Source organism: Nuphar pumila, chromosome 12 (genome assembly GCF_984573655.1).
Source record: "Nuphar pumila chromosome 12, dmNupPumi1.hap1.1, whole genome shotgun sequence".
NCBI lineage: Eukaryota > Viridiplantae > Streptophyta > Magnoliopsida > Nymphaeales > Nymphaeaceae > Nuphar > Nuphar pumila.
This window is the reverse complement of record NC_143260.1, coordinates 20,880,845-21,025,023: the sequence shown is the minus strand read 5'-3', so window position 1 is coordinate 21,025,023 and position 144,179 is coordinate 20,880,845. Positions and strand designations below refer to the sequence as shown.

At 37.2% G+C, this 144,179-nt stretch overlaps 4 protein-coding genes and 1 non-coding gene across 8 annotated transcripts; 3 read left to right on the top strand and 2 right to left on the bottom strand.

The window, feature by feature from the left end:
• Positions 1-27,311: 27,311 nt before the first annotated feature.
• Positions 27,312-35,028, top strand: LOC149820249 (protein NDL1-like). Of its 2 annotated transcripts, none has more exons than XM_089983544.1 (11): positions 27,312-27,429; positions 28,786-28,885; positions 29,284-29,381; positions 29,512-29,600; positions 29,739-29,799; positions 29,906-29,992; positions 30,676-30,753; positions 30,833-30,889; positions 30,977-31,032; positions 33,639-33,774; positions 34,470-35,028. In XM_089983544.1, the coding sequence occupies exons 1-11, from the start codon at positions 27,370-27,372 to the stop codon at positions 34,686-34,688; spliced, it is 1,041 nt and encodes a 346-aa protein (XP_089839670.1). In that variant the 5' UTR covers positions 27,312-27,369; the 3' UTR covers positions 34,689-35,028. The 2 variants fall into 2 exon arrangements, with proteins under 2 accessions (XP_089839670.1, XP_089839671.1); XM_089983545.1 differs by lacking the exon at positions 27,312-27,429 and adding an exon at positions 28,619-28,637.
• Positions 35,029-48,535: 13,507 nt separating this feature from the next.
• On the top strand, positions 48,536-51,488 carry LOC149820248 (Pyridoxal phosphate phosphatase-related protein). The gene is made up of 4 exons (XM_089983059.1): positions 48,536-48,791; positions 50,132-50,253; positions 50,507-50,708; positions 50,920-51,488. The coding sequence occupies exons 1-4, from the start codon at positions 48,654-48,656 to the stop codon at positions 51,271-51,273; spliced, it is 816 nt and encodes a 271-aa protein (XP_089839185.1). The 5' UTR covers positions 48,536-48,653; the 3' UTR covers positions 51,274-51,488.
• Positions 51,489-74,142: 22,654 nt separating this feature from the next.
• On the top strand, positions 74,143-93,134 carry LOC149820247 (mitochondrial carrier protein CoAc2-like). 2 transcript variants are annotated; one of them, XM_089983542.1, is made up of 7 exons: positions 74,143-74,414; positions 76,993-77,078; positions 77,278-77,485; positions 78,091-78,220; positions 80,308-80,492; positions 80,579-80,707; positions 80,789-81,088. In XM_089983542.1, the coding sequence occupies exons 1-7, from the start codon at positions 74,259-74,261 to the stop codon at positions 80,879-80,881; spliced, it is 987 nt and encodes a 328-aa protein (XP_089839668.1). In that variant the 5' UTR covers positions 74,143-74,258; the 3' UTR covers positions 80,882-81,088. The 2 variants fall into 2 exon arrangements, with proteins under 2 accessions (XP_089839668.1, XP_089839669.1); XM_089983543.1 differs by lacking the exons at positions 80,308-80,492; positions 80,579-80,707; positions 80,789-81,088 and adding an exon at positions 92,529-93,134.
• A 15,293-nt stretch (positions 93,135-108,427) lies between these two features.
• LOC149820246 (RGG repeats nuclear RNA binding protein A-like) lies at positions 108,428-126,943 on the bottom strand. Of its 2 annotated transcripts, XR_016426742.1 has the most exons (7): positions 126,579-126,943; positions 124,833-125,220; positions 124,532-124,667; positions 122,163-122,321; positions 121,971-122,033; positions 121,251-121,530; positions 108,428-108,607 (listed from the first exon to the last, which is right to left on the bottom strand). XR_016426742.1 is itself a non-coding variant. In XM_089983541.1 (6 exons), the coding sequence occupies exons 1-6, from the start codon at positions 126,751-126,753 to the stop codon at positions 121,339-121,341; spliced, it is 1,113 nt and encodes a 370-aa protein (XP_089839667.1). In that variant the 5' UTR covers positions 126,754-126,943; the 3' UTR covers positions 121,194-121,338. The 2 variants fall into 2 exon arrangements, 1 of the variants encoding a protein (XP_089839667.1); XM_089983541.1 differs by lacking the exon at positions 108,428-108,607 and having other exon boundaries at positions 121,194-121,530.
• Positions 126,944-141,913: 14,970 nt separating this feature from the next.
• Positions 141,914-142,036, bottom strand: LOC149820245 (U6atac minor spliceosomal RNA). Its single transcript, XR_016426902.1, has one exon. It is a non-coding gene; the product is annotated as a U6atac minor spliceosomal RNA (small nuclear RNA).
• Positions 142,037-144,179: the final 2,143 nt, after the last annotated feature.

The window sequence follows — 144,179 nt, the reverse complement described above, 5'->3', positions numbered from 1 at the left end:
TTGAGTGAAAGGCGTGTAGCCTGAACCTGCAACATCCCAACACAAGGTGACGAGCACTAGCTGCTCCTACCAGACAAGCGGAGCCCCATTTGGTATTTAGTAGATTATATTTAGTTCATAGAAACCAACAAGGCAGATGCAGGTTATCTATGGTTTTGATACTATGGGATATGGCTGATCTCAGTGGTTTCCTGCTACTGCTTGGCCGGAAAACCAAGCATATGAGTGAACCTATATATATATATATATATATATATATATATATATATATATATATATATATACTCGGGTGGGCATGATGAGCGCTTCCAAAATCATGCATTTAACCAACCATGATGATTTTGAGTTAGCATATAACAGAAAATAGAAAATTTCTGGTATATATGCTTCTGTATTTATCATGCATGATAAGATCTTTTATGTATATAATAAAACTCACAAATAATACCGAACATGTTACAATTATGTTGAAAAATACGATATCTTCAAAATAGGTGCTTTTGAAAATTATTGTTTTTTCTGCCTAATATTGGTCAATGAAAAATATCACATGAAAATCACGATATTTTAAAAATGTTGAAGGTATCAGTTACTATGGCTGATAGAATGGTAAGATTTCTTCAGGGTAAATATTTGGTACTAGTGAAGGTACATAATTATTGAGCTAAAAATTGACCACATAGATGTGTTGAACTAGTTTATTTGGTATGGGTCAGTCCTTGGATAACGTTTTTCTGACATTCATAAAATGTGAAACTGATAAATATTCTTAGCTAACAAATGCTAAGTTTTTTAATTTTTCTGCAATCATAGTAGTTTAGTACGAAGCATAGTAATTCTTTGGCCAATAATTTCAGATATAAATTTACAATTATTTTAGCATAACGAATTGAGTTGTACTTGGGTCATGATTTGCATGATCCTAACATAAACTTGGAGCTAAGGAGGTGCTTTACTTTCACCTACTCATCCCAATAAACGGGATAGTTGGGGACGCTGCAGATCTAGTGTGAATTTATGAGGAGAAATAGGTGAAAGCAAACACCACACTAAGCTTGAACATCATAAGCAAGGTCCCTTGCTTGGTGCAACTAGCACCGATAACCAGCCAAACAAACCGAGCTTTAAAGTATTCATGCTCTGCTTGTACTTGCGGCCACTATTGAAATCCAGATCCAGATCCAGATCCATAATACTGGCAGCATTGGTCCAGATAAGATCAACATGCCATCAAGGATGTAGTGCAATCCTGAAATCAGGTTGGCTAAGGATGAAGATCATGCAGAATCCGGGTACGTACTGTAGCTAAGGTAAAATCTGAATCCCCTACATTTATGAGAAGAATGGTTGACTTACCTAATACAGCTAGCGTAGTTAGGTGTAGGGGTGTCAATGGGTCGGGTTTGACACAGACTCGACCCTTACCAAACCCTATAGGGTCAGGGATAAATAAGAATTCTGATTACAATCCTGGTTTCCAACTACGATCCATAATTTTTCAATGTAAAAAAGATAAAAAAATATTATTTTACTTGGTTATGGTCCAGGTCTGGTTCATGTAATCCTTATAAAATTTGGGTATGGTTTGTCTTATGGTCAGTCTGATTGGACTCATCTGGACCCAGTACCAGTATCTCAAATCAGGTTTGAGTGTGGTTCTACCTGGATCCGAACCAAACCCAACCCATTGACGCCCCTAGTTAGGTGGGCCACACAAAACACAAAAAATCGCTTCCCGATGCAGGGATTTCTGTGTTTTGTATGCCCAGGTATTTGGTAAAGTACTCAGGCCCAATCAATGGATCTGCTCCATAATATGAGGGTCCCACGGTTGAAGGCTTACCTAATGCAGATAAGTATAAGGACCTTACCGCTAAGAAAGAAGATCTTGCTGATCCTAATGAACCTAAAATCAAGGAGATCACTAGCCAAGAATCGAGGAGATGAGCGATGATTCCAATTTTGAATTGGTTGTTGGTGAATTGATGAATAACAAAAGTGTCACACACTCCCTTGGGGTAAGGGGTAAGCACGCAGACGCCGTGAAGTCCATGATCATAAGTATGGCAGGCAGAGTAAGCGTGTTGAAAGAAAGCAATAAAAAGATAACAAATGAGATTTACGTGGTTCGGCTATAAGCCTACATCCATAAGAGAACCAGTACAAAGCTGTATATTATCATTCATCACAGGCAGCTTATAAAAAGCCAACGGTTAACATAAAACATAACTACTTGCTATCAAGAGTGGATCTTTACCCAGATTTAAGGGATATGAAGGAACCGAAAAAGGTAAGTTTGGGAGGTTGGAAGAGTAACCAAAAGATACGGGTGCAGATATCATTATCTCAACACTCCCTCTCAAGTGGGGTGTGGATATTGAAGCAACCCCACTTGTTGAGTGTATTTTGCAATTGTGACCGACTCATCCCTTTGGTGAGAGCATCAGCCAGCTGATCGACACTTCTTGTATAACGCAAAATAATATCCCCCTTTTGAACTTTTTCTCTGATATAATGATAGTCGATTTCTATATGTTTAGTCCTCTCATGAAAAACAGAATTTGAGGCTATATGAATGGCTGATTTGTTGTCATGGTTCATTTTCAAAGGATTGTTCACAACTATTCCTATCTCATTAAGAATAGACTTCGTCCAGATCATTTCGCAAGCCATGGCAACTATGGTTCTGTACTCTGCTTCAGCACTAGACCTTGAAACTGTGTTTTGCTTCTTGCTTTTTTATGAGACTAAATTACCTCCGACAAATATACAAAAGCCTGTAGTTGATTTTTTGTCTTCACTTCCAGCCCAATCTGCATATGAATATCCTTCAACCATATTGTGCTCATTTCTTGCATATACCAATCCTTGTCTTAGACTTTTCTTTATATACCTCAAGATGCGTTCAACAGCTTTTACATGGCATGGTCTTGGAGAGTGCATGTATTGACTTATAAAACTGACTGCATAAGAGATGTCTGGTCTAGTAACTGTGAGATATATGAGACAACCAACTAATCTTTGATATTATTCAATATCCTTTTGCGTAATAACCTCTTCATTAAGATCGAATTTGGTATAGGCTTCTATGGGAGTGTCAACAGGTTTGACCCCAAGTTTGCTTGAATTCTTAAGGAGGTCAAGGGCATATTTTCTTTGGCTTAGGAAAACTCCCTTCTTAGAATGTGCTACTTCTATTCCCAAGAAGTATCAAAGTTGGCCAAGATCTTTGATATCAAATCTTTTACGTAGATGAGTTTTGACCTTCCATATTTCAAAAGTATCATCCCCTGTGATAATTATGTCATCTACATAAATTAACATGATGATAGTTTTGCTATAAGAATATAAGACAAACAACGAATTATCAACAATGCATCTTTGAAAACCTCTTTCTTCTAGCACTTGACTTAGTTTCAAGTACCATGCTTTGGGTGATTGTTTTAAACCATAGAGAGATTTTCTGAGTCTGCAAACCAAGTTAGGGTTACCTTCTTGGGGGTGGCCAGGAGTGCATGTAGACTTCTTCTTCAAGATCTCCTTAGAGAAACACATTTTTTTATATCTAGTTGGAATAACTCCCAATTAAAATTGCTGGCCAGGGAGAGAAGAATTCTCACAGTGTTCATTTTGGCGACAGACGCAGAGGTCTCTTCATAATCTACACTACAAGAAAAATGCATATTAGCGACAGACGCTATCCGTCGCTAAACCATCACTAAATACGCTAGCAACGGATTAGCGATGGATAGCGTTCGTCGCATAATCCTAGTCGCTAAACTGTGACAAAATTTATCTATCGCTAATTAGTGGCTAAGTAGCGACAGATCATGTTCATCGCTAATTAGAGACTAATTTGGTTATGCGACGAAATTTAATCCATCGTTAATTCGTCACTACTATTTAACGAGGGATATATATCCATCGCTAATGTCCATCGCCAATTTGGCAACGTCCATTAGCGACATCTTAAATTCCATCGCAAATCGACAACTGCTTCAAATTGGCGACAGATATTATCCGTCGCTAATTTTTAATAAAAAAATAAATTTTTTGTTTTAAATATTTTGAAACTCGAGAAAAATTTCTCGTTATACAATTCATATAACCTGCTTATAAAAAAAAGTACACATAAAAAATACATATATAGGTGAAACAAATTTAACACAAGTTCTAAGTTAATCAAACTTTAACAACCAAATACAGTCTTTGCCAAGTTATAATTAGTTACAAGTACGTCAAACAAATTAAACAAACGAATCTAATACTCGCCAAGATTTTGGGGATCATCCTCTTCATTTTCTCGTTCTACCCCTCCCTCCATGCCTCCATCAGCTCCTCTACGCTGATCATCTCCAGCATCCTACAAGAGAACCAAAATGTTAGTATTTATAAACAAAATATAATGAAATAAATTATATGCAATGCACCTAATCTAATGCAACAAAGTAAATGACCGAATGACACATATACTAGCAATAAACTGAAAGACATTAACAAAATTTAAATATGTGTTCGAAGACTGAATTTTTTTTATAGTGATTCAATCATGCAGATATGTGTTCTAAGGTTGTCAAAGAATGTCACAATGATTCACGCATGCATATATGGTTTATAAGGCTGTCAAATAAATGTGTTATGTATCACAATCACGCATATATGTGTTACAAGACAGTAAAAAAACTTTCATAGTGATGAAATCATGCTTATATGTGTTCTAATGTTGTAAAAAAACTTTCATAGTGATTCAATCATGCTCATATGTGTTCTAAAGAAGTAAAAAAACTTGCATATTGATTCAATCATTGATAAATGTGTTCTAAATTTTTTTTTATAGTAATTCAATCATGCATATGTGTGTTGTAAGGTAGTAAAACAATTTTATAGTGATGAAAGCATGCTTGTATGTATTCTAAGGTTGTCAAATAATTTTCATAGTGATTCAATCATGCATATATGTGTTCTAAGGTTGTCAAAAAACTTGCATATTGATTCAATCATGCATATGTGTTCTAAGGTTGTCAAACAACTTTCATATTGATTCAATCATGCATATATGTGTTATAAGGTAGTAAAAAAACTTTCATAGTGTTTCAATCATGCTCATATGTGTTCTAAGGCAGTCAAAAAACTTTATGTGATTCAATTATGTGTATCATGTTCTAAAGAATTCAATTTTTTTTATAGTGATTCAATCATGCTCATATATGTTCTAAGGCAGTCAAAAAACTTTATATGTGATTCAATCATGCGTATCATTTTCTAAACTTTATAGTGATTCAATCATGCATATATGTGTTATAAAGCATTAAAAAACTTTCATATATGCTAATATCAGGCTCATATGTGTTCTAAGGTTGTCATAGTGATGAAAGCATGCTTGTATGTGTTCTAAGGTTGTCAAAAAACTTTTTTTAGTGATTAAATCATGCATATATGTGTTGTAAGGTTGTAAAAGAACTTTCATAGTGATTTAATCATGCGTATATGTGTTAAGGGTGTCATAAAAATTGTATGGTGAATCAATCATGCATATATGTGTTATAAGGTGTTAAAAAAATTCATAGTGAGGCAGTCATGCATATATGTATTCAATCATGCATATACTAGCTTGAAATCTAACGACATGAAACAAATGATATGAATCTTTATACCTGATGGGCACCAGAGCTCATGTTGAATGCAGATAAAGTTCTCTTGTCCGGGAAAAAGTTGCACAACTCATTACAGACAATGTTGAGAATGACTTCATTTAAAAAGTACTGCATTTTGTCCTCAAGATGTTGACATACACTATCCCAAGACATAGCAGGGTCAATCGGATATTGGGAGTTGATGCTGGCGAGAGAACTCTAAGAGCCATGGCTGCAGAAGGCAATGATTGCTGTGGTGTTTATGTTACTCTTAAACCCGAACACACGACTCTTTTTAGGTTCACCGGTTGCAGTCACCCATGCTGCAGGATCAAAAGGCGGATACTCAGTGGAATCATCGCCATATTGTTGTACCATTTGCAGCTCATATGACTCCTATAAAGTAATAATTAAAATATGAATTAATAATTAAGAATTACAATATTTATGATAATATAATTTATAGTAACTTGTATATTATAATGTTTATTAATACAATAAATACATACCGATGTCGCTCTCGCCTTCTCTGATACAAAATCTTCTGTGCTCTTACGTTTATGTGTTTCAACAAACACATCCTTGTAAGGTACAATGTCTCCTTTTTCTGCTTCCTGTAATGTTAAATGATAAAAAAATTGATTAATAAGTATGCAAAAATACTTACAAATTTGACAATATATATGTAAAGTGATGGGAAGCCTACAAATACTTTCAGAAAGTTAGCACACATAAATATGAAACACATTAGTTATGATAAACGATTATATACCATGAATGAGGACATTAATCTGTCCAACACCTCCGTCAGGTACTTTTTCCATTGTGCTACTAGTCTTGGAAGATAATGCAGTAGTGACTTCCTAATTTTTTGTATTGCTTCTTGCTGCTCAAACCTCGTACTGCACATGAATTGATACACATTAACAATCGACTGTCGATATACACTATTTATAAGATAAGTATTGGATAAGTGACAATGAAATACTTACGGTCGACTATCGATATACACTATTTGAATTACTCATTGTGTGTCACACTGAGAAGACCCTGCATCCGGCGTTGTCTCGTGATGTGTATGAGTAACTGGTATAGGTGGGTCATGTGTAGGCGAAACATCACCTACAGAACAATAAGTTAGAAATTCACACAATGCATATTTAAACTAATCAAGTATATAATTATTTAAATGATATACCTATCGAAGCAGCCCGTGAAGATGAAGGCTCAGACTGGCTACCACTGGGTGCTCGACGACTGTGACCTCCATGAACCATATTCTAACAAATAAAAAATGTCATGCAATATATTCACACATTGCAATACCTTCAAATCATTCAAATCATTATAATACATTTTAATACATTTAAATCATTCACATCAAATATTGTAATACATTAAAACATAAGATATGACATCATTTGCTAATAATGGATAACTTATCATTAACTTGCAATACAATTGAATCAGTTACACAACTCTATATCTTCATGGATATATAATCAAATTAAAAAATACTTCATGCAAGACATTTAAATATTGGAATACATTCAAATAATTCAAACACGTTACAATACATTCAAATCATAATTCTATATCTATCGAAGATACATAATCAAATCGAAAATAACTTCATGCTATACATTCAAACATTGCAATACCTTCAAATCATTCAAATTATTTCAATACATTTCAATACATTCAAATCATTCACATCAAATAACAGTATGTATTACAAGATGTATTTCACTAGCTCGAGAATGCTTCCTCATCACTTGTTTGACTTTCATATTCTTCTTCCTCCTCCTCCTCTTCGTTATCTTCTTCATTGAGCCTGCAACCACTTGGTATATCATTTGGATCATATTCTTCCATGTATATGCCATCGGTTAATGAAGATATGACATGCATACCATGTGCGACATCGTGACCATAAAAGAAGTCATACATATCATCTGATTGATAGTAATCAGCCTCTTCAGCAATCTTGTCTTCCTGTAACTCATCATACTCGCGGTATAGTTTAGACTTCACCTTACAAACTGCCCACCATTCATTTCTATTTGACTTCCTTGTACTCGGATATGAAGTATAATAAACTTGTTGAGTTTGCGAGGCTAATATGAATGATTCATATATTCCAAACCTTGATTTACGATTCACCTACACAATGCTTGAGGCTTTGTCGACTCTTGTTGCTGTGGGATCAAACCAATGACACTTGAATAAAGTTACACTATTACTTGTGCCTAAGTAAGTCAACTCTATTATTTCTTCTATAACACTGTAGTAGTTATGTTCATTTTCACCGTAGCTGCTACCCTTGATGCATATGCCACTATTCATCATTGACTTAATGATACCATAGTCTTTTGTATGAAATCGATAACCATTTACGATGTACCCATTGTAACATTGCACAACTTTGGTCGGACCATTTTGTAAATCACATATTCCTTGATCTTTAACATCACCATGGCAGACCTACAAGCATAAACATTGACTGTGATCACGACCAATTAAGTATCTTATTGTTGTTTACACAGAAAGAATGTATACCATCATCCTTACCAACTCTTTCAACCATGCCACAAACTTATTTTCACGTTCTTTTTGTACTTCTAATCAGTGAAATGTGAAAGTTTTCTTCGCAACTCCAGATCAAATCATCTACACTTAACAAATACTTATATTATCGAACCATGTACGCACATATAGAACTTAGTGTTACATATTAAGTATACTTACTCGATGTATGGGTCGATTGCTGAGCAATTAAAAAGGATGTAGATTTATGGTGCATCTTGCTCTTAATCTTCCAAGAGACTTGACCGACAACTGCCAAATACATGCCCAAGTGGTTGAAATATCGACAATTTGTCAGTTACAGTAAATTGTTCTTCATCATCATTACGAGGTGGACATGTGTAACGTGTTGGAATGTGAGGTTCAAAGTACATAGATGAGAAATTTGAAATTTCTTCTAAAGTGTACGCCTCACAAATATAGCCCTCTACTCTTGATTTATTCCGAACCTTTTTTTTTAGGTTAAACATGCATCTATCAACAATATACATCTCAAAGTTCTGATGAGTACGATCAAAGTGTCTTCATCATGTCGAACTTTATTTGTATACCATATCATTTGTTTACCTGTCCTCAAAGACATATACAGTTGTTGCAATCTAGGGGTGAGAGGGAAGTAGCAGAGTGACTTATATGACACTTCTTTTGACCTTGTGCTACCATTTCCCCTTGTCTTTGGCTTGAACCAATGATGTCCACATGATGGACATGAGTTACTATTTTCTTGATCTTTGAAATACAACATGCAGTGATTTGGTTAAGCATCTATCTTTTGATACCCTATACCTAGAGCATTGACCATAACCTTCGCACGGTAGAGATTTTGTGGCAATTTCTCATCTTTGGGCAACATACTCTTCACAATAGAGCACAAACAGTCAAAACATGATTGACTCAAATTATACTTTAACTTTAAATTCAGTAGTTGAAGAATTGCAGACAAGATAGTGTGACTCTCGCAACCATTCCACAATAGCTCATCAACATCTCTAAGTAAGTCATAAAATCTACTAGCTGCATCGTTTGTTGCTTCTTCCTCTATCCCAGTTGGTGCATCACTATGTCTCATAGCAGAACTCATTTATGCTCCTGCGACATCAAATATCAAATCCATATATGGATTATCGTGCACCACATCTACCCGTGCATCAAAATTATTCCAAAATTCTTCACCATGAAGCATCCAATTCTGATAATCACTAACAAAACCCTTCCTGTATAGGTGATGTCTAACGCCATGAGATTTTACAAATCGATTATTCTTACACATCATGCAGGGGCATCTGATCCGACCGGTGGGATCCTCTGTACTGACACTTGCTGTTGCGAATTCAATAAAACTGTCAACACCATCCATATATTCATGCAATACCTCATTATCAACTATCCTACAATACATCTATTCACGGTTTGCAGTCATTTTGTCTTATAATGTTACAAATATTATCATCACCAGTTAAAAAAGAATCTTAACAATGATATGATAAAAAAAAGATCTAATTTATCTATTAATTCTTATTTAGTGATTATTTGTGAGCAATTTTTTATTTCAATTAATGCATAAATTTTTGTGTGTAACACCATCACATCATATTTATACACATCACGATGATATTTAAAAATATGAAATCATATTCCATAAAATGATACATTCATTTGAAACATGTTTTCATGATACAATTTCACATGGAAGGCATAATCAAATGGAAAATAACTTCATGCAAGCATGAATACAGACACATAAAACATTGCAATACATTTAAATCATTCATATCAAAACAATGTCAAACATGTACTTGCAACAAATACACTCCAATATCCCACTAACTACTATCATGCCTAGCATGAAATCCGTACTCAAAAAATAAGAACACTTATATTCTCATACATTAAAATCTTGCTCAGCATGATCTCCAAACTCCATCAAAGCAGTCCTAGATATCCACAACTAAGTGAGTGTGTGAACAAAAAAGTGTTGCATCCAATAAATTAAATAACATGTAATGCGCTTGCATCATTTACTCACCACGAGTATTTATCCGATTTGAATTGCTTTTGCCTTTGCATTTTTTTCTTATTTCTTTTTGCATTGCATTTTTAACTACATGCGATGCTTAACACTAAGCATCGTACAATTAGCTCAACAACGTATCTGCGAAGCACAAATATACAAAACAATACAGGGAGGAGGCTCGACCCTTACCTGACGAAAAAAAAACAGGGAGGGGTCGAAGTCTCTCCCTTACATCCCGTAAGATAGTGAGGGGGCTCAGCCCCTCCCTGACGAAAAAAAAATAGGGAGAGGGCTCTGCCCCTCCCTGGTAGAGAAAAAAGGGGAGGGGGTCGAGCCCCTCGTAGACATCCCGTAAGACAGTTTGGGGGCTCGACCCCTCCCTGGCAAAAAAAAAAGAAAAAGAAAGGGGAGGAGGCCGAGCCCCTCCTGGGCATCCCGTAAGATAGGGAGGGGGCTTGGCCCCTCCCTAGCGAAAAAATAGGGAGGGGGCTCAGCCCCTCCTTGGCAAAAAAAAAAGAGGAGGGGGCCGAGCCCCTCCCGCACATCACGTAAGACAGGGAGGGGGATCGGCCCCTCCCTGGCAAAAAAGGAAATGGCCGACGAAAAAAGGAAAGAGACAGGGGAGTCGAGGGGTTACCTGAGTCGAAGGGGAGGTCAGCAGGCGTTGGGCGACAGGCATCATGCGACGGGCCAGGGGGGGGGGGGGATGGGCGACGGGCAGGGGGGCGACGAGCGGTGGAGACAAAACGCGACGGGCGACGGGCGGTGGAGACGAAACAGAAAAGAGAAAGAAAGAGGTTCAAATTAGGGATTTATAAGGAAATTAGCGACAGATGAATTTCGTCACTAGGTCATCACTACTTGGCGACGACGTAGCAATGGAAAAGTTCTGTCGTTGATCCATCGCTAAGTTGCGATGAAATAAATTCCATTGCTAATTAGCGATGTATTACCAAAAAAATGTTTTCCATCATGAATTTCGTAAATAAGCAAAATTTTAGCGACGAATATCTTTCTCTCGTTAATCCGTCACAAATTTGCGATAATTTTTTTTCGTCGCAAATTTTTGTCACTAATTAGCAATTTTCTTGTAGTGCTATTCCATAGGTTTGAGTAAATCCTTTAGCTACAAGGCAAGCTTTAAAATGTTCAATAGTCCCATCACTTTTGTATTTTATTTTGTAGATCAAACGACATTCCACAGTCTTTTTCCTTTGGGAAGTTGGCAAATTTTCCAAGTTTTATTTTTGTGTAAGGCATCAAGTTCTTCACCCATGGCTTGAACCCAAGTAGCCTGATCCTTGGCCTCGTGATAAGTTATAGGTTCTCTGTGTTTGTCAATGGCATTAAGGCATGCCAGAAATCCTTTGGATAGATGATCATATCCAATGTGCTTTTCTATGGGATGATTAGTAGAACTGTACGTAACAAAGTCCTTGAGATGGCTAAGAGGTCTAGTCACTCTTTCAGAGCGTCTTACTAAAATGGCATCATGGTGGGGTGAAATTTTATCCTCTTCATTTTGATGTGAAGAATCTTCAACAATGCTATCCGCATTATGATTTAGATGCTACTCAGATAGAACCAAGTCTTTTTTCTAGTCTATGTTGGGAAGGACAATTTGATTCTCTCTCTGAAAGTCATCGTTAAGCATCTCAATAGTATTAGAAAAATAGGGAACATTCTCATTAAACATAATATCACGAGAGATATAAAAGGCTTTTATTTTGAACATCATAGCACTTGTATCCTTTCTTTGAACTGGAATAGCCAAGAAATAAACATTTAATGGCATGTGGACTGAGCTTATCACTCTTAGTAGAAATAAACATGGTGCACACAAACGTCCACAAGTGTGACAACTCAATTTTACGTTCTTTTAAAATTTCCAAAGGGGATTTATTTTCTAGGCCCTTGCTAGGAAGTCTATTTATAAGATAACATGCGGTGAGAACTGCATCACTCCAAAATTTCTTGTGCATGTTCATTTAAAACAAAAGAGGTCTGGTCATCTTCAAAAGATGTCTGTTTTTTCGTTCGGCCACTCCATTTTGTTGAGGTGTGCCGACACAAGTGAATTGATGATCTAGACCAATTCTTTTTTCAAAATCTTAAAAAATTTTATTTTTGAATTCTGAACCATTGTTGGTTCTAATAGCCTTTTATTTTTGAATCATATTGAGTTTCTATGAACACATAAAATTCTGTAAAGACTTTAGGAGATATAACCAACAATATTTTGAGTAATCATCAATAAAGGAAACATAATATCTATACTCCGAATATGCATCCACAGGGGCAGGTCCCCACACATAAGAATGAATTAATTCAAACATCTAGTTGACACACTCTCAGTTTGAGAAAAAGGACAATGAGCTAATTTAGCAAATCTGCAAGTATCACAACTATTACAATCAAATTGAGTATCTGGAAATAAAGTTCTAAGAGCATAGTTTGAGGGATGCCCTAATTTGCAGTGCCACGATTTACTAAGATCCTTTTTTTCTGCCATTGACGTATAACTGCTAAGGTTTATTTTGTAGAGTCCTCCTGACTTTTGTCCTTCATTGATCATCTTTTCCGTCTTTCGGTCCTGAAAAATGACATTAGTTGAGGAAAAAATAACATTGCAGTCAATGCTTTCTGTGATTTGTCCCACAGATAAAAGATTAGAGGGAAGGTCTGGAATATATAAAGCCTTTGAGATATGTTGCTTAAAAAAAAATCACCAATACCATGAACATGAATTAGATTCCCATCGGCAATAGTAACTCGTCATTTGTTATGAACTTGACTCAGATTATTTAATAAGTCACAGGACTGCGTCATGTGATTTGAAGCCCCACTGACGACTATCTAAATGAGATCAGATGAAGGAATATAATTACCTGAATCGGTAGAATTGGACACTGTGCAAGCGCTAGGGACAAGAGCAATTTCAGCCTTGCTATAAGAGTTGAAGAGTTCAGTCAGCTTTTCTATAGTGATCGGAGTGCCGGTAGATCCATGTTGATCATGCTGGTGGACAACATTGGCTGAGTCACTGGCTGCATTGACCGAATCCTTGTTCTTGAGTTTTTCTGCCTTATTCATATTCAACTTCCCATGGAGAATCCAACATCTATCCCAAATGTGCCCTTCTTTTCGGCAATAGGTGCAATAACGCCTCTTTCCTTTTGATCTTCCAACGAAAAAATCAACATCATCTCCTTTAGAGCTAATTTGAAGAGCCACACGATCTGGATTTTTGGTGATGGGTGTGATAGAGTCTGTCGGGTTCATCACTTTTCTCCTGGCCTCCTCTCTCAGTATTGTAGAACAGACAACATTGAGAGAGGGAAGATCTTGAGTCATTAAAATTTGGCTTCGAAGATTTTCAAAATCAGCTCCTAGGCCTGCAAGAAATTGAAAAATCTTTTCCTGTTCTCAAAGTTTTTGTAGAGTGACAGGGTCAACAACAATAGGCTTGTATGAATCAAGTTCATCCCACATTCCTCGAATTTTACCAAGATATTCACTCACGGATTGATTCTGTTTTTTGAGATTGCCGATATCTTGAGACAATTGGTGCATGTGAGCAATATTGTACGGTTGTCTGTAGAGTTCTTTAGTTCTTCAAATTTCTTCAGCAGTATTTAGAAACAGAAAACATTCGACAATTTTTTTGTTCCATGGAAGTTAAAAGTCAGGACATAACAAGATCGTTTTCAGACTGCCATTCATCAAACTTGGCGTTTGAACAGTCAGGACGAGGCAACTTGCCGGTAATGAATCCAATTTTGCCTTTGCCACTTAGAAATAAGTTTGACCATGACAAGTAGTTCTGACCATTTAAAAGAATTGAAGTAAATTTTTGGTTTGGACTTGCCGGCTCATGGATGAGAATGCACTGTTGATCACTGTTGCAGGGCTGTGAGGATGTGTCACCATTGGTGGAGTTGTTGTTCGTCATGGAGAAGAAGATAACACAAACAACACCAATTGAGAAGGTGCAGAAGAGCTTAAAGCTCTGATACCATGTTAAAAGAAAGCAATAAAAAGATAATAAATGAGATTTACGTGGTTCGGCTATAAGCCTACATCCACGAGAGAACCAACACAAAGTTGTATATTATCATTCATCACAGTCAACTTATAAAAAGTCAACAGTTAACATAAAACAAGGCTGATAACCACTTGCTATCAACAATGGATCTTTATCCAGATTTAAGGGATATGAAGGAACCGAAAAAGGTAAGTTTGGGAGGCTGGAAGAGTAACCAACAGATACAGGTGCAATATCATTATCTCAACAGTGGTTAGGTCTCTGATCTTGGGGGAGGTTTCTCCATGTAAATATCAAAAAAATAAATTGATGAATAACAAGAGAGTGCCGGTGGACGTAGGTTCCATACTGGAACCGAACCATGCATGTATATTTGTCTTTCTGTGATTTTGCCGTGCTCTTTTCGCTTTAGTGACCAGAGCTAAATTTGAGTTCATGACAAAGCCGAGCTAATTGATTTAAGCTCTATATCTTTTGAGCAAAGTTCAAGCTTTCGAGTTTATAAAAGATAATATATACAAAAGATAATATATTCTGTCGCTTATTCTTTGCAAGCCAAACATTTCAATCATTTATATTACACTTACCTTAGCAGGCAATAAACATAAAATTATGCTTATCACAAAATTTGCCTTCACTCGATTGCTCGTACAGGATTAGAACCTTTTTGTAAGTTAATTACTCTTATTAACAAGTACATTTATTACTTAAATATTGAAAGTGGTAACTTAAAATCAACTGAAAGAGACTTGACCATAGAAAATGAAATATTTTTGGAGTATATTAGTTTCTTTGTTTATGCGAAAAATCAAAATACAATATTAACTAGGGGTGGCAATTTCTGACCCGACCCGCCAACCCGCCTCTTAGGCGGGTTCGGGTTGGGCTTAAGCCAACCCGTTTAATAAACGGGTCGACCCACGCAACCCGTTTATTAAACAGGTCGGGTTCGGGTTGGGGGTATGCCAACCCGCCAACCCAGCTGACCCGTTTAATAAACGGGTTAGGCGGGTGGGTCAACCCACCAACCCGCCCCGTCAACCCGCCAACCCGTCTGCCCGACCCGCCAACCCGACCTGCCAACCCGTCAACCCGACCCGTCAATCTGACTACCTGCCAACCCGATCCGTCAACCCGCCAACCTGAAAACCCGTTTACCCGACCCAACCCATTTATTAAATGGGTTGGCGGGTTGTGTCGGGTTACCCGTTTATTAAATGGGTCGGGTTCGTGTTTGCCACAGCCGACCCGTTTAATAAACGGGTCGGGTTCGGGTTGAGGTATGCTGACACGCCAACCCGCCAACCCGACCCGATTGCCACCCCTAATATTAACCCTGCTACAAACTGAAATGCCTTTTTTTTCTCTTCTTTTAGGCACGTGGTATATTTCGGGTGGTGCCAAGTTAGGCTGAAGAAAGCTGGGCCCACAAGTTAGACATGATATTAAGATCCAATAAAGATGACTGGACCTTGTTTAATATGGTGGTCCTTAATTTTCTCCAATTTGGCCAGGTAGTCATGATTCAACCAGAACCCATTTTCTCATGATGTAGAATGGAAATAAGAAATGATTGAAGGGTAGGTGAGATTTCAGTTAGACTTATTGGATCTGAATATGATCCACATTGATTTCATATAATGAAGTGCTCAGGATGTCAGCATAGAGAAGCGAGTTCAAGTCCTGAGAGGGGCCACTTCATGCAAAAGACATATGTTTAACTTTAGGCGCACCTCCAGTCTGCCTAGGGGTGTCAACGGTTCGGATGTAACCCGATATCTGATCCGAATTTGAATCTCATTAGACGAATTCAGCAGTAAAATTCGGATCTGATTAAAAATTGGATTCAGGTTTTGATATTGTGTTTTGTATTCAAACCCAAGTCCAAATCTGACTAAGCGGAAATATCAGGTTTTAAGCAAGTCAAAACCGGGTTCGGGTTTATCTGATTTTGTCCTACTCTGAATCCGATTAGGTCAGACTCGGTCATGCATATGATCTGGACTCAGATCTCCCTCAGTCATGTATAATTTTTATATTGGTTAAGAGGGATCAATCTCATATTTAGTCCAAATGACACATAATACTGGTGTTCTTACATGGACCCATCATCCACACCTTCATATTGGATACGTACATATCACTTTGGCTGAAACCAAATACGATGGATCCATACCCGGTTAACAAGCGTGTAATTTGGATCCACCATTTGCCCCTTTCTTTTTTAGGGAACTGTGTGATTTGGCATCCTCACCGTCGACAATGTACACATGGACCATGAGATGAGGTCCTTGTGGGATGAAGCAATGGACGGTTAAGATATCAAAGTAATTTAACAGATCACGTGATCCGCTCTCGCTAACTACCACATCCTTGCACTTATGCTCTCCACTGCTTCAGTCATAGAGGAGGATAGAAGGCATTTTCGTCATAAAAAAGTCAAATACTATTTCCGTCCATGACCAAAGTTTCAGTTTCGTTTCCTTTTCTTCCCGAGAACTTGGGTCCCACAAGGACGCGCACGTATTCAGCATGGGAGATACTCTTGTGGGACCCATAGGTAGTAGTCAAATAAAAAAAATAGTATCGACGGGGCTGATTGGCCAACGTGTCATCTAGAGGCTGCCTGGGGACGCAGGACGATGGGTCCCACTTCTCTACCACGTGGCAAGATAAGACAAAAGAGTATCGTTGTCGGAGTTGCCACTTGTGCAGAGCTCCCCTCCACCTGTTTGCACACGTGTAGCAGCCACCGACGCCCTAACTCCTCCGATCTAACTCGGGTTAAGTTAGATTGACGTTAGGGTGACGTATCATATTAAATGACGAAAATAGCCCTTATTTTTCCAATGACTAAATTATCCTTGCTTGATAGTTTCGCTTCACTTTGCATGCTGATTAAATTGAAGTACGATCATCATAATCTGACGTCTGATAACGTATGGTCTGACGTTACACCGTTCGCTATAGATATATATGGTAAACATTGGCTATAATGAAGGTAAGAAACTAATGAGTCACGTTTTTCTTCAAACATTTCTTATTTTTTTAATCAAATGTTACAACTTGCACCTATGATTTCTAACTCATTATTTCTTTACTTTAATTATTATTAATATATATATATATATAATCCAGTGAGGATGAATCCAATATACTATTTTTCTATATGCCAAACCTTCGACATTTTAGTCACTGTTAAAAGTCTGGAAAACTTGCAGCAGCAACTGAAAGTCGCCACGCCGCTAAAGGTGTTTTTGCAAAGACGCATGCATGCCATTAGTCACGCGCACGTGTTAAGGTCTGACGTTACATCTCTCTCTCTCTCTCTCTCTCTATATATATATATATATATAAAAGTTTGGTGTGACCTGATTACTAGCAGGCATAGACTGTTCACCCTGAAACCGTTACATCCATAGTAATGTGATACTGACATCTATTCCCAAAAACCCTACAAAAATATCAATCAAAAGGCCCAAGTCTAGCCAAGTCAAGCTCTCTCAAATATATGTAGACCCAACCACCAAACGTTAGATAAAGGAATATATTTAGCACTTTTTATTTACCAAGTTTATTTATCATCAATATAGCATAATGAAGACAAAGGCTCACAATTTCTAAAGAATGACCCAAATTTAGACTAAAACATCACGTTGAAATCAATTTTAGCACACGAAAATTGCGTGTATGTGTGTGTGTGTGAGAGAGAGAGAGAGAGATGAAACAAGCCACTCATGAATCAGCTCATAAATAGCTCGATCAAACTTGTAAAATAGATCCGACGTGCTAAACAAGGAGAACATGTGTCCCATTTGGATCGGCTTATATCTGTTTTGCTAGATAATACTAAATATATTTTGCATTATACAGTGTAGCATAGAACAAATGGTTCAAGTATTTGGCTACCAAGCATCGGGTTTGTGGGTTGCTTCTAGCTTTCAAATAATGCAACTTTCTCTTAAATGACCAATAGCAGGTAGGGCTCACTAGATTTGGATTCGAATCCTATTACTTCCATCTTTTATATGATGTATCTTTCTGTAAATGAGCTTAGCTCGAGCTCCAATAATTTTGGTCAGGTTGGTACTGGTCTCGATCGAGCTCGATTTGGTTTGGCGTGAGAACACCTCAGGTTCAATTTGTTTGGCTCGTTTAGGTATACGAGGCATATTGCATGAGACATGACCACCGAGGTGGTATCCTAAGTGGTAAGCGGGGTCCTGTGTGCCAAGTCGAACATGCACTATAGCTATGGGTCTAGACTGAGCATCGCGTGACCCACAATTGGGTGTACGAATGCACCGTATGTCACCGTACATCCCATAAACAGGTGTGCGGTGTGTTTCGTACGCCCAACTGAGCGTCACACAACGCTCAATCAGGACCCAAAACACCCACTGTAGCTACAATGCTTGTTCCGAGGAGAACACGCAATACCCTCTCTCCACATGGGGATTAAGAGATATATGGTAGGGGTCTGCCTAACCCCAACTTGCCTTTAAAAAAAAAAAGATTGCATGAGACATGATGTTTTACGTGGTCCATCATAATGGCAGTAGGTCTGCACTAGTGTTACGAGTCCGTAATTATTTTTATAAAATAGAACACGAGGGTACAGATTTCTTTAACTTTTAATCAATAAAAACGATTTTTTATATTTTAATATACAAATACATTTTTTTATTAATATCTATATCTATCTAGGTCGTGTCAGTGTATCATGGTGTGTCCCATAATCCCATTCCTACTACCAACCCTTCATTTTGGTTTCCAAAAGCTAGTTATAACTAAAAAATAGTAAGGCCATTTAAACAAAAAAGATTAAAAAAAGTTTGCTGAGCCTTTTGTCAAACGATTATAGTAAACTTTAGAGAGAGCACTTTAGGCAAAAACTGTAAGCAACCAATGGTTGTAAAATCCTATGAACAAAAAGGGGCCCACCATGAGATCTAATTTCACGCCGGCTAATGAATTGGGCCAACCGGGCCATTGACCGGGCGATCACGCCTGGCCATCAATAGGGGCATCAACAAGTCGGGTTTGGTTCGGATTTCCAAACCTAGACCTGATTTGATATGATGGTATCGGGTTCAGACCAGGTCTATTCAGACTCACTATAAGAGAAACCATACTCAGATCCTACAAGGATTCTATGAATCAGACCATACCAGCTAAAACAATAATTTTTTTATCTTTTTTACATTGAAAAATTGTGGATCTTAGTCAGAACTTGGGTTGGGCCTGGGTCTGGTATAAAATTTCACAAACCATACCCAGCTCCATATATTAATCGGATCCTTTGGGTCTGACCTAAATTCTAATCACACCTTGTTTATCACCAAACCCTTATCCTATAAGGTATGTTACAGGTCGAGTTCTGGTCAAACCCGACCCATTGACACCCTTACCCATCAATTGATGGGCTGGGCCCTGAATATATATAAATATGTATTACACATAAGGATAACATTTGCTGCCCTCGTGAGTAAGAAACCCTTAGTTGGAACTCACAGGAGAAGGTTGTTTTGCAGAGGTCAAAATAGTAAGAATCGACCCTTGGATCAAAGTTTTTTTATGTAGTTTTTTTTTTATGTAAAAATATGTTTTCTTATGCTAAAAATTTAGTACATTGTAAGCATGACCATTGATTTTTCAACCCTAAAAAAAATCTAACATATACTTCAGAACAGCATACTCCAAAAAGGTCAGTTTCTACTAAACTTGATATGTAGATCACAATTGGATAGTTAGATGTGGAAAGAAAAAATATTATACTTTTTTAGTAGAGGGTTCCTTATCCACTATGAGAGAGAGAAAGAAAGAGAGAGAAAGAGAGAGAGACGCACACATTTGGGCTTGGCCAGTCGGCCCATTCCTAGGGCGGGTCGAGATTAGGTCCCAAAAGAAGGCCCAGGCCCGGCTCAAGGCAAGCTGGTCAGGGGCCCACAGGCCCTATGTGCTGCTGCCCTACACTACATTAATTGTGTCACACATCTTGGGGCCCACCATCCGTACTTTGCTAAGTACTCAACCTTGAATATTGGATCTACTTCTCGGACCCACTAATGCCAAAACCTCAAATGTGCTGTTGATCAGGAGCATTACAAAGCAATAACCAAAACAAGAGGGTGAGGATCCAAACGGCTTGGATCTGGAACAGCTAAATACATGGAGATTCGGAACAGCCAAAATTTGCAAAACCTCGGTCCTCAGTCCTACTCATTTGCATCACTAGGTGAGGCTTACTGCTAGGGGTATAAATGGGTCAGGTGGAGTTGGATCTCCAATCTGATTTAGATGATATTTGGGTCGTATTCAATTTTAATGATCAGTTATTTTCCACGTTCAAATCAATTTTCTATATCAGATTTATGTTTGACCAGATTTTGTTTCAGCTGATTTGTTTGCACCCCCGGGAAAAGGCACACGAGATAACAAACAAGTGTTTTCTAAGATTTTGAACAGCTGAGTTAGATTTAGATTTGATCCTCCCTACCGATAATGGGATGTTCAAATCAAAGCTTTGCACAAGCTGAAGCATGGCGTTTCCTTGGGTACAAGGGGTAAGACCATGGAGTTTTACGCTGCCAGGACAGCGATAGTAAGTACGGCAGACAGAACTGGCAAGGTCTCTGATCCTTGGGGCAGTTTCTCTGTGTAAATATCAAAACAAAAAATTGTGAATCTGGTTAACCTTTTCAAGGAGTGTTTGTATTCACCTCAATTGTCAAGAAACGTTACCATTGACACCACATGATGGACAATTAATCAGTTTTACAGAAACAGGTTGAAGTTTAGGTGTAAGAGTTGGAGTTTAATGCAAAATTGCATATTTTCAACGTGTTCCATACTTTGTTATGACATGAACCGTACGTCCTGGCCACAATTGGACGAGGAATTAAACTCCCACTATTTGATCTTAAGCACATTTAAATCAATTGTTAACATAAAACTAAGTGTTTCCAGCTTAGCATTAAATGTGAGTTTTATCTAAAACTAATATTTAAATAGGTTCAATTGGCTAATCAGGTTGATTGGATCCACAAGATCCAAATAGCACATAAACTCATGTTTGGTACACAAATTTTCAAAAGAGACCCACGACCGATGAAGATTATGATTAAGATCAGCCAATATTTTTCAATGCAAAAAGTGTGCCTGTATTAACACCCCCGGATATGGTTCTTCCTCGGAGCACATCCAGTGATCGGGCGGCTTGGCCCATTTACTAGTCGCACAGTCTTAAAGGGCCTAACCGGAACCACCTAGGCCTCAGCTTGATGAGATCTAGACCCATCCCGAATCCGACAAATGTCGTGTCAGGGTTTTACAGGCCTAGGTCTGGGTCGGACTGTGGGGCCCTAACAGGCCTCAGGTTGGGCTCTGCAAAAATGCATGGTCCTGGTGGTGAGACGTTGCAGGTTCAAACCCCAGTGGTACGTTGAATAAAAACTGGTGGGGGTCGGCCTAACCCAATGTTGCCATTCAAAACAAAAAAAGACATGCCCTTAGTAAACATCAAGAGAATCAAAGGGAGATCGTTTGGCATTTGCTCTCCAATGTGAGCATCATACCATTTGCTTGCTTTTTTAGGTTTTAGATAATCTAAAACTTATCATGGAAACATCAACTCACCTTGTAAAGGTGACAACCATTCTTTTAACTAATGTTAACATTTATAAAAGTAGTACTCCCTCAGACTAATTTAGAGGAAGGTCACCAATTACCTACCATTTGGATTTCTTTCTTCACATGTGATATGCCATGGCATTTTCTATGTTAAACAAATTAATAGTGAAAAAATAGAAGGGCTATTCTTATTGAATATGATATTGCATCTAAATTCTTATATAAAATGATCTTTCTATAACCATTAGGTAAGTTGTTATTTTCCGAGAACTGGATCCTTTAGGGAACGTTTGGAAGAGAGAAAAACTTTTATAGGAAAAAAAAGTTTTGCGAGTTTTTGATATGAGAAGTTCTCCAAAAGAAAGTTTTTCACTTCTTTGTGTAGCATGAGAAAAGCATAGTGGAAAAATGTGAAAAAATGAGAAAGAAGAGAAAAAGGGTGGTGGTGGTGAGATGGGTGGTGGGGAGTGTAAAAATAAATTTTCTCTTGGCAGGAAACATTTCTCCATCGCCCCTCATGGAAGAATGTTTACAGTTTGTTAGAAAAACTCTCTAAGCAAAAAAAGTCTCTCGTTTGAAAGGGTTAGGATTTTTTTATTTTGCATCACCTTTCCTATATCTTTCTCTCTTTCAAACGTGCCCTTATAGTAAAAAGTACAAAAATGTAGTTGTGCCTATCCGCTCCCTGTTCCACTCTCAATGCATGAATGAAATTTCTTGTTCATTAAAACTTGCAGCATCTTAGTTGAAGTGTCTCAGGTTCCAATCCCACTAGCGGCTAAGGGGTTCATGGATGTATGTGTTTATTTGGCTTTATTTAGAAAAAGAAGGATAAATCTATACAATTAGCTCATGGCCACGGGGAAGCATAGTGACAATTATCTCAAGATTTATGAAAATCTCGCAAAGATATTGCGAGAAATTACCTAAAAGTTAAAATGGTAATTTCACGGGTTATTTTCAAAATTTTATGAGTTTTTCATCAAAAAACATGAATATTGCATTTTAAACATAATATTTATGTTTTTTTATCGGCTACTTATCATGAAAAAACCATGTAATTTTTATTTTTAAATATTTTTTATTTATATTTCCTTGTAAAAAATTATTATTTTTATTTTTTATTGCCAAGAATTTACCAAAAATGCAATATTTAAAAAAATCAATTTCTTGCGAGTTTTTGGTTGCTGATATTTTGCCGTTTTAAACTTTTGTCCCTGTCCAGGGAAGTAGGTGAACCTGCCAACTTCAAGGGACTCAATCTAAACACTTTCAACTGGAAACATGACACTAATTTACCCAAGTTGAATGGCTCTTGCTTCAAAATTACTCCAAAGTAAAAAAAAAAAAACTCTCTTCTTGATTCTTTTTCTCAACTTGTGATATAACAGGAGCCAATTTCAATATTTTTTTTTTTGCATATAAAATAAGACAATGACAACCTTTCACTAGGTTGATATTTAATTAATTATTATTGGTGAGAGTAAGTATTCTAGAAACCATAGCCTCTCATTGAACGTTACTTCTTACTTGCTCCTCCTACCTGGTGAAGTTGGTGAAAGATGCGCACGTACTAGAATGAGGTCTTCTTAGTAACCTTAGGCTAAGTGTCGTTTTTTAACAAGCTTTGGTAATTAGGTTTGGTTGTGTTTTTCAAAAGCGAAAATAAATCACATGAGATTCAAAATCATGTGATTCTGAATCTTACGCGATTCAAAATCATGTCATGTGATTCCAATTCTCATGTTTGTTTAACGTGAGTAATGGAATCTAAAAAGAGAGAGAGAGAGACGTTGGGGTTACGGTCACATTTTTTGTGATGGTGTGATAAATGTGTGATTTCAAATCTCACAGTTGGAGAGAAATCCAATAAAAGTTTATCACACCAACCACCTTTTTTTTGTTTGGTTGAGCATGAAATTTGGGGTCATTTGAGAATCACCCTCTCGTTCAAACGAAGTATCATGAACACGTTTCATATAAAATGTATCCATAGTGTTAAATATTCAGAAATTTTTTTAATCCACGATAAATATCTCTAACTCTTTTAATTTTCTATTTAGTTTTATTTTCTTGTCCATCTTTTGCTGGTAAAAAAATATGAGAAAAAAATACAATTTATTACAAGGAAAAGGTTGGCTTTATTTTCTTGTTTTAAACTTTTGATTGAATTAGCGCATGCCAAGTATACGAAGAACCATAATCCTGAATCAAGTCACCTTCAGAATCGGTCGATTTCGGCCTGATTCATCGGAACCACACCCCTCTCTCTCTCTCTCTATATATATATATATTCAAACATGGCTGTTGTAATGAATATTGATGGAGGATTAGGTGCAATGTGATTGTACACTTTTACTGTGCCACTGCGGTGCACTTGATCACCTTTCATCTCGAAAATAGGGTTGTGGGGGCCAAGAAAAGATGGTGAGAGCAGTGTTTTAAAACTCGCCGAGTCAACTCGTTGACTCGGCTCGGCTCGCCCCTCAAGCGAGTCAACCCGGGAAGGCAAACTCGGTTTGCCAAAACTCGGGCTTGACTCAGCCTGACTCGGGCGAGTTTTGGGATGTTTGAAATTTGTTTTTTGAGTTTCAAATTACAGTTTCAAAATATATAAGTACATATATTTTAACAAGGGTTACCCCAAATTTTGTATAAAAAAGAAAATAAAAATCATTTAAAGATAAAAAAGCATTTAAATCCATAGAATAAAATTGCCATGTTGTTCGAACTACTGTTCACCCTGTGTTATCAACTTATTCTAGCAAAATATTTTAAAGAAATGATTCTCACTATATATTGCGGGTCAACTGTGCCTATGGGAAGTCACATTTAGGTTTCATCATCCATTTGTTATGTGAACAAGCATTGTACATATTCAAATATTAGAAGTCTTTTTATAGTTGTGACATTAATATATTTCCTGCATAGTTTTATACATGAGAGAAAATTGCTTATTTATGTTGATATTGGGCATTCTGTAAACTTTCAATATGCACATATATCCCTGTTTTACATTTATGGATTTGTTAGAGAGGAAATTAAAACTTTTAAAACAAGCTAGCACATATGATTGGCCATTTTAGGAACCTTAGGTAGTAGCAGACTGAACTCATGGTGACCAAATCCTCTAATTCAAGTCATGAATTAGTCAAAGTGCTTGTATAGATATCAAATTCAATTATTCAAGCAAACCTCTATAGCTCTTTGCAGCTGTTTTTATATTCTTACAGACATTTGGAGACTATGTTTACTCAAAAACATAGTTTCAGACAAATTATATATTATTTTTCTTTTAAAATTAAAAGTTAACAAAACCCGGTCCGTGTCACCGAGTTGACCCACCGAGTCACGAGTCAATAAAGAACGAGTCGAGTTCTGAGTCACGGGTTTTAAAACCTTGGGTGAGAGATCAAGTGCAACAGGCACATTAAAGTGAGCAATCACATTGCACCTAATCTTTTTTGGTGATTGTTGGAGTTAGGGTTTGCAAACAAATTGGATATAGTTGGATATCTGATCTGAATTTGTGTTATTATTTCTAGATTTGATTCTTAAAGTAAGATTTGAATATGCATTTAAATCAAATTCAAGTTTTAAATCAAAGTATTTTTGGGGTCAGATTGGACATGAGTCAATGTTTCAGGCTGGATCTAATTCAGATCTAGATCAAAATCCCGTCTGATTGCACTTTTTACACGCAAAAAAACTTTCTTTTACTAGTTTTTAATGCGCTCCAACATTACCACAAATATTTTAGATCTAGATTCGGCACTACTTTATCAGATCCTAATCTTGAACTTGGATTTGGATCTATTGTTTGCATTTTGAATCCTAATTTGGATTATCTGACATGTTCTTATCCATATCCAATCTAATTGCACCTCTAGTGCTTGCAGCTTACCAAGCCAAGCTAGTGATCCTGTCCAGTCAAACATAAAGGTCCACATTCTCGAGTACCAACCTGCAAATCATGGACCTATAATTCATCAAGTGCATCACTCAATTATGACCATTTAGGCAAAAGAAGTCTGTTTGGATCACACCAAGATCTTAAGGCTTGTTTGGATATTTGGAAATTATGATTTTTAATATGTTTGAATGTATGCCACAAGGACACTGTCCCTGTGATAAGTGACACGTCACATCAATGGATGATACGCCCCGTGACACGCTTATGAAACATGCAAATAATGTTCAATTATTTTTTAAAACTATTAAACATTATTACTTTTAATATTAAATTATTTTGGCTATTCCAAAGAAAACTCCCTCGAGAAAATATAAAAATTATTTGTTAAGCAGGGCTCTCCTCGTCTGGTAGGAGCAGCTAGTACACGTCACCTTGTGTTGGAACGTTGAAGGTTCAAAACCCAAAGCTATAATTGTATAACCGGTAGGCTCTGCCTAACCCCCAGCTTGCCTTTAAAAGAAAACCTCTTGGAGAAAATATAAAAATTATTTGTTAAGCAGAGTTTCGCTTATCTGGTAGGAGCAGCCAGTACACGTCACCTTGTGTTGGGACCAGTCATAAGAAATAGGTCACCCGATCCATTTACACTCCACCCATCATGCTGTACTCTTGTAGGACAAAAGTCCAGCACGATCCGGTCGACCGCCAGATTCAACCCCACCCCAATTCCACTTATCTCTTACACAATCTGGATCGGTTCCAACTGCCCCGATCTGCCATGGGTGCTAAGTAGGCTTATGAATGGGCCGGACTCGGATCCAACATGTTTGGATCTAAGATAATTGGTTTCGGATTCAGATTCAGATAGAGAGAAGCCATACCCAATCCGAGTCTCACTAATCGGATATATAGTTACACGTAAATAGTTTCGACTTCCGATTCTCTCAGACTTTGAGTCAGACCCAAATTCAAGTTCGGGTTTGGATGAGAAAATACTAAACCCGAATCCGAACTCTTTACACCCCAGAAAGCAAATATTTGTGACTATGATCAAAACAAATTGTAACACATTTTTTGTATTTTTGTTTTATTTAAATTGTACACACATTTTAATATTTTTTATTTGTGGCGATACTTTTCCGCGATTTCTCCGAGAAAAACGGAATTTATTTAAATTTCTCGAAATTTTCCATTTTTTCGTGAACGAGAGATAACGATGATTTTTATTAATACTAATCCTTACGGCGTTAATAGCTAAGGGCAATAATGGCATTATGGAAAATGGTTAGGATATAAAACGTCAACTGAAAGATAAACACGGAGGCTTTAATTCCGGGAGCGGATCGCGGTTAACTGGTTACCGCAGGTTACGCTTCGTACGGCCCCAGCGGCAGCCGGTCACGTAACGTCGGTGGGTTAACCATGGTCAGACGAGGGTTAAGTCTCAGCGAAATCGTCGGGTATATAAAGGCTGAGAGTCTTGAAGTTTCTGGCGAAAGCGAAAAAAAAAGAAAAAAAAAATTAAAAAAAATCGAAGGCCGTGGCCATGGGAGATTCCAGCGGCTCGGTTTCGATTGATATGGAGACGATCCCTTTGGGAGGACAGGTTCGTTATTTCCTTAATCTTTCCTTCTTCGCTAGTTTCCTGGGTTTTTCGGGATTTATGTGGGTTTTCGGGGATTTTTCCGGTTTTGATCGCCCGAAAACGGTGATTTGCTCGGTTTTTCGGAGGCGAATCGGTGAAGAATGAGTCTTTGTTTCTTTTGAGTTATTGTTTTCTGTATTTTCTGTGGTTTTTCTGAAGAGGAGAGTTTTTGTTAAGCTTTCTCATGTGTGTTTTAGGGTTTGATGGATGAAAACTTTCTTTTTTGGGAGTTTTGGCGTCTGCATTTGTTGTTTTGCGTGGAAATTGAAGATTTTTGTGCTCTATTTTATCAAATCATGAGTTTTCTTTGTTTTGTTTGGTTGAATTTTGGGCACGAGATATAGATTGTTTGCGTTTTTTGTCAATCGCAATAGCGAACTATTGGGATCTTACGGCAACACTCTGTGTAGCTTTTAGGGAAATTATTTCTCTTATTTCTAAATGGATTTTGTTTTAGTGGGCCTTTTGGTTGTTGATATCATTTTTCCTGTTTTTTAGGCTAATTATTCTGCAGTGTGAGCTAAGGGATTACTTGTTTCGCGCTAGTTTATGCCTTCTTTTTGCAATGGGATATTGGTGTAATTTTTTAATGACATATTGGTTTTCCAAGCCCGACTTTAACAGATTGATCTTTCAAATGCATAGTTTATACTAGGGACCACTGTGTTCTTAAGTTTGTTTGAAGTTCGAATGGTGAACTTTAGGATTTTATTGATTTTCCTTGGATCGATTTTAGAACGAGGCTTTCTATGTTGTACTTTGCGAGCTTATGCGTAGCCTTCTTTTTTTATCTCATAAATTCTGAACCGTGATCTACCATAGTAGGTGCGAGAGAAGGCCAAGCCTTCTCTAACTCTGTTGATGGTTTTCCGAAACCGTGGTTTCCTAGACCTCTATTCTTGACCTTGTCCTCTGAGTTAGATGGGTTTCCTAAGTGTTTATGTCGATTAATCGTGATTCTGCACTTTATCAATGGAAAAAATTGTTCCATAGAAGGAAGCGTTATGATTCTTATCTCTATTTGGAAGAAACTTGGGATTCTTTTATAAACTGCTTTCCTTTTTGCAGATTTTACTGACATTGGAATTTTTTGTATCAATTTTGTTTTTGCTTCTTTTGAGCTGGAATCTCTTGTTTGTCACGTCTTCTGAGAAGAATGGGATTATAAGGTGTCGACTGCTTTAACTGTAACTTTCATTTTCGTTTCTTGGATTTCAAACTGTTTGGACCATTATTCTTTTTGGGCATCGTGGGGTTAGAGTATCGCACCTTTTCGTTCCGTGGCATTTCTAAGCGGTTTGATATTTTTTTTTGCAGGAGCATATCTTACATACTAGCCTCGGCCCTGTTTCTGTAACTGTATTTGGAGATATTGACAAGCCACCACTTGTCACATATCCTGATGTTGCTTTGAATCGTAAGTGATTAATTCTCTACTAATCTTTTATATGATAATGCACTACTTCTGATGCTTCTTTTCTTTATGAAGATATGGTCGTTTGCCTCTCTCACTGCTGGTTTCTTGGGATTTAGATTGCATTTCTTTTGTCTGCAATTTGATAATTTTTTAAAGTAACATTTTGCTGATTACTGGTCATGTTTTGGGATGTTTATGTGCTTCATTTCTGCTTAATTACAAATGTTTTACATACCTGCATGGTCCCCTTGCATGACAAGATGCATTTAAACACTTTAGGAATGTTCTTCGATCAGTTATACGGGTAACACTTCACCACCAGGGCTTCCTTTTATCTGCTGCGAGTGGTTTCACATTTTGTGATAATGAAAGTTTCTGTTTCATTGTTTGTTGAACAGATATGTCATGCTTCCAAGGATTATTCTTTTGCCCTGAAGCTGCTTCGTTGCTGCTTCACAACTTTTGCATCTACCATATTGATCCTCCTGGACATGAGGTTCGTCATTTGGTTTTGATTATTTTAAGCTATCTCTTTATCATTTCTTCTCAATCATGGTGAGAGTCAGTTTCATGAACTGTTATACTCATGTTGCAAAGTCTACCTCTTCCCTTAAGAGTTCCTGCAGTTGGGTGCGGCTGCCATTTCTTCCGATGTCACTGTTCCTTCTGTTGACGACTTAGCAGATCAGGTTGCTGAAGTTCTGGACTTCTTCGGGTACATATAGAAAATACTTAGTCTATGTTAAATTTATATAAAAAAGATTAAATTTCTTCTTACTGTTTCCAAGATTTTATCATTTTTTTCATCTATTAAATGTTGATATTTTGCTTATAACTTGCTTTCCTCTGATAGGCTCAGCACAGTTATATGCATGGGGGTCACAGCGGGTGCCTACATCCTTACCCTTTTTGCAGTATGTATTACCTCTTAGTTCAAGCTGGTTGAAAGCTTTATGATTCATACTAAATTGTGTGTTGCTCTTTATTTATTTATTTATATTTTTTTCAACGCTCTTGCAGATGAGGCATCGGGAACGTGTTCTTGGTCTAATACTTATTTCCCCTCTGTGCAAAGCACCCTCTTGGACAGAGTGGTTATATAGCAAGGTTTGTTTCTCTGACGCTCTTCTCTTTCTCTTTTGTTTCTTATTTTGCTGATTGTAGCAATAGTTTTTTGGTAGATGTAAGACCAGGTGACTCGCTTTACCTTGAGTGAGGAGCTGCCTTGACTTAGGGCACCTGTGAACTGGGTTACAGTTTGGCTAATTTTGGAAAATTTGTCATGTCTCTGCAAAACGGGTCGTGTAGGCTCTATTTGTGGCTTAAGTAGTAGTGTGACTTAGTATGGAGTAGGTACTGGCATTGTTTATCTGACTTAATAGATACCTAACTCAACTAACTTGTAATGTTTCACGGTTTCTTATTAAATCCATAATCAGTAATAAAGCTATTGTGGTTTTTGCAAATGAATGCTTGATGGGGTATAAATGCTCAAATATTGGGTGGGTACTTGGCTCATAGCCAATCTCCAGGAAATTGATTTATTTAAAAGGACTTGGAGTCAGTTTGGTTCTTGTGCGAGCCATTGGTGCTAATTGATACTAGTTTGTTTTTTTTTGTTTTTTGTTTTTGGTTTTTTCTATTTTTCTAGTTATTATTTGTTTTTCGAAATAGAATTTGACGCACCTTGAAATGTATCAGCAGCGACCTTCATTTTCGGGTTGCTCTGTCATTTCAGTTAAGACAAGCTCTCTTACTGAGAAATTTGATTGGAATTGTTGCTTTTGCAGGTTATGTCTAATTTCCTTTACTTTTATGGGATGTGTGGTGTCGTCAAGGAGTTTCTGCTTCAGAGATACTTCAGCAAGGTAATCTTAACTAAAACTTATCTGATCTGTATTTCTGATTGCATTATGGTTAATTCTGAACTTCCTGTTGCCAATGCAGGAGGTTCGTGGTGGGGCAAATGTTACTGAGTCGGACATTGTTCTGGCATGCAGAAGGGTAATTGACATTTTTTTGGCCTTTCTAAGGCATGATAAGACAAAAACTTAGTAGGAATTCCTGCTGATTGCTGTGGTTTGTTTGCAGTTGCTGGATGAGAGGCAGAGTGTGAATGTTACACGATTTCTTGAAGCAATTAGCCGGTAGGTTTCAGTTGTCTTCATATTTGGTCGCTGATAGCAATTTCTCTTTCTCTCTCTCTCTCTATATATATATATATATACACACATATATATATAGAAAGTCATTATTGTATATATTTATCTTGATATACTATTGAAATATGAGTAAAAACAAAAGTATTGCAGTATTCTCAAAATAGCATCAATTTTAAAACATTGCAATTATTGCTATATTTTCATTTAAGGTTTAGTTTCCTTGGTTTTGTTTTTTCTTTAAGTATGATTGCTATTGATATGTATTCTTTTATTTCTTAAAATTCATGTTTTCTTTTTTAGGCAAACTAAACCTATTTTTTCTGATTGTTTGTTGTTTTTTGTGTGTCTGTTGTTAGTTTTCCTTCCATAATACTTGGACTTTGATGATTCAGAACTTTATTTTTTGCTTGGTTCGAATGAGATGGCTGGATTGTGTTGGATCACACTATCATAATTCATAAACATGGGGTCTTGGGTTCGAATCCCACGGGGCTATATTCAAGAGGGAACACAAAGCCAATACTTCAGTGACATTAACCAATTTAGTTGATCAACTTGGCTGAGTTTATACTAATTCAGCCTGACTTGTAGTTGTTAAAATATTTTAAAGCAATAATACAACCATCAACCTGTTAAATGATCTTTGAAGATGAAATATAAAAATCACAAGGCCCGGTTGTCATGTTTTTATTTGCTAGGCAGAGTTGTGTTGGGGGGAAGGTGAACGGTCTTTTCCCTCTGCGGGTGCTTTGTTTTAGGAGTAACTGGAAATCCACGGTTGCCAAATCAGCCTACGGTCCACTATTTTCTAGTTTGTAAGACCATTATACAACTAATTATGATGATTCCTCCGTCAGAATTGCTGAAGTCCTGAATTGCCATTTGTAAGTTATTGGTTTGTCACGGTACCTGCTAATTTCAACGCATGTTAATATTTCCATATCTGTGGCTTCAGCTGCTTGATTGTGAAGGAAAGTCTTGTTTGTTTGTAATTTGGCATATCATGGTCATGTTTATGAACCTTGGTTTTTAAAAAATTATTTCTGTTTTTGGCCTATCATTGGCTATTTTGGTTGTACAAAAGCTTTGTTTGGTGCATATTTGCTGTGCTTATCTTCAAATTAATGCTTTTACTGCTGGTCAATATTTTGAAGGAATGATTCTTAATTGTTTATGTTAAACGTATCGTACATATGCTCCTTATTAATTCTTTTCCTTTTACTTGGCGATAAATATTCTTACATATCGATGCTGTTGTTTTATATGACCGATTGTGGTTCTCTTTTAAAATTATTAGAGGTCCTTTTTAATGCTTAGTTAGAGTAATTGGGAAAAGACGCTTAGGATTGAGGAGAAACGTCTATAGAGAGACAGTGTGGTGCTGAATTGTGCTGTAAAAGTGTGAACAGTTTGGCCTGGCTGACAAGCTGTGGTGGACACGTTGATATTTTCACTGTCAAACTGATCTGTGAAACTCGGGTAGACAGGGATTCTTTGTGGTCCACATGGAAATTTTATGTGGTGCAATTGAGACAAAAACGAGCTTGAGACAATTGAGCGCGTGTGGGGATATGAAAATTAGCCGTTATGATCTGTTCACATGCACTGTCCAACCTCCCGTCTCTTTTCTTTACCCTTTTTTAATGGGAGGTCAATATAGCACGTCTCTACAACTCTTACCATCACATTTGACAACTTGCATGTGGCGACGTCCTTTAAAATTGTCCTCTTTTGCGTTGGGCCTGAGTTAGAGTTTGGACCTGGTTCAGATCCATGTTTGCTAGGTTAACGCTTCTGAACCTAACGAATAATGTTTTGGTGTTTAGATGACACTCTGACAGGACTGTCGGCATACATGGATAATGGGGCTTGAGCTGGTCTGGCTTGGAAATCTGGATCTTGCTTTCAAGACAGCTATTCTACTCTTTGTCTCTGGTTTGGGATTGATTGCATGAAACCCATGTGACCTGCGCTTGCTTATGCTACTCCGGTCGGTTGTTAACTTGTGCTTTAAAGATCAAGCTGGGTTTGGTGGGCTGAAAACATGGGCTACCCCTATTTGTGTTATATCAAGACTAGCCTACGTCTATATGTTTTTGGCTCTACTGGTGGGCGGACTTAGGCCTTATCCACTTTCAGCACTGTAAATTAGTTTGCTTTTACTAGCCCCTAGCTGGTGTCTTATTCTTGTAGGTACTAGGTACTCCCGACAGGTCAACTAGGTCTCAAACTTGACTCGATCTCTATTTGCTGATTATTATTTGTTAGTTAACTATATCTTTTACATGTTTTAGTCTTTTAGTTTGTACATTGTACTTTACGTTTATACTGTTTTCGTGTTTTCATACACATTCACACCCACGGACCCATCTTTTAAGATTTTTTTTATTTCATTTTTCACATCTTGTATATATATATATATATATATATATATATATATATATATATATATATATATATATATATATATATATATATATATATATATAGAGAGAGAGAGAGAGAGAGAGAGAGAGAGAGAGAGAGAGAGAGAGAGAGAGAGAGAGATTTGGTTTTTAGTCTATTTTGTCTTTACTCATTTATTCATGCAGGAGGCAAGACATAGCTGAAGGTTTGAAGAAACTTAAATGTCGGACGCTGATATTTGTGGGCGAGAATTCTCCCTTTCACTTTGAGGCCCTCTACATGACCTCTAAGATGGACAGGAAATACACGGCACTGGTTGAGGTATGGGTTCCCTACCCTTGGCTACGCCTTCGTTTGCATGCGGGGGGACAAAAGAAAAAGGGGAAAACAAGAAAGCGTGTGGGTCAGCCCCTGTACTTCGAGTGACCTATGTTGGTTTTGGGATATTTTCTCCCACCTCTTTTGGTCGTCACTCCCATGTGAATTGTCAGTAAACCCTTTTGCCTTAATGTGGGGAATTATATTTTAAGGTCATTAGATAAGATCTTCAGTTAAAGTTAAGCCAAGTGTTGACCTGTGAATGCAAGGGGCCGCGTTGGTCTTACTCCACTAAGGAGGGATGACTTTGGACTTTGCGTTTTGTCAGCGACTGATTTGAATTGTGGGTGAATTCCGTGTCAAGACATGGTGGTGTTATTTTGCTGAAACCCCGTTTTCACAGTGTAAAACCATGCATAATGAAAGTGTGCTCACATGGTGACCCTTGTTTATCTCCTTTTATTTTGGGGTTGCCCATTATTTTGGGGATTAGGCCTGCTAAGCAAAAGCATTTCTGTAATTAGATTAGCATGGACTTGATTCCTTTTTTTCTTTTTCCCCAACATCGAATATTGTCTTTTTCTTTTTGGGGGGGGGCATCCTGTGAGCTTAGGTATATGATAATATCTCTGTATACCTAAACGAGAACTTACTATGGGCAAGGGGATTAACATTAAATGATGTTTGGTGGGGAGTAGGTGCAAGCCTGTGGGTCGATGGTGACAGAGGAGCAACCACATGCGATGCTGATCCCCTTGGAGTACTTTCTAATGGGCTATGGTGTGTACCGGCAATGTCAGTTGTCGAGCAGTCCGACTAGCCCATTAAGTCCGTCATGCATCTCGCCTGAATTGCTGTCTCCAGAGAGCATGGGGCTGAAGCTGAAGCCCATAAAGACTCGTGTCTCCTCAGGCTGAGAAAGCTGCAGAAGGCTTGTGTACATTGGTGGTATACACGGCAGAGAGATTCTTGGGTGTAGATAAGGAGAGAAGTCAAGTTTATACTCCAATTCATTTGTAGTCATAAGCCGAGCTGTCTGTAACATTATCTCCATTATTTATGACTTTGTGATTATAATAAGTGAAAGAAAGGAGTGTTTTTGGGAGATGGTCTGAATTCCTTGTTAGCCAGGGACACCATGTTTATGGCGGGCCGGGCAAGCCACATTCAGGTTCAGTTGTCTCATAATCTCTCTGAGTTAGGCGAACATGGTCCTATTTTTTCATAATAAAAGCTCCAAGTGAATATATTTCTGTACTGCTTTGGCTTATCTTGTGGGGATCCCACTTTAGCCTTAGGAAAGTAGCGAATTATTTGTTCCGACAGCCAACGGAATGGGCTTTCCGTCTTTTTGTCTATGGCCAGGCTGTTTCTTCTAATGAGGCTTTTTTCTAATCAATCTTTATGGATTGGTAAAATATCATAAAAGTTTCTTGTAAGAAATGGTGCAGTTTTCCTTTTTAGGGGAGAGTGCCCTTAACAGCTCACGTCCTTTCATCATTGGGGGCATGGTAACCCTTTTTTGTGGGGCCATGTTGGTGGGTATTACCTAACGGAAGATGCTATTCTTGAGCTGCCCATGGATTAATATCCGACGTCTCTACCAACGGGGGGCTCCGCTTGTCTGGTAGGATCTGCTACTAGTGTACGTCACCTTGTACTGTGTTGGGACGTTTCCAGTTCAAACCCCAATGGTACCGTTGTATAACTGGTAGGGGGTCTGCCTAACCCCAGCTTGCCTTTAAAAAAAAAAAAAGAATTCCGACGTCTCTCATTTTTTGGAACTTCAATGTAAGTTGCGCATTGCTAAATTATGTGATGAGCTTTGGGACGGTTCCTTTACCCCGGGGATCGTTACATATGATAATAACGAGTATGGTATCGAAAAGAGAAAGCAAAATTTTGAGGTCAAATCTTGTTTAAGTTATTTTGATAGGCAAAATCTTGTTAAAAGTTGTTGTGGGATAACGCTCTCGATGTTGATCACGTGTAGGGGTGGTGGTGGCAATTTATGGTGTTAAACGCAAGCACTATAATTCTAAGGAGTTGCTCACATGGTGATGGGCTCCCAAATAAGGAGGTTTGCCCCTTATCCTGAATCCGGGGGGCTACCTCAAAGAGATTCGGGATGGTTTCTGGGAGTTGAGGAAGGCGCTCACGGAGTTTTATGTTGTCAGGACTGAGAGTCAAGTATGGTAGGCTATAGACTAAAACCAGTGCCGTCAGGCAAGCTTGGGTTAGTCTGCCCCCCTACCAGTTATACAACCATACTATTGGAATTTGAACTTGCAACGTCCTGGCATAAGGTGACATGCACTCCCTGTTCCTACCAGACAACCGGAGCCCCCCCCCCCCCGTTGGTGCCATCTCAGTATATTGTCAGCATATCTTTTAGAGAGCTTGTGCTACATATGAGTCAAGATGGGTCAAAATAGGACACATCTGAATCTGGTAAAGTCGCAGATTGAAATCTGACCGGTGGCTGCTGAAAAGGGAGGGAGGAACTAGGAAGTCTAAAGTCAATTCCCTACGTAAGTTGCCTTTAAATAAGACAGTCGGTCGGAGATTCAAACCCGACCGGCGGGTCTGTTCTTAGGTTGGCTATTGAAAAAGGGGGAGGAAGGATGCCTTTCACATTAGAAGCAAATTGATTCTTTTAACAAAAGGCAAATCATTTTTCTAAATCTCCTAACCTAGACAACTTCAAATCTTAAAACAATTAAAAATTATTTCGTGTCAATCAGAACATGACACTTGTTTATTTTTAAGCATTTTTTACATTTATTCAATAATAGCCGATTCAGGATAGTATTGTATCGATTTTCTGCCTATACGATAAGAATCGGCCGATTCGCACCAATACTGACAACATTGTGCATGCCTACCTTTTTTTTCTTTTTTTGTTGATATTCGGAGAAACAACCTCATTTGCTGGCGAGCTCATTGGTGTAAAGACAATGAGTCCCCTTTGCCCACCAAGGAGTGCACCCAACTTTAATTTCATGGCAAGGGATGTGCTTCCATGGGTTTCGAACAAGTGATGTCCCTTCGATTTGGTGACTTTTGCGAGTGGCCGCTGCCAGATAAGGGGGAGCCTTGGGTGGCAGATGAGAATAACGTCAGTGATTTAGCTGCCATTGAGGAATGGAATTTTGCAAGGAAAATCACAAGCGAAACTCGTGATTTATCTTCAAAAAGTGGATTACGTGTTGGGCAGTTAATACAAAACTCTACAATTAAAGAATACTAATCCCTGATGGAAATCTTATTAAGCCATTTTTTTATGACGAGGAACCCTCGTCCAAGCAAGGAAAACCCCGGGTGCGGGCCCCATGACCACCCTGCCTTACGTGGTCTACCTCTAAAAGCTATGGATACAACTCGTGCTCAAGCAGGGTTTGATCTGGTGCCTTCATCTCAGCACCCTCATAACCACCCTTCTGAAGGCCACACGGGGGATTATTATTAAGGAAGGCATTATGAAGTGTGACCTTACTCAGATCACATAAGCTACTAGTTTATATAAGATACATAAAAAACAAAGGGGGGGCAAATTATAAAAGAGAACTGAACATGTTAGGCTCAATTTTCGGTTCTCCCCCAATAGGTTTTAAGTGTTTTATGATAGATCTGAACTGTTAGATGTGTTTAACATGCTCGATTTAGTGAGAATCGGATCTTGGATCATGTTTTTTCGATGAAAAAACATGTTTTTGTGAGCCAGGAAAAACTGGTACCTTCATAGCCATTGATTTTGGATCACCGAAAAAACCTATAGATTACATCTAGTGAGAAAAAATACTTAAAACCTTCAATTTTTGAAGGAGTTAACCAGACCTAACGAAAAGGGGGACCTAAGGAACGCAAGCTGCCCTTTGTTTTTTTTTTAACCTGCTATTCTTAAAGCATTTCAATTACCTTTTATCTCATTTTATGTTATTTTGTTATTAAATTAAAATATCCATGACGTTTTGGCCAGGGGTATCAACGGGTCCGAGTATGGTGATAAATAAGAAGCTAATTAAGACCTGGGTCCAGACCCAAACGCCCGATTAATACATGGAGCCGGGTATAGTTTGTGAAATTTTATACCAGACCCAGGCCCGGCCCGAGTTCCCATTAAGACCCATATTTTTTCAATGTAAAAATGATAAAAAAATATTATTTTATCAGGTCCAGGTCTGTTTCCACCTGAATCTGAACCGAACCTAACCCGTTGGCACCCCTAATTTTGGCTGTTTCATTTGACTAAACCATGATCATTATCGTCTATTAACCACGAGGGCTCCCTTCATCTGTTAGGGGGTGACTCATGAACGTCACTATGTTAGCTAAGTCTACTCCTTGGTGGGCAAAGAAGACTTGGAGTTTTACACTAATGAACTCTGTGAGCGAGGGGAATTTTTCCTAGTTATCAAAAAAGAACAAAAAAAAAATGGATCTTTTTTCCAGGATCATGAATGTGATTTGTAACAAAAAGATGGAAAACTTGAGCTGTTAAATGAAACAAAACACTAGTTTGGCAAATATTTTCTAATCAAAATGGTAGATTGGGTGGTTTGTTATAATTTTCCACAAGAAAAAAAGGTGGGTTGGGGTTGATTTGACTTCCATGCTATGCTAGAGATAGGACTGAGTCCAGGTCATCAGAGAAATGGAGTCCACAGGGAATGTGAAATTAGGCCTTCATTTTTGTCTGCACCTACCTATATTGAATCTGAATTTTGGTATAATCTAGAAGTCATAGATGGGCCAATTGGAAACAAGTTGAAAGGTCCAAGAGGACAATGGTTTGGAGTGGTAGTTCGGCTTTTCCCTAAAATAGGATCAGAGAAAACAATAAGAAAAGAATAAAACAAAAAGCTTATCGCCAAAGTTTGGTTCCATGGTTAGGTTTGTTTCTGGTCATGAAAGTTAGTTGCCAAACTCATTTAGTTAGAGTCGGCGACTCCCTCGGGAGAAGTGGTAAGCCCACAGAGTTTTATGCTGTCAGGATAGTGATCGAATGACAGACAAAGCCAGCGCGACTAGGTCTCTGGTTTTGAGGGCGGGTTCTCGGAGTAACTATAAAAAAAAACTTGGCTAGTTGGAGTTGACTAGAGTATCCTAGAGAGTTGCATGCTTTTGTAGGACTCTTAGCATAAAATAATTGTTTTTTTTTGCATGAATTAGTATAAAAATAAAAAGCTGCACAGTGAAATGTGGCATTTAAATAAGGTTGGCAAATAGATGAGATAACACTCTTATTACATATTGAATCATTATCCATATCCAATGCTGTCGAAGGCTGCAACCCTGTAACAAGTTGGTTATGGATGATGTTAATAAGTTTTTTGTTCTCTATAGAAACTATACAATGGATGGAACTGATTCTCATTGGCCCCCACAATACTTGTCAGGTCGGATCCATCATATATGGGATAAGATCCAGATTCATACATCAATAATTGTATCTGGTTGAACGTTCAGTGTGACTGGATACGGATCTGTGAATCAACAAATATCCAAACAGATATTGACGGCCTATCTTTTGGAGGCCACTTTGAAGGTTTAAGGAATAGGTGCCCTAAAAAGATGCATATTCTTTGTATGATGATGACTAGTATTTCTGGATTCTTCATATTAAAAAAAAAGTTATTGTTTTGATTGGTGGTAGTGTTAGTGGCCATTTGGATTGGATTCTTGTGCTTACTGACGGTGGATTCTTAGAGAAGTCTTTGTCAGATTTTGGTCTGTGGTGTGCCCTGTAAAGGTGAGCTCGAGGTAATAGAGGAGAAGAAAATTAGGTTGTGATTAATGACCTGCTTCATGAGAGGATTTTTATGATGCAATTATCGAGCTCACTATCTACAGAAGCAGGTAGGGGCTGAGTTACTTATCCTCTCTTAGGTAGCTGTTACCTAGCCATAATCGTCCCATTGGATTTCCAAGCATGTTGAGAATCCAATATGATGTGGAGCCCACCATTATCTCAGTGGTTCTAACTCAATGACCCACTACATAAATGAATTATTGAATTCCTGGTCCTCTACTCCGAATCATTAGATCTAATACTTAGATCCATATTTCAGATCCACTACTCGAATCTAACTTTGGATTCAATATTTGGGTTTCATGTGTGAGACCCAATGGTCACACTAGATCCGTACGAGGATCCAACATTTTCCACTTAGTCATAGGGATGGCAATGAACCGGAGCGGGGGCAAGGGACAAGGTCTCCACCCCCACCCTGTCTCAAAATCCGAACCTCCATCCCCGCACGGGGATGGATTTTAACCTCCACCCTCGCCTCCATCCCCGTTTTATGTCCTCCATCCCCGCTCCAAACGGGGGCGAGGGAGGCGGGCGGATCCCCATTTCCCCTTGGTCTAGTGTCATCCCTTAGAAGGTTTGGGGATGGGTGGGGTGGGGCAGGGATCGAGACGGGGATGGGGCAAGGCGAGGTGGGGTAAAGGATAAGTCCATCCCCACCTTCATCTTCGTACGAGGATGAATTTTAACCTTCATCCCCACCTCCATCCCTGGTCCAAATGGGACTTTGCTTTCCCTTGGTCAACTGCCATATGGGACAAACACCCATATTATATCATAACCAATGCATCATGTACCACATACAACACTTCATGATAAAACATGCACTAAATAACCATGCACGATTCATTGTGTTATATCAAACATGTTTTTCTCACATGTTATGGATTATTTTTCACATAATCATGTGGATTTTCTTCATTATTATCTAGTATGAGGTTTTTTACAAATGCTTTGGGTTATTTTCACATAGTCATATAGATCTTTCTTCATTTTCAATATGATATTTTTGCATATATGCTATGAGTTATTTCTCACAGTCATGTGGTTTTTCATCATTATATGAACTATGATACTTTTCCACATATGGTATAGGTTTAGCTATGACATCATAAGATTTTACATACACTAGTTGGATTTCTTCTTCGTGATATATCCCTATCATGGGGCTATGCATAACCTAGGTTTTTTTTTTCATCATGATCCATTCATGCACTCATTTTACATAACCATATAGGTTTTTTATCATATCATAATTTCATCATAACCCTTAATACCCTTAATGTGCAATAATTTATTTTCAATATTCATCATTCATTGCATAATTATGCAGTCCATTATTCTAAAGCAAAGTAAATACATCATAATGTGGGTCTTACATAAGTCATAGGGTTCTTATTGCTCTTCCATGACCATATGGTAGGACATAATCATGTCCATATGCACACTAGTGTGTTATGAATTTTCATCAATTCATAGATCCATGATAAAACAAATATTTTCACTTTTCAAAAAATTCACCATGATCTATACTCCTACTATCCATGTACATTATCATATGCAGCATGCTTAAATTCACATCAGGGCATATATCAACTGATCATCTTGGATCAGTATATACAGATCCAAATAATCATAAATGTGATTGACTAACATCATATTATATTTTATGCATAAACTTATAAAACATGAAAAATATCCGTTCATGCATTCACAAATCATATTAGAGCATGACTTATGATGATTATTTATCATTAAATAAATATATTCACATAAATATGTAAAATTATAATGCAACTCCTACTTTTTTAATGCATTTCATTTAAGCAATATGCACATTAAGCCAATACATCATGAGATTTTACATACACTAACTGAACTTTTCCTTCATGATATATCATCATTATGAAGATATTCACAAACTAACTTAATTTTCTATCATGAAGTAAAGCATAAATCTTCATATCTAAATCTAATTTAGATATGCACTAGATCCATATCCAATGAGAGCTATCACATTATTACTTGGATATGACAAACATGATAAGCTCATTCCAAGGCCTTTATCATACGATAAAGACAATTAAACAATAAATAAGCATGCATATAAGTTTAGATCTACTATTAGATTCACTAAAAATATATATATTCAAATTCATTGGATTTGTATAAGTTCATATCCAAATCTGACTTGAGATGTCATCCATCAAGTTGAACATAATTCATATTAAAATTCAAATAGATCTATACCACACATCCAACATTATACTTATCTGGATCTATCTGGATCAAACCAAGACCCATATAGAATATATTATTAGGTTCAAATATCTAGCTTGATACTATCCAGATCTATCATAAAACCTAAATCAAATCTAGATCTATATCTCATATTCGGGCATTATACTTTTTTGGATCTATCATTAGATCCATTCAACAAATCAGGTGCCATGACAAAGGGCAAAACTATAAAGAGAAAAAGTAAAGTAGTCATGTTTGTGATATTTTGTAGGTAAATTGTTCATGTTTGTTATATTTTCTAGTTTGTTGTCATATAGGGTATTGTGCCAAAAATTAGTGACAGCTCGTTAAAAATATTAAAATGAGAAATGTATCTTCAAAACACTTATTTAGTTGTCAAATAAAATGTATGAATACTTGTGAAAAGCCATAACTTTTTTAAAAGGCATAGTTTCGTGCCCATGACTAGGGGTGTCAACAGGTAGGGTTTACCCAGACCTGTACCAAACCCTATAGGGTCCGGGTATGGTGATAAATAAGAAGACCCAGTTAAGACCCAGTTCTGACCCGTTTTGATTAAGACCCATAAATTTTTAATATAAAAATGATATAAAATATTATTTTACTAGGTATGGCCCATGCTTATCGGGTATGGTTTATCTTATGGTGGGTCCACTTCGGACCCAATACCAAACCCAATCGGGCCAGGTCTGGTTCCACCTGGGTCCGAACCAAACCCGACCTGTTGACCTTTTAGAGAAGGTTATGACTCAACAAAAAGGTGAAGGACATAACTGTTTAAATAAAACTGCCATTTTGTTTACATCAATTTGAAGTAACAACCGTTACATTATCTTCAAAATTTATACAACACCAAGGTCATCTTAATGGTAATTAGCTCATGGTGACAAATCTCGCCAGAAATTTCCCAAAAGTTAAAATTGGTAATTTCTCGTGGTATTTTCAATGTCTTGCGAGTTTTTTGTCAAAAACATAAATATTTTATTTTAAGTGTGTAATTTATGTTTTTATCAGCTATTTAACATGAAAAAAACATGCAGATTTTATTTTCAAATATTTTTATTTATATTTCCTTATATACAGTGTTTTTTATTTTTAATTTATATTTTATTGCCAAGATTTTGCAGAAATTGCAATAATTTCAAATTCTCGCAAGTTTTTGGCTGCCATTTTTAACTTTTGACACTATGGATTAGTTAACATGGCAGGTTTGGAGCATCTTGATTATCGAAAAGATAAGCCTCCTAAAAGATCGGCCATCGGGTTTTAAGTGTGGCCTGGCCCGGAGATGGCCCATCCCATTTATTAATAGGCTGGGTTTGACGTGGTTCTTAACAGGCTCGGGTTTGAATAGCAGCCCATGACCAGGTTCAATATTGGTCCAATGTTCAGCGATCCAAACCCATTTGTACGAATGAAGTTCATAAATTAATTTCTATGATACCAAAAACAATGAATTAAATGAAAGATCAATGTACTCCTCTAATTATCTTTCTATTTTTCATATAATCAATTAAGTAAATTACCAAGTTACTATGCAACCAGCTACTAAAAAATTAATTAGGTAGCTCATGCTCATTGGGTCAATCGGGTAGCCCGTGAGTCGACTCGTGCCTGACCCATGTATATAACAATCAGGTTTTTGGTTTGGTAGCTAATTAACGGGTTAGAGACTAAAACCTTGACCTAAACCCGGCCCATGGGTCGGCTTGGACTATGGGGATGCCCGGCCCATTACCCACCCTACTAGGGATGGCAGTGGACTGGGGCGGGGGCGGGGGCGGGGGACAAGGTCTCCACCCCCGCCCTGTCTCAAAAAGTTAACCTTCATCCCCGTGGTGGGAGGGACTTTGGACCTCTACCCTGCCCCGTCTCAAACTAATTATCCTCATCCCCGCCTCGGTGCTGCCCAGTGATTTCAAGAATGATATCAGTCCTACTGTTATTATTTTCAACTAACAGAAACACAAACGCTGAAAAAAAAAATGGTCGTAAAGAAGGGTAGGAACGAGTTGCATTTATAAAGGGTAATAGGAAAGGACAATACATGGACGAAAGAAGGGCAGTGTATGTGCATAGAAAGAGTGACAGTAATGAAAAAATGAAGACTGATCGATGGTACGAAGAAAAATACTTTGATAGAAGGAAAGACAAATTTAAAAAAGGAGGACACAGGATAAAAAAAACAAAGAGAAAGGTTTTTACCAAATGTGATTATGCAGTCAGACCTTTGTAACCTTTACTCCCACTCTAATGTCATTAGAAGGTGATGGCGCCGATGGTGGACGAGTGCGAGGGAGGTGAGGTCCCGCTCTATTCTCTGAGACGAGTGCGATGGAAGTGTTTGACACTGATAGTGGACGGAGAGAGGGCCGGCGATGATGGTCACCAACGGTGATGGAGAACCATCATCGTCGTTGGTCGATGAATCTAGCATCGACGATGATGGTTGCCGATGGTGGACAGAGAGAGGGCCGAGGGTTGACGAATGTAGTGCTGCATGCACGATTTAGGGTTAGTAAGTAGTATATATTATTGTGGTATTTTTATAATTTTAGTAGTTAGGTTTAGGCATTTTAGTAATATTATTGATGGGGATGGGACAGGGCGGGGGAAAGTGTAAGTCTATCCCTGCCTCTATCCCGGCACGGGGATGAATTTTGACCTTCATCCCTGCCTCCATCCCCGGTCCATACGGGGTGAGGCGGGGCCCCGTTTTTTCCCCGGTCCACTGCCATCCCTACACCCTACCTATGATATGGCAGGCAGTTGGGTTCAGGCTATGTCAAGCGGTGTAACTGGGTTGGGTATACCTGAACCAACCCAATGTCTAATTATACCCAACCCGAACCGATATCGGTGGGTCGGATCCAAAATATAAACCTGTATTGAAAACGGGTCGGGTCTTGAGTATTGTAAATGATTTTCTTTTTTGGTTCATATCGCCGACCCCAATTGTTTTGGGATGAAGGCCTAGTTGTTGTTGTTGTACTCGGACCCAAATGGACCTGACAAGATTATGTACCCAAATAGTTATTAGGCTTCTATTTGGTTATCCCCAAAGAGGCTTGACATAGTGGGATGGGACCTAGGCCGCTAGGCAGGTGATCTAGGTTCAAATTACATTGACGTCACCCCTTGTGCAAGCCAAAGTGTGGTAACTCAGGGGGCAAAGGATAAGCCCATGGAGTTTTATGCTACCAGGACAACCAGCAGTAAGTATGGCAGGCAAAGCCAGCACGGCCAGGACAACCAGGAGGTGCTTTCTCCGTGTAGATATAAAAAAAAAAATTTGTTAGTTGATTCAATTAATTTACATCTTTTTTATTGGCATGTAATTGGGTCTAGAATACCAAACATATCAAGACCCAAGCTAAAATCCGAACCCATTATGACTTGAACCATTAATGCCTAAACCGGTTAACCTATATGGGTCTACTTATTTCAGCCATACTCAGACCCAAACCGAGCTGAATCAAAACGGGTCTAGTAAAGACCCGATCCGATGTATACCCGAACTTGTTAATCAATATGGGTTCACATTTTCTAGCTGTATCCGAACCCAAATTAGATTTGGGTCGGGTTAGGGTCTTACCTTTAGATCTGATTCAGAATCGGGTCTGATAAGGCCCGACACGGACACACCCCTAGATATGTCGATGGGATCAAGAAAACGAGCCCAAACATAACCCATATAAACAGTCCGAATAATATGCAATTTTGAAAAAAAAAAACACTTAGATAGTGTCTATTAGGGTTGGATGTCTGACAAAAAAATCCTAGGAAAACCGGTTCAGGTCAGAATATTCAGACCCGGCCCAATTGACAGTCCTGAAGAGTGAAGACCCACTGATTGATCACATTCGCTAAGCCATTCTAGATCCAATTACCAAAATAGTTGGACACTGGGTTTTCACGAGTCCGAACAGTCCGTATATCCGACCGGCCAATTTAAACCCATCTACATGTAAACCTGCACTTGATAAGGGCAAGTAACTGATCAGATCTGGGTTTGGCAAATGTTTTTCCTACCCATATCCGAAGTCCCATTGCCAAGTATAAAATTCCAGTCTGAACACAATCATGCTAGACTTTACTACATTCGGCCCATGCCACAACTCAGCCCTAGTCAGCCAAGTCTTATCAAACTCTATAGATAGCCTGGTTGAGCCATCTCATAGGGCCCTGCTCTTAATGGTCCCAGCCCATTATGGGTGTCAATGGATCGGGTATGACCCGATCCTGGCCTATACTAGATCCCATAAGGTCAGGGTTTGGTTACAAAAAAAGGAGTCTGATTAACTATCTGGGTCGGACCTATGAGGTTGGATTATTAAATGGGTCATGTATGGATTATGAAGTTTTATACCAAAGCTGAGTCCAACCCAAGTTCCTATTAGCATCCACAAATTTTCAATGTAAAATACTTAAAATTTATTATTTTATCGGGTATGGATTGGGTCTTTTATGTAATTTTTATCGGATCTGGGTATGGTTTTTTTTATGAAAAATCCAGTCAGACATAATCTGGAACCATTACCCACATTACATAGTTAGATCCAGGTTTGGACTGACCCATTTTATCGGGGTCCAACATGTTGACACCTACAGCCCATGGATGTAGGATCTAAATGGATCGTGTTTGGAGGTAAGAATCCAAATGGATTGAGTTTGGTTGAACCTCCAACCTGAATCCAACAGTCCTTTTTTTCACTTATGGATCATAAAATAGGATCTGAATGTGCATCTGGATCAGGTTCAGACTTATTTGAATAGACTTCCTTTCTTTTGGATCCAAACTTGAATACGGATTAATTAGCTTTTGTCAGATCTATGCTTAAGATATGAATTAAATTTGCTCCACCAAGTTGAGAATTACAATATATGGTTTAGATTTGGATTCAAATCCGCTGCAGCTAATCTAGTCTGGATTCATATCCAAAATTGACATTTAATTTAAATCGTAGTCCCAAATATCAATGATATTTTTTGATAAAATGGTGAAGCTAAAGACAAACATGACATTTCAAAATATCTCATGATTTTATCGTGATGTGATACCATTTAAATTCTTGTGTCACATAAATTAATGCCAATTGTTGTGAGAAATAAAAGTTTTCAAATTTTGTTCATTTTTGTATGCAAAATATTGGCAAAATAAATTATTTGAAAAATTAAAAGATGTTAAAAAAAAGGAAGAGAAAATAAAAGTATGTAAAACATATAGCTGTCATTTAAAAATGCAAATGACATGTTAAAATCACAAAATTCAAAGCGGCCTTATGATATTTTGAATATATCGCGATGATCTGGCCCTTTAAAATAGCCAGCAAACTATCATGATATTTTAAAGTAGTCTCAAAATTGTCATCGAAGTTCTGGCCATATTGAGCGTTAGGACTGCAATTTGGTCACAACACCTTGCAACAAGACACACCTGACCGGTTGACCGCACCCTACTTGCATCTAGATCCCCCAAACGGTCGGCGGGGCCCACCGCGCATCATCGGAGTAAATACAAATTGGTTTCACTCATCCCCTATGTCATCCCTATCTTCATACCCCTCCTCTCTCATTGATGCAAGTTGTTTTGATCAAATCTGACTCCATAGATGATGAACTGCGTTTAGTGAAGATCAATATTTAAATTGCCGAAAATCTGACAGGATTTTTTGGTGATTAAGAGATCAACGGTTGACACAAAACACAATTTATGACTTAAAAAATCATATTTTCTCTTAAAAAAAATACAATCCAAAGGTCGTTACTGATTAAATCGATCATGTTAAATCCATCTATGAGATCAGATTTGCTAAAAACAACTTGTATTCTAAGATTTTAAGAGGGGTATGAAGATGGGGGATGACATAACTGATGAGTGAAACCCAACTATTTATTGTAAATAACCACACTATAGGTCTTAATAGGTATGACAGGCTGAGCCAGCCCAATCAAGTTTTCAATACTAGAGATGGTTTTTTTGACTAATAAATAAAAAAGGGCCTTCTCTCCCGGCCCCTCATTCACAAACTAGGGGTGCCAACGGGTCGGGTTTGTTTCGAACCTAGGTAGAACCAGATTTGGATGAGATTTTTGGGTATGGTATCGAGTATTGATTCGGGTCTAATCGGGTCTACTATAATAAAAAACATACCTAAACCCGGTAAAAAACTACATGAACTAGAACCCGACTATACATGGTAAAATAATAATTTTTATATTGAAAATTTGCAGGTCTTAATAGGAACTTGGGTCGGGCCCAAGTTTGGTATAAAATTTCACAAACTATACCCGGGTCTGTGAATTCATCGGACTTTTGGATTTGGACCCGAGTCTTGTTATTTGTCACCATATCCGGATCCTATAGGGTTTGGTCCTGATCCGAGTAAACCCTACAGGTTGCCAGCCCTACCACAAACGGTTTCCTCCACTAGCGACTCGTGGGAGAAAGTGAGGATCTCTGAGACGAATATTCCCGTATGTGGCCCAAGAAAGCTAAGTGGATCCTTGTGGGGAAACCATTAAGAGGTAATATCCAATAGCATCATGCATGTTGCCCACCAGTAATATTCCCTCCGATAGAAACAGAAAGTCCAAATCCCCCCACGCTTTGGGGTCACTGAGGACTCATTGGTACCCTATAAATACCGGCCGCATAGGACCCGTAGTCATACTCACTTCTTACTAGGGAGGGCTATTTTTCTCTCATTGTGTTTGTGTACTACTTTGGTCCCATTCCTTTGGCCGGAAAACCACTTTTGGTCGCCGGAAAATCGCTCTAGATCTAGTTGGTGGTGTTTTTTTTTCGATGGCCGGAGTAGTGGTCGTGTTTGACTTCGACAAGACGATCATCGACGTCGACAGCGACAACTGGGTCGTGGATGGCATGGGCCACACTGAGCGGTTCAATGAGCTGCTCCATACCATGCCTTGGAATTCTTTGATGGTTAGTTTAATTTTCTTGGGTGAATTTTTAGATGGTACCTTTCTTATATTTTCTTTTATTTGATGGTTATTTTTTTTTTGGTGTTTGGTGTTTAGAGATTTATAGTGTGTTTTCTTCATTTTGGTCTAGCAATGGTGACATTGTGCTTTTGGTGATTCATGGTAGGTTTTATGATCATTAATGAGTTGCTTCATGCCATAAGATGGATTTATTTGATCGTTTTATTGGGTTTTTGTGAGATTTTAAGTTTTCTCTCTTGTTCTAGCTATGATGGATTAATTTTATTTGGTTTTTGGAAATGGTACATTTGGATTGTTTTTTTGAGATATTTTGTTGTTTTGGATATGGTGGTTCAGTTTTATATGTGCCTAATTTCTGGAAATAGTGTATTCCTTATACTTGGTTCACTTGCACTATGTTGTTTCATCAATGGTGTTGTATTATTTTTTATGGTCCATTGAGAGATTCAGTGAATTTCTTCATATCATACAGTGTTTTTTTTTTTTACAGTCCATACCATGGTTTTTTTCAGTTAGCTCTTTTTTATTCTAATGAGATGGTACGCTTCTCTCTCTCTCTCTCTTGTTTTCTCCAACAGTGGTATTGTATTTTTTGGTGGTTTTTGTATTTGTTTCAAATTGTTTATGTCTTACTCATGATGTTCTCTTCGGGGTAAAATCATGGCCAAAATCAATGTTGTCAAAATCAAATCTAATTCGCCTGAATCGGCTAATTTGATTCGAATCCGCCCTTGACTGATCTTCTTGGGAATCACCTGAATTGGTTTCCTTTTTCTTTTTAGTTCTTATGATAATTATGATATTTATTGGCTATTGTATTGTTTAGGCATTAAATGCAAGACACATTTTCCTGAATTTTTTGATTTCTTTGTTTTATGAATTTCTAAAAATAAATCTTTAAACAGTCCAATTCAAAATGATTCGATTCAGGCTGATTCTCTGAATCGTTTCGAAAAAACAATTTGGTTCACGAACCAATTCTGACATCACCGGTTAAAACCTATCTCTTCTAGCTTAAATTGTTTTCTTTGAGACATCTTCTCTTGATAGACGTGTCTATGTGATTGTGTCTAGCTTAAATGAATAATATATTTTTGCTGTATTGGCCCTCTGATAGGTTTATGGGGCTTACTCAATATGAGGTTACTTCAGCAACAATTCACTCCTAATTTCCTATAAAAAAAAACTCTGCAAAGAACATGGCCGCTTACTTTATTGTATATCTTGTCTTCTGCATAATAAAATAGTTGTTTTTCCTTCACTACCAAACTATATTTTGTTTACTAATAATTATGTGTACTTTTCTTTCTAAATCTCCAGGACAAATTAATGGGGGAGATTCACCAACAGGGGAAGACAATTGAAGACATTGCTGCTTGCTTAAAAAGCGTTCCATTGCATTCCCATATCATATCTGCCATAAAATCAGCCTACTCTTTAGGGTATCTTACCTTATTTTATCTCAGCTTCAACCAGTCTGAAATCTATGGTCAAGATTAAACTGAAAAAGAAAAGGACTAATGTAGGTTAAGTATAATTTCCTTCATGGTAAGGCCCACATCATGGTTCAATCTATGCCATTGGTCTCTCCCATGTAACATGAAGTTTAGTGCAGTTTCTGTCTGCAATAAGTCTTTTACTATATTTGTTTGAAATACTAACTTGTCTTTGGTTTGTTTTTTCGTGAAAATTTAGGTGTGATTTGCGAGTGGTTAGTGATGCGAATATGTTCTTCATTGAAACAATCCTTAAGCATCATGGACTGTTCGATTACTTCTCAGAGATTAACACTAATCCAGGTTATGTCGACGACAATGGACTGCTTAGGATCCTTCCTTATCATGATATCCACACTTCTGCTCATGGGTGTCCTCTCTGCCCTCCTAATATGTGCAAGGTACAAGATTAATACATATGCATAGGGCTTCTGATTTACTAAATTTGATCAGTTTGAATTAAATTTCAAATCCATTTCAGGCAAGAGTTTATGTTATGTATACTGCTTTGCTTCTCACTTGTTTTAGCCTTGGACTATGTTGATAACTTGCTTACTGAATTGAGTCACAGTGGCCTGTCTCTGGTTCTGAACTTTGATAACTGTGAACCAGGGCCTGATTATCGATAGAATCCGAGCCTCTGTCACGAAAGACTCGGGAGCAGCAAAAAGATTCATTTATCTTGGTGATGGTAGAGGCGACTACTGTCCAAGCCTTAAGCTTAGCGATGGTGATAAGGTGATGCCAAGGAAGGACTACCCTCTGTGGAACCTCATTCAGAACAATCCCCTGCTTATCAGAGCAGAGATTCATGCATGGTGCAACGCTGCTGAGCTTGAGGAAACACTAATCCAACTCATTAAGACTAACCCATCTCATTTTATCGTTGCAGACTACAAATCTCAGTCTGCTCATCCCCCTCACCATGAAACTCTTGTTCTTCATGCTGTCTCTGTACCACAGTGAGAGCTCCCCTGCCTTGCTCTGTCGTGAACTACTTTTTTTTTTACTCTCCAACCATCAAAAGCCAATGGATGGCATTTAAAAGCTTGAATTTGGAACGTATAAATATGTCTACTCTTTAACATTAGCCATGGAATCCACCAAAAATTGGTGTTTGCACGTAATATTGATTATCATAGTATGAAATTAAATTTCAGGAGAGCAGTGTAATCGAAAAAGTAGATTTCCTTTTGTTGGTTGATGAATGAGGTGGCCTTGCTTGCATGGGAAGGTGGGTCCTACCTGCATTGCTAAGTTCCTGCACAAATAGGTTTCTGAATCTCATGGATGGTGGGCGCCACTTGGATTGGAACCAGTTAGGCTGTTCCCGAATTGATGATTTAGCTCAGTCTCTGTTTTGGCTCTGTTTGGGAACTGGCAGTCAGGCTCAACTTGCCACAAAAATGAGAGCCAGCCTTGAACTCAAGCTTAGCTTGTTTACCAGCACTTGTGTTTTTTTGGATAATTCAAGGGAAACACCCCCTCCCCAATAGCACATTGGCTGGCCTCCGGTTGGTGGTAAAACCTTTGATGTCTTCCCTGGCCGCTAAGAAGTACACTCAGCTTCGACCTTGTGGTAAGGGACGTCGCTTGTGACATCCTGTCAGCTTGGTGACATTCACAAGTTGCCCCTACCAGATGAGAGAGGGTTAAACAAGCCTAGTTTGAACTGGCTCATTTATACATATATGTATATATGTTGGTTCAATGCGGGTAGTAGTAAGATTTGAACTCTAGACCTATCGAGTGCAGCAGACCAATCCCTTCGATTACTTGTTTAGTTTGTTTAGGGGCTTGTAAAGAGCTCGATCAAACTCATGAAATAGGCTCAGGAGACAAACATGAACAGCAGGTGTTGGGCTCAGCCGATGATGACATAAAGGGTGCAAAAATAAATGGGACTACGCCGGAGAGGTACCTATTCGTTGCGTCACAGTGGAGGCCACACCTGCCAAGGATTGTTTCCGTTGAGTATGTAAGACAATAATTGCTTAAACGCAATAAAACTAACGTGTAGCCAAGTTTGTTTTGCCCGAACTTGTAATTTTTCTACTTGTTTTTTGTTGTTTCTTATGTCACAAAAGAAACTGACACTGCTTTATAATTAAAATCACAAACACCAATTATTTACTTTATAATTAAAATCATTAGCAAGTGTCAATGTTCTTGAAAAAAGAAAATGACAGTCTACCTCTAAGAATAACGATATTTCAGTGTGTAAAAAATATTGCAATATTTCTCACATACCCACACACTTATTTTTTACTGAATTTTTTGGTCATTTCTAATAATTTTACCCTTTCACTAAAATGTACAAGCAACTTTCATTTAGACTGTTCTAGTGAAAACCCAATCACAATAAAATAGCAAAACTTAGTTGCAATAGAATAGCGAAACTCGGTTTTGATAGAATACTAAAACTAGCAAATCTCAATTGCAATAAAACTGGCAAAACGCAGTTGCAAAACATAGTTACTATTAAGACTACCCAAACACAATTGTGATAAAACTGACAAAACACAGTTGTGATGGAATAACGAAACTCAGTTGTGAAACCAAGTTGTCATAAAACTAACAAATCTTAGTTATGATAGGACTGACAAAACTCAGTTGTGATAAAATAGCAGAACTCAGTTGCCAAACCTAATTGTCATAATCTCAATTGTGATAGAACTGGCAAAACACAGTAAACACTCAAAAGCAAATTTGGCATCAGCAGAATATTTTCTTACCAAGAAAAAGATATTACAAAACACAATTTGGCCATATATTATTATGTTGGCCTCAAACTTGAGGTCAACTCTTATTTTTTTGAAAAAAGATACGACTCATAGATGAAAAGATAACCGTGATAAACTTATCATCATGTTTGTTGAGCATATAACTAGATATATGCATGTGATGGTGTTTACTGAAAGAAGGCTGCATGAGAATGAAACGAGACATTGTTACAGCAAGTGTGTCAAATGATCATATATTTTTCTAGAAACTGCAATAACAACTGAGTTTCACCATTCTATCACAACTAAGATCCGTTAGTACTATGACAACTAGGTTTTGCTATTGACTATTCTATCGCAACTGTATTTTGTGACTGAGTTTTACTGTTCTATCGCAACTGAAATTCACTAGTCCTATGATAACTAAGTTTCACAACTGGCGTTTGCTATTCTATCTCAATTGTGTTTCATCACTTTTATTGCAACTGAGATTCGCTAGCTTTGTGGCAACTAGCTTTCATAACTGAGTTTCGCAATTAGATCATAAATGAGTTCCGCTGAATCAGTGACAGCAAAAGCCATTTGTGTGTTTTAGTGAAAGGGTAAAATAAAAACGATCACAAATCAGTGAACAATGAGTAAATGTGAATGCGAAGAATATTGTGATATTTTGTGAACACGCTGTGAAATACCATTATTTTTAGGGCTAGTACGATTATTTTCTCAGAAAAAACAATTGACAAAAGAAAATCAAACTTCATTATAAAGAACTCTTTGGGCATGTTTTCTCAAGATCACAAATCTGGAACTCTTGGATTTTCTCAAGATCATTTGATTGTCAATCACAATCACAACACTTTCTCAAATGGCTTTTGATTTTGGGATCAAAATCCGACAGCAGTGGAGCCTCGGCCCCTTGAATTGACCAGTTCGGTTCCAGCACTTCCAGCCCAAAATGGACCCAAACCTGAAGAATTCGAAAGATGAATCAGATTTGGATCAGCGGATAGGCCCTACATTGGACTCATTTTTTATTAGAGAAAACTGTCTGAAAGCGTATGCAAATGGGCCAACTTTATTTTCAGGTTCGTGTCCAGACCCAAATGATCAGGGTCCACCAACTCCCGATTCCTGTACTTTATACCTGGGATTGTGGACTAGTTTCCCAAATGAGTTAACAAATTTTTTATTGGCCCGATTAGAAAATGGATCAAGATTAGGCTTGGCAGTTGCAATCCGATATAGACCCAGATCAAAATTGCCTTCATGGGCTTGGATCCAACTCATTTTCCATTAGTTGAAAACTGCACAAAAGTGGGATAACATATCCAACCCATATTTTGGAGGTTGGTTTCATGCTTTCAGGTCCTAAACCAGACTCAAATCCAAAACATATGCAGGATCCAATCAACACTTAGTTTGGATATGGTTGAGACACCAAATAAGTAGGAATGGATCCATCAGACCAATCTTAAACCGATCAGTTCAGTAAAGTCGTGTTCTTCAAAATTACTTCCCAGACACCTTGTAATATCCAAGATTATTTGTGAATATTTTAATATATTATAGAGGGAAGTAAAGTTCGAAAACAGTGTACACTGGTGAATCAGCAGTTTATTGTTTATTTAAATATTAAATTAGGAATTTTCAAGATTTTGAATAAAGTATTTGGATCTGGACCTCAAGAAAGGTCCAAAATTGATCAATCCATGAGATTAGGATTGGATCCTATTGGTGGACCCAATCCGAGGTTGAACAATGAGTTTTGACCTGAGAGGAGGTCTGAACTCAAATGAACCCATATTGGGTTATGAGCCTTCGATCCATACTATTTGAATCTCTGAATAAGTCTAGTTGACCCAATTGGATTTGGGTAAGGTTTAGACCACTACAAGAAAAACTCTAATTAGAGACGGAAATTTGTGACGGATTTTTTTTCCGTACAAATTCACGATGGATTAGCTAGAGAAAACTATCTGTCGCTAACATTCAAATTATTTGCGAAATCAACGACGAAAAAAATTACGTCGCAAATCTATCACAAATTAGTGACGGATTCATGACAAAACAATTTTGTCTCAAACTCCATTGCAACTTCGCGACGGCTCAGTAGCAGAAATTTTTGGTCGCTACTCTGTCGCACATTTGCAACAAAATTTTGCTGTCGTGAATCCGTCGCTAAATTTCTCGTAAATCCCTAATGGAATCCCTTTTTCCCTTTTTGTTTCATCGATCACCCGCCCGTCGACCTCCCGTCTCCCGCTCATCGCTCGACGACCTCCCGTCGCTCGCCCAACCAGTGCTCATCGACCTCCCATCGCCCGTCGACCTCCCAACGACCTCCTCTCTCTTTCCCCTCCCGATCTCTCTCTCGTTTCTCCCCCTTTGTGTTTTTCGGCAAGCCCCATCTGGCGACCTCCTCTTTTGTTCCTCTCTTATTCTCTCTCATATTCTCTCTCTCGTTGCTCCCCCTCTGATTGCCAGAAGGCCGACGACCCCAGCCCGCCCGCAGGTAACTCTCCCCCTTTCCCTTATGTTGGAGCCTCCCCCTTCTCCCTATGGTTGCCGGAGGGCCAGCAGGGGCCCGACAACCTCTGACGGGCCCTCCCCACCCCTCTGTAGTCGACAGAGGCTGACAGAGGCTCCGATCACCTCTATCAGGCCCTCCCCTTGCCCCAATCTCTGGCAGGACAGGGGGCTTTACCTCTGTTCTTTCGAATGCCGACAGGGCCCTTCCTGTCCTCTTGACTTCTCCTGCAGTGGGGCTCTGCCCCACTGCTGGAGAATGATCAACAGGGGGAGAAGCTCCCTGCCCTTTTGTTTTCCTTGGTAGAGGGTGGCTTTGCCCCCCCTGTCCTCGATAATTTTGACAGAGGGCGAAGCCCCCATGCCCCTTGTTTGTTTTCCCGGCACGGGGTGGATCCCCCTGCCAAAAAATTTTGCCTCAGCAGGGGGCGAGACCCCACTGCCTCATGATTGATTCTCGGCAAGGGGCTCAGTCCTTGCCTCTCGATGCTTCCCTTCGGGGGGTCCCACCCCTGCCTTCTGTGAATATTCCGGCAGAGAGTTTCGCTCCCTGACTTGACCTTACTGCTGGCAGGGGCAGCGCCCCTGCCTGTCTCACTTTCAGCAGAGGGTTGCGTCTTCCTGTCCTGACTCATTTCCGACAGGGGGCGTTACCCTCCTTGTCAACGGGTAATAAACTTTATTTTGACACAGTGTCTTCTGCATATTTCGCAACGGATCTCGCTTGTGCCCTGCGACCCGTGGTAAGTAAGTGACAAAAGCAATGCAAATCGGGTAAATACCCGTGGTGAGTAAGTGATGCATGTGCATCATAGGTTATTTAATTTCTTGAATGCAACACTTTTATGTTCACATACTCACTTAGATGTAGATATCTAAGACTACTTTGATGGAGTTCAGAGATCATGTTGAGCATGATTTTAATGTATAAAAATAGAAGTGTTCTTATTTTTGGAGTTCGGATTTCATGCTAGTCATGATAGTAGTTAGCAGGATATTAGAGTGTGTTTGCTGTAGGTACATGTTTGACATTGTTTGATATGAATGATTTGAATGTATTGCAATGTTTGATGTGATTGTATCCATGCTTGCATGAAGTTACTTTCAATTTGATTATGACTTCCATGTGAAATTGTATCATGAAAATATGCTTCAAATAAATATATCGTGTTATGAATGAATTTGCACATGAAAATGAATGATAAGTTATCAATGCTTCAAACATGCTTCAAATGAATGATTTCGCACATGAAAATATTAAGTTATTAATGCATGCATCATAGTTCGTGTGATTGAATGACATTATATATATATATATATATATATATATATATATATATATATATATATATATATATATATATATATATATATATGTGTGTGTGTGTGTGTGTGTGTGTGTGATATATATCAAATCATTACATCTACCACGAATGCATGATAAATTTGATATTTTCTTTATCATAGCATTCTGATGATTCTCTTTTAACTGGTTAGGATAATATCTATAACATCATAGGACAAAATGGTTGCAAACCGTGAATGGATGTACCGTAATATAGTTGACAATGAGGTATCGCTTAAATATATGAATGGTGTTGACAATTTTATTGAATTTACAACGGCAAGTGTCAATACAATGGATCCCACAGGTCAGATTAGGTGCCCCTGCATGATGTGTAAGAACAATCAATTTGTAGAACCTCATGGCGTTAGACATCACCTATACAAGAAGGGTTTTGTGAGTGATTATCAGAATTGGACGTTTCATGGTGAAGAATTTAAGAACAATTTTGATGCACGGGTGGATATGGTGCACGATAATCCATATCTGGATTTGATATTTGATGCCGCATGATCAGAACTGGATTCTACTATAGGTCCTAGTGATATACCAACTTGAGTAGAGAAAAAAACAGCAAACGATGCAGCTAGTAGATTTTATGATTTACTTAAAGATGTTAATGAGCCACTTTAGAATGGTTGTGAGAGTCACACTATCTTATCTACAGTTCTTCAACTACTGAATCTGAAGTCTGAGTTTAATTTGAGTCAATCATGTTTTGATCGTTTGTGCTCTATTGTGAAGAGTATGTTGCCCAAAGATGAGAAATTGCCATACAATTTCTATCGTGCGAAGGTTATGGTCAACACTCTAGGTATGGGGTATCAAAAGATAGATGCTTGTCCAAATTACTGCATGTTGTATTTTAAATATCAAGAAAATAGCAGATCATGCCCGTCATGTGGGCATCCTTGGCTCAAGCCAAAGACAAGAGGCAATGGTAGTACGAGGTCAAAAGAAGTGTCATACAAGTCACTCCGCTACTTTCCTCTTACCCCTAGATTGCAACGATTGTATGTCTTTGAGGACAACTAAACACATGAGATGGCATGCAAATAAAGTTTCACATGATGAAGACAAGATCGCGCATCATGTTGATGCGGAAGCTTGAAAGCACTTTGATCGTACTCATCAGACCTTCGCAATGAAAGTGAGAAATGTTAGGCTCAGTTTATGTACAGATGAATTTAATCCATTTGGGGGTAGATCAACTCCATAATCGTGTTGGCCAGTATTTGTCACCCCATACAACCTTCCTCCAAGCTTGTGTATGAAGTGTCAAAATTTTTTCTTGTCTCTATTGATCCCTAGTCCGACCTCTCCGGGCCAAAATCTTGATGTATATTTAAGGACATTGATTGATGAACTGAAAATACTATGGGATGACAGTGTTCTCACATACGATGCCCATAAAAAATAAAACTTCAATATGAAAGTTGTTGTTCTATGAACAATCAATGACTTTCCTGCATATGGTATGTTATCTGGTTGGAGCACACATGGGAGGTTGGCACGTTCATACTGCATGGAGGATACAAAATCTTTTAGATTAAAGCATGGAAGGAAGTCGTGTTGGTTTGATTGTCATTGTCGATTTCTACCCAGCAACTATCTGTTTCGACGATAAAGGAATGTGTTTCGAGTAGGCACAACTGAAATAGAAGGTTCACCTACAAGGTTGTCTGGCATAGAGATTTTAAGAAGATTGCGATACTTTATATATGGACTGACAGATGCCCGTAGCCCGATGCCCTTCATTGGATTTGGGAAGGATCACAATTGGACAAAAAAATCTATATTTTTAGAACTATTATATTGGCCGACTTTATTGATACGACATAATTTTGATGTGATGCATATGGAGAAAAATATGTTTGATAATGTGTTCAATATGGTAATGAATGTAAAAAAAAAATGAAGGATAATTCGAAGGCCCATATGGATTTGAAAGTAATATGTAAATGACCAGAATTGGAACTCAAAAAGTACAATGGCAAAGTACTGAAACCAAAGGCAAGGTACGTGCTTGGATCAGATCAAATAAAGCAGGTATGTCAATGGTTGAAACAATTGAGATTTCCAGATAGATACGTCTCTAACACTGCTCGGGTTGTGAAGATAGACAAGGGACAATTATATGGGTTGAAGAGCCATGATTGTCATGTCATTATGCAATGGTTGATACCCCTAGCATTCCATGATATGTTAGACAAACCTATATGGAGAGTATTATCCGAGTTGAGTAAAATTTTTAGAACATTGTGCGCATCGGAAGTCGTAGTATCTGAGGTAAAGAATATCGATGATTCTATCGTCACTACTATTTGTCAGATAGAGAAGATATTTTCGCCAACATTTGTTAAGTATAGACGATTTGATATGGAGTTTCGAAGAGAACTTCCACATCTCACTGATGCAGAAGTACAGAAAAAACATGAAAATAAGTTTATGGCATGTTTGAAGGAGTTGGTAAGGATGATGACATACATTCTTTCTATATAAACAATAATAAGTTACTTAATTGGTCGTGATCACAATCATTGTTTATGCTTGTAGGTCCGACATGGTGATGTTAAAGATCAAGAAATATGTGATTTACAAAATGGTCCGACCAAAGTTGTGCAATGTTATAATGGGTACATCATAAATGGTTATCGATTCCATACAAAAGATTATGGTGTAAACAAGTCAATGATGAATAGTGGCGTGTGTGTCAAGGGTAGCAGCTATGGCGAAAACGAACATGACTACTACGATGTTGTAGAAGAAATAATAGAGTTGACTTATTTAGGCATAACCAACAGGGTAACTTTATTCAAGTGTCATTGGTTTGATCTCACAACAACAAGAGTCGACAAAGCCTTAGGCATTGTGGAGGTGAATCATAAATCAAGGTTTGAAACATATGAACCATTCATATTAACCTCGCAAGCTCAACAAGTTTACTATACTTTATATCTGAGTACAAGGAAGTCAGATAGAAATGAATAGTGGGCAGTTTGCAAGGTGAAGTCTAAACTATACCCCGCGTATGATCAATTACAAGAAGACAAGTTAACTGAAGAGAGTGATTACTATCAATCAGATGATATGTATGACTTCTCTTATGATCACGATGTCGCATATGGTATGCATGTCATATCTCCATTGTCTAATGGCACGTGCATGGAAGAATGTGATCCAAATGATATACCAAGTGGATGGGCGGCCAATGAAGAAGAAGAAGAAGATGACGAAGAGGAGGAGGAAGAAGAAAAAGAATATGAAAGTCAAACATGTGATAAGGAAGCATTCTCGAGCTAGTGAAATACATCTTGTAATACATACCTCTATTTGATGTGAATGATTTGAATGTATTGAATGTGCTGTAATGTTTGAATGTATTGCATGAAGTTATTTTCGATTTGATTATGTATCTTCGATACATATAGAGTTATGATTTGAATATATTGTAATGTGTTTGAATGATTTGAATGTATTACAATATTTGAATGTCTTACATGAAGTTATTTTCGATTTGATTATGCATCCATGAAGATATAGAGTTGTGTAACTGATCCAATTGTATTGCAAGTTAAGGATAAGTTATCCATGATTAGCAAGTGATGTCATATATTATGTTTTAATGCATTGCAATATTTGATGTGAATGATTTGAATTATTTGAATGTATTGAAATGTATTGCAATGATTTGAAGGTATTGCAATGTTTGAATGTATTGCATGGCATTTTTTATTCTTTGATTATGTATCTTTGATACGTATAGAGTTATGATTTGAATGTATTGTAATGTGTTTGAATGATTTGAATGTATTGCATAAAGTTATTTTCGATTTGATTATGTATCCATGAAGATATAGAGTTGTATAACCAATCCAATTATATTGCAAGTTAAGGATAAGTTATCCATGATTAACAAGTGATGTCATATCTTATGTTTTAATGTATTACAATATTTGATGTGAATGATTTGAATTATTTGAATGTATTGCAATGATTTGAATTATTTGAAGGTATTGCAATGTTTGAATGTATTGCATGACATTTTTTATTTGTTAGAATATGGTTTGTGGAGGTTACAGTGGTCGAACACCCAATGGTAGTCAGTCGCAACCTTCATCTTCACGGGCTACTTCGATAGGTATATCATTTAACTAATTGTATACTTCATTAGTTTAAATACGCATTGCATGAATTTCTAACTCATTTTTCTATAGATGATGGTTCGCCTGCACATGACCCACCTACACCAGTTGTTCATACAAGTCACGAGACAACGCTGGATGCAGGGTCTTCTTAGTCTGACACACGATGACTCATTCAAATAGTGTATATCGATAATCGACCATAAGTATTTCGTTTTCACTTATCCTATACTTATCTTATAAATATTATATATTGATAGTTAATGTGTACCAATTCATGTGTAATGCGATGTTCGAGGTACGAGAAGTAATACAAGAGATTAGGCATTCACTAGTTCAACATCTACCAGGACCGATCGCTTAATGGAAAGAGTACTCGAAGGAGGTGTTAGACAGATTATGGTCCTCATTCATGGTATACAATCGTTTCTCATAGTTAATGTGTTTCATATTTAATTTTTTGTTATAGTCATGTCTACTAACTTTCTGAAATTATTTGTAGGCTTCGAATCGCTTCGCGACTACGATGGAGGAGCATGACGCGAGGAAGGTGTGGCATAAGGTAGCTGTCAATCGATTTGCAGACATGTTGCACAATATGAAGACTGCAGCAAGAAAAGCATCTAGCGGGATAGATGATTCACTGCAGTGAAAAGGCCATGACCCTCCTACTATCAGGTCAGATGTTTGGGATGTAATGTGCGATAAGTGGGCGAGACATGAATTTCAAAACTGCTCAGCAAAGGCTGCATAAAACTAAGCAAAGATGCCTAATGCCTATCTATACATAGGTGGATCTAGGACTTTTGGGAGTCACCTGAAGAAAATGGTAACTAATTAATATATATTGTCAAATTTATAAGTATTGTTACATACCTGTTAAATAATTTTTTTATCATTTAACTTCGCAGGAAGCAGAAAAAGGAGGCATTGTGCCATACAAGGATGTGTTTATTGAAACACATAAACGTAAGACCACGAAAGAGTTCGTATCAGAGAAGGCAAGAACGACAACGGTATGTATTTATTATATTAATAAACATTATAATATATAAGTTATCATAAATATTTTAATTATTAATTATTAATCTATATTATAATCATTACTTTGTAGGAGTCATACGAGTAACAGATGGTAGAGCGATATGGCGATGACTCCACTCAGCATCCTTTTTTTGATCCTGCAGCATGGGTGACTGCAATAGGTGAACCCAAAAAGGGTCGTGTGTTCAGGTTTGAGAGTAATATGAACACCTCACCAGTTGTTGCCTCCTCCAATCACGGCTCTCAGAGTTCTCCTGATAGCATCAGCTCCAAGGATCCGACTGACACGCCTAATTCTTGGGATGGTGTCCGCCAACTTGTTAAGGATACAATGCGTGACTATTTACATGAAGCAATTTTCGACGTTGTCCATAATGAGTTGTGCAACTTTTTTCGGGATAGAAAAACTTTGTTTGCAGGTGTCTGTCAGGTATGAAAGTTTCATGTCGTTAGATTTCAAGCTAGTATATGCATGATTTCATCACATATGAGCATGATTTCATCACTATGAAAGTTTTTGACTGCCTTATAACACATATATGCATGATTTCATCACTATTAAAGTTTTTTTACTACATTAGAACACATATAAGCATGATTCGATCACTATGAAAGTTTTTTCACTACCTTAGAACACATATATGCATGATTGAATCACTATGAGAGTTTTTTTATAACCTTAGAACACATATTTGCATGATTGAATCATTATGAATTTTGTTCTGTCAGCCTTAGAACACATCCGAATTCTGTTAATATCCTTCACTTTATTGCTAGCTAGACTATGTGTAATTCACTCATGTTACTTTGATTGCCTTAGCTTAGGTGTATTGCATATAATTTATTTTATTATATTTTGTTTATCAATACTAACCTTTCTTTTTTCTTGTAGGATGCTGAAGATAATCAGCGTAGAGGAGCTGAAGGAGCAGATCGAGACAATGAAGAAGATGACGTACAGAATCTTGACGATGATTAGATTCATGTGTTAAATTTGTTGTACCTTCTTGTTGTTTCAAAAGAAACTCTTTATAAATGTTCACTTGTAAATAATTAGAACTTGGCGATGATTATAGTGGATCGATAAATTGTTTGTAGTTGCTTTGTATATGTATTTTTTATGTGTACTTTGTTTTTTATTCACAAGATATATAAATTGTATCACGAGAATTTTTTCTTGATATTTATATTTTAAACAATTTTTTTAAATTTTTTTAATTTTTTGTGACAGATTGGCGACGGATTTTATTCGTCGCTAATTAGTATCGGCCTTTAATTTAGCGATGGATCAAAGACGGATATTTAACTGTCACAAAACTAAATCGACTGATGTTGTGCGATGAATTTTAATCCGTCGCAATTCCGTCGCTACAATAGAGACAGAATTAGCGACGAATTCATATATGTTGCAAAGCCAAATCTCTGCATATTAACGATGGCCTTGCAATGAATCATAGCATTCGCTAATTCATCACAATTTAGTGATGGAAGTAGCGATAGATATGTTTTGTCGCTAATTAGCGACTAAAAATTTATGATGAAAGTTAGTTGTCGCTAAACTCTACAACGAGAGATTGGCAACAGACTAGCGACGAAATGCGGCCATCGCTAATCTACAGATTTCTTTTAGTGGACCCATATCAGGGTTTAAACCAGACTTAGGAGAGATTTAGAGCCATTTACAAGACTCAAATGGATCCCACTAAAAAAAGGATATTTTGGATCCATTTAAAAACCCAAATGAATCTCACTAATTAAAAAGCATTTTGGATACATTTGAAAACCCAAATGGATCCCATTAAATAAAAAGCATTTTGGATCCATTTGAAAACACAAATGGATCCCACTAAGAAAATATAATATTGATTCACTTGGAGACCCAATTGGATCTTGGTAAATGAATAAAGTTTTTTTATTCATTTGGAACCCAAATGGATCCAATTATAGTAAAACAGTTGTTAGGATTCACCTAAATTTCAAATAATTTTCTCTTTAAAGAAAAAGTATTTTGGATCTATTTGGCGACCCAAATGGATCCCACTAAGCAAAATAAGATTTTGATCCAATTGGGTGCCGTTGATGTTGCCACCCTGCCTGAGCAGCGGCACCACTCGGGTGCCGCTGTAACACTCCAAAATCGTAACCCAAAAATTTAGGAAAAATTAATTATTTTTTCTTTTAAACTTTAAACTATAGAAAATAATATTTTCATGCAAGGGTCAAGAGACTCTAGAGTGGGTTACACATATGAATCAACAACATAAACTTAAAGAACTATTCACGAAAATAAAAACCAAAATGATCTATATTTCTAAAGGTATTCATTCACAAAATGCAGTAGATTGATAAAACTGTCAGAGTAGCAATTATACAAGTATTTATGATCAAAATGAAATAATATCCTAAGTTTAGCCGTGGATCCTCAGAAGTTCTAGTTCTTGATGTCGTTCTTGCATCTCACCATCCACTCTGCAATGCGTCAATCACCTGAAATTCCTTTAAAGGGCCAGACTCATAAAATCTTGATAGGTATATGTCAATCTCAGGTAATTACATAATATTAAAATATTCATTTCTATACAAGATGCCATTGTTTATCAAGGCATGATTCAATTCTAAGATAGTTTGTTAGACATGTAATACTAATTGACATGAAATAATATGTAAAATCAATAACTACGTATGCATATTTTCAATAAAAAACTATATGAGTAAGAATCTTTGTTTTTCTTGATTATAGTCCCTTCAAGTATGAGAGGAAAATAATCACCTAAAATAGTCATGACATTTCTAGGATATATTATTCATGAATTGTGCTTTTACCCAGGTGTCGAACTGAGCAGTTCCCAAAGTAGGTGGTTTGTCACTAGGAGAAAACTTGCTATAGCGTATACCCGATATATGATGCATTTTGGACTAGCTGCAGAAGTTAAGAATCAGTCACCTAAGATATGTTGATAGCTTCGGTCTCCTAACCTCTGAGTGACTGGAGATCTTTGGGATGCCTCGCTCCCATAAAACAATATCATCACTCAAGGCTTGTACCTCCTACCTCTCATGGTAAACCATAAGCATGAATGAGTTATAGGGTTTTTATCAAGGGGTCCGATTATTTTATTTGCTTCATATCATTGGGCAATTCAGGGTTTAGTAACTCAAACATCGCTTGGGCGCTTTTAGCCCATATGAGCGCTTCGCTTGTGAAGGTGATCTCAACATTATATGTATATGTGTATTCATGTATCCCTCATGGTATGATTCCCCTTTTCGTATCAACCAAAGCTCATGTAGAGCCAATATAAGTACGTGTATGCCCATATTATATCACATGTCATATACACTACATGCTCAATGGCACTGTACTAGTTCTTTGAACCCCCGACTCCAATATGAGCCACATACATACAAATAGAGCATCATTTCATGTGTCAAAAAGAGAGGACATAAAATCATGCTTCATGTACTGTCGGGTTCCATAAACCTTGAATTCTATCAGAAGTCATGCATACATTATGTACTACAATCATTTTAATAACTTCACATGTGAATATAGGGTTCACAAATTCTGTCGAAGCTCATACACATGCAAAAACTCATAATTATGTCAGAGCTCGTAAATACTTCAAAGGTTCATAAAAGCTTGTGAATATTTTAAAAACTCGTAAATATTTCTAAAGCACATAAATATTTCAAAATCTTGTAAATATTAATAAAGCTCATAAACATTTCAAAAGCTTGTAAATATTTTGAAAGTTCTTAAATATTTCTAAAGCTCATAAATATTTCAAAAAACTCATAAATATTTCAAAAAGCTCATAATTTTTTCTAAAACTCGTAAATATTTCAAAGCACACAAATATTTTAAAAGCTCGTAAATATTTCAAAAGCTCGTAAATATTTTAAAAGTTTATAAATATTTCAAAAAGCTCATAAATATTTTAAAAGTTTATAACTACTTCCAAAAGCTTGTAAACATCTAAAAATGTTCATAAATGTTTCAGAATCTTGTAAAAACTCATAATTTATTCGAAGAGCTCGTAATTGATACTTCTTGCAATATCCATATATATATATATATATATATATATATATATATATATATATATATATATATATATATATATATATAAGTATATGTATTTATATGTATATAAAAATGAGCATAATTATATATATTATATAATTATCCAAAAATAATGGTGTAAGGACTCTACCTCGGGTTTTTTATGAGACTTCGGTGAGTGGAAAAAGGTCACGACAAAGGCGACGGTGGTGGAGGCTTAATTCCTAGTGATGCGGCAGTGGCGATGGTTTGCGACCACCTACCCCCATTTTTTTCTTTTTCTTTTCTTTTTATTTGTTTTTTCTTTTTCCTTCTTTCTTTTTTTCTTTGAACAAAAGGGGGGTGGGGCGGCACCAGAGTGGTGTCGCTGCCCATCAGAGAGAGAGAGAGAGATGAGTCTCGAGGGAGACTCAAGTGAGAGAGAAGAGAGAGAGTTGAGAGAGGGGAGGGCCCCCTCTCTTGCTAGAGAATGTAACCATACTCATGAAGAGCACAAGTTAACGTGGTTCGGCTGTCCAGCCTACATCCCTGGGAAAAATAGTCACTCTTTCTCATATTTTATTTACCCACAGCTGGTTACATGATATATAGAAAACTAGCAACAACAATAATAGCAATTGCTCAAGATAGACAATATCTCCATCTAGAGAAAACAAGAAACAACCCATGACACAATAATCTTGCATGATGCAGTTGCCTATGTTGGCTCCATATTTTTTGGAAATTGAATCCTTACCATAACAATATTTGATGACAGACACCTCAAAATCGCGTAGTGATTTGCTAAAGGACACCACAAATTGCGTAGCGATTTGCTGAAAGCAACAATCTCTTCCTCAAGTTGGTGCACAGATATCCATCAAGCCCAACTTGGAACTTAGTTTGAGATGATTTTCATGGCTTAGGGATTTAGTAAAAATGTCTGCTAACTTCTCTTTACTGATGACATATGACGTGAATACTTCTTTAGCTTGAATCTTCTCTAACAAAATGACAATCAACTTCTATATGTTTGGTTCTCTCATGGAAAACTGAATTTGCTCCAATATTTATTGCAGCCATGTTGTCACACTTGAGTTTCATCGGTTGAGGGTTTTTGATACCCATATCAAGGATGAGAGCTTTGATCCAAATGAGCTCACATGTATATGTTGCCATGGCTCGATACTCAGCCTCAACACTGGATCTCACAACAACAGACTATTTTTTGCTCCTCCAGGTGACCAGATTTTCACCAACAAAAGAACAAAAGCTTGTTGTTGATCTTCTATCATTTGAGTCTCCTGCCCAATCTGCATCAGTAAAACCAATTATATCAAAAAATATTATTTCTCTTCATAAGAACTCCTTTGCCAGGCGTCCCTTTAAGATAACAAAGATTTTTGTGGGCAGCTTCAACATGACTGGAAGGAGGTTGATGCATAAACTGACTGAATACACTCACATCATATGTAATTAAAGATATGTATGAATGAGTAGTAACCAATGTCCGCACTTGTGGAGGGGTGACAACCAATTTTCCTATAACGGTTGGGTTACATCAAGGATCTGCATTAAGCCCTTTCCTATTTGATATAGTGATGGATGAGCTTACGGGATCAATTCAAGAAAATGTGTCATGGTGTATGTTGTTTGCTGATGATATTGTTTTGATTGATGAATCTAGAGCTAGGGTTAATGCTAAGTTAGAATTATGGAGACAAACATTGGAAGCAAGAGGTTTTAAGTTGAGTAAGAGTAAGACAAAATATATGGAATGTCGGTTTAGTAAGCAACAAAGTTACTTAGTTCGACACCTAGGTAAAGTACAACTCATAAATCATATACTTCTAGAATGTTGTAATTGTTTAAGGTAATCATTCCTCTACGTACTCGAGGTGACTGTAATAAAGAGAAACAAAGACCTTTTTTTCAATAGAGAAAGCTGGGGTTATGCAGACCCCTACCAATTATACAATCATACTATTTGGAGTTCAAACTTGCAACGTCTCAACACAAGGTGATGTGCACTAACTGCTCTTGCCAGACAACCGAAGCCCCATTTGTGAAACAAAGACCTTATTCACATAATTTTAAAATGAAAATATGCTATGATGATTCACAATTATATTCTGAATAAAGTTGCATGTTTTCTCATAGTTATTAACTCTAAAACATGTCGTATTGTTTTCTATTCTATGCTTTGATAAACCATATTAGAATTGTATCATACCTTGATCAATTGTAACATCTTATATTAAAATATATTTTTTAATATTATGTAATTACTTGAAATTGATGTATAGCTATCATGCTTTCACGAGTCTGACCCTTTAAAGAGATTTCATGTGATTAATATGTTGAAAAATGGATGACGAAATGCAATGGTGATGTCGAGAACCAGGACCTCTGAGGATCCATGGCTAGACATAGAATTTTGTTTCATTTTAATCCTAAGTGTTTGTATCATCGTAACTCTATCATTTTTATCCATCCTACTGCATTTTGTGCATTTTGTGAATGACCACTTTTAAAAATGCAAATCATTTTGGTTTCATAAATGATTCATGAATGGTTTTTTTATTTTACTCTGTTGATTTGTACATGTAACCCGGTCTACAGTCTTTCAACTCTCGCATGAAAAATATCATTTTTTGTTGTTTAAAAAAACTTATAAAGTTTTTCTAAAATCTTGGGTTAAGATTTTGGAGGGTTACACACCTACTTTCTAACTTTTTCATGGAGCAGAACTCTGCTACTGTTTGACAGGTAACGTTGGATCATAGATCTAAATCCAATACATTATTTTTGGCACGTGGTCTGAAAAACCGAACCAAATGAATATTTGATTGGACTAGCTTGATTGGATCAACCATTTCTGACAGATCTAAATTCAGATCGGGATTACCCTTTGTGATATTCATATGCAAACCCACATGTATTTAACCCTATTTGGATGCAGTATTAGCAACAATTTGTACCTGGATTCAACTTTAATTCACTGATCCTATTGGGATCCATATCCAGATTCAGGTTTGGCGCTTACAATTTGGATTCAAATTTGGACTATCCATGATCCAGCTGAATAAGCCCCTATTTCCAGCATTTACCTTTGTGGCTTTTTTGCAGAAGTAAAAATAGCAGATCATGTTATAAGACGAATATAGTGGATCTTTATCAGGATCTAGATGTGAGATAGATTGGGAGAACTTGATTCGGGTCGGGATTCAACATTTTTTTGTGGTAATACTGGATAAATGCAAGGTATTTGGACATGAGAAATAGAAAATGGTTATGATCTAAACAAAACATTATTCTGGATGTGATCCAAGTTCAAGAAGATCTAACTGGACAAGTCAAAACCTGATCCAAATGATAAAAAAGGTCATTTAAGATACAAAAAATAATTTGAACCCTATGTAGTGCTGTCAACAGGTCAGGTATTCAACCCATCAAGGTGAACCCAAACCCGCCCAAATAACTAGTTGTCAGATTCAGGTTTTGTCGGTCCAAAAAAACAAAATCTCTTCACTCCATATACATATAAAATACTCGGGTTAAACCGGCAGGGTTGGATATCCGACAAAAACCATAACTCAAACCCAACTTGCATATTACTCGAGTCAATTCGGGTTGACCAAAATATTATTTGGGATCAGCATTTTCTATGCCCATATCTATATAATGTAAGAAGTTTATTTTCACTATAAATACTATAAAATACTCGGGTCGAACCGGTCAGGTTGGATACCTGACAAAAATTATAAGACTCGCATCTTACTCGTCGAACCGAATAATATTTTGGGATCAGCGTCTTTGATACCCATACCCAGGTATTAGGTATTAGGGTTGTCAACGGGTCTGGTTTACCCTGACCAAACCCTATAGGATTTGGGTACGGTGAGAAATAAGAAAACCTGATTAAGACCTGAGTCCAGACCTGAAGGTCCGATTAATACATGAACCCAGGTATAGTTTGTGAAAATTTATACCAGACCCAGACCCGACCTGAGTTTTGATTAAGACACAAATTTTCAATGTAAAAATGATAAAAATATTATTTTGTCGGGTAAATACTATAAAATACTCGGGTCTGATTCATGTAGTTTTTATCGAATCTGGGGTATAGTTTCTCTTATAGTAGACCCGATTGAACTCGAGTCCAAAGTCAATACCATACCCAAAAATCTGATCCAAGTCAGGTTCCACCTGGGTCTGAACCAAAACCGACCCGTTAGTATTAACATGGACCCTATGATTCCCGGCTAAAACCTTCTGGTCCTTTTCCGGCTCGCCCAGTAACTTTAAGCGTGCGCAATATTTTGACCACATCCGCACGTGTGAGAGGACGTCGGCGCACTCGTCATCGCTCAGCAGCCACATTTGAAAGCTTCGCGTGTTCGGCGTTGCGGGAAGCTGCCTATTCAAATTACCCACGATTCCCCAATCAATTACAAAAATACCATAACGCGGATCCGACTACAGGTAATGGGCTAGAGGAATTAATATAAACTAGATCCGATCCACACCCGGTAAAATTAATATTTCTTTTAAGTTTTGTACATTGACAAATTACGGATCTTAACTGAAGTTCAGGCCGTACCTAGGTCCAGTATGAAATTTCATAACCATACATGACCCTGTATACCAATCGGGATTCACTGGTATTCAACCAGGATAGTAGTTGGATCCTTTACTTTGTTGCCAAACCATGATCCTATCGGATCCAGTGAGTGTCAAAATTGGGTCATACACAATTCGTTGACACCTCTATTCTCAACTAGACGACATGGGAATCCACCCGATACGATCCAGTGACAAGCATATGACCGGGACTTTGGTAGGGCCTAAGTATTAAGTTGGGCTCCCTATTAGGCTTCCAATCGGGCCAGGTTGGTTTTGGTGTCCAACGTCGCTCCCATATCTGATACAAAATTGAAACCATAGTAAAAGTATTAAACTTACTTTTGAAATAATTTCTTGAAAAGATAAGCATTTATCATATACACATTTGTCAGATTCAGGTTTGTTTTATTCTTTACATGAGAACGAGTATAGATTTTTTTAGGGCAGGTTTTTTCTAAAGGCAAGCTGGGGTTAGTCAGACACCTACCAGATATCTCTTGTGGCAAAGGGATTCGAACATGAGCCTTCAGCTTGACATAGGACCCTCCTTACCACATGAGATAGATAACACCTCCGTGGTGATTTTTTTGAGAGCACGTTTGAAGGTGAGAAAAATGATACAAGGTGGGACAATCTTACCGTTTTTTTTACTCTTCTAGACAAGTAAAACTTTTTTTTGGCATGGTTTTATATAAAAATTACACTTTTTTATAAGAAATATTCCCCGAAAAGGGTGAAGAAATGTTTTCTACTAAGAAAAAAATGTGATTTACACTTTTTATCACCTATCTCACCATCACCACCATTCATCTCACCACAACCACCACTGGTAAAAAGTAAATCCACAATCCACCCAAACACAAAAGACACCAAATTTTAACACTTTGTGGTGTTTACCTCTGCAAAGTAATCTCTCTCTCAACACATATTCAGAGAGAGATTCCATTTATGTAGAATGATTGCACAATTTTCTCAAAAGGGTTTCTCCTTTCTAAATTATTGAAAGTACAAAACCCATCATCATCATCCATCTCATCACAACTACTACTACTACCACCCACCTCTCAAAAAATCAGGTGGAGAAGCTCTACCACCACCCCTCCTCCTCTCTCTTATTTTTTAAGATTTTATATTTTATTTTTCTCATGCTACTCAACAACAACAACAACTACACCTTCATCCCAAAACAATTGGGGTCGGCGATATGAACCAACAAAGAAAATCATTATGGGTCTTCCACATGAATCCTTTTCCTCCATTCATTTCTATCCAATGTCATGTCCTCGGTGAGGTTCAAAGCCTTCATATCCTTTCTTATCACCTCCATCCATTGTCTTCCTAGGCCTACCCCGACCTCTTTTAACTAATATATTTTCCCATTTCTCCATCCTTCTAACTGGAGCATCATTAGGTCCCATTTCTCATGCTACTCAAACAAATAAAATTTTTGTCACTGACAGTCAAGGTCACTAAAATTTTTCTCATGCTACTCAAACAATCCGGCCCCCAGTGAAAGGCAGTCGCACACTCGGTGAAAGTCAAAACTGATATGAAGGTCGGCACCTTCTCCTCAAACCGGCCCCTACCACTAGTACCATACGTCCGGTGTCAATGATTAAAACCATAGTAACAAATATTGGCCACAAATTGGATGAGCCACTTGCATCAATACTATTCCAAGCCAAACACCCCACCTGATGGAGACACCAAAAACCATAAGGCATGTGAGTTTGGGAGCCGGATTCGATTCGAAGGGGACACAGCGAAACCAGGGCTGGCTGGCCTCTTTGATATTTGAGGCCACCCCCTACAGCCTCAAATGAAAAAAATAAAAATAAAACACTTATATTTCACATGCTTAGGGCCTCCAATGAAACATGTCCCATGCATGTGCCTCATGCCGAGTGCCTCCAATGAAAAAAAATATAGAGAGAAATATGAGCCTCCAATGAAATATGCCTAGGGCCTCGAAAGTGAATCCCCTTGCCCCCCTGCTGTTTGGGAGCCTGGATTTGAGAGATTAGAGTGAAGAAGGCCTCTCATATCTTCTATTTCAATTCATCTTTCACAAGGATGTAATTTGACAATTCTAAGGGCATCACCTTTTTTCCTTTTGGCCAGGTCAGAATTTTTTACTGGAAGCATGCCTTCTAATGTATAGCAAAAAAGAAAAGGAACTGAAATCCAAGAGTTGATGAGAGCAAAGAATAGGACTATTATTGTTTTAGTTTTAGAAACATGGTTTGATGTTCTCTAAGAGAGAAATTCAAAACAATTGGTTAACCGGTGGTAAACATGAAAATGATAGGATTTTTTTTTTAAAACTTGAGAAACAAATATTTTTTGGCAAGTAAAAGTTAAAACTTTTTATTTCCTAACACTAAAGAGGTAGAAGATGGTTAAGTCACACTAGCATAATCAAAGGGTTCTCGGATTCACATGGTGCTGGTTTCAACCTTGTGTATCAGACGCAAACCATGATGGATTTGGGCATTAGTGATACCATACCCGAACCCACATACCTACACCAATATGTATTTTTTTTAATACAAAAAACATATTATATTAATCTCTCTCTCTCTCGTGTGCAAGTGAAAGCACATGAATGTCAACAAATTCAGAAAATTTTCAGTTAAGGGAAAATCTTGTGGTAAACAATATTGTCTTTGAAGAAGTTTAAGGAAAATACGTACAAGCATAAGAAAAATAGAAAGCAAAAAAAGTTAATATCATGATCAATGTTGTCAGTATCGTATCAGCCCGGAATCGTTTCGCCAAGTGATTCGGCCGATATCAATAGGCTAAAAAATAAAAAATAAAACATTTTATGTCAATCAAAATGTGCCACATGTTAAATCCATTAAAATAATATAAAAAAATAATTTTAAGCATCTTTTACATTTATTAAAAAATAGCCAATTCAGGGCAGTATCGGATTGATTTTCTTGCTATACGATACCAATACTGACAACAATGATCATGATACTTAAAATGCATGATATTTTTAAAAAACAAGTAATTTTAAAATGTTATTAGTTTAATATATAAAATTAAAAATCATGGCATTTTTCAAAATATCAGCAATAATCCTAATTTCAAAATATACCCGTGTCCATGTCCAAGCCCGGATGGGGTACAGACCTTATGAACCATGTGAAGTATAGATATTCTATATGAATCGAATCGGGTCTAACCCTAGAAACCGGATCCACTATACATGGACCTCGTGGTATCGCTCCAATCTGCGCTTATGGTGTTGGACTGATGATTCGTCAGTCGAGCAGAGTGGCATATTCGTAATTTTCGCCGGAGAATCGGACTCATTTAGAGGACGAGAAACCCCATACAACTCTCTCTCTCTCTCTCTCTGTCTCGATTGTCGGGAAAGGAACGAGGGGGAGAAGAGAACTCGCTCGCACGTGTGATCCTGGTTCTTGCACGTGCCGGGTACCTCCTTCCATGAGACGTCCCGCACGGCGACGATCTCCTGCCGTCCGTTGATGGCCGATCAGAGGGCGGATGAGGGCGGAGGGCTCACGGACGGGCCCCTGGAGAGGGTTCCGGTGTTCGCGAAGGAGCTCGTGGCCGGAGGAGTCGCCGGAGGGATCGCCAAGACGGCCGTCGCCCCGCTCGAACGCGTCAAGATCCTCTTCCAGGTTAGCCGGAGTAACGCCGGATTTTCTATTCCTTTGGCTTTTTTTTCTTCCTCTTTCCCTTCCCCTTTTCCGCGTCCCGGGATTTGAGAAATTATCGTTCTCTTTTTCTCTTTGGATTGAATTCTCCTCCCCGATTCTTTCCTTTTTTGAAATAACGGAAATATTTAAGTAATTAGGACCAAAAGAAGAAACGAAATTTTGGCAATGAGATCTATAGAAATTGACGAAAACGCCCCTGGAGGCTTCGTTGCGCCTCAGATTCTCTTTCGTCCTAACGCCCTTGAAAATGACCATAATGTTTATTTAATTTGATTTTTATTTCTTTTCTTTATTGTATTCTCTTGGACGATAAAATATGCGATATATTTTTCGTTTACTTTGTAGAAGACATGAAAAACTATTAAAATATAACTTCAATTTTGCCATTTTAGTGAATAACATTAGAAATTAGGAAGATTTTGTCGTAGGCGTTGTCGACTACAGCAGAAGAAAATTAGGAATTTCAGAATGACGAAATTGCCCTTCGGGCGGGCGGCAGGCTGCAGTCGGTATTACTTACGGTTTCGCTTTGCCATTCGGAATTATGAAGGAACTGCCGAACTGGGAAGAGCTGCTAGACTGAAAACGGGTTGGACTTGATCCAAATGATTATTGGTTAGGAGTTTTGATCCAAATCAACGTCCATGTAAGATGGGACGGTTATAGATTCTAGTTGAAGATGAATATGTTCGGTCAAATCCTTGTCCAAGTGCCGATTCAGATTCGATTCGATTCGCTTTTTTTTTAATCTTATCAATGGAATGGACGTGTTTGATCAGGTACTGCACGGGATATCAATGTTGGCCAGCAGGGTGGTTGTGACTTGTGAGGGTGCTGAGACGAAGGCACTGGATCAAATCTTACTGGCGCACCGCAGCTTTCAGAGACCACGTAGTCTTGGCCCCCAGTTTTCTTTCTAGGGATGTCAGTTGACCGGGTTTGGGGACAAGGTTTCCGCCCCTTTCTTCGTCCTTGCATGGGTTTGAATTTTAATCTTCATCCCTGCCACTATTTTAGTTTTCATGTCTTCCGTCACCGGTCTAAACGGGCAAGGTGGGATGGGGTCCCATTTTTTTTGGTTCATTGCCATCCCTAAATAAGGATTGGAGACGAGTCAGAGATTAGGACAAGGCAGGGCGGCGGAAGAAAGCGTAAGTCCATCCCCGCATGGGTTTTGATTTTAACCTCCATCCCTGGTCCAAACGGGGCAAAGCGGGGTGAGGCCCCATTTTCCTCCTCCTCCTGTCCACGGCCATCGGCCATCCCTATTTTCTCCCTTCGGTGAGGGTTTTTTCGATATAAAAAAAATGAATATGCCATGCCCTTAGGATTGAATGAGACAGATAGATGGTGAGGTCTAGTCTAGGGCCTGCTAAACGAGCTGAACAGAAACGAGCTTGAAATGTCCAAACTGAGTTCCAACTCACAATGAGCTTGAGTTTGATGAGCCGAGCTTGAAGAAAAACGTACATTGTTTTAAAGTTGGAAGAAATAGGATTACAAATAAATACATGTAAAGTATATCTAAAATGTATTTCTTATTATGATTCGAGCCAAGCTGAATACCTGTTGTTCATATACAGTTTGTTGGGCTTATTTTAAGAGTTTGAGCAAACTCCTTAGAAACTGAACATGAGCTGAGTCATTAGCGGCTAAACTTGTTTCTCAGCCCTAATCAGGTCATAGTCATTGGGAATGCGAAGGGTTTGGATGACAAAATACATCGGATCTGGAACAACCAAAATTTGCAAGAGCCCTCATCCTGAATCGGAACCATTTGCAAACCTAGTAGGTTTTTATGTTTTGTTTTATCACACGAATAAACAGTGTTTGGGCTCGAAGACTTGGTTCCATCTGGCTCATTAGCAAAAAAATATTTTTTATAATTGAAAGTAATAAAAATTGGACTCCAAACCTGCTAAACTAAAAGCCCTCATCCCCGTGAGATACGTCACAATGACACGCCATTTAGGGGGGTGTCATGGGTGACACAAGTCAAACACGCTGACAACTTTCACACGTATTGATGTTTATTTTAATTTTTTTAGTTTTTATCTTTGGCAAAAATGTTATGTTTTAGTTTTAAATCCTTTTAATAATATTTGGCCAGGCGCCAAACCGCAGTATATTCTTTCTGCTCTTCTTAAATGCTCTAGGATTTGTGTTAATTTTGTACAGAGGCCAGAGAATCTTATGGCCATAACCTCTATTAATCATTCTTGGAAGGATCGGCCGCCTGATCTGGATTCCGTGTAACTCAATTTTGTTTACAGGTTTTGACTTTTAAAAAGTTATTTAATAGTATACCCCCCTCCAAGGCTTCTTCATCAATTCGCCATTCTATGTATTGTTCTCCTCAAAGTTCGATATTTTTTTTTCTCAAGAGAGCATGATTTTGTTCTATTCCTTTGTTTGAAATGTCTTTTATCATAAAGGAAAATAAAATAAAAATTGACATACGGGGTTGGTAAAGTAATGGCTATTGGCTCATTAATGATAAATTGTTATTATAATTTGGACGTAATTGTGGTGCTTGCAGACATGCAGAGATGACTTCCGTGGTTTAGGCTTGCGGGCATCATTTAGAAAGATTTTGGCGACAGACGGAGTGCTTGGTTTCTATAGGTGTGCTTTTGTGTCATGACTCGCTCTTAATAAAGTCTTCCGAAAGTCTCTATATTTTTGAAGAAGAATAAATCTAGATATGAGGCATGTACTATTTGTTGCTTTTAGTTGGTATATCAAATTTCAGTTGCTTGTTTTATAGTCAATTGCTGATTTTTCTGTTTCTCTGTAAATTTCTATTGTCTTTGTCTTTTCCCAGAGGGAATGGGGCTAGTGTTGCAAGGATTGTGCCATATGCTGCTCTGCACTATATGGCATATGAGCAGTATCGACGGTGGATTATCGAAGGTTTTCCTGATGTCAGAAGAGGTCCAGTTCTTGACATGGTGGCTGGATCGCTTGCTGGTGGAACTGCTGTTCTTTTCACCTACCCTCTTGATCTGGTTCGGACGAAGTTGGCATATCAGGTGCTCAAAGTTGCCTTTAGCTATCGTGGACTTCGTTTTCTATGCAATTCTGAAATGCTTTTTGATGGAAAATTGATCATATGATAGTAGATAGATTGTCTTTGTACTGTTTGATTACTAGATGGATTAACGTTTCGGTCTCTTTTGTTGGCTTTCCATTTGTTCTTTGAATTTTCAAATTAATATTCTCAAATTCTCGTTTTTTCAAGAGAATTTGAAAAAATGAGTTGTGCGGCCAAGGTTTGTCTGCACGTTTTTAATCAGTCGCATATGGGAGTAAAATAGTGTCTGCATTGTTAATTTAGACGGTGTGCATTGGTAATTCTAGACTGCGTGACTATTAAATTTTAGTTGTTGATTGGAATCTTATCAGGATACCTTCTGCATGACTATTATATTTTATTTGTTGATTGGAATCTTATTATGATATGTTGGTTACAGAGTTACTTACCCATGCTTTGATTTCATTCCTGTTCAATTTGCACGAGCAGATGAACCTTGTACTTACAAAATCAGCACAAACTTAGTGCCTTGGAAATTAATATGGTAATTATTGATGTCTAGCTAGTGACTGTCGTGAGCTCTTATTTGTCATTTGTATCCAGGTGATACCCTCAGGCACTAGTCTGTTGAACTCTGTAGGGTCTTCTTCTGAGCCGATTTATAGAGGAATCTCTCACAGCATTGTGAAGATTTATAGAGACAGTGGCCTGAGGGGCCTTTATCGTGGAGCAGGTATGCGTAGTTTTGGAACTTTTTTGTTGGCTTGATTGAGGTTTTATTGTTGTTAAAATGCAAACTCTTGGTTCATCTCTAATATTTTTTATTACAAACTTGGATAATCTCTTTGCCCATTTGAAATGCTTCACCTTATTATATTTTGTCAAATTAATTTGCTATCGAATCCTTATCATGGTCTTTTTGCAGAGTATCCACACACACCCACACACACCACCAATATAAAAGAATGAAAATTATAAAATAAATAAATAAATAAGTGTATATATATAGATATATACAGAGAGAGAGAGAGAGAGAGAGATTCTTCATTTGCTAATTAACAGTTAAGTCGTCTAAGAGCAGAATTTTGCAGCCTACTCACCTTCCCACTGTCCACAATCCAGGAAAAAAGAAATCCATATTAGGTGAACAATATAAACGAGTTTATAATCTAAAATGGAACTTGTTTAATGGTAGAACAGAAACTCGTTTGAATACATGGCCTTCTGATAGAATACAAAGTACCCTGCCACTGTGCTTGAGTGCTCTCCTTTGAAGACAAAAAAAGAATAACACATGAACATACATGAGTTTATCTGTGGAAAGGCTATCAAATGTGGATTTGTGCAGTTCTTATTGCTAGCTCTAGATGAAATTCGAGGGCTCTTACAAGCTTGAACATAGATCTCTTGAGAAAGGAGTCCACTTTTAAGCCTGAGTTTAGCTCATCAAGTAAATGAATGATCTTGAATCAGGCACTTTCACCAGGAGGTTAACCCCTAGCAGTTCTGTTATAAGCTTTTAGCTCATTTAATAAATGAACGAGCTTGCATCAGGCACTTCCACCAGGAGGTTATCCCCTATATTGCCTATCAAAATGGGGAAAAACAGAAAACAAAGGACTGTTTACTGGGTTCAACCACCATTAGTCTAAATTCATGGCTTCTTGTGCTTTCTAAATGCTATCATGTTGGTCAGTTCAAATTTTATAGTCAATAACTCCATTCATCATTCTTAACCTTTACCTTTTTCAGGCTATAAATTATTCTAAGTGCTTGGGTAGGCATCTATTGGAGTTGACTTTGTTACTTGTCTATATAGTTAGATTTACCGTGAACTTGGCCTCTTTCGAAGTTCCAGTAAGCATTTGCTTTAAAACTTAACCTTTTTTAGAATTAGAACTTATGAGATGACTGTAAAATAATAGAAATAAAAGCTATTTGTGGCTTATCATTCAATTGCCTGGGAAATTAATGCTGAAAATGCAATTTTGGCAACTTTTCTCCTGTTGAATTTTTTAGTACTTGAAAAAAATACTATTTAAAAATATTCTCTTTTAGTATAATAAGGGAAAAATAATGTTTCATGACTTCGTTACTTGTCTATATAGTCAGATCTACCATGAACTTGGTTGTCTATATAGTCAGATTTACCGTGAACTTGGCCTCTTTCAAAATTCCAGTAAGCATTTGCTTGAAAACATAACCTTTTTTAGAATTAGAATTTATGAATAATAGCAATAAATGCTATTTGAAGCTTATCATCCAATTGCCTTGGAAATTAATGCTGAAAATGCAATTTTGGCAACTTTTCTGCTGTTGAATTTTTGAGTACTTGAAAAATTAAAAAAACTATTTAAGAATATTCTCTTTTAGTATAATAGGGGAAACCCTGGGGGCAGGGGTCCTAGCCTCGGAGTTTTACGCTGCCGGCATGACAACCGTAGGTATGGCAGGCTAAGCCAGCGTGACCAGGTCTTCATGCAGGATGTGGTTTCTTCAGGTTATAAATCCAAAAAAACACCAGTTTGCCAGTCCTTTAAGTAATAACTACACCACATACTTCTAATTCACACTCATTGAATCAGGCAGTTCTGGAACTGCTGGGTTAGGCACAAACAGAGTTGATTCTATGGAAAGTCAGTCTTCTCTGTGGGTGTTGGCTGCAACTGCATGTCACTGAATGTTGAAGCATCTAAAACCAAAATACTTAAATATTAAATGCATGAGATAGGTAGTCACTGAAATCTTGTAGTTTCCAGATCTATCTTAGTATCATACTTTGTTGTTATTCCTTAAACTAAACATAATTCACATATTCAGCCCCATCACTCTACGGAATCTTCCCATATGCTGGCCTGAAATTCTACTTCTATGAGGAGATGAAAAGACATGTCCCCACGGATCACAGAAAAGATATATTTGTCAATCTCATTTGTGGATCCGTTGCTGGGTTACTGGGGCAAACAATAACATACCCACTTGATGTTGTCAGGAGACAAATGCAGGTAAAGCCCATCTTCATCTAGGATTAATAGATAAAGGAGTGATAGCAGGTTTGGATAGCAGTTTATACTACAAATTATGCTTACAGGTACAAAGGATAGCAGTTTTATCTGACACTGGAAGGGAGGTTAAGGGAACTATGGAAAGCTTGGTTGCAATTGTTCAAAAGCAAGGTTGGAAGCAATTATTTTCAGGGCTGAGCATCAATTACTTAAAGGTTAGTGATAGTCAATCTAAACTTATTAGCAAGATCTCTTGGAACTGGCTGTGTTGAAAAATATAGACTTTTTTCCTTCAGGTGGTTCCATCTGTAGCAATTGGGTTTACAGTCTATGATGCCATGAAATCATGGCTGAAAGTTCCACCTAGAGACGAAATGGCTGCTAAGTAGCCTTACAAAGAAGAAAAACTCATGCCTCATCTTTGCATTGATACTGAATCAGAAACAATGTCAGTTTTACAGGCTGGAATCTGCAGAGATTTAGCTTTCTAAGCTGATTAGAATTTCCATTCTTTCTGTATATTCCAATTCATGTTCTGTACATCATATTGACTGTGAATATATATGAAATAATCAAGCTTAATTTTTTGCAGTCAATATCAGATTGATGTAACAATACAATCCATATGTTTTTTTTCTTTATGTTGTAAACCATTCTAAGTAGTGACTAATTTATTCTGTAAAAAATATATGCTTTCCTATAATCTAAGTCACAGGGACTCGGCAAAGCAGGTGCCACACCCGCGTCGACGCGATGCGACGCGGGTGCGCGTGCGGCGCCCCCAGGGTCATTTAGGTCCAATTTTTAGACTATTTTTTTTTTCGTCCGATGAAAAGCGAGTGAGAGAAGGAGGATTAGGGCAAAATCCTCTTGAAGCCTGAAGCCGATGCCGACAATCTCCGACTCCTTCCGGCCGCTCCTCCTCAGTTCTTAGGTATGTCTCCTTCCGACTTGCTCTCTCTCTCACTCTCACGGTCTCTCTTCTCTTCGCCACTCTCACAGTCTCTCTTCTCTCCGTCACTCTCACTGTCTCTCTCATAGTCTCTCTTCTCTCCGTCACTCTCACTGTCTCTCTTCTCTCCGTCACTCTCATTGTCTCTCTCATAGTCTCTCTTCTCTCTGTCACTCTCATTGTCTCTCTTCTCTCTGATTGTATTATATGTGGGTCATTAGCATCTAGGGTTTTTAACTTTTTATTTATAGGTTTTTTGGACATTTCAAAATTTTTTCAATAATATTATTTGGGGGTTTTGGGCATTCCGAAAATTTTTCAATAATGTTATTTGGGGGGTTTGGGCATTCCGAAATTTTTCGATGAATTGATGATGCTATAGAGGTATATAGTTAATGAAATTTGTATTTATTTTTTGGGGATCTTTGACTATTTGATTTTGGGGCTTTTGATTCTATGCTAAAATGGGTTTTGTGGAGCTTCTTGATTTTTTATTTCGTTTACAATCTATTTTATTAGTTGCTTATGCTTGATGACTTAAGGTCAAATGTTACTTTCATCTTTTTTGAAAAATCGTTCTATCAACCATTGCTTAAAATGCGTTGCTATGTTATGGGCATGTAATGGGCTTAATTTATTTTTTTGGTGATTGATTCATTATCTAAGTTCAGTTCATAGGATTATAAAATCTACCAAGTTACAGAAGTTATTGATTTGTCAATATTTTAAGGTGCAGTTGCTCACTTTCCTGTTTCAAGAAACACAAGGTATTCTCTTCATTCAAGTTCTTTTGCTGGTTGCTCTTCGTACAGGTGTATGCTTATATGTGTTTGTACTCGATTTTAGTTTCTGTTGCGTGGTCATAATTCTGCTGCAGTTCGTTTCATAACTCATTTAATGACACATGCTGCGGAAGGTTTAATGTTAGAAATATGAAGTTGCATTGAATCACTCAAGCATGTATATGTTCATATAACCTGGTTAATGTACCCCTGTTTTGACCAGTCCAAGACATATAGTTGACTAAGAAAATGGTCTATCTGACTATGCCAACCTTGAAACTGTCAAGGTTTCTCTTATATATATAATAGTGTTACTGTTGTTAACTGTTAAAACTTCAAAATTATATATATTACATTTTTGCCCCTGCCGCACCCCTGCACCCTAGGTTTTTGAAAGTGCCGCACCCCCGCACCCGCACCCATGTGACATAGCCTATAATGTATTGTTAAAAAGCTAAATAATATTAAAAATACTTTTGAATTTATGGAGGCATATGCAATGATATGTCCCTGTGGATTCAACTTAAATGTGTAAGACATGTATTTTCCGTTGAAAAAAAAAACTTATGTTGAAATTCTCATTGCAAGTGTGTTTGGCACTAGCTCCTATAAGTCTAGTTCTGGTCTTTTTATTTTCTCGTAATTCATTTACTTTTCTCTGCCTCTTCTCACTTCTCCTGATCTTCGGTCTTTACTACTGTCTTTTTTGACAAGTTTGTTAGGTAATGGTTCAAAGTTAATACTAAATTAGAAAAAAGTATTCCAAAGCTTTTATTAATTTCTTTGTCCAACTTAGCTTCTATTCATTCTCAATGCCACTTTTCATCAGTAATTTCTAGTTTTTGATAGACAGCAGCAGTTCACATTTAATTGTCTTCTCGTGCTTGATGTCCTGCCATCACCTTACAGTTTGATGAAAGCAACTGTGCAAGATTGTTGCTATTTTCTGCAGCGATAACATCTTTGATCATTGTATCAGCCCTTGTTTCTTCAAAATACATTTTTATTCCAAACTGAATATGGAATTCAGTAATGATGAAGCCCGATTGTCCAGCTGTTTATCATCTGACTGCAGTGTGGTGCCTGTCATGTCCTTTCTGGTGGAAAAGTTGGGAAAATAGTTGAGGTATGATCTTTTGTTCAATGATTTGTGGCAACATTTTTTCAGCATACTTGAGTCAATATAGAGCAAGAAACTGAGATTAAGGAATTATCAAGTAATAATATAATTATCCAAATTATTAAGGAACACAACCACATAAAGTAGAAATTTTCAAGTAGTGAAATTTTCATGATTCTCCACTGCTTCAGAGAGTTCAATGCCCTTTTGTCTATCAATTCATTTGCAAAATGAAATGTGCTGGCTGCCATACATCTTAGTGAATATTCATGATCAGCATACAATGAGATGAGCCAACTTAAACATGGTGTTTTCTTTCAGCAATGTCATTCCACTGGGTCTTAAAAACATAATTGAACACATGAATGGTATCAAAAGATGGACTTGGGATGTCCTGATACACGTTCTAGATTTCATGAACTAAACCTAAAAATTTTGGAGCACTGAGAGGTTCATCAAAAATGGAAGTAAGTGAATGACTTTTTAATTTGAAAGGCTATGATTTGTTTTTCTGAGGTTCATGAGGAACAGCCACAGATGGCATCAGGCGCTCTATGAACTAGAATAAAAGTCATCCAACTCATGTGGCTGTAAACATTCCAAGTGAAAGGGTAATCCAACATTTTGTACAGGTCATCGAACTCATGAGTGCATCTATGAGAATTGCTTTGGCTTATAAGTAAGATGCACATCAGTCATTTGGTACTCTTATCAGTAGGCATTCTTAATAGTTTACACCATGAAGTCCTAGTTTTTCGATGAAAAAACATGTTTTGAATTAAAAAAAATTGGTGTGTTTACCACGTTAATTTTTGCAATGCTAGAAAAACTATATATGGGTTGGATTCCAACAATTCAAAATCATGTTCCCACTAAATACATTTAGATCACATTCATAAGGTCATTTGCACAAAGGAAAATAAAAAAATAAAGGTTGCTAAGTCATTTGTACATACAAAACACCCTCTCTGATTGTTACAAGAGGGTGTTTGATTTGTGGGATACACTATTGTGTCCTATCTGTGATGGCCCCGCGGCAGCCATCAAACACATAAGGCAACTTTCCCACCAAAAAGGAAGACAATGGTTTCTTGATTTCCATTTTGGCAGGGCAAAAGCAGCAGACCTTGATGGGTACGTCCTGACACTTTTGTCTTGGGGACAGTGTCTCGAGTTGGTCCTGAACAAGTGTGCCCGGCCATCACACGCACCCTTAGTTACCTCTTACCTTGTCCAAACTCATGGGTGTGTGTGCGCACACACCCACTCTGTAACACCCTAAGATTGTAACCTGAAAAAAAATCATGATTTTTTTTTTTAAATCAACGAAAACTACTTTTTTATTTGGGTTAAACATTCTGGGCAACTTACCGAACGAACAATAATTATAACTGAATTAAAATGCGAATAACATTAACTATTAAATTTTAATTCAGTCTCAATAATTTAAAATTCATATCAGAGTGTTTTTAATATACAATAACAATAAATATTTTTCTAAAACTATCCCAAAGAAAGAAAAGGACTAGCCATCGATGTTGTCCTAACATCTCACATCCGCTCTGCAGTTATACGTCATACTTTACCTGAAAACCCATAAAACGGCTCAGACTCATAAAAGCTTGATAGAGAATTCCAATACAGGTAATCTGAATCAATATACATAAACATGCTTCATTCAATTTACAAACAATCATTTTACACATGTTTTCAACACACATTGCATATCACAAATTGATTAAAAATAAATATTTAATTGATGCATGATCACAATTGCATAGCACAAATTAATTCATAGGCAAATATCAACTTTATGTATGAATAAATAGATAATGCATTCACTTATCATTGCATAACAAGAGATCTTTCATTAATGAATGTCTTTAATTAACTTTATTTAAATTTTTTTTACATGATGCATGTCATTACTATATAAATGCACAAACATTTAAGATTTCATTTCTTATTTCCATAGGTACTACACAGGCTTAACTTGGATCAGGACCATGACTCAAGAGGGTTATATTCAAACAAGTTATAGCTTGACCCTAACCAGACACCTTTCACCAGTCTCAAGTGAGGGATGACCTAGTCGAGAGAGAACTTTCAATACCTCCAACGTGATGCATCAGACTTCACCTTCATTGTTTATACTCAGAGATTCATCGTATCTTGAAAACAAGTTTTCTTTGGATTACTTGGTCTTGAACATAGTTATCCTCATAGGGATTGTCCTAGCCATATTAACCTAGTCTTGGACCTGTACACCCTCACAAGATTCACCCACGTGTGACTACCTAGTCTTGGACCTGTACATCCTCATAGAGATTGTCCTAGACAAATTTACCTGGTCTTGAAAGTGCACATACTCATAGAGATTGTTCTCTTGAGAACAGTCCCTCAACGGATTATTTATTCAGCGAATTGCCATACATGAATAAACATAATTGACCACTCATAGGGTCGATGGCCACCAATCCAGGCACAAACATGTATAAGTAACCAATCATAAGGTTATCGGCCACTACTTTGGGGCATCCACATATATCAATTAAGTTGACCGTCCACATAGTCATGAGCTACTTGTTTGGATTCGTACATTCAATTAATCTCACATTAATGGAAACTATCACATATTTCATTTCTATCATAATGTAATTCATACACGCAACATGCATCATATCATATATCACATCATGTGGTATATCAACATTAAATATAAACATATCATAACATATAACATCATATTTCATATTATTTAAACTCCATATGTTCATACGTTGAATCTTGAAGCATGTGTACGTGAATCCAAAACATGCGTACAAAAATTCAAGCACGTGTATCTGATATATCGAATCAATTATATTTCATAATCTAGAACATACGTATATAACACATAAAATCCCATGCATGCACATGTGAATATCCATATTTTATAATACAAAACATCCAAACCTTCAGCATACGTAATTCTTACGTACACCATTCAAGTCACGAACACGTAATCCAAACATACATTTTTAGTATTAAATATATACATATATATTTCTGTCTTTTACGTACTTTTTACGTATTTTTCAAATCCTACATATACATGTGTTTTAATATTATATAACTATCAAGTAATTGGCATAAAATTCTATACTCACATATATTTACACAACACTACAGGTCATAATTGTATGCTCTTAGCATTCCAAACCATGTATTAACATAAAGAATTCATACATTGCATAGCTTAATTAACCGGCCCGTACTCGGTTCGAAACCCAGTTAGACAAAATCTGCCTTGTTACAACAATCACCATGTTGTACATAATGTGAGACCTGAGCTCATTTTTCTGTAATACATGCACATTTTCGTCTGCTTTCATACGCCATAAATAATTTGTAAAAACTTCTCATAACAAGGAAGATACAAACGTTTTACCGAGTAGTGGTCGGTTGCCAACTGCATGGTTAATGATCTCCATTAAATGCTAACTTAAAATATATATATTTTTTATTTTTTTTAAACTGTCATATGCGATGTTGTCTTCTGCAGCTGAGCTGCGGTCAGTTTGAGGCAACCATGCAGCTTGTTGCAACCTAGCAGAGGTGTGCCAGCAAGGTCACAGCTTGCTCGGCACTTATGGATATTGTGCAAACTGGGATCATACTGATCCCAATTTGCACCACCTTCACGGGTACAGCTGGGTCTGCCCATGATCAACATGGCACTTTGGTTGTTGTATTGTTCTAACAATTTGGAATTGCTTGTGCTTGCATATAACTTGGCATTTTAAGTATAATTGATGAAAATCTAGTTTTCGACCAGATTGTCTATATCTTTGATCATTTAATTTAAATGGTTTTGAGATAAGAGAAATTTCTTAAAGGTGACAACTTCAGGCTAGTGAATTGAAGACCATCTAGCAACTTTTCATCAAGTGTACTTTAGATTGGATGTTTGTTCAATGTCTCACACAACTTGGAGTCTTGAAAGTCTCTTTGATTAGGTTCTCATACCTTTCAAATAATATTTTCATATTATATGATTAGACCTACATCTGTTGAATGGCTGTCAATTTTACCAAAATCGTGCCTCAGAAGTTTCCAACCTCTTTTACAATTTCCGTAACAGGATCACCACTGAATGAGAGAACTCATATTTCGAATGTTGATCTATTCAGCAACTGGATTTGATGAACCTGGAAGTTGTTCACACAGTCAAATGGTCTTTTTTTTTTATGAACCTGCTGTTTTTCTTTATTTGTTTGCTTTTTTGTGTTTCTTATACGTTAGACATTCTGAAGCATTATCACTATTTCTCACGCAATGGCATCACAGTGGTAGCAAGTATTTTTTTTTTTTAATATATAGGCAGTTACCTTATAATAGTTTGCATTAAAAAGCTGATGGATTTTGTAACAATAAAAAAACTCACAGCTTAACTAAGTGAAACAATTAATAATGATTCTTTATTTTGCAAATACATTCAACGAAGACAATGCATTTTCATAAAGCGGTACGTAAACCACAAAATATTTTCCCGGTAGGTATGTGCATGAAAAATTAAGAACGTTTTCAGCAGCAGGTATTTTAAAAAAACAATGTGTATATCAGCAAATATCCAAAGCCATCAACGTCCAGTAAAAGTTTTTTAAAAACTTCTTTTTTTTTCAGAATTTTAATTGCTATGTGACAAATCTGGTTTGCATAGTGGTCTAACCCAATTAGGCCTGATATCGAATTTGCCCAAACCGTACATGAAAAAAGAACACATGTTACTGCACTGAAATTAAGGTTTTTTTCAAACCGATTTCAATGCTCGTCGGATCTGAACTGATATCAGTCCCAGTTATACTATGACTGATATATAGGTTTCAAAGACAAGTTCTGACCTTAGCCTACAAGTATCGGTTTAGAACTCCCACCTCAATCATCAAAAATCGTGGGACGCGAATCACCACTTAATATGTATAAGCAGAATGTCCTCCAAAACGTGGTTGTGCTTCCTCGTCCAAATACAACCCTCAAGTGAGTCTCAATCATCCAATGCCGTGTGAAGGGAGAGAGGGTGGAAAGAGAGAGTTGAAAGAAGAGACAATTGAAGAGAGAGAATGAAAAGAAGAGCCAAATAGAGGAAGGGGTGCGTGTGAGCCGCTTTTTATAAAGTCTTAGGGATATTAAATCCCATTAGGCAAGATCATTCTCTCCTCTAAAGTCTAAAATTTTAGAATTTTATTTTCATCTTAACCGTTTCTCTAAAATCCTAGGCTGCTTTGGTTTTTTTAGGCATTTAAGAAAAAAAATTCAATCTAGATTTAGATTGTGTTTAATTTGGATCTAATTTTGGAGTTTATGGCAAATTGAATTTTGAGTTTTAATTAATTACTTTGGATTTGAATTGAGGGTGTATTTGAAATTATAGTCTTATTGAAATTGGATTTCAATTTAGAAATTAAATTCGGATGTGACTTTAATTTAGATTTAATAAATGGATCTCAGATATTATAATTGGATTCAAATTTTTATCTAAATTAGGATTTAATGGAATGTCAATTCAAATTCGAATTACTCATGAATTTGAATTTAAAGGTAATTAAGAGTGAATTTATATTCAGCATTTAATTTAAGTTTTAATATATTCTAATTTGTATTTGGATTTAGATTTTTAATTTGGTAGAATTAAGAATATAAGTTCAAGATTGAAATACACATGAAATTAAGCATTGATTGAATTTGACATTGAAATTAAATTTGAAATAATAAATAATAAATAATAAATTTTTATATTTGGGTGAAATGTAGAATCTTAATTAAGGTTAAATTGAGATTTAATTTGTGTATTATGGAGAATCAAAATTTAATCAAAGGATGAAATCAAAATTAAAGTCAATGCAAAAAATTTGATTTACATTATAATTCATTTTAATCAAAATTGCATGAGATTTTTAATTTAATATAAATTTAAGGTGAGTTTGAATTGTTATTTAGATATGGATATAATGTGCCTATGATTATATTAAAATTTTAAGCAAGTTTTGATTTACCTTGGCTTGCTTCAATATATAAGCTCCAGACATACCAAGAGGGCCCACTAGGGTGGACGTCCTATCCTAGGAGATGCCTATTTCTAATTGCACAAGACATAAAAAAAACTATATTCCTATCCATAGCCAAGTAGCTTAATTTGTCTTAAAGTTTAATTTAGGAAACTTAGTTATTCTTGTTTTTTTTTCTATATGGAGTCTCCCAAATACATGAGAGAAGATTTTCAAAACTGACTTCTTCATTTGCCTAAACTAAGTATGTCTCTTATAAAGTACCTACCTTAGCTTATGTACTTTTAATTAATTAAGGTCTACTACTTATCTTAACCAATTAGGACTTTATTTAACTTAATTAACTAAATTAATTATTTTATTGAATAAGGCAAATGAGTGGGGACATCGATCCCACCATCCTTGGTTCTTAGTTTACTTGATTTAATAAATTACAAGATCCTAATCCATTTATATTTTTAAATTGAATCTCTATTCTAATTAATTCTTAATTTAAACTCTAAATTCTATTAATTAAACTATCTTTAAATTCTAAGTGAAATTCGAGTCTATTTTAACTTCGTATCCAACAAATTCTTAAACTTTACTCAAATGATAATTTAACATATAATTTAAATTCTACATTGACATTAAATATTAAAAATCTATATTTTTTTAATTTTAAAAAATCACAGATGTTATATCATTCTCTCCTTAAAGAAATATTTGTTCACAAAATTTAATTATAGTCACTTACTAAATAAATTATCTTTATTTCTTAAAAAATTATAAAAAAATTTAGGTGTCACCCACATCCACACCCCCACAAATTCATGTCCAAACTCACACAAACAAAGTAGGTTTTAGTTGTCTAAATTCAATGGTTCTAGCGACCATGAGAGAGAGATAAAATTAAGGGCATGAGTTGAACAACTGACCACAAGAAAGGATACCTATCGTTCATATTCAGCACCCAATTTTATATATACTAAAATATGTAATTATCATCATATTTTGGGAAGTCAAGGCTCAATATTTTAGTGTTTGGTTTAAACATGGATTTGCTTCTAACTCTTTTTGTTGTCCAGGTTAAATGAACCTAATCTCAGACATTTGACCACCACAATAAAACTTGGGAATCACGAAATTCTGTGTGGGTTTGCGTACAAAGCACGCGATACCTTAAAACTGGTCTGACCGCACTTGTGGCATCTCGCGGTTTTCACTAGCTAGAATTCGGAGTTCTTTATTAATGAACCATGTTTGGTTGGATGGCGTTAGTTTTTAATGCTCAGAAGCATGTTTTGCATTCATTTGCAAGGAATCGGCTGTTCGTGTTTTTTTTTTAGAGAAAGAGAACTATGAAGTTTTGAGTCTCTAAAATTTAGAAAACTGTGGGCTTTTGATTTTTTAAGTCTTTCAAAAGTATGCCACAATTGGATAGTCGGAAAGTCAATTACTACTAAACAAACCATAGATCACATCTATAATGTCAGATTCAATAAAAAATAAAAACTAACATCTATTGCTCCCACACAACATTATGATAGAGAGAGAGTCACTGGAAGATGAGAACTAAAAATATGAGCATTTGCAACTCTTTTTTTGTAAATCCGATCATGAATATATGTTAGGCATGGTGAATTTGCCAGAAATCAACTGTTGGATCATGAAAACCTTAAAAAAATCTGGTTTATGCATCATAATCGCATGATTCAAGAGTCTGTCCGTATAAAACCAAGCATGTAGATCACATCCTATTGATTAGATTCAAGAGAAGAAAAAAAACATTCATGAAAATTGTCGTTCAATAGTTCTCATATTCTAGTGATTATATATATATATATATATATATATATATATATATATATATATATATATATATATATCAGTTTTTAGATCTGCAACCAGAACCTATAGATGTAATCTAAACGGCATGTTCAGTAGGAAATGAGTGTTGGATAGCGCGGATAAGACATTCAAGCTAGTTTTTCAGCAGCCTATAAAAGATCAATGATCTGAAAAAAGAAAAGAAATCAACAACCCAAAATGTTTGAGAGAGATCTGGGATCGCTCAAGTGCCTAGCTGGGCTAATCACATCAGCATTGTGAGTGAGGCCCATGAAATGCTGTCCTGTGATTGGCCTGGCCACTTTAGCAATCCCTATGTAGCATTTATTTTAGTTATTTTACTAACGGGGATCAGAGATGGGATGGGGAGGGAGAAAGCGTAAGCAATCCCCACCTCCATCCTTACATGGGTTTTGATTTTAATCTCCATTCCCACCTTCATCCTCATTTAATGTCCTCCATCCTCGGTCCAAACAGGACAAAGAGGAGCCCATTTCCCCCGGTCCACTGCCATCCCTATTTCAGGGATCAAAAAATTGTATTTCTCTGTCTAGAAAACATAGTCTCAGGTGCATTACCTAGCAAAGAAACCCTGATGAGCACATCGGTGAGGTCAGCTTGGGTCGATGCAGCCCACAAAATATATATATATATATAAGAGAGAGAGAGAGGGGGTCGTTTATATGTAGCAGTTCCGGACATACCTGTGACTATAAGACAACAATATATAAGGGCAAGTAAGAGGAGTGGTAAGGAAGTATCTTCCTTCTTTGCCAAACATGGTGAGCACCAATTGCTTGGCTTCCCCTCATGCATCATCAGATGCTGGCCATGAAGCCGAAGAGTCATGCCTCTGGGATCATATCAAGTTCGAGGCTAACCAAGATGCAAAAGACGAACCAGCCCTGGCCGGCTATCTCTTCTCCACTGTCCTCTCTCATTCCTCTCTCATACACTGCCTGGCCTTCCACTTGGGCAACAAGCTCTCTTCATGCACCCTACTCCCTACAATCCTGTACAACCTCTTCCTTGAGTCCTTCTCAACTCCTGACATTCGCCGAGCCATTGTAATTGACATCGCAGCCGTCCGGAAACGCGACCCGGCTTGCCTGTCCTTCTCCCACTGCCTCCTCAATTACAAAGGCTTCCTAGCTCTCCAAGCACACAGGGTGTCTCATCGTCTCTGGCTGCAAGGAAAGCGTTCTCTTGCATATTCTCTTCAGTCTAGAATGTCTGATGTATTTGCAGTAGACATACATCCCGGTGCAATCTTCGGATCAGGAATTCTGCTTGATCATGCTACAGGAATCGTGATCGGAGAGACCACAGTTGTTGGTGATAATGTGTCAATATTGCACCATGTCACACTTGGTGGAAATGGCAAGGAGAAAGGTGATAGGCATCCAAAGATTGGCAATGGTGTCTTGATCGGAGCCGGAGCTATTGTGCTCGGAAACGTGAAGATCGGTAATGGAGCGAACATCGGCGCGGGCTCGGTCGTGTTGAGGGATGTACCTGCATGGAACACCGCGGTTGGGATCCCAGCTCGGCTTATCAAACGAATAGAGGAACCTATGGATTTTCCGGGAGAGAGCATGGATCAGATTTCCTTCATGTCCCACTGGTCTTATGTGATTTGATTTTGTTTGATAATCTATGGTGCACTTTTGACATCCATAGAAAGGTGACCCGGTTCTTGATCTACACTGTTTCTGATACCGAAAATGCTGAAGTTCCTGAACTTTGTCACGTTTTCATGTGACGTAAAATATGGTCTAGCAGTTAGTTTGCCTTGTTTGGTTTTTCTTTGTTTCTTCGACTTGTGCAGCATATTGATGCCTGTTGTATTATCTTCAATAATATGCAATTGTCTGTTGGGTCATTAATTTGGTTGTATCTTTTTGGTTGTCATTATAGTCTTAATCAATGCTTAACTTAAACCTGCTGCACTCAGTTCATTAGTTCTTGAACATCAATTCTTACGGCGATGAGCTAAAGCTAAAATTTGTCAGTTGAATAAAACTAAGTTAATGAACAACAAATTATAGGCAAATGTTCCAGTTTTATATACTTTTGCTCCCATTCACTGTGATATCATTCTTGTGAATAAGCTTGAAACTAGTGCTAATAGACTCAATATGTGATATGCTTGTTATCTTCAATCATGTAAATCAGCAATAACATCTCATTTAAGATCTTAGGATGTCTGTTTAATGAAAATTATCTAAGCTTCAGGACTTCATCTCAAATTAACTCCGAGGCGCGATGCCCACATGGTCTTGAGTTCATGGATAGGAAAGGTCTTCCTTGCCCTGAATTGGAGTCTCCGTGTGGGTGCCCTTTCTGTAAGGTGAAGCAGTAAGTTTCCTTGGGGGTTGACGGGGGCGCAAACAGAGTTTGTTGCCGTTGAGACAGCAAATATAGGAAAGGCAAGCTAAGATCAGCGCGGCCAGGTCTCTGATCCCGATCCCGGGTGCAATTTCTCCATGTAATAAACCAAAAAAGCCATCTCAAATACATTTTTTGTTTTCTTCCAAACTGTTTATTTTTTTCTGAAAGGCAAACTGGGGTTAGGCAGACCCCACCAGTTATTATTCAACGTGGGTTTGAACCTGCAACGTCCCACCACAAGGAGACGTGCATTAACAGATCCTACCAACAATGCCGAGTCCCCGTTGGTATCTTCCGAACCATTTCTTTGTCACAACCATGCAACCATCATCCCACTTGAGGAACTTGCTTCTTGTGATTACTAGTTTGAACATTCTTATGTGGGCGTTAAATGCAGTTCCTAGGAAGTTGTACTGATTAACATGCTATAACCATCTTACTAGTGGGTGATCCTCTGGTTTTACTAGTGTAGCAGGGGCAAGTTTTCTCATCGGAAAAAAAAGTATATATATTACCAACGCGGGGGGGGGGGGGGGGGGGGGGGGCTCCGCCTTGTGGTGGGACGTTGCAGGTTCAAACCCAAGTGGTACGTTGAATAATAACTGGTGTGAATCTGCCTGCCTTTTTATATATATATATATATATATATATATATATATATATATATATATATATATATATATATATATATATATATATATATATATTGGTAATTGACAGGGTCACATGCCTCAACTCCATATGGGTCAATAGGTCTTACGCTCTTAACCAAGAGATAGATATATGGCGCTTTTGTCTTGGTCTCTACCAATCTATTTGGTCATGAAGCTCAACTAGATCCATGGGATCTAGTTGCTGATTTAGCTGAGTGAAACATGAGAACCAACGATATGGAGGATCCATTTATTTGAAACCCACAAATTTCCCCTCTAGATTCAAAATCTTTCATGTAAAAGGCAGAGATTTAGTATCAATATTAAAACAGGATTCAAATGACGAAAAGTGAAAGCTTTATTTATCTCAAAGTCAATGTAGACAGCTTTTTTTTTAATTTTCAAGATTTATTTATTTATTTGTCAATCTACTTATTTGTTTCCAGGTTCAATGAATCTACCTTAGGATGCGGGCAGAGGAATATCTTGTTGGCAATGAGTCACATATACTTATTTATTGTGTGCGCACTCACGCGTGCATGCACAATATTTTAGAAACAGCAACACCATCAGCCACGAAAAGGAAATAAAGTTTGGAATCAGCAACACCATCAGCCACGAAAAGTAAATGAAGTCATTGTCAACAAAGATGCTACCAACTCTTAAAGCTACTCCACACGTAATACAGGTGGTCGTGGGATCCCACTCGGGGTTTTTCTCGCTTAGATGAAGGTTTCTCATGATCCAAAAAAATATATATATAAACTATGCTACATTTGATTCTTAGATTTGAGGGATCATATTTGAGAATTGAGTATCTTAATTAAATCCTTTGATCCGACAACCAATCCCCCTAGGTTAGTTCTTAGAATCCCTCCCTCTCCCATTTCTTTCTTGATAACGCGAATCTCAAATCCTCAAAACTTTTATGTTTGATTTTTTTTTCATTAGGAATGAAGTGTTGGATTTTGACTCAAAACTACATAAGTTTACATTTTAGTTTTCCAATTTTTTCTATGTAGGTAGGTATAGGATTCCATACAAAAGTTTAATCTTATATTGAAAGTTATACTAACTTTCTTCCTATAGGAGGGTGGTGTCTTAAATAGCATGACCTTCAAGTGCATTAGATTTTGAGCTTGAACAAACTTTGGTTCTTGAATTATAAACAATACATTTGGATTTGGATTTAGGGTTTCGGTTCAGTTTGGACTTTAACCATTTTGACACTTGGACGGTTTTGATCCCAAGTCCATACATGTTCATTGACCAAGCGATAATAGTATGCATTTATCTCTTTTGGATCAGTTTAGATATTATTCAAACTGACTTTCATGGCATTAGATTTGAGCTTGAACAAATCTTGGATCACAAACAATATATTTGGATTTTGGTTTGGGGTTTCAGCATGGCCTGGTTTTTAACCTTTTTGACACTTGGATAGTTTTGATCCTAAGTCCATATATGTCTATCGACCAAACTATAATACTATGAATTTATCCTTTTTTAATCAGTTTGGATATTATTCAAACCGACTTGCATGGCCATTAAAACCTAAATGCTCCAAGATTCGTCGTCCTTATCCATTGACCTATTGACTTTTAACTCAGTCAAGGTCGACCTTAGACCTTTCAGGAATGTTTATGTCCAATGTTTACACCCTCCTTAGACTAGCCATTTTGAGCATTCATGGCTAGTTATTTGGTCAACCATGACCCATAATGGCTAGACGTTTTGACTTATGACCTTTTAATGAGGGTTGGGGCCTATATAAACCCAATTCTCCCTCCTCATTTCTCATCCCTCAATGCTCGCTCCTCTCTATCTTGAGCTCAACTCTCTTCTTTCTTGAGTTCAGAAGATTTCTCTCTCTAATTTTGGTGCTTCTCTCTCTCTTTTGGGTTAGACACAAATTCAAGTAGAGATTCAGATATGATTTAGCATAGATGCGACTTAGTTCAGACCCAGATCTAATTGTAGTTAGGATTCAAATTCAGTTTCAGATCCAATCTTAAGATCCAGATCTATTATTATAGTTTGGATTCCTATCTAAGATCCACATTTGGTTATTGATCAGACTCATATCCAATTATAGTTTGAATCCTGACCCGATTACTCTTAGAATCTAGAGACAAACTTAGAATCCATACCCAATTCAACGCTAGTGAAGAGGTTGTTCAAGGCGGTCTGTGTCGAGGTTGTTGAGCTCACCTAGTGCAGGGTATAGTATGATCATTCGCGAGAACGTGAAAGCTCGATTCTATCCTGAGAGCATAGTTACATGAATACTCATTGCATCGAAGACTTGGTCTCAAGTAAAACAACTATCACTTGAAAGACAATGCATTTATGTGTGACTCCTAGTTTATTGGTTCAATCTCAGTTGCCTCATCCACTAATGTATAACTTTCAACATGAAGATCAAATTACCCTCGAAATAAGAAATCCGGTTGTGATGGCCAATGCTTGCAAGCCTACAATCACTTTTTTGGTGGCATAAAACCGTGGTGCACCCCTAACCACTAGCGAGTCACCTTGCTTCAGCTATAATGCAAGTGGTTGACACCCATGAGATTGAAATCCCGTTTGCGTTCGTCCAGTGGCCTAAGCCCCACTCCACTGCTCCAAACCCAATGGGGACAATTCCATGTAGGATTGGAGATCCAATCCCGGCATGGGCCTGCACCGTATCAGTGCTGCCATGCCACCTCACAAGCATCAACAAGTGTCCACGTCACTTGAGAACGATTATGATATACATTTACATATGCGACAAACAAAAAATGGAATAATCATCTGAACAACAAAGTATGGTTTGGATGACAATGAAAACCAGGTTTATAACCTGGTTTTGAATCAAAATCAAGTATTTGGGGGCTAAAACTTGGTTTTATGTCTCTTTGGGTGACACAAAACCAAGTTTTAGAAACCTGGTTTTAGTTGAAAACCAGGTTTATGAAATCCACCCACCTCAATTTTTTCACTTAACCAAGTTAACAAAACTTGGTTTATCGCGTGTGTAGGTAGGTAGGAGGGGGAGGGTGTGTCTCCAACCCACCACTACTTCCTCTCGGTAGCCTTCCACTAACATAGGCCGGAATCCGGCCTGTCGATGGTCCGGATGGCACTGCCCATCAAGGGCGGTGCTGTCCCGACTATCGGCCGGCCGGTTAACTACCGAAAATGGTCGGATTCCAGGTGTGTGAGTGTGCGTTGTTGAATTTTGTTGGCCAGCTTCCGGCCACCATCTGACTGGAAAATGGCCATGTATTTAAAAAAAAAACTTCGTTCCAACCATTTCCCCAGAAATGGCAGAACCATCCCAACCATGCATTTTCCAGCCAGTGGGTGTTCGGGAATTTGCTGGATCACTTTTTTAATTTTTTATAAAAAAACATTTTAAGCAATTTTCCAGCCACCCACCCATTAGAAAATCGCTGGGGTGGTTCTGCCCGGCAAGGGTGGAACCATCTCACCCGCACAACAAGTGTGGAATCATCCCACCCATTCTCCGACCGATGGGTGGCCGGAGAATGGCTGAAATATTTTTTCTTTCTTTTTTTATTATTGCAAAACCAGGTTTTTTGTTTGCCAAACACCCTAAAAGCTTAGTTTACGGTAAACTAGATTTGCCAAAACCTAGTTTTGAGGCAAAACCAAGTTTTTCAAAATCCTGGATTTGCCCCGTCATCCAAACAGACCTAGAAGGGAAGGAAGGTCAATATTTGTTGTATTGAATCTATGAAGAGCATCATTACACGCGGGCGCGCACACACACACACACACACCAAAGAGTAGCTTCTAAATAGTCTAATTCCAAAACTATTTTAAAATGCTTCAAAGTACGAAGTTCCAAGTGTTTGCTTAATCCAAACTTACAAATGTATTTTCTATAGTTTACTTTGTAAAAAAAAATGTGTTAGATTAAGCATTTTTCATGATAAGATGTATTTCTAGGGTGAACAAGAATAAACGACTCATATTGCAGTAAAAGTTGGTGAATAAAAAAACTTTGTTATTAAACCAGTTCAATTGAAAGCATGATTCTTAGTGAATAAGTAATAATAAATATATCTACAAGTTTACTTCAAGCATAAACAAAATGCAACAGTGTTTTTAGAAGTGTTTATAACAGTTTTAATAAATCAATATTACCTTATTAATCACTGGTTTTATTCATGAGTTATAAACCCAAAGTTTTTAAAAGAAAATAGGGGTCACCAACAAATACATGACGAAGATCACAATTTATCAATGATTTGGTTGATAAAATGTTAATCACTATTACCCTAATAATTACTTATGAGAGAGAGAGGCCTAAGAAGGATTAACATTAGCATAATTTGCATAAAAATCAAGATTTTCACGCAACCCCAAGTATTTAATGCCACATTTATGATACCAGCACTTCCGTTTATAACTATGCCCCAGTTGCCACTAATTCAATCACTTGATCAATTCAAGTGACACCATAATGACTCAAGTAAGCTCCAACAGGAGCTTGAGCTTGAGATATATGCACACAAGTAGTTTTGCAAAAATAGAGGCACAAAAGAGCCAAAGCACAACACAAAGGTTTAACACGGTTTACTCACAAAGAGCAATATTCATGGGGAATGTTAGCAAATAATAATCTATTATTAACAATAAGATTATATAATAGGGAATAACAACAGGAGCACCTAATTCCAGTGAAAACCTTAATTGTCATATCTAAAAGGCCAATAGCGAGAGAACACCCAAAATTAATACGGTAACGACCCAAAAAATTATCTTGAATTTTTTTTAAAAGAAGTCTTTATATAAAAACGAAAATACATCCCAAGGATTCGGGCAGATTTAGAGCCCAAATTTTACCATCAAACTAACCACCCATTGCAAACCATTGTTAAAATGAAATAGTTCAAACTCTTAATAAAAAATTAATAAACTTTAAATTAAGTTCACATTTTTTCCATTCAACCGATCTGCTTAAAAAAAAAACACCCCACAACCAATAGATTTGTCCTCTTCAGCACTAGTCCTGCCATTACGCCACTCAACTAAGTCTGAGTGTCATTACCTGAAAAATATGAAACAACGGGTGAGAACCACGGTTCTTCTATAAAATTTTACATAATTCAACAGTATAGCATAAAGCATAAATCTAACAAATATCAACCTCAAAAAAGATTAAGGTACGCAAAATAATTCAGACATACTTGCAATCATATAAGATATATAAATCAATGCATAATATATAAGGTAACTTTTATCTTCCTTGTTGACACTTACTTTTTAATGCATGAGCATGTTTCTTATAATCAAATTAATTTTTTTCTTGACCATATTGTGCAAGAAAAAAAACAAAGTACAAGGCAATCTACAAGAGTATTTTCTTTTCACACACAATTGCATTTTATTAACATCGTATGCACCTGTTTCTCGAGGCAACATTGGGATGCAATACCCTAGATGGTCACTTCTTGGTATACCAGTAAAGCTTAACAATTGAAACCCAAATTAAAACCACGCCATTCTTGGGTTTCAAGGTTGGAACATATCTCCTACTACTATGGTTGAGAACAACGCCATTCTTGGGTTTCAATGTTGGAACATGTCTCCTACTACTATGGTTGAGAACAACAAGACCACATATCGTGCTCTTAGAAAAAAACCACATCACGGAGTTCAGTACCACCTTGTCAACCGTGACGACCATCTAAGGATCCCACCTTTTTAGAAGACAACCAATGAGCAAAAAAATACCACATTGTTTGGGTATCTTTTACATCTTAAATTTTCATATATTTTTTCACAAAGAACAGATTTGGATCTATCATATTCATAGTATGCTCTCATGCCACATGAGTTTCATCTAGCTCAAACATGCATATCATTTCATAAATCATCTAATTAGGCAATCTCTATGCTCAGACACAACAATGTACCCATTATGTGCCAATATGTACTGATATGTGTAATTCATCATATGCATAATGACAGAATCTAAACTTTGTATTCAATATAATTTTCACACATGATTGCACCAACACACTGCCTCAATCAGCCTACATATTGCTCAACAACACACCACAAAGTCCATCTGGTTCACTTCTAGAACCATCATATGTATTTAAAACAAAAACAGTTCACTCTCAAGACTCTTAATACAGAAATTCACTTGATGTTAGAAAATCAGTCATAAATCATACAAAAACATTTTGGCTCTAAGATTTTAAATGAAGACACTTACATATGTTACATGCATACAAGTAAAAACCCAAAGAATCATTTCATTACAAAATAGAGAATAAAATTTTTGTAACATAGACTAATTTCTGATCACATAACAGACTTGTTCAATTCTATCTCTTCAAAGAAAAAATAATTATAAATTATCTATGAAGAATTAAATGCTGAAATTTTTATTGTGGGTGACTTGATATGTCAGATTCAAGCCCAAAAAAATTTATGATTTAATTCGATTTTGGCTAAGAGATAAAAATCTTGATACATGTACTATTTTTGTTACTCAACAAAACGTGTTCCATAAAATTACATATTCTAGATTGCCTTTCATGAATTTTTGTTTCCAAACTATGAAGAATTGACCTCTCAAATTTTAACCGTGTTCTTTTATATTTAGACTAACACACCTTAAAATTTTAGCCATAGATTCTGAGTAATTTGGGAGATATGATTTTTATAAAATATTCATCTCTATAGACTCACTATCCAAACAGAATTTCTGTGACAACTTGCAGAGAGCATATCTCTCAGTCTACAGCTCATCTGAGTCTAGGATTTGATCTAAAACTACTTTTATATGTATTAAGATCTCTACAATTTTTTAGAATTTATGGGTTTGGGGTTTAAGAGAAACAAATTTATCTTTCTTACTTGTCAGATCAAAATACACAACATATTATACCTTTTCAAGAATCAACCAAGAAACTTCAAGATTTCAAAAGAGAACTTCAAGGAAACTATTCAACAATTTTTAATCCATCAAGAACACATCAAATCCATTTATATAAATATTTAATATGTTGTAAATACAAAAATTCAACACATGACATGAATATGAAGCCTAAAATCAATCATTTTTCAAAAGAAAACACATTTGCTCTATACTATGAATAAAAATCATTTTTATGAAAGAAATAAAATTAATCCAACCTAGATCTTTTGTATATAGTCCATAAAAACAAGGTGCAATGCTTGATTGGCTTATGCTAAACCCCATACATGTTGAAAAACATAAAAAAACCATACCTAGATATAGTTTTGTTTCGTTAAAACACTACACACGAAAATGAGAGTCAAATTGTAACGTAACACTCTCGAGATACATTCCAAACACGAAAGATATCATAGATCTATTTCTCAACACATGTGATTGTTGTTCATGGCCAAGGTACAGACCTCACAATAGACCTATCACACAAAAACAAACCTAATGATGAACACGATCGATCACCAAAAAAATCATGGATATGAAAACTTACCTAGTTAACAATGGCATCCACAAGACCTGGTCGGTCCTCCTTCCTTGTTCTCTTTCTCTCAAAAAATGTGAGTAGGGGAAAAGTGAGGAGACTCAATTTCTTAAATAGAATAAGTTAGGTTTCTTACTAGGAATCATATCCTCTCTTCTAAAAAGGTTTTTAGGTGACACTCCTTCCTTTAAGTTTCCAAAAAAAATGTCACTTCTTAAATCTAGGTAAAAATAATCCCTAGTCTTTCTAAAATATTGGACTCCTCAAGTGGTTTAATGCATGAACTATAGATGCTCTCCATTTGGTCCATGATCCAACCTAGGATACACTCCTAAGATCTAATGTATAATACTAACCCCATTATTAAATAAAAAATAATTAAGTATAATGAGCCTACACCTAAAAATCTTTTAAAATAAAAGTTTTAATGCCCCAAAATTTTATCCAATTTTAAAAAAAATTTATGCACAAAGCAAATACTTAAACTAAATTGGTAAAAATCTTGGGTGAGTTACAGGAGTTAGCATCCATCATGAAAATGAAATTAAATAACATGCAATAAACAAATTTAAAAATAGTCAATACACTGGGTTCATTAAATTCAAAATTAAGAATGTATCAAAATAAAAAAACATCATCCCTGATCTCAAGAAAGTGTGGATCTTATGGCGCCAAACATAGCAATCTCGCAACCGCTCTTGTTTGATCATTCCTGACCTAAAAAAATTATAGTAAATGTCAGTCAAAATTCATAAGTCTCAATAGGAAATATCTCCCAAGGCATGCAAATAATGTGCCAGCATACAAGAGCATGTAACATTTGAAATTACCATTAAGATCATTCAAAGAAAGTATAAATAAACTTAGAGGATATCAAAATAAACAATAAAGCATGCATAAACAACTACTTGTATAAAAGTAAAATTGTATGAGTAGATTTATGTTCACTTGATTAATCCTCTGCGGGTATGCGTAGTTTGAATACGTCGAGATAGATGAGACCACTTGAGGGTTTATTATGCTTGGGTGTTTTAATACCCCGAATGACTATCTGAATCAAATTTCTAAAGGTGCAGTATAATGACTAAGAGAAAACTCCTAAAGGTTGAGCTAAACAGGATGCATCTGACATTTGTAGAAGAAACAAAACATAGCTACTTAGAATAAAATTTAGTAGTATGGGTCCCCTAACTCTGTGGGTGGAGACTATCAAGTCATTGTTGCTCGTAGTATAAAACAATAACAGTCCAACAGAGTTTGTACCACCTACCCTCTCTAAGGTAGCCCAAGACTAGATGGGTATCCAACTTTTTGAGTTATTTCGTAATATTTCATGTGATATCTCACATGTACCTACCTCATTGGGCATCAAGTGCTTCTAGAGCTCAAGTGCCTTTGTAGGATATACAGCATGACTGCTTCCATAGCAAGGCATCAGACTACACGAGTGTGGTAGTCAAACCATTTATTTTAGGTACATTATGATAACTCATCCAATAAAACTCATGGTGCATTTAAACCAGCTGAGTACCAAAAGAGAGCCCTAGTTCCTATAAATCGGTCGAGCTTTAAGTTAGATTATGTGTGCATAAAAATTATTAATTTTCATAACTTGGGCATATGTATCGTACCCTATTGGTCTTCTTTAACCATATGCCCAATCCAAGGCAAACAAACATGTGTGCATGTCACACTATAGCATCAAAATGCATTCATGGCATGTCACACACACAAAATTTCAAAAGTGCTTGTGTAGCACCACAAAGGTTATGTGGAACCTACATGCTCAGTTTCAAGCTTTCGCATAATCATGACCCTACAATTTTCACATCCCGACAATTATCAAGAATATGCATTGAACAATAGGCAGTCCATAGACTGGATATGGTCGACATTCATATGCAAAACAAATTGCATTTATGATATTTCATTCTTTTGCAAAGCTCAATAAAAACATAATATTTTTTTATGCAATAAAATTTGTATTTCTGCAAAAACATTCATATGTACCCTCATTCAAATACCATTATGGCCAGAGCAACAAAGTAACCATTTGTTTTGTCATTTTACCCGGTTTTCAAATGAAACAACCACACAATTGATTGCACAATAAAATATTTGATAATCCAATCATGCCACCAAACCATACTCGTAATAAGCAATCCAATTCAAAGAATATTGTTTTATTTTTTACAAAAATCTTGTTATCAAAATCAATGATATATATATAGACATCGACTGGGCTGCGGTGAACTACATCTGGTCTAACTGTGCACTCGTCCATCTTGTAACCATGTTATGCACATTACAGTTACTAGGTATTTTATTTTATTTTTAATTGCAGTCTGGTTGTGACAGACCTTTGGTAGGTCCGTAGCTCGCTACTGTCACGACTGTGGTGCACCAACACCCTGTTAGTCGCCCTATCAATGAAAGGCGAGCTGGGGTTGGGCTGACCCCAGCCTGCTGCACCCATATGGGTGCAGCAGCAACTGCACACTGCTAAACACAGCAAGCTGGGGTCGGGCTGACCCCAGCCTGCTGCACCCATATGGGTGCAGCAGCAACTGCACACTGCTAAACACAGCAAGCTGGGGTCGGTCAGACCCCTGCCTAATGCATTAAGCAGAGTGCAGTGCTCTGCGATGCAACAAAAAAAAAAGCCAAGCTGGGCTCAGCAGACCCCAACCAGTTGTGCTTGTACAAGGCAGCAAATACCAGTGGCGTCAGGAGGGTCTGGTGTGCCCTGATCAGGGTGAAATACATAGCAGCAGTGCCCAACAGGGTGTGTCGCACCCTACTGCTCTATGATCAGGGTCAGCTGGCCCAGGTCATGCCAGGTCAGATCGACCAGATGGGTCTGGTCTGACCAGTAGTGCCGCAAAGACACTTGGGGGAAGTGGGTTGGGGTCGGACAGACCCCTGCCCGCTCCTAAACATTTAGGGAAAGTGGGTTGGGGTAGGTCAATCCCCAGCCTGCTACGTTCAGCAGGATGCAGTGCCATGGTGCATCCAAAAATGACAGTTGGGCTAGGGGTCTGCAGACCCTAGCCAGTTGTGCCTGATCAGGGCAGTGAACAACAACAACATCATACCTGATCAAGGTGAAATGCACAGTAGCAATGCCCAAGGTGTGACGCGCTCTGCTGCACACTGATCAAGGTCAACTTTCCCAGGTCATGTCGGGTCAAACCAAACAGATAGGTTTGGTCTGACCGGCAGTGCCCCAAGGACACCCAGGGGAAGTGGGTTAGGGTCGGACAGACCCCTGTCCGATTCCAAACACCCCATAACACATGCATACACTTTTTTTTCATGACATAAACTAAATTATCAATCCATGCATAACTATTTTTTTAATAATTAAAACCAAAAAATCCTACTGAATCGTGCATGGTGAGAATGGGTATTTGAAAAATCATCAAAACAACATGCACACTACGTGGAACATGAGATTATGTATTTATTTATTTTTCTACAATTAAAGAGATAATACTAAAGCATGCAAGATCTAATACATGGACTTAATAATCATGCATGAAATTTTATTTCATGATTTAAAAGACATAGATCTAGTATTCCAACATATAATATATATACATTCATTCTCACACAACGAATCATGCGATGAGTGTATGCATCCAATAGATTAACACATACGTATATATGGTTATAATTTTTTTTTCTCTTTTATTCAACTCTTATCACACACATATTAGTGTGGTTTGATCGCATGTAATATGCCATCGATCTCACCGATAATGGTGGATCGATAAACATATTGATTTGCATTCTAGCATGATCCAATATGCTGGCTCAATACTCATGCATGAAGGTCAAAGACCCTACCTTGTAAACCAATTGAATTTGGTGATGAGAGAATGCAGTTTGGTCAAACTTCGAGCGTGCACCTTCCTTTAGTCAACTCAAGCTCCATTAATAGAATCTCCACACACTTGTCGTGTGGAGGGAGAATGAGAGGGAAGAGAGAAGAGAAGAGAGAGAAAAAGGAAATCGATAGAGAGCAAGAGAGAGAGATTGAGATAGAGATATATATATAGAGAAAGTGTGTTGGGCGTGTGAGGCTCCTACCAAGTAGGGCTTCACACAAGAATGGAAAGGAGAGAGGGCACACCCCTTTCCTTTTAGGAGCTCCTTCTCTCGTAAGGTAAGTGTTCTAAACCCTTATTCATTTCTTATCTTACCTTTCTTTTCTATGTTATTTACTTCTTGTTTTGGTTTACTTCCATAGAGAGAAAGGGAGGGGGTCGATTCTCCCTTTCTCGTTTATTTGGAAATCCCAAAAAGGAGGAAGCATTTTCTTTAGATAAGAGGGGCCCACTTGAGGGGCGACCCTCACTTGCCTTTTTATTTCATTCTTGTTCTTAAATGCTATGTTTTGTATTTAGGTAAGTAATTAAACCCAATTTTTTATTTTAAGAAATATAGTATATAGATATTTTATTTAAAATTTGGATAAATTTTATCATGGTAGGTGGACCCACAAGAGAGAGATGAGCCACCCTACCTACTATAATAGATTCAGTTATTATTAAATTCCAAAATTCTAATTAAAACTTTATCTAGATTTTCTTTTTGGTCCTGGATCTAGATTGGATCCAATTCTATTGAATTAGATATCAATCCATATCCTATGTCAAAATAGATTTTGGATCCTCTTAAGATCCAGCTCCAAATACCAGATCCAACCACTTCTAAAATGAATTTTGAATCTACTCGAGATCTAGATCCAAATGCTAAATCCAAATTAGTCTGATTGGATCCAAAACCAAATTAAATTAAATCTTAAATTATAATCCAAATTAGTTTGATTGGATTCAAAACCAAATTGAATTAAATTTTAAATTATATTTGAATTCCAATTTCTCACCAATTTCAATTTCAAGTTAAATTCTTCAAAACCTTTAAATGTACTCAAATTTATATTTTGAATTTGTATTTGCTTAAGACTATATTTAATAAAAATCAAAATTTGATCATTTGCAATAAAATTCTCTTTTATTGATTTAAATAATTATCAAAAAAAATTAAAGGTCTTACATATGTCTTCTAAAGAAATTTTGTTTCCAAAATTTAGTACAATCTTATTCAAACAAATTGTGTCACTTCTCCTGCATATCAGCTTCAGGTTCCTATGTGCACTCCTCGATGCCATGGTGTTATCATCGTACCTTGATTAGATAAATGGTTTTGGTCCTCAAGACCTGATCTTTCCTGTCTAGAATCTTCACTGGTCTCTCCTCTATAGTTAGATCCTCTCGTATATCCATATCCTCATATTGTATTATTTGAGACGGGTCATGTACGTACTTTTGCAACATAGATACATGGAAGATATTGTGTATATGTGAATACTGAGGATATGGTGCTACTTTGTAAGTCATCTCACCAATGCACTCTAGTACCAAGAACGGTCTAACATATCTAAGACTCAGCTTTTCTTTCTTACCAAACCGGAAGACACTTTTGGTAAGAGATATTTTGATGAAGATAAAACTATTGCACACTGCTAAACACAGTAGGTTGGGGTTCGATCAGACCCTGACCTAATGCGTTCAACAAGGCGCAGTGTCCTGTTGGGCAACCAAAAAGGACAGCCAGGTTGGGGGTCATCCTTTTCTATAATGAATGGTCCAACATATCTTCTACTGTAGAATGACCTGATGAAGTTACCCGAAGTGTCGAATCCACCACAGATAAAGGGTAAAGACCCATTCAAATATTGTCGATATCATCGGGTAGTGGGCCATGACACTGAAAAATGCATTGTCCTTAGGCACATCATACATAACCACATCGAAAGTGATGAGTTATTGATTGATGAGGTACCACAAAACTCGGGCAACAATGACCTGGGCATTTTTCAAGAGCCCTTCCCAAATCATGATACAAAAGAAGGGGTCCAAACCTGCTAACCGAAAGAAAATTGATTTTCAGAAAAAGCTATATAGCAGAGATTGCTTGCCAACTCACTGATATACATTACTCAAACCTTCGCATGCAATGCCAATGCCAGTTCCTATTATCTACAAATGGCTCATCAAGTTTGTTACCAAGGAGGATGAGGGTACAAGGAAGACGTGTTCTATGGAAGAACCAAGAAACCTCAAGAGAGTCCTCTAAGATAGACCCACCAGACAACAATCACATCAAGGTCCCTTTTGTAACATTCATTATAGAAAAGAATGACCTTCCTATATAGTCTCCATTGTCCAAATTTGAGGGGCAAATTGACTTACCAGCAATTCGGTTGAAGAAAGAAATGATCCCATCATCTAGCTCAAGTTAAATGTCAATCAACGACCTCTCTAAAAAATCAAAAGTCTTCTGACCCAAAGGATAGATGACTCCCACCTCAAGAGTTATCTTTTGTACCTTCATGTGCAAAAATGTGGCAATGGATGGAGAATCGCTTTGCACATGGGGTACCAACCTTTTAAGGGATTGGAAAAAGATAGCAGGACATAAGAGACTCTCTTCCAGCAGTGCCAAATGTAACACCCCAAATTTAATATCTCAAAAATTGTAGAATTTTGTTTTGAAATGGTTTTATAAAAATTACAACAGAAAATTAAACGGCATAAAAACTTGGCACGTTACTTCTTGATTACATTCACATTCATACATGCATTTAATTTAGAAATTAAACATTCATAAATTGAATAAACGTTCATACATGTCCAAATTAATAACAAAAGTTCATTTAACAAATTTAAATCAAATATCAAAGTTTTGAGCAATTAAAATTGCTCTCAGTCCAAAATACTCAGAGGTTGAGAAAGGCTTGGCCTGGTCCCCATCGCAACCTTTTGTCATCGCACGTGAGATCAATCGCTACCTAAAAACATTAAAATTCATAGGGTCAGACAAACATATCTCAGTAGTGTAGAACTATTCAAAACACATAAATTGAAACTAGTAAGTAGGAATTACTTCAAATTTTCATACATTTAATAAAAGTAAATATAACGAAATTAAACATGCATTTCTAATATCTCATGCAAGCATACATTTGTGAAACTAATTTTAATCAATCATCCACTTAGACATAAATAATTAAATAAGCATGAACAGTTAAATAATGCATACACTTACCATTGCAGAAGTCAATTTTATGCATGAACTCACTGTTATTTTTAATTAAGTTTTCTTTCTTATATGATGCATGTCATGCCTATCTAATGCACATTCATTTAAGTTTCACTTCTTAGCCCTGTGGGTACTAGTATTTTCAAACATAGGTGGCTTTGGCTTTGACTTGGTCGGGCACCTTTCACATGTCCTATGGGTGAGGGACAAGCGTATCGAGAGAGCGCTCGTAATACCTCATCCCAATGCATCTGATTTTCACTCATAATTTTCTTTCATATACGTTATAGTCTATTACAGAGGTTTTTCTTATCTTCATGGTTAGAGAGGTGCAACCTTTTGTGCTCAAAACTTTTTCTATGAAGCCGTAAGTACCACTTGTCTTCTCCTTACAAGCATCATTCTTTAGTGTTACATGTTTAACTTCTTTAAATTAAATATTTTAAGGGATTCGGCTACTTCAAGGCTAATGAATGCATATTTTAAACACATTAAATTTGATAACATACTCATACTTCTTTCTTTGCAAATATATGTGCATATGCATAAACAACGTGATGAATTTTTCTTAAACATTGCATGCATCCATTCATTTACATCATCATTATCATCATGGCAAACATATATAGAAAATTCAGCATATACAGTCCATTCACATTTGCCATTAATTCGAAATATAGATACCTTAATCCCTTAATTAGTGAAAGGCCATATAGGTAAGCTTATGCATTTGTTTAACATTCAATTCATGCTCCATGGATAGGCACTTGATTCTCTGCAAAAAATTTGCTTTTGATAGTGCATATACAGTCTGTCATTAATTCGCAAAAGCATGCATATAAATACATAAAATACGTAAGTACAAAGTAGATTCCTAAACTGATTCCAAACTTGCAAAAACCCAACTCTGTTCGATTGTTACAGAGGTCACAAAAAATTTTGCACTCATCGATCAAAGCTTAATTTTTTATATTTTGTATAGAATTTTGTCAGATTTATGATGCACAAACTGTTCATAAAAAATTATCTAGATGAGGGAGTTAGGAATGTTTTGGTGTAAATGTATACTTTTATGTTTTGACTATCACATATTAGTGCTTAGTCCATGAACATAGCTCAAAATTTTATAGTAGCTGTAAAATTTTGTTAGCTTTTCAATGCAACAAACCACTCATAAAAATGCCTCCAAAAAAGAGAGATACGAGCGATTTACTAGTCGAGTGTCAGGTCAAAAATACGTAGTTATGAAAATATACATTCAGATGGGCCCAAAACAGGCTAGCCGAATTCATATTTCTAAATTTTTTTACAAGGGTGCATTAAAAAAAAATTTAAAATATAACTACACTACTTTAGACTAATCTACAATGGATAAATCTTGTTTTCACAACCGTTGGGCCAGAAAATAGACCCGTCTTCTTGAAGCCTATTTCCTTATAACTAGTGTCGATAAATTTTGTGACAACACATATAAACTATGTAATTTTTCCATGAGATAAAATAAGAAATCATGTTAATCATTACAGTATATTCACATGAACGTCAACTACGATCTCTGACAAAAATTTGCATAAAAATAATTAGGCCTTATGTGTTTTTTTTTAAATTACAAAACTTATTTTTTAGAAAGTTGATAACATAAAACAAGTATTTTTATATGAAACACATAATAAATATCATGCTAATTTTTACAGTACATTCACGTGAACTAGTCTGCTATTTCTAACTAAAATTTGTAGAAAAATAACTAAGTAATACATGTATTTTTTAAAATTTATAGATTTTATTTCTGAGAAATCGATAGCATGATATATATTTTCTTTTTTATTTTTAACTCAAAAAATTGTCTACTTTTGAGGGTGAATCGATTCCTTCTAGAAAAAAACAAAATCAACCCATTTCTATTAGGTACAATATAATTTTTCTACGTGAATTCAATTTTTACTCCTTTTAACAAAAATTTGGATCGGGGCCTCAAATCCGATTTAGAGAAATCGGTTGTTAGAGAGGTTTTTTTTTTAAACCCCTTCTTATCTTATATTTCGACAACCCTAAGTCAAACCCATGTGTGAGAGGCATGGTTTAGGGTCTGTCCTTATAAAAAAATGGAGGAATTTATGCCTATGAATTTTGATTTACGTGTAGAGAATAGAACCCCCTACCGCTTTGGTGAAAATGGCTCCTACACTCGCGAATCCAAATTTTAAGTAGGATCTGGCCAGCCAACAAGTGTGATGACCGCACCAACGAGCTCCTTCCTCTCCTCACATGCACATGGGTATTCTCGTTGTTGGGCCAAGGGAGGATGCATAAGAATTTCGTAGGAAGAAGAGGAGAGGAGAAGAGAGAAATTAGGGAGCAAAGGGGAGAATAGAGTGCAAGGGAGAGAAAGAACCAAAAATTGACAAATAGGGGAGGGGGTGGGGTGTGAAACCCTCCCATATTATACAGAGACTAGGGGAGGTCAAGGGCTAGATGAATCACAACCCTTGATCTAAATTCGGGGTTCATTTTCTTTTCTCAAAATTTTTTTACCTTTCTTTTTCTTTTTCTTACTTTTTTATCACATTTAGTTATCTTAGGCCCTATATTTATTTTTATACATATAATGTAGTATTCATATTATATGATGTATGGAAGGGGTCATAGGGGTTGGTCGACCCCCATGGCCCAAGCTCTTTCCAATTTGCAAATGTCAACTTGCATGCTTAGCAAACAAGTTTACAAGTTAATGTTTATTTAGTTTTTTTCTTTTTTTTTCTCCTTGCTTTCTTTCCTTCCTCCCATGTTATATAGAGACTAGGGGAGTTCAAGGGTTGGATGAATCGCAACCCTTGATCTAAATAATGGGTTCATTTTCTTTTCTCAAATTTTTTCTACCTTCCTTTTTTTTCTTACTTTTTTTTGTATCACATTTAGTTAGCTTAGGCCCTATATTTATTTATATATATATATATATATATAATGTAGTATTCATATTATATGATATATGGAAGGGGTCATAGGGGTTGGTCGACCCCCATGGCCCAAGCTCTTTCTAATTTGCAAATGTCAACTTGCTTGCTTAGCAAGCAAGTATACAAGTTAATGTTTATTTAGTTTTTTCTTCTTCTTTTCTTTTTTTTTCTCCTTACTTTCTTTTCCTTTCTCCATTAGGTTTCTATTTTCTTTATTTTGGTTCAGCCCCCCCCCCACACACACACACACTAGAATCATCTAGGAGGGGACGCCTCTCTCATAAAAGCCTTAACTTATAAAAAGGCAAGTTTTGACTTTCAAGGATTGCCTTGAAATTTGACAAGTTTTATTTTAACTTGATTTTTAAGCCTTTTTTATCATTTTAAAGTTTTAAATTGGAATGCTACATAGAATAGGACGGCCCACCTATGGACTCCTACATTCTCATTAAATCCAATCAATTTACAAGTTCCATTTCACTAAATAAATTCTTAATAAATTCACTTGAAATTTAAACTTAATTCTTTCAAAACCAAAATGTGGAATTAAATGAAATGACACTAAATAAAATTTGAATTAGGCTCAAATGTAAATGCATGTCGTCTATTAAAATTTTGAATATATATATATATATATATATTAAGGATTTTTGAATTCTTCATAAATGATTTCTAAAAAAAAGAAATCACTACGATCGATGAGACCCTAGGGGTGTGTGGGTGTATTTCATACACTTAGGAAATTTTTTCTAAGTGCTATATACCCTAAAGCATAATGCTAAACTCCAATTATTATTTTTTATTTATTACACAAAAAGAGAATTATAAAAATTCACAAAAATTTCTCAAAAAATCACAGGTATTACATCCAACATCGATGCATGGAAAAAGAAAATTGCTCTCATCGATCTACTATCTCAATCGGGTGTTCTTCGAATGTGAGATCTTTCTGCACCTCTGCCTCATCATACTGAATGATATGCGTAGGGTCCAGCACATACCTTCTCAACATCAACATGTGAAAAACATCATAGATGTTCGAGAACTGAAGCAAGATTGCTAACCTATACGTTGTGTGTCCCATCTTCTCGAGGATGACGAAAGGTTATACATACCTCGGACTCAACTTTCATTTCTTGCCAAACCAAAACACGCACTTCGTTGGCGATACTTTGAGAAACACATGGTCTTCCACTTCGAATGTGACTTCCTAACACTTCGGATCTACATAACTCTTCTGACGGCTCTGAGCAGTCACAAATCTCTTACAAATCAATTGCACCTAATATGTGTAGTGTTGTAAGAGTATTGGTGAGTCGATAGCTTGATCACCAACCTCGCTCCAACAAACTAGGGATCTACAGGGTCGTTCGTACAATGCCTAATAAGACGTCATGACGATACTCGAGTGAAAGCTATTTTTGTAGGCAAATTCAGCTACTTCAAATGCTTACTCCATTCTTCATTCCACTCTAAAGTACAAAATCATAGCATATCCTCTAAGGTTTGGATAGTCTTCTCCGACTGTCCATCCATCTGAGGGTGGAATGTCGTACTAAACTTAAGTTTTGTCCCCAAAGCTTTCTGAAGTTGCTCCCAAAACTTTGGCGTGAACCTCGAATCTCTGTATAAGATGATCGAGACAGGTAATACATATAACCGGACGATCTCGTTGACGTACAAATCCGCCAGACTCTCTAGTGTCAGATTTGTTCTGGTCGGTAAGAAATGTGCCAACTTTGTAAGGCGATCTACGATGACCTAAATGGTGTTGTGTTCTGAGCAGACCAACCACGAAGTCCATGGCATTGTCCTTCCACTTTCATTGTGGAATCTCTATCGTTTGTAATATGTTGTCAGGTCTCTAATGCTCTATCTTGACCTGCTGGAAAACTAAGCATCTCAATACATATTCGGCAATGTCTACCTTTATGTTGTACCACCAGTAGTTCCTCTGAAGGTCCTTATACATCTTCGTGCTACCCGGATGTATAGTAAACTTGATCTGATGCAACTCGTCAGACACAAAAAATAAAACAACGATAACATTTCTAACCAATAATTGCAACAATGCCCCGCTAGCGCACAATTAGGACGGGATGAACTGGTCAAGTGTTTCGCACTCGTCACCTCCAGCAACGGGCTGCCAAAGAACATGCAAACAAGTAGTATACAGTTGCGAGGTCTAGCCACTCAGGTTTAGTCCACGGTTCATTGTCTGTCATCCACTCTCTTTCTCTCTCGTGTCTCTCTCTCAAAGAAGTACGCAAAAAAGAGAGGGTTTCCAAAACTTTCATTTCATAACTCATTGTCTTTTGCTTTGTTACGTAAGGTTTAAATAGGAAGAAGAAAAAGAAAGACGTTTGAAGCTCCCAACGTCTTTCAACTTATCTAACAACTATACTATTAAATAACAAAATTTAAACTAAAAATCTATATAAGAGAAAACCTACCTACTTGCATTTAAATACAAATGCCTACTTACCTACTACCTAATTTTAAGGAACACCTACCTATTACCATTTAAAACAAGGAAAGACAGTAGAAAGGGGGGAGAACTCTCAATGTCTACCCTCTCCTTGGCATAAGGTCACCCTAACTGGATCTAATATTAGTTGGGTCCAGACCCACAAATGGTAGATCAAGATTGAATTTGACTAAAATAAACTTACAAAGAAAACATAATTTTCAGAAAACTCAAAATAAATCTTAATCATTATTCTTTGAAAGTCTCAGTATTCACACGCAAATTGAGGCAGCAAAACTCACTAAATCACAATGATAACATAAACCTTTCCGTTGGTACTTTTTCATGTGCTCATTGGCAAGCCTCTAAACTTAATATTGATGTTGTTATGGTTGGTTGAGGCTTAGAAGGGTACTTGTGTGTTCATCTTCCTTATCTTGGAGAAACGATTTGGTGTTGCTGACTTGGTTGGTTAGGCTTGAACCGGCTTGGTTAGTCACTTTCTTGGTTGTGGTAGGAACTCGGCTCCACCTCACCATCTTAGCTTGTCTTTCTTTAGCTAGCCTTGGCAACTGAAAGTATTAAGTGAAATTCGTTGGCCTAATAATATTCACTTCAATTTGTATCTTATAATTGAGTCTGCACCTATGAAGGTGCTCAAAGCATATTGTAACCAAACAGTCACCATGTTGCTCAAGGATTTAAAGTCTGCTTGATATTCAACCATATTCCCCTCTTGTTTGGAAGGCCCAAAATTGATAACAAGGGCCTTTGTGAAGCGTTGCTAAGTAGGAGTCCTAAGATTGGACTCAAACCACCAGTATCACCTTATGACATCTCCTTTCAAATAGATTGAGGTAAAGCTGATTCTCTCAATTTTTGGGTGTTTGTGCCACCTTAAAATATTGTTCAGCTTTGAATATCTAGCTGATGGGGTCTATGGCATAAAATGTTGGAAACTTGAGGCGTGTTTGCCTCCCTTGTTTATGGTGTGTGCTAGGCCTTAGATCCATTGTGTGAAAATTTATAGCAACTCAAATTTTATAGCAACTCCCTTATGCTTGTTAATCTCTGATCATTTTTTAGCTCTTAACCCATCAAACTCTTGAGCCCCCTAAGTCACCATGGTTTTCAACTAGGTGCAACCAGGTTAGGTAAGTGCAGTCTTGGTTCAAACTGGTTTAGTTTTGGGTTCGTTGGTCAAAGTCTGGGTAGAATCACAGCTGAGACTTGATATGGTCTTCAAGTATGGGTTATTGAGGATCTAAGGTTCAATATTTAGGGCAATTAACAGGGTTAGGCCGGGCTAATTAGGTTCACACAAAAACATGTCTGAATGGATCAGGTTCAGGAATTACACAGTTTGGGTAACACAAGTTTTACTACAGAATTTTTACCAATGGGGGCTCCACGTGGTTGGTAGGAGCTGTATGTGCACATCTCCTTTTGGTGGGTTGTTGGAGGTTCAAAACCCAATAGTACATTGAATAGTAACTGGTGGGGATATGCCTAACCTCGGCTTGTCTTTAAAAAAAAAAATCTACAAATTTTTTACCAAAAATGATCATACTTTGTGGATCTGATTTCTTAAAAACCTTATAATTTTTTATATTATCTCAATGTTCAAAATCGCAAATATTCAACATCATTAGGACCTTTTTACCCTTCACAACTGCAAATTGAGGCCTTATTGTGATAAAATTATACCCATTGTCGACTAGGTCCAACTCCTACTTAAATTCAGAATCGCAGGTTATTTTATATGGACCTTACAAACAAGCATAAATTTATTTGTAAATTCTCGATAAAACTGAAACCACTAAAATAGCAAATATCCTACTCTTTCTCATATATGTCAATATTTTGCATAAATATATTTGTGAATTACTTTTCGCAAATATCTTATTTTTTTGCATATACTTTCTAAAATTGTATAAATTTATGTACAAAAACAGTCAGCACTAAATTCGCAAATAAGATAAGCAAACAATTATAAATATATACAATAATATATATTTCTATAAAAAAACTATAAACATAATAAACCCTATCGATGACAACATAAGAAAACATACAAAATACATCAATAGCAACAACACAAATATGCACAAGAATATTCAATGATCATGAGTTGGATCTGTTCACATATCTGATTCTAGGTTGCCATATTAAATAAAAATATGCATGAGGATACACATGTATATATTGTATAGAACTCACCTTGTGAACCGGTAGGTGCAAGGATAATGCAACCTTCTTAAAATGCACTAATCGTCACAAGGATTCTTCGAAAAAAAATTGTAGACACAAACGAGAAGAGGAAACCTTTGAACAAAAACAAAAATATATATGATTCAACAAAATCATAAATATTAAGAAAAAACATATATAATAAAAAATTTACAAATATTTAAGTAATAATTGTGATTTTATTGGTTCCCTTTAAGTAGAGTTTCGCACATGAATTTATGCAATTTCGAGAAGTATATGTGAAAGTAAAATATTTATGAGAGGTGTTTCACAAATATATTTATGAAAAATATTGACATATATACCAAAAAGTAAGATATTTGTGATTTTGGTTATTTCAGTTTCACCAAAAAATTGCAAATAAATTTATGCAAATTCGTAAGATCAGTATAAAAAATATGTGATTTTGGATTTAAGTAAAAGTTGAACCTAACTGACGAGCGATACAATTTTATCACAATAAGGCCTCATTCGCAGTTGTAAAGGGTACAAGGGACATAACGATATCGGATATTAATGACTTTAAACATAAGAAGAATATAAAAAATTATAGGTTTTTAGAAAATGGAGTCAAATTATCCGTAGAGTATAATCATTTTTCAAATTTTTTATCTCACAATGCATATGCTCCAATGTCCAAAAATTGGAGGGTATCAAGTGAACACATGTAGGAAACTTCAGTAAAAATTTTGGGTTGCGATTCCACAGGAATTAGAAGATACGATTTTTTTAATTTGGCTAATTTTCAGGGTTTGGATTGGGTTGGCCTGCATAGAGTTGGCACCAAAGCTAGGTCAAGAACTTGAATTCACGAAGTCCAAACTAGTTTCGCACCACCAATCACGTATTTTAGAACTTCTTCACGCCCCAAAACAGCAAATAACAAGAATAGGTACTATAGCAGGAAAATGTAATCAAATTTCACAACTTATGAATCCAAGATCAAGATCTTGAGAACTGCATCGTGGGTTTGAGAGATCCACGTGAATTCAATCAAGAATCTAACTCAATTCTTATTCAATCACTCCACAACAAAAGATCATGTGTTCAAACAACTCCTATACTCTTCAACATATATATGACCCAAAATTGAATTCATTCAAGAATTTCACCAAAAAAACGCTCAAGCAATCTAACTCAACCGAGGTGGCCATGCAATACGTAGAAGCAATCAAGATTTAACCAAAGAACATGGGAAATCTTGAATGACCCCAGAATTCACTTCGACTCGCACCTTAAGTACTAAATTTCGTCATATAGAGGACCCAAAGATTTCTGAAGATCTGAACCCAAGAATTTTCAAAAATTTAAATCCAGTGACCACTAGGAACTCGATAGTGTATGGAACTTGCACTAGAGTTCAATAAGAATGAAATCACTCATCCAAGATTCCTCTCCAGATGTGAGTTTAGTTTGTAAATCACCTTCAGTACTACTTCACTTGATCTTGCTGTGAAATTGGTCCAGCAGTAACCACTTCCATGATTTGACTTCTTGGAGTTGATAAAGCCTCCAATTTTGAGGCCAATGGGTTGAGCTCCTCCTTGTGGGGTTGAGCATCTCAATAGAAATTCTTCTTGGATCTTCAATGATGAATGATGGTGAATGAGATCTTAATGCTCTGATACTAGAAATGATAACAGCCATTGGTATGATTAGGTAAGAAGTCAAGCTTCAATGGTGAAATTGGAAAAAAGAACAGAAGGGAAATCAGCTAGAGCATGGAGCGGAGGTCAGCTACTAGGGAATGGGAGAGAGAGGGAATGGAGTTAGGGAACTGAGAATTGGTCAGTGAGAGTTGTTGTAATGAATGAAGATGAAGAGATTCTCTCAACTAGAATTAGTTGGAAGCCTAATCTCAACTTATAACACTAGAAGAGTCAAATCTCACAAAAGAGCCTATTGTATTGAAATGAACAAGATGAATCCAAGTCACATATTTATAGCTCATGAAAAAACCATTAGGCATTAATAACTACCCCTTACATTCTTTTCAAAAATGCCCTTGAAGACTTTACATAATAACCACAATGCACTCTTGCACCCACCCAAGCCTAGTAGTTGGCCTAGGCCCATGCCCAAGGCTAGGTCCGTAACACTGCTTGCATAATAACTCAGTGTTAATCGTCCAATTTGACCGCAACAGCTAGTCACAAAAGATAACATAATATAAGGAACCAATACTGATCAACATAATGATGGCAAATGGATGCAGAATAACATAGAAGAACTTGATCGATACTATTTATGAAATATGAGACCTCAGCAGCGCGTTTCAGATCAGCTTGTAACCACATTACTAGTTTAAACAAGCATCTGGGGCCTGGCCTACGGTACCTGGTCTATCATGTTTTTTGAAGAGTGTTGGGACTTCAATTCTCACATCACAGCATTTTCTCAGAGTACAGCATGAACAAACAATTTCTGAGACAATGAATACAGTAATGTTGCAGGTTCTAGTTATGGTTTGGATTTTCACAGCAACAATACATGAGTATATAAGAAGTTGAAGCAATGCAAGAAAAAAGTAGCACACTAGCCATCAACAATGGCGACCATAGAATGTGTCATCGGGTACGATTTCTCAGAACCCTAAGCCTAGGTATTCCCCTTGAATCCTAGGGGCTATCTCCCAATCCCAGCTTGACTAAAAAGGAAGAAAAACAACTCTAAGGGTAAGCCTGCCTATGCGAACGCAATACATACCGTGAACTTGATAAAAACGATGCACCCTGAGAAGCAGCCACAGTATAACATTCATAAATACATCAGATAAACAGAACCTGAAACATTCTTGAGTGCGATCCTTGATTATAGCACTTGACGGATCCAAGAATCCAGAGAGTGCTGCTTCACGATTGAGGACTATCAGGTAGGCTGACACGGTGACACCAAGCACCCAGTTACACAAGACCTCAAAGATTTTGTATACCACAACTACAGTGTCATACATACAGAAAAGGGGGAAATGCCCATTGAACCAAGGGCAGGAAATACTATTAACACAGTTTCGATATCAATATATCACGAGACCAAAGACAGGCCACAAGGATGCAATTGCATATCCCAGATTATTTATGTTTTTACGCCTCATATCATGAGCAAACTAGATGCTTTCATCAGATTAAAATATAGCCTCCAAGTTCAAACAACAAAGGTAGATACAACAATAGGGTTTCACCAGCTTGCTTACACCATCACTTCCCATTTTTCTTATTACTTGCATGATTCTGAACAAAAGATTAGCTCAAGCAACAAAACCACCATGAATTTTGTAGTGGCTGTGAATAACGTTAGTGAGTGGAGAAGCAGAGCTTCCAACCAAGAGAAAGGGAAGCATCCACTAACCTTAGGATACCGACCTAAACACACAACCATCATGAGAAAATTATCTATAGGAATAGAAAGTATATATACTGATAAAATAACATATCCACCATGTAGGATGTGTCATGAATAAAGATCAATGAGTTTTCTAAAACATGGCGATAACAGATCTTTCTGATTGGATAAAAAGATCTTGAGAAAATGTATATAAATATCTACAAGTTGTGGAAGATTGGAAGGCAAAGTTATATAATATGCTGATAAAATAACATATCAAACATGTAGGATGTGTCATGAATAAAGACCAATGAATTTTTTAAAACGTGATGAGATTAGATCTTTGCGACTGGATAAAAGGATCTTCCAACATCTTGCCACTCACCCCACCACTGTATACTTAAAAAAAACAATAACAATGTACTGCAAGATAACCCAAACTTCATATCTAATCCCCATAGGTTTCAGTATTATCATTGTTAATAACGTTTGAGAACAATATGCTCTTGCAAACCATCATAACAGAGCCCACAAAAATTAGATCATGAAGAAAGGCCTAATCAAAGGACAACTGACATAGCGGTAAGAAGGTTGATGATGGAAACAGTGTAGAAGACAATGCCACAAATGGATCAAAATGCTTCTAATAATCAATCTGGGACTATAGTAAGAATGTGAATAAAATGTAGGTAATTTTCTTGTTAAGGCAACTAAGTATCAGAGATGGGGGGAAAGGTGTTTACTACTTGCAAGAACCTTTCCATGGGAAGCTTTTCTGTTAAGGTCAGCTAAATACAAAAAAACACCTTTGACTCTTTACATGCATATAAAACAGCAGAAAGAAAGAATTAGATCGTTGGGGGGCGGGGAATCCATTAATGAAATTTCTGGAGCGCCCATCACACACCGCAAACTGGTTAGACAACTGAGGCAGAACATAGGAGTAATGAACATCTGGATATGTCCTATTTTATAAAGTAGCAAGTGGATCCCCAGAACATCATTATGGTACACATTTGACACTGGTCACAATACATAAGATGACAAGATGTTCAAGAGCATCACATGATGTGTGAACATGAAAGAACCATAACAACGTGACCAGAAATCCAGTTGCAAAATTTCAAAAAGATCATGTATAATAAACAAATGTAATAATGTGCAAAACAAGACAGTAAACAGCAAATGTTGAACAAGCAACACTAACAACTGGCAGGAAAAAGTTTGAAGTTAAAACTCAAAAGCATATAATTTTGGTTGTGACAATTCTTAATGACCCACCAACGAACTCTAGCTCAAAATTGAAGGTAAGTTCAAGCAACACACAGTAAGACATATATGGCAACACTTGAATATACATCATTGAAAAGAAAGTGATCTCAGATACAGGAAACCTCATTATTCTCGTGGATCCTTGCATCAACTCCTTGAAATACGAGATGTAAGAAACTAATGAAGCAAGCATCTACTGATGATAAAAATCTACTTCCCACCCAGTGTGGGGAACTGTCCTGGATCTTCAATAGAAGGAGCTGTCGGTGCATTCGGATTGCCACCAGCAAAACCCCCTCTAAACCCTCCACGATCACCACGTCCCCTGCCACGACCTCGCCCTCCAGGGCTATAGTACCTTTCCCCTTCAGCTGGCTTTAGGAATTCATTGATACTAACAGCCTGCCAAATGTAAGAAAAAAGAAATAAATAGAAGATAATCCTGTGATGCAAAATAATTAAAGAAAACACATGCAAGCATGCAACTAGAAAGTAAACATACACACATAAGAAATGTAATAAAAATATCAGAAAATTCAAAAAGACAAATTTATTCAATTTAGACTTTTCATTATCTTGATATTTTCCATTTTAGTCCAAAACCTTTAAAATCACTATTTTCAGAATATCTGAAGCTCTGAGCCTTCTGAGAATTGGTGACTAGTGGGTGGATGTGATGTTGCAGTTGTTGCATGGATACCGGTGAATCCAACATGATTCTTGTAAGAAGTCCACGAAGCTTTTAAGACCAGATCCAGTGCAACCAAAAGGGCCAGTTATTCAGTGCGCACACACAGAAACACACATATAGATATGCACACAGATGTGAATATGCTGCAAACCTTTTTTATCTTTTCATCCTTCTCTGTACTTTCCTTCCGCCTACCCAAATCTTTCTCAGATCCCTTATAGACAACAATGTAAACATGAAAACAGATCAACAATCTTAGACAAAATTACCATCACTGTTCATGTAAAGAGACAACTCGGTGTTAAATAATTAAGCCTAAAAAAACTGAAAATAGTGTGCTTACCAACTTAATAAATACATCATCATTGCCTTTCTTGAGTGAAAGTTGTTGCATAGACTCAAGCTCTTTGTCTGGAATAACCTTCCTCTCCTCGGTCTTCATTGCAAGTAAAGCTTTTCTCTTTTCCTCCATCATTTTTTCATACTCATCGAGAGTCATTTCCTTTTAAAAAGATATAATAATGTAGATGCAGGGTGAGATAAATATGCATTGCAGTTCAAACTAAAAGAACTAAACATAAACATATTGTGCAACACAAATATCAACTAGTGGGCAGATGCCCTACGTAGAAAGACTATGGCAAAGGATTCTCCAATTACTAGTCAGTCCGTTAATAAAGTAGTGGCCGCTGCATAATGGTTAACAGACATTTTTCAGGTGGCATCTTAGAAGATAATCGTCTCAGGTGTGACATATATACAATAGCAGAAATGGTAAACCTTCAATGAATTCAGGCAATGCCTCACTTAAACATAAAAGAGAACACTGCAAACTAAACAGAAAAACCATTAAAAAAAATCATGGATTTGCATCTCAGGAGCAGCACACTTTTGCCAAGTTAGCCATCAAAGTGTCCCCCAAATTTCGTGTTTTTATAATTTTCTTATGATAAAGCAATTTGATATGCTGTCAGGTTATATGAAAACATCAAGGGAAAAAAGAATATAAGAAGCACCTTGGAAAATGTGGACAGAGAGGCATAGTATCTAAAGAATATCATGAATGCCTTTCTTGACAAAAAAAATCTTTCATCAAAAAGAAGATAAGAAAACAAACTTCTCTACTTCTCAATGTAGCCTTTTGCTATTCTCATGTTTCTGAGACAAATTTGGTTTCTCAACAGTCTTGCAAGTAGGGATGGCAGTGGACCGGGGAAAAAAGGGGCCCCGCCTCGCCCCGTTTGGACCGGGGATGAAGGGTATGAAACGGGGATGGAGGCAGGGATGAAGGCTTTCCATCCCCATGTAGGGATGGAGGCGGGGATGGACTTACGCTTTCCCCCGCCCCGTCCTGATCCCCGCCTTGCCCCATCCCATCCCCAATCCTTCTAAGGGATGACAATAGACCGAGGGGAAACGGGGCCCTGCCCTGCCTCACCCCCATTTGGACCGGGGATGGAGGACATGAAACGGGGATGGAGGTTAAAATCCATCCCCGTGCGGGATGGAGGTTCGGGTTTTGAGATGGGGCGGGGGTGGAGACCAAGGTTGCCAGACTAGGAAGCGGAAGCGAAAGCGAGAAGAGATGCATTTTAAAATGTATAGGAAGCGGAAAGCGAGGAATAAAAAAAAGAAATATAATAATTGAATGTGAATCATAATGAAACACAAATGAAAACTAAAATAAAAGTGACTAATATTAAATTTCATGATTTTTTAGTGTAAAAATTAAATTTTTAACAAAATCTAAAATTGATGATTACCAATTTAGAGAAAGTACATGGAAGTTTGTGAGAAGAGATAGAAAACACATGAAAAGTTGAGTAAGAGAACATATAAGATGAATAAATGAAGTGTGTGGAAAGCATACGAGAAGCGTGGGGGAATCGAGGTTCTCATCAAGTTTCGAAAGCGAGGAGTATCGCGCTTCCGAAGCGAGTTTCTGAGAAGCAAGCTTCCCACCTATCTAAGAAGCTTCTAGTAACTCTGGTGGAGACCTTATCCCTCGTCCCAATCCCCGCCCCCGCTTGTCCGGGAAGCAAGCTTCCCACCTATCTAAGAAGCAAGCTTCCGGTCCATTGCCATCCCTACTTGCAAGATACTTAGGTCATTAGATGAAAGCATCTCTGCAATTTCACTATGACCAAAGATCAACAAGATGTCAAAACTCAAAAGAGAAATGGCTATCTGCATGATTATAAGACATATGTGCCACAAATCTGGACACGGGGACACGACTATATATATATATATATATATATATATATATATATATATATATATATATATATATATATATATATATATATATATATAACAATTATAAATGGACAAAAATAGATTCGGTCAAAGTTGACCGAGTCCAAAATTAATTTTAATAAATGGACAAAAATAGACTCAATCAAAGTTGACCAAGTCCAAAATGTGGACGGACTCGGCCCCGATGCGTTGACCGAGTCTGACACTTCGTTGACCATGTCCAAAGCCACACCTGTGTCAGGTACGGGCGACGCGGGTGCGTCGACCTTTTAGCCGAGTCCGTGTGACTTAACTTTACAAGCATATATAGAAGAAACACTGTTAAGAGAGAACAAATACGAAAGCATTCTCACTTCCACATGAACAGACTTCACATGAAATGCAATACAACCAATCAGATAGATGTTCTGTTGCAACTAGAGAAGCATGTAGACTGGAAAAAGAACAATGTACCTTGTCCTCTGACTCCTTTTCTTCGGCTTCCTTAGAAGCATCTTCCTTGTTTGTCTCCACAGGATCATCTTCATTCTCTGGCTGCTTCTCAGGAGTCAAGCTCTTTTCTTCAGTAGATGTAAGTTCCTCTGTTGCCCTGATTTATTGGAGAAATCAGACAGTAAATACCATTCAAATGAAGGCTATATGCAGGAAATTGAATTAATGAGTATCATGAACATTTTGCAAGGGCTAGAAGGTACTGGTACACATAAATAAGGATCACAAGCATGTGACCTGGAGAGTGTAAAAACTACTCAACTGGACAACTTCATCAGTTGGAGTTCCCCAATTTCCTCGACCTGCACCTTCTCGTTTAAGCTCAGTGCCACGACCTGTTCCACTGCGGCGCTCAAACTGCCTCCGTGGCCGTTCAGAATCACCTGTCTCTTCATTTCCATAACCACCACGACGGCCACCGCGGTAGGGACCGCGAGGCCCACCATAGCCACCATGACTCCTTTCAGAAGGCCTTCCTACTTCTCCATCTTCACCTAAATTTGAGCCTCCCGAGAACCCATTATTGTAGGAACCCTCATTGGTATTGAAATCTCTAAACTGCCCACCTCCACGCCCTCCACCGCGTCCACCACCACGGCCACCTCGGCCACCACCACGCCCAGAAAGAGGTTCATTTTTTGCCTCCCTCACTGTTAAGTATGCAGAAGCAATTAACCATAAGAAAGAATCATAGATGATAGAACAAAAAATAAGATCACGTTGGCATATTGCAATATCTGTGCATGTTAAATATATAGGTTTTCTAAACATTCAGTGGATCTAAATTCCTTTAGGTAGATCTGGTGAGCCCATAGCAATCCAACAAATTAAGTGCTTAAATACAATATGAGAAAGGGCCCTACCCGGTGCAGACTTATGCTCTGTGATGCTGGGGAGGGGCATAAAAGGTTGGTCCTAACTTTTGCTTTTATGCTCAAACCAGCATATCCACAGAGACAGTACAAGCACTTACCACTGCACCAAGAAATGATCAGACCACATATGGGTTTCTGAAACCTGGATCCATCCGGGTCCAAATACTTCACACTAGTTATACATAAGATAATGATTCAGCTCGGATTCAATGAAATTGGATTGGTTTTGAAGTCGTCTACCACGGAACAAGCCTGAATCCGAAGAGGTCATCCACCATTATCAGTTACATGTAGGATTGAACTAAATGCAACCTATTTACCTCCCTAACAGCATTGCCAAGCTATTTTTTTGTCGCTAATGCTCCACTAAGACTATCACTGATCATGAATAACGCATAAGTAAAACAAAGTAAAAGCAAAACTCATACTCCATATGGAACTAAACGATACAAGGATAACTTTACTACGAATAACAATCCATTTTATGAGGGGGGTCTAAGTAGGCATCCACATTTCACAATCCTAGCTTAACAAGCTCACCAATTCAACAATGTTCACCATATGAAATGAAATATCACGAGACACTTTTTTAAGCACTTCCACTACCTCTTACATTTCACCACCATCGACCCACCCAACGACAAAGGGGCATGGGGTCTATGGGCTTAATGAAACCAAGTAACTTTAAAAAGAATATGGACAACTAATCATTCAGAATATACATCCCGATTCTGAAATAAAAAACAACAATCCTGATGCTTGAATCCATAAAAACACAGTGAAAATAAAATCGTGCCATATGCATTCAAAACAACCACTTAAACAAAATTCCCAGCCCCAATTTTCTACAAATGTTGATCACAATTCTCTATCAAGATGAACAGCGTCACACGAGCAAAATCTACACTAAGCTCCACACAAGTAAAACCCACCAAACCACATGAATTACTACATGAAACCATCAAAAAAGGAAAACTGTAGCCAATTTACCAACACAAGAAAAATATACCGCAGAAGCACGCAAAAAAAACTGAAGAAAACCGACTGAAGACATCAGCTCGATACACGAAAATACGAAGAATCAAGACTGTAAGGAAACGGGAAGCCAGCGGGAATTCGAAACATCCACTCACCGACTTGCACCGGAGGCAGCGGCTTCGTGGGGAGCTTTGCTATGGCCGGAGCCGCTGCGGTCTTCTTCCCACCGGAGGACGCGGCAGCCGCAACCGCAGCCGCCGCTTTGGCGATGAGCTGCGACGGGTCGTCGTTGTCGTCGCCGAGCAGATCGAAAGGGTTCGCGGTCGCCATCCTCCTCCTGGATAAAGAGAGACAGAAAGAGGAAAAAAGAGAGATACCTCGCAAGGCCCCCCTAATTCATCCGATCGACGTTCATCATGAAGTTGTAGAGCGCCTCCTCGCTACAGAAACCCTCGCATTCCCTGTACGAGTTGAGGGTTTTTGCTACAGAGAGAGAGAGAGAGAGAGAGAGAGAGAAACCCTAGCCGCACTGAGAGAGTTACATATAGACAGAGACGCCTCGTCTATTTGTGCTGTTTTCCTCCGATATTTTCTTCCTTTTTTCTTTATTCAAAGATAAATCTTTTAATTCTGAAAGTATAATCTTATCCTTGATTTCCTTGCTCATGGACTCAAATATTCTTTGACTTGGGGATTGTCCATTCCACCCTCCAAAACCCTAAAAAGGAGCATTTGTTTCATACTTTTCTTATAAAAATTAATGGTAAAAAAAATATTTTACATGAAATATGTCATAGGAATCACATCTTTCCTGTCAAAAATGGGTTTATACCAAGTTTGTCAGAATGAGAAACAGAAACTTGAAAAGTTTGAGAAATAAATGGAAAGCAAATGAGAAACGATTAAGAAAAACAAACGCTTTAATAACATAATAAATAAATACCGGATAGCCAGCTGAGGGTCCTGAGATGAAGGCACCACATCAAACCCTGCTGGCACATGAGTGTGTTCATAGCTTTTAGAGGTAGGCCACGTAAGGCAGGGTGGTCGTGGGGCCCTACCCGGGGTTTTGGGGCAAAAGCTTTTCATAACAAATAAATAAAACTAAACATGAAAAAAATGTATTACATGAAAGGGAAACGTGTTTCCCCACAATAAGAAGCTCGTTTTTTTTTAATACGGGGAACACATTTCTCATATGGTTGGAAAGACATTTTCAACAGAACTTTTGGTGTTTATCAAATGTTTTTGGAAATGCAGAGTTTCTCATTTGGGAAACTATTTCTCATAAAACACGTTTCTCATCCTCTCGTAGTGTTTTCAGTAACCCCAGTTTGCACCTACCAACATGAGAAAGTATTTTCCCTCCTTAGCATCCCTTTCAAGAGAAAGTGGCTTCCCAAGGCAACTTTTTCTTTTTTTATTTTATATTTGATTGTGGTGTTTACTGTGCTTATTAGCTTATGAGAGATTTAGGGGGACATGAATTGTGGGATTATTGTATGGTGTTTGGCATCTTGGTTTTTTTATGGAACCCTAGTTTAGGTTAGCAGCCATTGGTCATAAGAAACGTGAGTGGCTCATAAGAGAATCTCACTTAGATGAAACTAAACCCTCACGAAGATCACTCCAAATCTGAAGAGCAAAGTCCATTCACAATACACTGACAAGTTTTCCTCTTTGTTTAAAAGAGCGGATTATGGTGCCTGTGGACAAAATTTGAAGCTTGATGTAGAAATTGAGTTTGTCTTGTTGGCGAATTCTGTAAAAAAACACTCACAGGAAGCGTACCTGAATTCGCCGTGTAGGAAATTCAGCGTTCTCCTCAGCCGGTCGACACCCACAATGAGCCCAAGGCCTTAAGTCGACGGTGAGCAGGACCCTGTTCCGCTGTATCTGAATGCGAAACTGAATTTGGCAGGGAAATGCTATGAGTGTCTCGTCATCCTCGTAGCCCCTAACCCCTTATGTAATAGGAGATTAGGCAGTTACGCGAATGTGGTTTTCTCCACATTCACCTCCCACCCACTATCCCCATTACGTGGTCACTAACGTGACCCACTAATGGGTGTCAATCCGAGTCACACTGTGGGTTGAACCCATAACCCATAATGTCCAACACGTCTTTCAACAATGGGTCATTTTTTGTTTGAAATAAATTTAAAGAAACTGCATCCCAAGAATCATGGGAGCAGTATTACCAAAGGAGCCTACAATTGTTCACCCTTACTGAGTTCTAAGGAACGTTAGAACCACCATATACATAAGCCAACAATACCCTAAAGTGGCAATTGAAATATATGCCTATTGGATGATCCAAACAAGAAGCATTTGATATAATTCGGTTATTAGTACTGGGAAAGTTAAACCAAAGAAGTAGTACCTATTGGAATATGCTTACTGCTGTTGGGAATATTGCTTGTGGAAGGCCATATATAAGATGAAATTTGGAATTGAAAATCCTACCCTAGCTTGTGAACCCCAACTACTAAATAACCTTCTCAAAGGTCAGGACAGAGTCTATGACATAGCCCTGTTTGCAACAATGGTCCCAATTCACATATGGGCTCTTGAGAACTATCCTGACTATTCTGCATCACCAACAGCCTATGAAATCTACTTTGAAAACCAAATTGGTTATCAAAATCGGATTGGGCAATATGATATAGAATGTGAGGTAAAAACAAGGTTCCATAAGAGGAAATTGGAAGTTGAACCAAGTGCTAGGTCAGAGTCTTTATAAATCACCTTGGCTACACTAATTAGGAAAGTGACTCAAAGCAAGAAGATATAGTTAGTCGAGACTATGATGAATGAAAAAAAAAACAAAAAAGGGCATGCTGGTCCTGAAGTCTCATAAAAAAAAAATGGAGGCACTTCCTAGACTGAGCCCTAGATGTGCTTCAGTGTGAGCCTTAGTGGTATGAGTCACTCAAACTCTTCCAACAAGACTATACAATCAGAAAAGGTAGGCAAAATATTGCCAGAAAGACTCTCACCTTGATATCAATCCTGAATCTTCGTCAAAGGACACATGTCCTTGGACCAGAGGTGTTTCAAGAAAGGCGAAGAAGTCGAAAGAAGATTTGCCTGATGAAGAGTCAGAAGAGAAATCTAACGAGGCCAGTGTCTAGAGCATCAATAAGTATTATACCTATAGGATGACTTATTACCTGGATAAAGCAATCAAAATCCAAGTTGAGCATAAAGAATGGGTTAAGGAGAAAATGACACGGTTTTCTACTAAAACAAAAATTTTAGAGCATATCCAAAGAGAAATGGACTACATGAGGGAGGAGAACAAAAGGATTCCTCTCCTTCCTTCTGATCCAAATGATCTTTTGTTGAAGTGAAAGCCTCAAAGATTCTTATCTTGCATACTTGAAATCTCAAGACGGTGTTAGCAACATATGCTCAAGATGGGCCTGAGCTCAAAGGAACAACTTCGAAGGCCAATAATAACCTAATAACACTAGAAACAATGCATCAGATTCAGTGAAATATTGTCTTGTCAGTAACGCTCTTTGAAGAACAGTTTGGTGGATTTGTCTACCAAAATTTCTATAAGAAGCGATGGAGAAACCAATCTAGACCCTTTGATTCACAATGAGCTGACTTCGGATTGCGAGATATCTTTTAGGTTGATAAAGATCTAATCCAAGTTTCCCTAAGAAGAATATGGAGAATTCCTCAAAGGATGGAACCCACCTCCACTTCTTCTTAATCCCCCAACAGAACGAATCACAACTCCATGGTGACTCAGGAACCTTCAGTCTCGGGAATCTTAAGAGAAAATGTGACCAAGGACTCATGTTTTAAAACCTCACAATTATATATTTCGTTCTTTAGCATATTTAGTAGAGAGCAACCTCACACTAAGAAAGACAACCATGAGTCTGATCAAGAATTGGATAGCAATACCCAAACCTCAAGTACGTGATACTGTTCCTAGTTTTGTACCATATCTTTATACAAACTAAAAAAATTAAAAAACTCAAAAATATTTTTACTTACTTGTCTAGAGATAGAACTTCTTCCTCCCTATTCTATAACTCTATTGTGTCTAAGGATGGGAATAAGGAAGTTTGTGCCAAACCTCACCTTATTGTCAATGTTTGTGTGTCTTATTAAAAAATTCAAAAAAAAAAAACATGAATATTTTAAAAACGTACAAAAATTTAAAATAGTTGGCACTGTCATTTCTAAAAACACCCTGATAATAAGGGTAGATAGTCTATAGTCTAAGCACTGACTAGAGAGGATATCACAAAACTGCTTGAGTTTAGAAGAATTTTGAAAGGCAAGAAACCCCTTTTCCTAAGGTTAAAGAAGAATATGTAGAGGTCAACCTATGCACTCCAGAGAACCCTTAGATTATTAGAATAGGAGCCACATTAGGCTCAAAAGAGAGTAAACCCTTGTTTGAGTTCCTAACCCGAAATAAGGACATGTTTGCATGGTCATACTAAAATATGCCAGGTTTGGATCCAGAACTTGTCGAACACCACCTTAACTTGCATCTTAACACCAAGCTTGTAAAACAAAAACTCAGAAAAATTGACTAGAAGGTAGAATTGTAAGTCAAAGTCAGTCTAGATGATATGCTAAAAGTAGGATTCATCATACAATAGGCTACCTTTAACAGGTAGCCAACATTGTGGTTGTCCTTAAACCAAACGGTAAATTCAGAGTTTGCATAGATTTTAGGGACTTTAATAAGGCTACACCTATAAATGATTTTTCCTTGCCTAACATTTATCTCACCATAAATGGCAACACTAGACATAAAATGTTTTTATTAATGGATGGTTTCAGGAAAACTATTACTCCTATACCTATTTGTAAATAAGGTAACCCTAAGATGTCTACTTGCCCAATATAAGGATGTTAATAAGATATAATGTCATCTATTACATATGTAAAAACCTTGTGGATTATGAAAATAAATATAATAGGTTGGAGAAAACATGCTTAGCTCTTATTTGAGTGACTTAAAAAATTGAGACATTATATGTTAGCATGTAAAGTTGAGATTCTGTCTAAACTGGATTCAATTAAATATGTTTTTGAAAATCCAACCTTCACTAGAAGGATTGCAAGATGACAAGTTCTACTTATAGAATTTAATTTGAAGTATGTCTCCCAAAAGTTGATCAAGGGTCAAGCAATAGTTGATCATCTAGCTCACCTACCTACACATAAGAAGACTAAAGTTAATAATAATTTTTCTGATGAAAATATCTTGATGATAGAGGAGGTGTGTGAAGAAATTTGACAATTATACTTTGATGGTTCTTGCAATATTAATGGATATGAGATTGGATTTGTTATCATCGCTCTCAAAGGAAAGTCCCTTATGACTTTAAGTTGGACTTCTTATATACCAATAACATAGCAGAGTATGAAGCCTTGATCAAAGGGTTAAGGACCCTAATTTAAGCGAGAGCCAAGAAAGACAATGCTTAGGGCGTTCAATGTTGGTAATTAGACAAGTAACTGGGGCATACAAAAACCAAGCAGAGAAACTAGCTTCCTATGTTGATTTGGTCTTGGAATTAATAAAACAATTTCAGTCTTATGATTTATCTCATTTTAGAAGATGTAATAATCAATTTGCTGAAATCTTGCAAACCTTGCTTCCATTATCAAAATGGAGCAGGGGCATGATCAAACATAATTTTTAGCTTAAAAATTAGAGAAGTTATCATATAATGTAAAAGGGAAGGCAAGTTTGAAAGAGGTCGACTACCAAACTCCAAAAAAATGGAAAACCATGGCTTTATGATATCAAGAACTTTCTAGAAACTAAAACTTTTCTTGAAAATACTTATCCTAGGGACAAAAAAGTCATTAAAAGATTGACCAAAAGATATTACCTCCTAGGTGAAGTCCTCTACAAAAAGGGCTGTAATAGTAAACTTCTCAGATGCCTAGATGAGGATGATGCCCAAAAAAAATTTAGAAGAATTTCATGGTAGTCTTTGTGGAGGGCACGTTGTTGTCCAAATGATGGCCAAGAAAATTATAAGGGCAGGATACTATTGGTTAGTCATAAATCATGATTGCTATCTCATATCAATAAGTGTAAGGAGTGTCAAGATCATGTTGATGACATTCATGCACCCTCATCTGTATTGTATATTGCATCTCCTTGGCCATTCTTCATGTGGGCATTTGATGTTATAGGTCTCATGAATCTGCATGCATTCAACAGTCATCGCTACATTCTAAGTGTCACTGAATACTTCACCAAGTATATTGAAGTTGTTTCTCTGGCTAAGGTTGAAGGTTAACATATAATTGCATTCATTTATAAGAACATTGTTTGTCATTTTGGTGTACTCAAGGACCTAGTAAGTTATAATAGTTCTTATTTCAAAAATAAAAAAAGTTTAAGTGATGTGCAAGAAATTTGGCATAACCCAACACTTTCTGGCTCCCTATTACCCTTAAGGCAATGGTCAGATCGTGACTACCAATAAAACCATCATCCATATCATAGTGAGAATCATAAAAATTGGTTGTGATTGACATGATAAATTGTATGATGCATTGCTTGCATATCATACCACCATTTGTACACATATCAAAGCAACCCCATTTTAGTTAGTGTACAGAACCTAGACCATTTTGCCTTTACAAGTGTAGTTTCCCTCACTCAAGATAAGTGTCACCTTAGAAATGCCTTTAGAAGCCCAACAAAAACTTAAGTTGGTTGCGTTGGATCTCTTAAATGAGAAGAGGCTTCTAGCAGTCGAGCACAACAAAGAATACAAGAGAAGGATTGAATGATACTATGTTAAACATGTGATTAAATGATCCTTCCAAGTCAATAATTTGGTCATTAAATTCATTCGCCATGAAGGGTCTCACCCATTGGGGAAATGATGCCCAAATTGGGAAGTACCATACATTGTCAAACAATTCCTACCTAGGGATTTGTATCATTTAATAAATTCTGATAGAGATGAGTTACCTTATCTAATCAGTGTTTTGTATTTGAAAAAAATCTATTGCTAGGTTGGATACTATTTGAAAAACTTCATAAAGATTTTCTTTCTTGTCTTATATAAATGTGCCTTTAGAAATACGAGTTAAAAATAAAAACATGAAAACTCAAAATCTCGATAAAAAAGTTATCCTAAAGGGGAGAGACTGGTGATGAAGCATTGATACATAAACCATTACATCCTAACTAGGATTTCTAAAAGCAAATTATGAAAACTTATAGCTAGATATCTTGGGTTTTGGATATAAGACCATGCATGACTTCCTTGTGTAACTCACTCTATGTGCTTAAGATCAATCTTAAGTCATGTCTTGTTTGGCCTTGCTTTTTAACTTTGGTCAGTCCCAGGGAATTTCCAATTACTAACCTTAGGTGGACCTCACCTAGTAGCCAAACCATACGAGAGATAAATAAGGCCGAGTGTGTGAAAAATTTGTGTATCTTAAGCAAGGAAAAGGCTTGTCATACCCCTAGGCTTGGTGGTTCCTTGTAAAGTTATCACCCAACTATAGGTTCAAGTGCTAATGGTCTTTTATAAATAAAAGAGCCACATCGGCCACATGCATAGGAAAAGTCAAAAAGAGCCAAAAAAGGGGTATATGTGAAAAAATCAGGCTTATCTAAATAAAGGAAATGAGGAGGTTGGTAGTTAAGAAAAGTTATAAAAGGCAAACTTATGGTGAACTTGGATTTATCACCAATATTCTTTTTGTAGAAACGTAAAAAATCCATAAGGTACTTGTCCTGTTTGACAGCATATAGAGTCCTAATCTCTGAAAGACCGAATATGACAATCTTGTACTAAGGATATTTAATTCTAAGTTCCCATGGCTAGTGATTTCCTTATCCTTGTTCAGTGTCAATAGGAAGGTGACAGAAAATGTCAACCCAGTCCTTCTTGGTTTAGGATAATTTGGAAAGAGTGAAGAAGGCCAAAGTTGTCAAATTTTGAAACCCATTCGATTAAGAGCACATTGAATTAAGGCAACTAGGAGCATAAGTATGCACACACAATTCATAAAGTTTAAAGAAAAAGTTTTTCAAAATGCATGTGTATGCATTCCATGAATGGATGAGTTCACAAGGATGGGTCATTCTTTCTCTAAGAAAGAAAGCAATGTTTATATATTCACCATGTATTATTGTGCTTACAATCACAAGCATTCATTTGTCATGCATTTACAAGAACATAGTAAAAAAACATTGCATTTAATAATCATGAATGTACATCATCGAAATCATAAGAATATATGCACATCATGTTCTATACATTTTAAAAAAGCAAAAAAGAAGAAGGCATGGCTAAGGGGCTTCCTGTCTCTGTGATCCCCCCTGACTCTCTCTAGCTCCCTCCTGAGACTTGTTGTAGGCATAGACATTCTATCCATCTACATTTATCATGTGTCTGGTGTGTCATCAAGTTGTGGTACCCTAGGTCAAGGATGAGATCTTTGGCTGGTCTACACCACTCCTCATAGGTAGTGGAGGCCTCCCCCGGGATGAGCCAACTCTAAAAGTCTTGATTTCGACACTGAGGGACTTTATCTTATCTTGATGGAATGACAACAATACCTTCTATTGAGCATACAACTCCTTAGTAAATCTCAAGCCCTTGATCGCAGACTTGAGCTTGTCGCAATACTCATCATGCTTCTTCTTCTATAAAAAAAAAATAGGCAAAAAAATTTGTGTCAATATCTCAAAAATAGCATTTTTGTTAAAATTGTATATAAGAAATAAAGTGGGTCTATAAGCATGAATGGGGAATGATCTCTATATCAATATCCTAAATGTGAAATACCTACATTCCTAAAAAGAAAGACAAAAGAAAGAAAAGAGGCACCTCTTGAGCGACCTCTACGCGAAGTCATAGTATCTCTGTTTGAGCCTATGTCTAGCCCTCCTCGTAGACAGAGTCTCATGCCTTTTGGGCCTCCTCCAGAGTGGCCCATAGTTGCTCCAACATGCCCTCGAGACTTCAAAGCTGAGTCTCGTATATCTGACTCTCCTCTTGAAGGAAACAAGAAGTCAATAAACAAGTGAGGACTTGAATCACAGAATGAAACAAAAGGTAAAAGAGGAAAGCAAAAGCTAAAGTGAAGGATAAGAAAGATACCTCAAGCTTTTTGGTGGATGCTCTACCAAGGTGAGCTCAGTATGGGAATATTGTTGTGGTGGCTCCTTCTCTTCTTTTGCCATGGAATAGGTTCATCGAGGCCTCTGTGATCCACCCAACAACTCCTCAAATATCAAGGTGGTTGGGTTAGCAAAGTCGCCTATCTTCACTCTTGTGTCCTCCTTTGTCTGAACCTTGTCGAATGCCATAATGTCTTGTTTCAGTGCATTTTCTCTCTCCTCCACTGGCATATTAGTCACTCCACCCTCATCAACTTGGTAGTAGAGGGAACCTAGATAAATTGTAAAGTACCATCTTAGGTACTCCATATCATCGTTCGAAGACTCCCAAGGGGCTGCTAAAATCACCAAGAGGTCTCTCTGCCTCTAGATGGCACTACCTCATGCACCTTCTTTGCTCTTGCCTCTATCTAGGGGAAAGTGAAGAGTTGATGCTCTACTGGTGCTATCAGAATCTCTAAACGAAATCCAAACTGCCATAACACTTGATCTGGGTAATAGGGTCCTCTGATATGATAAAATAGCAGCGTACATAGAAAATAATCCAATAAGAAGGCCCTGACTTTATGTTACTCTTCCTCAGCAGTGTAAGGTCTCCACATCACTTGAGAAATAGAAAGAGAAAAAATTAGAATTATAAAGAACAGCTAAGGCAAGGATGACTGGAGGAAGGTGGAGTGACCACCTTGCTAATGGGGATCCGAGTATATCTCCACGCTGAAATGACACAAAAGATATAAAAAAGTTTGAAATTGCAGAGAGAATTCAAAATAAAAAAACAAAAGAAAGGGAAAAGTTTGTATACCCTGAGTAGGAAGGTGCAACCCATCAATGCATCATTCATTTTTATCAAAACATATTGGCTGAAACAGTAGTATAAATAGGTTGACATACCACTGCACCAGTCTTATTGAACTAGGTCCACCAAAAATTTCATATACCTGAGTGGCATGTGGGTCTCGTCACTAGAGAGAAAGACTGTCATGCCTAGCTGGTACACCAGATAGGTTGTCCACCAATGGTAAACATCATGATGCCGCTTGCTTGGGCTCTTTGGGGTCGCGTACTCGGTCCACAACCAATATATTTGGATCTTGTTATAAGATGGAGGTGCTTGACTGAAGATCTACATAAAAATACTTTTGAGATCCTCTCCACTACTCACCATTAGATCCCAAAAGATGGCAGACCTCTGCAGGGGTGATGGTCATCTCGCCCTAGAAAAGGTGGAAGGTGTTGGTCTCACACCTCCACCTCTCAACTACTACCAAGGTTAACTTTTTGTTGGCCTTGACGATCCTGCAATAGGCTAGGCGACTAAACACAACCTTGTCGATGGTGACCATCAGCTCATCGTCCTCATGTAGTCACTAGGTGCGAAGAATTTTGAGGTGTGCCCTACACCTCTTCTCTGGAATCTTATGATTTAGAGCAAAAATCAGTTAGCATGTTTATCATAAATAATTCAAAAAGCAGAGAAGGAAGAAAATGACCAGAGTTCAGAAACTTACCACCCCCATGAGTCAGAGATATGGTGGTGCTTATTAGGTAGAAAGTCTTGCACCACATTGAGAAGGAAAGAAATGGATGTTACTGTAATGTCTCCCTCGAGCACAACTATGCCCTCTTGCATATAGCGACCGCAGCGACATTGTTCACCTGGTTCTGTCGGGCCACCTCAAAATCGTATGTTTTTTGCTTCTAGTGAGAGACTGGGGAAGGCTAGACGTAGCCACACCTTCTGCGGTTCAGACGAACAGTCGAGCGACCACTGCCACCTGCACTCGCACACCTCCCTCTCTCATTTGTTTTTGCGAAAGGGGTGTAGAACCACCCTTTGCCACCATCACCTTCATCTTCTTCTTTCAATTACTCTATCAGACGGAAGGAGGGCCACTCCACTGCTGCCTCCTTCACCAGTACTTAAGTGATGGTACATACCACAGCTAAGATGTGGTCCTTCCTCTGATGTCCTTATGGTAAACGGTCAGTGGTGCTGAACCGCACCACCCTCTTTGGTTTGCTGCCATACCTGCAAGTGTTGTGGGCTGCCGCTGCTCCACTCTTGTCCCCATCGCACTTGCCGTCATACCTACATGGTGGTGCAAAATCCCACGCCCAACACTCCATGAACTTCAGATCGGTTGGTGGTGAAGCCCACGACCAACTGTGCATACTTCAATATTTGCAATAATAAGAGCGAGGCACATGCAAGCCTTCACCCGTGTTAGTGAACGCTATTCATTTTCATCGGAGAATCCTGTGTTTTTGGAGAAAAATCGCTCCCAGTATTTTAGGGATTTTTTGTTTCTTTTATAACTATACCATTTACAAGGTAGGGAAATTATGCTCTTATGTAGTTGTACAACTCTAATACATGCATGTTAGTGTAGTGTTTACGCTAATTGCATGACAATTTTATATGTAATGCCTACGTAATTAATGTGAATATATATATATATATACATATATTTTTAAATAATAAAATATGTATGCCTCATACTTTAAAAGTTTGTATGCTTGGATGTTAAATGCTTCAAATATCAAATTATGTATGCATGAATTTACATGTTTTGAAATATAAAATATGCATGTTTCAAATGTTATGTATACGAGCTATGTATGCATGAATTTAGATGGTTAAATATGCATGTTGCAAGTTTTTAAAGTATGTATACGTAAATTTTTTATGTTATGAAATGTTGGTTTTGCATGTCTCAAGTTTTAAACAATGCATATACGAATGTCAGATATTTTGAGACGTTAACCATTCATGTTTATTAACAGATTTTTAATGCTTATGAAATACTCAATTGGGATGCTTTAACTATGCAATTGCGGGACTTCTAACATGTGGTCTTTGGTCGCACATATATCGAGTTCTTTTTATATGCATTTGGAAATTCTAGGTTATCCTGACCTGAGATTCAAGTGTTAATTATGTTAAATCCCAGATTTGATTGTATTCAATTCCTGATATGCCCATGTTGGTTGTTTAACTTTGAATGCATTGATTTTTGGGAAAAACCTTGAATGCTCGTATTTAATGCATGATTGAAACATGCTATTGCATGTGGCTATGTTATCATACTAATGCATATTATGATATATTTTTATATTATATTGAAATGCCACATGATATGAAGTTATGAATGCATGTAATAAATGTTTATAGTTCATGATGGAGCTCGTAGTTTATGAAACCTGGTTGGCTATGTGGAACATGTTATTAAATATGGTTATAATATGTTAAAGTGCTACATAATATGATGTATGATTTACATGTATAAAATATTATCACTCATGTTGGAGATTGTGGTTTAAGGACCCAGACTTATGTCTTAATTATTATGGGGTGTGGCATGTAATTGTCTATACTGTAAGACATGTAAGGCATGCATGTACATGTGTTAGCTCTGGAATGAGCTTGGGTTTATAAGGACCCCTATAGGTGTGAAGGTTGCACCATAACAAGGGATATACATGCACTCATAAATGATTTGGATATGCCTCTACCTTTGAGATGCTCAAGTTGGTTTAAGGAACCAGAGCAATCGGATGGGTTACAAAATATAAAACCCTTATTAATGAAATGACCTAATAACCTATCATATTTCAAGTTTACCTTGGAGATGGTAGATGGTACAACCTCGAGTAACCATGATATATATAGGTGTCATCTATATGTCTGTTTTATGAGAGCAAGGTGTCCTAGTTGGTCTCCAATCACTCGAAGGTTAGGAGACTGAGGCTATCAATGTGTCCTAGATGATAGGTCTCCAACTACTGCACTTAGTATAGGATGCATCATAATAAATGTCATTCCTCTACAGGCGTGATCTTTTGGCTAAGGGTTGCCTGCTTTGGACCCTAGACAGATACACTTCAAAAAATAAAAATAATAAAATAATAAAATAATAAACACTCATTGTGGTCTCTTCTGTTGTGTCGTGTGTCCCCGAGTACCTGAGGGAACTGTAACAAAGAGAAACAAAGACCGTGTACTTATGGAATACTCAATTGGGATGCTTTAACTGTGCAATTGCTAGACTTTGAACATGTGAACTTTGATATGCATTTAAAAATTTTGGATTATTCTGACCTGGGATTTTGGGTGTCAATTATATTAAATTCTAGATTTGATTGTATTTAATTTCTGATATGCCCATCTTGGTTGCTCAGTTTCTAATGCATTGATTTTTGGGAAAACCTTGAATGCTCGTATTTAATGCATGATTGAAATATGATGTTGCATGTGGTTATATTATCATATTGATGCATATTATGATATGTTTTTATATTATATTGAAATGTCATATGATGTGAAGTTATGAATGCATGCAATAAATGTTTATAGATTATGATGAAGCTCGTAGTTTATGAAACCTATTGGCTATGTGAAACATGTTATCAAACTCTCTAGATGAAGAGTAGCGGCGATGGCATGGTGTGAGGATGGCAATACCATGGATCAGAAGCTCTTATCAACTCATAGTTTAGTTTAGATTAATTGAACTTTTACCCAGCCTGTTGAGGTTTTGAGTAATGTAAACTTTGTTTCTAAATTCACATGTTTGCTTTTCATTTCATGATGATGTATAGAATATGAGTAGCTTGTTCAAATTCAGGTTTGTCTGTTTGGATCGGATTCTAAATCAGGATGTGGATCCAATGTCCAAGAGAATTGAGACCTAGTCCTGTGTGTGTTAATTACCTGTTACTCACCTAAGATTTGTAACTGATTCTTAAAGGAAAAAGTTTTCTACTATTTTTGAACACTTGATTTGGAATTAGGTTGTCTTAGCCTTAAACCTTGTTTTGTGGGGCTCCTCTTGGCTAAGAGTGCTGGTGCGCTAACTAACTCCCTAAAACTTGGTTTAGTTGAGCAAGTAACTCACAAAATTCATCTTTGGTAATCTTCTCATAAATTTACTTCTAACAAGCTATTAAACGTTGGTACTTATGCAGGCTGACTCGTTAGAGCTTCATTCGGGTAGGGCAAAACCATCAATGAAACCTCTCATTAAATTGCATATTTAAGAAAAAAAGAAAATGTATTTTAAAAAAATGACAAATTTTTAAGTTAAAATTTTGGGGTGTTACAAAGAGAGCACCTCGACGAACGCAAGGTGGTTGAGGAAGGCAATGGTGGGGGCACCAGTGATGCAGTCATCGGAAGAACAATAGCAGGGTCCTATCATCGGTGAAGAACAACGGTGGGGGTGGCAGCAGAAGAAGAAGGCCCTCAGGGTTGTCTCGGTGAGCACACGTTGTTTTTCGGAGAGAAGGGTTGCCTCCTCGTCGTCCCATCAAGCACTGGCAAGACCCTCCTCGCCCGGGCAGTCGCCGGCGAGGCCCGTGTTCTCCTAAAAGATTTTTTTTTTTAACACAAGACCCTGTTGTACATCATCCGCTTTTTTTTAATGCAATAAGGTTAATGGCATAAAACATCGTTAACCTTAAATGATGCTCACCATGTCTCAAGCATTGTCACGCTCAGATTGATGATCAATGACGTTGAATGATGACCTAATTTGTCTTCATAATAGACAACTCCTCTTTGCATGCATTTTGAGAGAGAGAGAGAGACTATTGGGACATAGGGGTTTTGCAAGGATGGTTCTGATTGGTTTCAGTTCTTTTATATATATATATATATATATATATATATATATATATATATATATATATATATAATTTTGGTACATTGTGAGCCATTGATTTTTGAAATCTTATAAATCTTTTATATATATATCATAATCACGTGATCTAAAACTTGTTTTTCATAAAATAACGATTATAAATCATACCTATAAGGTCTTATCAATGAAAAAAGCACCCAAATTTTGAAAATTCAAAGCATCTATTAGATGGACTAAGTGCTTTTAGAGCTATATATATATATATATATATATATATAGAGAGAGAGAGAGAGAGAGAGAGAGAGAGAGAGAGGAATGAAAACCTAACCACTATCCGCCTACGATCAAATGCACCACTTCACGCGGGTCTGCTGGTTGACTGGATGAACGCCCAGAGGCTGGGGGCTAAAGGTGCCGTAAGGATGCCAACAATAGTTGTGGCGTCACCAGAAGTTGCTGGAAGACGCCGAAAAAGGGTGACAAAGTTGGTCAAAAAAACAGATCTCTGTAACTATGCAGGGCTCGAGTACAATAAAATATTCTGGTGAAAACAAAAAAATGTTGGAGAGAGAAAGACCGCGATTTTACGCAAGCATAATTATTTTCTGCAATCGGAATCGTCCAACGAACCGGTTAAAGATCGTTCAAAAACGTTGACAGAGATAGCGAACCAAACGGATGAGAGGGGGAAAAAATGAAAAACAAAAAAATTGGGTAAAGATCCGCCGAAGCGGGTAGCCTTAACCGCGTGTGGTAACAGGAAGCCCGAAAGCTAATCCCGTCCCTGTCAGGGGAGATGCCAACCGTCTCTCCTTTCAACGAACACATGAACATTAGTCAAAATTTAGTTTATATAGAAACTAAAGTTTGATGCACTCCTCGATATGGGACTAAAAAGCGTCAACTCAATTAGTTCAGGAACTTAAACTCTTCTGCAAATATTGTTATAAAATCATCGTATTTTTCGAAATAACGTGATGTTTTATGACTCGTTTGCACGCGACTACCCCAGAGTTTATGCGTGTTATGAGAAGTTTCGCTCACTTGTTCATAGCATAACAAATTCTGAGCCAATGACTCGAGCCCACTTGTCAACCATAATCTTGGTCAAGTCATGGACACACCACATTTGGAGGAAAACTTGGTCCATTCTCCAGGGCACTCCATGTACTAACTGTTTCAGTACTATAGTAAAATTGACTCAGCCAAGCTCAGTCAAGATGGGGCGGACCCAAAGCTGCTGCTTTTCCCATGGACTCATGAACCAAGTAGTCAACCCCGTTGCAGTTAGTGTTGAGCTGATTCGATAAAGCCGACTCAGGACCAATTCTAGTGTGTATCTACTTCTGACCCCTTCATCCCAGGTTCAACTCTCGGGTAGCTTTAACTGGTGGGCTCCGTAAGGGCTTGGGTGTCAGTGACTTCACTCAAAGATTATGTGCTTAGGCAGGGAACTTGCTTTATCACGTCTTTTCCTTTTTTTTTATTTTTTTATTATCAAAAAAATATGCTCTGAAGTGAATTGATTCAAAATAAAATTACCAAATTGTGTTACAAGATTTTTGGGTAACAGCTCAAATTCAAATTAAGTAGTTAATATCCTAACTGCTCTTAACTAGGTCTGATTCCGGTACTCAGGTTGGTTGGGTAAAACCTGATCCATGGTGGTTGGCTCCACTTGCAGTAGTCAAAGACCTGGTTATCACGTTCTGAAACTGTTTGGATCGGGTGAAATCATTGTTATTCAGAAATTTGTTTTTTTTTTTACAATGTATTCCACTGTTTGGACTTTTGCCACATTGCTAGATGGATCAAGGGATGGTACTGGGTTGGCAGGGTTTTACGAGTATCCTGGATAATTGCCTGTCGCAGTTCCCTATGAATTTACAATGATGATGTAATTGAATTTCACAGATTATAGATTTGAATCATTTGATAGAGTGCCCTAATGCAATTCATTTTCATTAATAGGTCGTGTATGACTCGAGCCCAACCCATGCCAGATCCAATGAGATCTAGGCTTGCTAATAAAGGAGGTCCTATTAAGAATTCATGTTGCAACAGGGGTCCAATTAGTACATGGAGCCTGTATGGTTTAGGGCTTTGTTTGATGGTGTGTCGTGCGGGATGCCGCTGTCATCAAACGAAGGACGTGGCGGACACGAGCAACACATCCATTTTTCACTGTAATTTTCGTTTGACCCCTCCCCCCATGTTACAGTGAGAATGGGGATGCCTGGGACCCTTTAAAAAATTGGGGGGAGAGGGGTCTCTCTCTCTCTCTCTCTCTCTCTCTTTCTTGCAGCTAGGCAGCGAGGCCGGCCAGTGGCGAGGGGTGAGGCTGGTGGGGGTGAGGCGGTGCTGGAGGTCACTGGTTTCTCTCTCTCTCTCTCTCTCTCTCTCTCTCTCTCTCTCTCTCTCTCTCTCTCTTCTTAAAGCATTTTTAGGTAATTTTTTTATTAATTAGGGTTTTTTTTTTATTTCCATTGATTAGAGGTTTTTTCTTTGATTTTCATTGATTAGGGTTTTTATTTTGATTTTCATTGATTAGGAATTGAAATAAAAAATTAAAATTAGAGTTTTTTGCAATTAATTTGATTAGGGTTCTTTTATTTAGTTTTCTTTGATTAGGGCTTTTAATCAAATTTTTTAAATTAGGGCATTTTATACTTAATTTGATTAGGATTTTCTTTGATTTGATTAAAGATTTTTTTTATGATTAGAATCTTCAATCAAAATTTTTAATTAAGGCTTTTTATAGTTAATTTGATTAGGGCTGGGCTTTTTTAATTTTTTTTATTAGAGTTTGAATTAAAGCTTTTTTATTTGATTTTATGGCTTATTTTTCTTATAGTTTAAGGTTTTTGTTTTCTTTTCTTGCATTTTAAGGTTTTATGATTTAATAGGGTTTGATAATTTGATTTTTATAGTTAATTTGATTTTAGGGTTTGATATTTTTATGATAAACT

Bases quoted from the DNA above. Each gene is read 5' to 3' on its own strand.
- LOC149820246 (XM_089983541.1), bottom strand. From the start codon at position 126,753: ATGGCGACCGCGAACCCTTTCGATCTGCTCGGCGACGACAACGACGAC. The intron at 125,221-126,578 runs GTGAGTGGATGT...CATACTTAACAG, and splicing joins GCTGCCTCCGGTGCAAGTCG to TGAGGGAGGCAAAAAATGAA. The intron at 122,322-124,531 runs GTACATTGTTCT...TCTTTTTAAAAG, and splicing joins AAAAGGAGTCAGAGGACAAG to GAAATGACTCTCGATGAGTA.
- LOC149820247 (XM_089983542.1), top strand. From the start codon at position 74,259: ATGGCCGATCAGAGGGCGGATGAGGGCGGAGGGCTCACGGACGGGCCC. The intron at 77,079-77,277 runs GTGTGCTTTTGT...GTCTTTTCCCAG, and splicing joins GGAGTGCTTGGTTTCTATAG to AGGGAATGGGGCTAGTGTTG. The intron at 80,708-80,788 runs GTTAGTGATAGT...TTTTTCCTTCAG, and splicing joins TGAGCATCAATTACTTAAAG to GTGGTTCCATCTGTAGCAAT.
- LOC149820249 (XM_089983544.1), top strand. From the start codon at position 27,370: ATGGGAGATTCCAGCGGCTCGGTTTCGATTGATATGGAGACGATCCCT. The intron at 29,382-29,511 runs GTTCGTCATTTG...GAGTTCCTGCAG, and splicing joins TTGATCCTCCTGGACATGAG to TTGGGTGCGGCTGCCATTTC. The intron at 29,993-30,675 runs GTTTGTTTCTCT...TTGCTTTTGCAG, and splicing joins CAGAGTGGTTATATAGCAAG to GTTATGTCTAATTTCCTTTA.
- LOC149820248 (XM_089983059.1), top strand. From the start codon at position 48,654: ATGGCCGGAGTAGTGGTCGTGTTTGACTTCGACAAGACGATCATCGAC. The intron at 50,254-50,506 runs GTATCTTACCTT...GTGAAAATTTAG, and splicing joins AAATCAGCCTACTCTTTAGG to GTGTGATTTGCGAGTGGTTA. The intron at 50,709-50,919 runs GTACAAGATTAA...ACTGTGAACCAG, and splicing joins GCCCTCCTAATATGTGCAAG to GGCCTGATTATCGATAGAAT.